Raw genomic sequence first — 144,179 nt, 5'->3', positions numbered from 1 at the left:
GCTATAAACGGCTATAAATTCAAATGAATACAACGGCTATAGACGGGTATAAGTTTCATTATATATACCAAAGCCTCTAATGTAAACAAGTTACAAAAAAAATCAGAAAATATTATTTGATCTATAATCACTCACATCTATTATCTGAAAAATTTTCTGAGAAGTGTTTTTCAATTTTTGTTTACATCGTCTCTCAGAAATTATATATTGAGCTTTATAGCATTAAGTTCATCTTTTCTGTATGAGATTTACAGAAAAAGCAAAGCTTCATTTTATATATATATCTTTGAGAGATAATTCTTGTAGCTTTCTGTGAAAGTAAAAACACATTCTTTTCAATCCTGTAAGAGTGTAGTACACTCGGTGTTCTTGACTTAGAAAGTCTATGTAAAATTCGTGAAGGATTGCTCCATTTGTAAAGAGGTTGCTAGCACCCCCGTGAAACTAGAGTATAGTAGAAAATCTCAAGTGAAGCTTGAGGAGTGGACGTAGGCCGAGTTGGAGCCGAACCACTATAAATTTGTTTGTCTCTCTCCCTTATCTCTTCATTTTATTCAAATTGCTGTAACTATATTTCACATTTTCACTATGCTAAAATCATTAACTGATATAGTTGTTTGAACACTTGTTTTAATTATTTTTATTTCATTAACTATATTTATCTATTGTGCTAATCATGATTTTTATTAGGATATTATTAATTTTTAATTATAAAAATCTAATTCATCCCTCCTTTTAGGTTGGCTTTTGGATAACAGGGTAATTGTCCAATGTGGTGGTTCACTGTGAGTCCATTTTGGGTCTGTTCTAATGATCTAAATTATTTATTTTATAAATCTCCCTGAAATGATCATGTATATAAAAAAATTATGTTAATTAGACATGGACAGTCATTCGATTAAATTATATTTGTCTTTTACTAGTTTATTTATTTATTTATTTATTTGATTTTTAACGATATAAAAAGACAATAGATAGGACTCTATCTAGAAAATGGGTAGTCTGGGCTTGCCTTTCTGGTTGCCAGCTTTAAAAACTGTCCAAAGCCCAAGTTTCTTGACTTTTTAAAGGAAGGCCAGCTCTCAAAATATCCTTTGTGGTTTGATATTTCAGAAATTATTTTTTAATTGATTTTTGTTAATTTTTTATATTTTATTAATATAAAAAATAAAAAAAAAAAATTGCTCGAAACATCTAAAAAAGAAATTGATTAAAATATAAAAAAAAATCATTAAAAATATATAAAAATCTGCCTACAAATAATTTTTAAAAAATCAAAGCAAACAAAAATTTCTTAACCTTTTCAAATAAAAAGATAAGATAAAATGAAAAAATCTTAACTTCTCATCATCTTCGTAATAAAACCAGCTATACCAACCGAACTTTGAATGCGACCCCACCTTTAATACTCGGTTGTCCTTTTATCAAGTGGCTGTACCTACTATTTATTTTCGGATAGAAGACAAGGAAACTCCTACTCGGACGATTTTTTTGGTTTGACCAATACGATCTTTTCTTTCTTTTTTTGGAACGATTTTTTTTTTTTAAACGAAAAAAAGATGTTCCGTCAAAAATCATAGCATTTGTGAGTCTGAGTTTAAGATAATTAGTTGACAGTTAAATTTAATCCAGTCTAAAGAAAGAGGCCTTAGGAATTTAGCTCAGACGATTGAAGATCTATTTTTTTTGACATTAAAAAGAAAAAGAAAAAAAAAACTTACCAAGACAAAAGCAATTAAATTTTTATTCAAACGATGAATGAGTGTTGGAAATTAAAATGGCATTGTGTGAGATCATGTATAGAAAAAAGTTAGATCATAAATTAAAAGTCTAAATTTATAATATTACTATTAAAAAAAAGTGAATCAATATCTCTTTAAGATAAAAGTTGACTGAGAATAGCTTATTACACAAATAGATGTCCTTTGAGACATTTATTTATTTAAGTTGAAGAATTCTCCACTATATTTTGGTTGTTTGTGGAGAAATTATTTTATGTATATCTAATATTGTGCTAGCTATGTCAACATGTCATATTTAAATTCATGTCTTTTAACTCACTAATTCAATTCGTTGACATAATTCAAATACAATATAATATTCACTCCTAAAGATTTACAAATAAAATTATACACATTAAACTACTCTTTCTCGCATTAGAAAGTGGAGTCCACGCCACGTGATTGTGTTGGCTCTCCACCCCGTATGAGTGAATGTATGATTTAATCGGTAAAATTCTTATATATTCTTGAATTTCATTTAATTAATGTACCCAAAATTATTCTTGAATTTCATTTAATTAATGTACCCAAAATCATGCCGGTAGCTGTCTCTAGAGCAATTCGGGATTTAATTAATGTACCCAAAATTATTCTTGAATTTCATTTAATTAATGTACCCAAAATCATGCCGGTAGCTGTCTCTAGAGCAATTCGGGTGTGGGGTTGGAGTCCTGGTTGCCACCTTTGATTTTATCTTAGAAGTCCAATTTCATTAGATTTTTCAACATCACTAAAATTCTCCCAAATGTTCCTTGACCTTTCAACATGCATAAAATAAAATATTTGGAAGTATCAGGCTAGGAATTTGAAAAAAATGTACTCAGAAAAATTTCAAGAAAAAGTATTGAATAGTTATTTTAAAAGTGAATAGTTATTTTGAATAGTTATTTCAAAATTAAATCTACATCATTTAATAACATTTTGAATATATTTCTGGATTATTTTTCTGGTTCCACAGCTTTTCAAATTTGGAAGAGTAAATGCTATTGTTGATCATATATTTTGCATTAGTCAATCATAACCTGACACATGGTTCATCAGGAATAATTTAGGAGATTGGTAGAGATCTCCAATCATCAGAAGGCACGTGGCAAAATTATATCAATGGCAATGGATATACGACGTACTAGAACAATCAAGATGAGCAAGGTGATGTGGCCAAACAATTGTTGGAGGTTTAAATTCAAATTCGGAGGAAGCCCAACTATAAGAGTGACTTAGTGGAAGCAAATTGCTTGAACCATGTCCCATGATCGTGGAGGTTATTTTGACGGTTATCATCCACTGCGACAGTTATCAGCCATTTCAACGGTTACCACCAGAACATATAAATAGAGGAGAAAGCTGACAGTGGAAGGCCCAAAATCAGATTCAGAAACTAGTCTATTTTATTTTACATTTTTCCAATTCTTTATTTTCCAGTTATTTACTTTTCAGTTCTTTACATTCTAATCATTTACTTTCTCACACTACATTTCAGTTTCTTAGGAGTAGTTCTAAGTTAGTCTGTTCATGCTGTAATCCCCTTCGAAACTATGAATGTGTGAAGGTACATCTGTAAATATTGATTTACTTAATGAATTTTATTTTCTAACATTGTTCTTTCCCTCCTTTTACTTTTGTGATTAATTCTTCTGAATTTTCTCCTAAAACAAGTCACTAGTAAAAGTCTCATCATTGAAGCTAAAAGAATTTCAAAACAATTATTTGATTAATTGATTGACATTTATTATTTATATAAGAATTTATTGATCTTTATTGACACGCTCTAATTATATTTTTAACTTTTAAAAGTGAAACGACCAACAGCTATCTATCTAGTATAAAATTTTCCTAAAAATGAGATGGTAAATTTGGTCAACAATTTATGTTTTTGGATAATTTTTTAGTATAAATCACCAACGCACAAAAAAAAAGGTTCTAATATAAAATGAAGAGTACTACCCTAATTTAAAAATTAAATCTACTTTTTAACTTAGTGATATTATAAATATTATATATAATTCAAATACAATTTAAAAATGGAGTGAGTAATCTTTTTTTTTTTTTTTTTTTTGAACCAGAAAAAAAGCCGGTTATCAAAACCAGTGAATTTGAGGCATATATTTAATTTCCGTACAAATTTTCAATTCGTATGACTTAAACTTGTTGCATCCAAAATCAAATCTATAAATACCCCTGCTACAATCTTATCTTTCCACATCTTTATCTGCTCAACCCAAAAGCCATCTCTCCAATGGCTTATCGTCACCCTCATCAATTCCCACTCATTCCCACCCTCCTCATCTCCCTCCTCTTCACCACCATCACCACCACTCTAGCTAAAGTCCCCCCAAACCAAACCTTCCATTTCGTAAACCAAGGCGAATTCGGAGACAGAATAATCGAATACGACGCCGGTTATCGCGTAATCCGCAACAATGTCTACACCTTCTACACCTTCCCCTTCCGCCTCTGCTTTTACAACACCACCCCCGACTCCTTCGTCTTCGCAATGCGCGCCGGCATTCCCAACGACGAGAGTTTGATGCGGTGGGTGTGGGACGCCAACCGCAATGACCCTGTCGGTGAGAATGCCACCCTCTCCTTTGGAGAGGATGGCAACTTCGTCCTCGCCGACTTTGACGGCCGACTCGTCTGGCAGACCAACACTGCCAACAAGGGTGTCACCGGAATTAAGCTACTCCCCAATGGTAACTTAGTCCTTTTCGATAAGAACGGTGCGTTCGTATGGCAAAGCTTTGATCACCCTAGTGATACTCTCATGGTGGGTATGTCTGTTCGGATCAACGGACGAAACAAGCTCGTCAGCCGGACCTCCGATGTGGATGGCTCTGATGGGAAATACAGTCTTGTTCTTGAAGATAATGGGTTCAACATGTATATCAACAACTCCGGCGACCTTCTAGTCTATGGCGGTTGGGGAGGTAGAAGCTTAGGATCCATTGTTACATTCGATGCAGTGCCCGAAAACGATAATGCCACCGCTTTCGAGCTAGTCCTGACCGTGAACCAAGACCCACCGCCACCAGCACCGCCAAGTCGACGCCGTCTCCTCCAACGTAAGGTACAGGGTGGTTCCCAAATTAATCTCAACAAGCTCAACTACAACGCTACCTACTCGTTCTTGCGGCTTGGATCGGACGGTAATCTCAGGGCATACACTTACTATGATCAAGTGAGCTACTTGAAATGGGAAGAGAGCTTTGCTTTCTTTTCGAGCTATTTCATAAGAGAATGTGCTTTGCCTTCCAAGTGTGGGAAGTATGGGTTGTGTGAGAGGGGGATGTGCGTGGCGTGCCCGAGCCCAAAAGGGCTTTTGGGGTGGAGCGACAGTTGTGCTCCACCCCAATTGCCGCCATGTAAAGGCGGAGCTAAGGCGGCGCAGTACTATAAGATTGTTGGGGTGGAGAACTTCTTGAACCCTTATTTGGATGATGGTGAGGGGCCAGTGAAGGTTGGGGAGTGCAGAGACAAATGTAGTAGGGACTGCAAGTGTTTAGGGTTTATTTACAAGGAAGACACTTTTAAGTGCTTGCTTATGCCCTTGCTTGGGACTCTTATTAAGGATGTGAACACTACTTCTGTGGGGTATGTTAAGTATTCCAAGTAGGAATTTCAATTTGTCTTGTTTTTTGAGGTTAATTTAGATCATGAGTCCATGTTGTTAGGTGTGAGGATAAATGGACTCTCATGTATCTTTTAATTGTTTTTTTTTTTAATTTTTTTTATCGGCAAAATTTCAGTATTTTTTATTTTGAATAATGAAAATTAAGATGAATCATAATAATGGGTTGCTGCAAATTATGTGTCATCTTCAAAGTTAAAATCGTGTGCTTAGTTGCTTAGATTTTGTTTGGCTATAGTTAAAAAAAGTTAGTTTATTAACTAAATAAAGTTATTCTGCTTGAAAACCTGAGCTTATTTTGCAAATTCAATTTTGGTCAAAAAATTCCTAGAGCTGCTCTAGAAACCCATTTGAAAAGTCAAAAATTAAAAATATGTGCTAAATGAACTAGTTTGTTTGTTTGTTTGTTTATTTTCAATTTTTTTTTTTTAAACCCAAAAAGAGCTTCGATGAAGATATTGGTGTTTTTTATTTTATTTTATGTATTATTAAGTTTCTTTCATAATTAGATATTCAATTTCATATAGTAAGTTATTTATAGATAAAAATTGAGTATTTTTTTTTAATATTTTATAATTGATAGGAAATATGAAGATAAATATATAAAACTCAACAACCAACTTAAGAAAGAGCCCTTATAATAGAAAAAAAAAAATAACAATAAAGTCAAAGAAAAAACTCCATAATAGAGGACAAATCATTAGGGGCTCATGGGGGCAGAGGTCTTGTTTCATTTTGTTCAACTATGTAAGTGGATCATTCATGAAAAATATTATATTAATTTGAAAAGAAATGAATAACAAAGATAATTTTAAAAATAAGTCATTCTTTTTTATTGAATCAAGAATTTCATTTTCAATTTGGTTTTAGTTGAACATATTTATCTACGTATCGAAAAAAATATATATTTTGCACATGTCACAATCCAAAGTTTTATTATTATGAAATTCATATTTCTAAACCGAATATTAATAAGTTAAAAATTTTATGAACTAAACAATATAATAACACAGATGTCATATATAACAGATACAATTTGATCAGAGACGAACAAGACTATTAAGCTTACGACAAGGTTGGTCTTAATCTTAACTATTGAGTCAGGATGGGCTTGATAAGCTTCTCAATGGTTTTGGACTTTTTTGTTTTTGTCGACATCACACTATTGGGCCTTCAAAGTTGGGCTTTTTCTAGATCCACTATGGTGGGCTGCGCAAAAACCAAACGGTTATGGAAAGCATAACATTCCTTTACTTTTGAGGCTTATCTTCTCTCTTTCTTTTTTTCCCTTTTCTTTTCTTTTTTTAATTTGTTAATTTATTTTTTAATGAACTTATCTTTTGTCAAAAGCACCCAGGTCTTTATAGTAATTTCCACAATAACATTACACTTAATTTTTATACCTCATTTAATTTATCATTTATTATGACACATTCACAATTATTAAATGAATAATAATTGAGACTCTTAAAATTTGTGACTCTCACAACGTCTAATTAATTTATGACCAATCATTAGTTATTTATTTATTTATTTGTTTTCCTCCCTCTCTCCTCCTTCTCTCTCACAAATGTGTAGGGGTGTGGGGTCTGGGAGTCCCTATATTACAGCTGTTATTAAATAGTAAAATTTATATGAAATTATTATATGCACGCATCCCGTATTTTGAAAAGATACCTTAGTGTAAATTCCAATTATCTTGTCATAAATTTGGATAAATTACTCCAGCCCCTAATTATTGGGATAAAGTGAATTTTGCCATAAAATTAAATTTGGAAGTAAGATAATAATTTACAAACACAATTTTATACCTAAAAATTCATATATAATGATATGACATTGATCTTTTTATAATTTTAAATCATAATAATTGATATTTTATTTTGAAATTCAAGAATTATAATAAAAAAAAATTAAAAATCACATCATTACTTTATGAAGTAAATGATGTACTGAGAGGGTGGTGATCCCAATTATTTGACCATATATCCAGGTAGGTTGCCATTGAAAACATCACCAAAGAACAATCTTTTAGCAATTAAGATTATTGGGGTAGCTTGCAATTTGGCAATGATATCAAATGTTTCATCTTTTTGCCACAAAGTTGTCTGATTGATCAAATATAAAGTGGTAACCAGATTTGATATATAGCCTTAGCATAGCATCTTACTATGCTTACTTTTCTGTAACATAACTATACTCCTATGAAGGACTAGGCCATACAATGTATTTGATCCTCTCCAAACACCCTATAGACACCATGAAGATACTGCACTTCTTTTGCTGGTTAAAATTTCAGACACAAATTTAGAAAGAAATTATTTTGCCGGAAGGAAATATTTTAGTTATTAAAAGTATCATTATTATATTTTTAGTACTGAATTACCATTTTTTGAACTAAAATTTTTGTCTAAAAAAGTAAATTTTTTACACGAAATTGTTGTCCCTAAAAAAACATTTATTAGAGACATTTCAAAAATATTTTGCAAAAATATATTTTTTACACGTTTTTGGACAGCTTTTTCGTGACACAACTAGAACTGGTCTTCTATTGATTTTTGTAATAAAATTTTTATTTTTAAAAATAATTTAAAAAAAAATCCTTAAAACCCTTTCCAACCTCTGTAAAAAGATGGGCAATCCAATCCCAACCTTTAACTTTATTTATATGCTGATCTATCAAAACTGTAACTACCCAAAATTAACTTCTTGTGTCTCCTTAGAACTCATACCTGATTTACTTGTGAGTCTAATAAAAAAGGTTAGAAAATGGACTGTACATCAGTTTGTCAAGATCACTTGGCTGCACTATTTCATTGAAGATATCTGACATTTCAAGAATTTTTTTAGAGACTGCAGAAGAGCAATGGTATAGAAATAATAAATTGCTTTGCTAATTTTAGCAAAATAAAAAGAACTTTAAGCAAAAACCAAACAGTTGAGGGGTGGTGGGGACTGACTGCTTTACTCAAAAGTGTGATATTAGTTGTCTAATCAAATCCATTTTTGTTGACTAAGGCATCTTAACCAATCTTTTACCTGATTCAACTACAGATCAAAATTAATTAGATGAATCTAATAAGCTGGTCCAAGAGTTACTCAATGCTAGAGGGGCCATCTTTATACCCATTCATGGTTCAAACATATTACACACATCTATTATTTTATTTTATTTTTTCTGATCAATCAAAAAGAGATCTTTATTGATGAGAAATCAATACAACATATAAGAACATTACATCAATAAAGGGGGAGAATGGTGCAAAAGACATCATAACTTAATTTTCAAATCCCAACTAAGTTGGCACCCAAAAACAAGAACAATCATACGACAACGCCAAACCGAAAGTTGGTGAGAAATCAAAAAAAAAAAAAAACAACAACAACAACAACAACATCAGCAATAGAACACCAGCACTAACACAAAATTATCAGGACATAACAGCTAACCACCCACAATCAACCATACCTCAAAGACATAGCCTTACCTGATTAAGATCATCCACAGTATCGTGAATAAAGGGATCTCGGGCAGCCCAGACCTAACCCACAGCCCAATCCTCACTTTCACAATTTCACCAAGCTCATCCATATTTGGCTGGCTCCTATTAAAGACACACTCATTTCTTAACCTCCATGCTAACCACATCATTGCAATTGGTACAAGCCTCCAAATCTTCAAAACTGGCTTCTTAAATTAATTTTTTTTATATATGCAAGATTACACTAATTTTTATAATGGATAGAAGGGAAAACACAATTAGAACACAAAAACTATTCAAAGAGTTTAACATGTAGTTTAGATTCATTTAAGATGTGGTTACATCATATAAAAGTTGAATATAAATTTTAAATCATACATTATTTTTTTAGATTGATTTTTGTACATAAATTTTGTGTATTTATTAGTAAAAGAGTCACTCTTAGACCAGGTCTATTACGGCTTGGAGTTTTAGTCAATGATAAGAGGTGAGTAGGGAAGATTGGAAAAAATTCTCAATTTGATTGAAATTTCTTCTTGGTAGGTAAATCATTCTTTTTTAGTTATATTTTTCTGCATATATGTTTTTACTGATGAAAGAGTGTCTCATTGGTTAGACCAGGTCTATTACTGCTTGGAGGTTTAACCAATAATTAGAGATGACTAGGGAAGATAATAAAAAATTCTCAATTTGATGTGTTTATATACTAACTCTTAACTGAAATTTCTTCTTGGTAGGTAAATCAAACTTTGAAGTTAGATGAAACACTAGAGACTGAAATATAAAGCCAAAAAAAAGAGAGCACTATCATCACAAATTATCGTGTTTCATCATTAATCACATTTTAAGATCACATTTATCTATAAAAAAATGATCGCAAGTATAATTTTAAAAATAGATCATTTATTTTTTTAAAACAAATGTTATCCAAACATGTAATTACTAATACCCGATAAATTTAATTTTTTATATGGATGATCTAGTCGATGTGAACCCATAATAGGCTAAATTGGGCCCATTTGATTTTTACTCTCATACAACAAACTGTATCTATGCATGTAGGCTCCATTATATTTTAAACATAAGAAATCACATAAAATGAGTAGAATTTTTGTAAAATATTATAGTGATACAGAACAGGATAAATTTAAAATTAAAAATAAATAAAAAAAATCTAGATTTCATTCATGGCTATGCCTTGATAGTAACTAGAATAATACCAGTGATGGGGGCCATAAGTTTTTGCATCATTGGCTGTCTTCCTCGATGTAAATAGAGAGTAAAATATGATACACAAAAAATTTTCATGACTGCACTCATATAAAATTGACATGTTAGCTTGGATTTAGGAAACAGGGTTGAAGGGTACACATGATATTTCATAGGTTTGTGTATATGTTTCAATACAAGTTACAAAAAGTGAGGGAAAGATGAAGGAAACAGTCAATCAACAACAAAAACATCACTAACAAGTAGTACTACTGTTGGATATTATTATTATCATTAAGCATTAGCACACTAAGTCCACTGTTGTTGATGGTTGTGACTGTGGTGCCAATTATATTAGGAAATTGTTAGTCTCACAACCCTAGTTTTTAACAAATAATGAAGCTCGAGGGGTAACCGAACGCGTGGCAACTTACTGATGGCCCTTGAAATTTATTTCATTTATGTGGGTTGTTGTGATTGGGCATTTAAATAATCTTTTATCTTTGCTGTTGTAATGTTATTATATGCTAATCCCACCTTATAATATTAAATAACAAAATCTTTGAGAGTCAACCATATCATCTTAAAATATGATATATATACCTGCCTACCCCTCAGGAGTGAGAACTTGAGTCCCTTCATTTTCTCTTCTCTTTCTTTTTTGTAGGTACAAGGCCATTTTTACCCATAGGACAAAATAGGAGGCACCTCTAGGGGTCATTTAGGACAATACCCAGTAATTATCTTTTTTTTTTTTTTTGATCGGCAAAAAATCTTTATTGATTAAATCAAACAAAAATGAAGGAGAACATCAATAAAGAGGAGCTCGAAGCTAGATGAAGCTCAAACCTCCGGTTGGTGAGGAACCAACAAGAGGAGAAAAGGAAAAAAAGTAAAAAGCAGCAGCAAAAACATCCAAAACAGATAATACCCAGTAATTATCTGATACGTATAAAATCGAGACTGTATATATATTTGGAGACTAATCGGGATAAAGTTTCAAATATTCTCATTTGTCAAAAAATCATAAATTAACCTACAAGTATTATAATTATCAGATAGGTGATAAGATTTCGACACAAGATCTATTACATTGTTAAATTGTTAATCATTAACTCATTTAAAACTAGCTCAAGCTATTAGACGAATTGACAACTTTATTATTTATATCTTTGAAAGTGAAGTTGAGCTCCGTAGTTGTTGCTCAGATGTGCCAACCTAGTAGAAATATCTTGTGCAACAATGATGCTTCTTTCCTTAATCTTTTGTATCATATTAATTTATATTCTCAAGCTTTAAAAAAAAAAAAAAAAGAATAAATTCATTTTACTCCCTCGTAGTTTGGAACTGCAGCATTGTACTCTCTATGATTCAAATATAGCCAAAAAGTTCTCATGTGGTTTTGAACTAAAGTGTCACCGTTAAGTTTTTTATCTAAACTAACAGAAGGTGTATCACATACATCATTTTTGAGAGTGCGTTCGATTTTTTGAAAAATAAAATGAAATTAATACAACAAAAAGATAATTTACCCTAATTTTCTCCAAACCTAAATTAGATTAATACATGTTAATTAAAATGAAATAAATTACAATATAATATAATTAAGGATTGATCTAAAATATAAAATATAATTAAAAATTTATTTAAAATTTAATTAAATAAAAATATAAATAAATAATAATTAAAATTTGATGTAAAATATGATTAAATTAACATGTTGCAAAAATAATAAATAATTAAGAATTTAGAATTAATTGTGATATAAAATTAAATTAAATTAAAAAGTAGGGAAATACAATAAATAATTAAATATTTAGGAGTAATTGTGATACAAAATATAATTAAATAAATGGGGAATTGACCGTAAATCCCATTTTATAGATTTGTAATCCACAAGGTCCTAAATATTTTTTTGGTGACTGAGTGGTTCCTTAAATTATTTGTTAACTATTTTGTCATTGTTAGTACAGTTGGGAGATAAGTGGCGTGGTTATGTATGGGGAAGGTGATAGGGTGTTTATGTGTCACGTTGTTTGGAAAACGCACTAGTAACTTTTTAAAGTTTGATTGTTTTTAACATGCGCAATGTAGGACATGAATTCTTTACTAATTATTTTTTGGTGCGTGATGTGAAGAAATGCAATAATTCAATCAAATTGGGTCCGTCACGTTGGAGTGTCACATGTCACGTTTAGGAGAAGTATATTAAGGAGTTTTTCTGTATAGTAAAGGTGGTGGGGTGTTTGTATGTTACGTTATTCGAAAATCACACTAGTAGCTTTTTAAAGTTTAGTTGTTTTTGACACGCACAGTGTGGGACATGAATTCCTTACTAATTGTTTTTGGCGCGTGACGTGAAAACACGTAATAATTAAATCAAATTGGGTCTATCATGTTGGAGTGTCACATGTCACGTTTAGGAAAAGTACACTAAGGAATTTTTAATTTTTTTAGAGTGTCACAACATGCCCGTTACATTGTCACATTTGAAAAAAGTATACTAATGAGTTTTTTTTTTTTTTTTTTGAGTATCACATCATGCCTACCACGTTGTCACATTTGGGAAAAAAAATACACTAAGGATGAGTAAAAATTTTGGAGTGTCACATCATACCTGTCACGTTGTCACATCGTTGGAGTGTCACATTAATACCTGCCGCATTGGAGTATCACATCATACTTGTCACATTTTCCACAAAAAAAAAAAAACAAACAAACTTTCCTAATTAACTAGTGAGAGTATGGAGAATGAGGATTCTGCGAGATGGAAGGTTGATCCAAAAGGTGGGTTCAAGGTTGATATGGATTCGGTTTCTCTACACAGTTCTGCTGGACTAATATGGAACAATTTATCTCTACTAAAGCCAAATTCATTACTTAGTTGGCCTGGAAGGATAGACTTAAAACAAAGACTTTTCTGCACATAATTGAAGTATTGATGGGGAACGTGAATTTACACTGTGTGTTCTGCAAATCTAAACTGGAATCCTCTAATCATATTTTATTGTTCTGCCCTTTTGTGTGGAATGTGTGGGTATACATAATTGAGTGGTGGGGGCTGGAGTGGGTAACACCAGATTCAGTAAAGTGTCTATTACAATGGTGGTTGAGTTGGAATTTCAATAAAAAGAAAGGATGTTTTGGAGAACTATTCCTCAACGGTGCTTTGGTCTGTCTGGAAATGTAGAAATAAGTGTATTTTCTCAGCTAAGCATCCAGATTTGGTGAAGTTATGTGAGATAATTAAGGTAAGGTTAGCACTTTGGTGGAAATCACATAATTCTAGGTGCTTTTATTCTGTAAATGATATTGTGAGTAATTTTCATTTGGTGAAAAAAAGCATGTAAAATCAAGTAGTGTGAAAAGGTGCTTGGGTAGTTATAGCAAATGTCCTAGGAGAGCAACAGCAGCATTGTGGGTGGAATTTGCAGTAGCATTATTCAGTAGGGTGGGAGAGCAGTAGCATTATTCTGTCATGGAATAGTAATGTAATCTACATTGATCTAGTAAGCAGCAACTGTAGCAGTATTTGGTTCGTGTGAAGAAATGCCACATTGGTGGGCTAGAAATAGGGTGAAGAAGAAGTTAAATCTGATTTTGAGATTCTGTAGGTGGGATTTGCAGCTACAAAGTTATCTTCTGCCTTGGTTTACATAAAGTGGCGTGAACTGGGAGCACTAGCAGACAAGTTGTCACACCAAAGGATAGGAGGAATAGGAGAGTGAAGTTGAAGTTCACGAAGTAACATGGTTAACCAAGTAAGCTCAGCTGTGGTGTGAGCGAGAGAGCAATATTCAGCTTCGGTTGAGGATCTTGAGACAGTTGGTTGCTTTTTAGCAGACCAAGAAATAAGGTTGGACCCAAGATACACATAGTAGCCGGAAGAACTGCGACGATCGAGAGCATCACCAGCCCAGTTTGAGTCGGAGAAGGCCTGAAGTTCAAAAGAACTAGGACTGAAAGTGAGCCCAAAAGCTAAAGTCCCTTTGACAAATCTTAACAGTTGCTTGATAGCAGCAAAATGAGCATTAGTGGGAGCATGCATGTGTTGACAAGCTTGGTTAACAGAGAAAGATAAGTCAGGCCAGGTGATCGTAAGGTACTGAAGTGCACCAACAACACTGCGATAAAGCTCTGGTTGATTAAATGGAAGAGCAGAATCTGGACCAAGAGAAGGTTTAACTGACATAGGAGAATTGCAGGGCTTGCAAGTGGTCATACCAGCTTTAATGAGGATATCAGAAGCATATTTGTGTTGAGATAAGAAATAGGAATCACCATAAGCTTGTATAGATATACCCAAGAAATAGGAAATATCCCCGAGCTCCTTTATGGCAAAGACAGTATGCATTTGAGCAAGAAGTGATTGAATATGAGAAGAGCTATTTCCAGTAACCAAAATGTCATCAACATATACAAGAAGAAGAGTAACAGTTGAAGAAGTCCTTTGAATGAATAAGGAATTGTCACACTGACTATTAAGAAAACCTTGCGATAGTAAAAAGCTGGAGAAGGTAGAATGCCAGGCGCGAAAAGCCTGCTTTAAACCATAAAGAGCCTTCTTTAAAAGACAAACATGAGTGGGATGAGATGGACTAGTGAAGCCTGGAGGCTGTGTCATGTAAACTTCCTCTTCCAATGTACCATGGAGAAAGGCATTACTAATGTCAAGTTGTTTAAGAGGCCAGTGATAATGCAGAGCCACACACAATAAAATGCGAATAGTAGGTTGTTTGGCAACGGGGCTAAAAGTTTCAGTATAATCAATCCCCTCTTGTTGGAGAAACCCTTTTGCAACCAAACGAGCTTTATAACGAGCAATAGAACCATCAGAATTGCGCTTAATACGGAATACCCATTTGCAGCCAATAGCAGACTTAGAAGCAAGAAAAGCAACCAAAGACCAAGTACCTTGAGCAAGAAGAACATTGTATTCATCTAACATGGCAGTGTGCCAAACAAGGGAGGTGAGAACTTGCTGATAGGTAGATGGCTCAATGTCAGAAAAGGAGGAAGAAGAAGCCATGAAGACTTGAGGATGCGCTTTAGAGCGAGTAATCATAGAATGAGAATTAGTAGAAGGAGGAGGTAGAGGTAAATCAATAAAAATAGAAGAAATAGGAGTAGAAATAGGAGTAAAAGAAGAAAAAGGACCTGATGGCAAAGAAGAAGAAACATACTGAGGAGGTAGTACAGACTGGACAGAGTGAGGGAATGTAGAGGACTGCAGAGGTGCAGACTGGGCAGATTGAGGAAATACAGTGGGTGTAGACTGGACAGATTGAGGGAATGCAAAGGACTGCAGAAGTGCAGACTGGACAGATGTAGGAAAGGCAGTGGACTGCAGAGGCACAGTGGACTGCACGAGCACTGGAGCTGCTGAAGAAGGTAAAGAGGAAGAAGAGAAAGGAGATATGGGAACTGGTGGCAGTGAACTAACAGAAACAGAGGGATGATCCATAGGTGGAGAAGGAGAAGGAGACCAGAAAAATGATTGAAGCATAGACAAGGTCTGAGAAGTAGAAGGAGAAATACTAGCAAAAGGAAAAATATTTTCATGGAAGATGACATGACGAGACAGATAAACCTTACCAGAAGAAGGATCAAGACACCTATATCCTTTGTAAGAAGGATGATAACCAAGAAAAACACACAAAGTATATTTAGGTTGAAGTTTATGAGAAGTGTGGGACTTAAGCCAAGGAAAACATTGACATCCAAACACACGAAGAAAAGAGTAATCAGGTGCTTTGTGAAACAATAATTCATAAGGAGAAAAATGAGGAGCCTTAGACTTAGGCATGCGATTAATCAGATAAGTGGCTGCAGAAATGGCATCAAACCAATATTTAATAGGAATAGAAGAATGGTGAAGCAGTGCAATGGCAGTCTCAGTGATGTGTCTATGTTTTCTCTCAGAGACTCCATTCTGAGGAGGTGTATAGGGACAAGAAATTTGATGAAGAATACCATGAGAATTGAAAAATTTAGTCATAGAGGAATTAACAAACTCAATACCCCCATCCGTACTAAAAATTTGCAAGTGAGTGGAAAATTGAGTACCAACATATGCGGTGAATTCGACAAATTTATCAAAGACTTCATTTTTGTAACACAACGGATAAAGCCAAGTAAATTTGTTATATTCATCAACAAAGAGTACATAGTATTTATAACCAGAAAGAGAAAGGGAAAAAGGTCCCCATACATCACTGTGAATGAGAGAAAATGGTTTTTGAACAGTAGAGTTAGACAATTTGAAAGGTAATCTATGACTCTTTGCTACACAACAATGAACACAAGTAAAATCATCATCCTTGGTTTTATTACAAGCGGAAGAAAGAAAGTGTTTGAACTTATTAAACTTGAGAAATGAGGGATGCCCCAATCTCTTGTGCCAAATAGTAGCAGACACTTTATTAGTAGTTAAACTGCAGAATGCATTATGAGACTGAAATGAAGAAGGTGGAATAGCAGCAGAAAAAGGCTTGGGCTTGGATGTATGAAAGTGATATAAACCATGTGAATTAAGGCCCTTGTGTAGAATGTCTTTGGTGTGCTTGTCCTGAACAATGAAGAAAGAATCATCAAAAGTGATTGTACAATTATTATCTTTAGTAAGTTTATGCACAGACACAAGATTGGAAACAATAGGAGTGTGCAAGATTTTGTTGAGTTTAAAAGTATGATGTGGAGTAGATAAAAGACCCTTACCAGTATTAAGAATAGGGATAGAATTACCATTACCAACAGTGATGTGATCAGTGCCTTGGTATGGTTGATGAAGACTCAACTGAGACAAATCATGAGTCATATGATCAGATGCAGCAGAATCAAGATACCAAGGAGAGGAATCATACTAAGGTGGAGAGGAAGCAGAGGCCACAAAAGCTCTGGTGTTTGAAAAACCAGAGGATGATTGTGCTGAAGATGGCCTTGACAGATTTAAAAAACCAGAGGATGATTGTGTTGAAGATGGCCTTGACAGATTTGGAAATTGCTGTGACTGATTTTGCTATGACTGATTTTGAATAGAATAATTTTCATTCAATCGATGCCAACACTCCAGAGCTAAGTGATTAGGTTTTCCACATATCTGACAAATTAAATTGTGATGTTGACTGCTGGATGAGTGTCGACCTCTGCCTCTAGATGAAAAATGTCCTCGGGAGCCATGTCGAGAACCACCTCGGTGACCTTTGAAATAAGATCGGCCTTAAGAAGAAAAATCATGAGAAGAACCACGAGAAGCAACATATGCAACTGAAGGTTCATGAGTATTAATGTTCTTGATCTTGGAATGCATGTGAATAGATTCTGAGCATAGAAGAGATGAAAGTTCTTCCATAGAGATGGCTTCGGATCTGGTTTGGATTGTGGTTTTAAAAGCATCAAATTTTTCAGGTAAACCATTCAGTGTAAGAAGAACAAGATCTTCTGCATCTACAAGAGAAGAAGCAAGAGCAAGTTGATCAGCTAACTCTTTAATCTGACTCAGATACTCTTTAATTGACTAAGAAGTTTTGGTCAGATTAGTCAATTGATTTTTCAGTTGATGAATGTGACTGCGAGACAATGTAGTAAATCGTTTTGACAGAACCTGCCAAACCTCTGCACTATGTTGAAGATGTAAAACAGAAAAGAAAATTACGGGTGTGAGTGTAGCTGTTAGACAACTCAATAGATGTGCATCAATTTGTTTCCACTGCAGAAATTCTGGATTAACTGCTGTGGTTCCATCTGCATTTGTAATTGTTGATGGTGGAGAAGAATGAGAACCATCAACAAACCCTAGCAAATCTGTAGCACGCAATATATTGAGAAATTGACTTCTCCAAATGATGAAATTTCAAGAATCCAGTTTTACAATTATGAAAGAACTGAGATTTGAAATGAGAAGACTAAGATTTGAAGGAAGAGCATTGGAGGTAGGAGTTGCCATTGAAGAAGATTGAAGAACTTTGAAGAATGATCGAGAAAATTTGAAGATTCTTGGAAGAACTGAGAAAATGAAATCAAGAACCCAAGAATGCTCGTGAGAGCTTTATTGCTCTGATACCATGTGGAAAATGCATTTTTTTTTATTATATATGTTGATAGTACATACAAGCTGTATTTATAGAAGATAAACTACTGCTGATCTAAGCAGATAACTAACTCCTAACAATTAGATAACCAATTCCTAGCTGACTATATGGAATTGCAGTTGAAGCTCTGTTCTTGAATGTTGAAGTAGCCATATCAAAAGCTGCTGCTGAAGCTGAAGCTACTGCTGAAGCTGAAGCTGTGGCTGTTGCTTCTGCACTAGAATCCTTATCAAGCACCAGTGTTGGGGAATAATGATGTTGGTTATTTTTGATATTTTTTGTGGGATGGGGATAGGGTGAAGAAGAAGTTAAATATGATTTTAAGATTCTGATGGGATTTACAGCTGCAGAGCTATTTTTTGGCCTTGGTTTACTTGACGTGGTGTGAACAGGGAGCACCAATGTTGGGGACTAGTGGTGTTGGTTATTTTTGATGTTTTTTGTGGTTTTGTTTTCGTTGGTCGCTCACCAACTTGATGCAATGTTGCAGATAATTGGGCTGGTTCTATAGTGCCAAGCTAATTGGGATCATATTACTTAGCTATGATGCTTGTGTATCCATACTTTTTTATTGATGTTTGGTGTAATTCATTATTCATCAATAAAATTTCTTTATTATTGATCAAAAAAAACTAATGAGGATAAATCTGTCTAACCAATACCCATCCACGTTTGAAAAAGAACTTATTGGTCACACACTGCACCTAATAAAGACTCCCTAATCAACCATTTAAAATGTGAGACCAAATGGTACAGAAATTCCCAAAATTGGATTTCACAATAAATTTTCCTAAATAAAAATTAGAATAAAAAGTTAAGAATAATAATAAATAGTTAAAAATCTATAAGTATTGTGATTTAATTGAATTAATATTAGACATTATAAATTATGTGTATGAGAGAAGAGAGAAATAAAATAACAAAAAAATATAAGATTTGAGGGTATTATTATTTTTTCACATTTATAATTAACGGTGTTGGTTGCTCTTTGATCTAAAATCACACGGAGGTTTTCTAATTATATTTGAGCGATATAGGGGTAAAGTACTTTTGACTCAAACTACAAAGATGTAAAATGAATTTTATCCTAAAAAAATATAATTGCTGATTAAAAAAAAAGGTCATTGTACACCCTAGCTAGCAAAGTTTGTTTACATTTTTTGGTGATAAAACCCTTAAAAAGTTGTCGTAAGCACTGAGTTCCATTAATCTATTTCCATAGTGGCATAGATTTTGAACATTTAAGACTCTAATGAACTGTTCTAATTTTATTACCAATAGCATTTGTGATCATCCTATGCACATGTGTACTGCCCCTACCCAAACCACAGATAGAAACAAACTACATTGACCACCTTGTAAACTAAAAAATGCCTTCCAAATCAAGAATTTGCGCATGGCATTAATGTTACTATTCTTACAGGTTAAATTTATTTTTTTCAATAATTGATTTTTTTTTTTTTTTTTAAATGTGATTTCAATATGGGCTGTCAATACAGTAACATCAGCTAGTAAGAACAACAGTTTCCTTAATATAGGAACTAAAAAAAAAAATCTATATTAACTATACCTGAAGTCATCCTTCTTTACTTTTCAATCCATTCAAAAAATTAGAGGAGACAAGTTTGTTCATTACCCTAAACCCTAGGAAGATGCTACATTTTTTATGTTCAATCTCCCCTTTTCACTATTTAACCGCTTTCCAAACGCGCCCTAACTCAGGTTACCTACTTTCACTGGTAACCTAGTCAGTAGATCCCAAATCATAGTGCTAAATTTGCTAATATGCTTGATAATGATTGCTTTGATGATGGTAACATAATTATAAATATATGGAAAAAATATATATTTAAAAAGTATAAATAATACTAATAGTACACCATTAAAGCAAGAAAATAATGTGATGGAGGAAGAAAAAGAGGAGCTAAAGCACTTTCATTGGTCCCATACCATGTCTCTTCTGTAGCCCCATGATTTGATCTCCATCTTTCTCCCACTGCAATTTTGTTCTCTTGCACCCCTCAATAATATCTTTCCTTCTCCATTGCCCAAAAAACAAAATTCACAAGAACCCAATTAGCAGCCTTAATCAATGTCAAGTGACAAAGGAAAAGAATTAGGAGAAGGATCATCGTCGCGATCTGCTCCTGCTGATCAACAGCAACCAGCTCAACTGAGCCGGTATGAGTCACAGAAGCGTCGCGATTGGAACACTTTTGGTCAGTACTTGAAGAATCAGAGGCCTCCTGTGCCCATGTCTCACTGCAACTATAACCATGTACTTGATTTCCTTCGTTACCTCGATCAGTTTGGGAAGACTAAAGTGCACTTACAAGGGTGTGTGTTCTTTGGGCAGCCCGAGCCACCGGGGCCTTGTACTTGCCCGCTTAGGCAAGCTTGGGGCAGCCTTGATGCGCTAATCGGGAGGCTTAGGGCTGCATATGAAGAGAACGGTGGGTTACCGGAGACTAATCCTTTCGCTAGTGGAGCTATACGCGTTTATTTACGCGAGGTTAGGGATTCACAAGCAAAGGCACGGGGCATACCATACAAGAAGAAGAAGAAGAAGAGGAGTCAAGTGAAGGCCAACGATGAAGCCTCAAGCTTCCCTATGCAGTCATCTTGATTGCTTTTGGATTCGCAACAGAAATGGTAATTGTCCAATCTTTGTTTCATGAAATTCAATTCTACTTTTCTTGAAGTGATGGAACAAATTGTGATATATATGTTTGGGTGATGTTGATAGACCATAAGGCTTGTGGTATAATCAACGTCTTTATTTATTTTTCTATTTACAAGTTTAGATTTGATGTTCTTGAATAAGGAAACCCCAAAAAGAGGGAAATAATTCAATAATTGAACTATGCATTAAGTTGAGGACTGATGCATCCCATTCCCTTGATAGTAAACCCTAGCCCAAGGGTTTCAAAACCCTAATTTTCTTAGTCACTTTTGCAAGTGAAGACAGAGAAGAACTTATGTAGAACTTTACCATAATGTCTTTTACACTTACCAACGTTAGGGGCAATGATAGAAAATAGGTTTCTCTCTCTCTCTCTCTCTCTCTCTCATGCAAAATAACAGATTTTTGGTGGGTAATATGCAAAGGTTAAAAAAAAAAAAAAATTTATTATTTGAATATCTACTCTTTTTTTTTTTTTTTTTCTGGTTTTGGGCCTCTTAGGATTCTGCACGATCTTGTGCCCGCCATGAATGGGCATTAGACATGATCTGATTTTTAACGTATAATTATAATTTTTAAATGAATAAATAGGAAAACAGTTATATTTAATGGAACCCAATTCTTATATTTAATGTGTTGTTTTTTTTGGTTTGTTGGTGTTAATATACATCAGCATATCTTCTGTTTGTCTTAGATTTCTTGTGGATCTTCAATGCAAGACAAAATCTCTTCATTCTACCTTGTATGCATCCTTTTATTTTTAAATAACGCAATAGAATATATCAGCCGATATATAGATGGATTTTAGTATTGAAAGTCTAAAAATCTAATCCTATTAATCCATATTTAAAACCCTGATTCTTATTCGTTTTCTTTCTTAATTTATATTTTTCCTTTTTAAATTCCTACTTACAACTATCCTAATTATGTGAAAAACATTGTATTTTTCTGATATAATATAAGTACTAAAAATTATATGATCCAAGATAGATATAATTTTACAGGATGCTAGGAAAAATTGTAAGAAACTTCCAAGTAACATATGACATTATTTAGGAAAATTGATCAATATTCTCAGAGTACCACGTGTTTGTACTCTCTAACCAATCACCATTCAATGTGCCATTTCATGTTTCACAATCACCCAACACTTACCCACCTTCTCTACCAATCATAATACTATTGAATACCATGTGTCCATACTCCAAAATTACTGAATAATTATCCATTATTTATGTGGTATTATTGACAATTGAGAAATTATAACACACTAAACAGATTATTTTTTGTCTCATAACTATCTAATAAAAATAAATCGGCATGTCTTAATTGAAAAATTTTTGCTACATGATTGGTTTCATGTGGTGTTCTTGAACTACCGAATAATTACCTATATGCTAGGGGTAGATTGTTTTTAAGTTGACATATTATAACGAAGTTTTGCCAAAAATTTATTAACTACAACTATTTTTTTTTTTTAATCAAACATCAGTTATATATAGTTGATTTTTTTGAATTAGACATCTAGTTTGTTGTTCCTGCTGATAATTCCTATGTCTTTAGAAAGTGTTCTAACTAGTACAAGCAATGCCTAAATAACACTTCCTTAATTTTCATCCTTAATTTGTCACCATATTAATTTTACTACATGTTTTTGTTTGTTGGCGTCTAGATAGATCTTGAATGCCATGCCTTTTACCATCTGTTTTTAATTTGATCAGATATCTTCTTGTTTGCTATCTTTTACTTGTACAGGGATAAGAGCTGAAGGCCAAAAAAAAAAAAAAAAATCATATTACCATTTGTTGCCATGCTGTTCATAGCGTTTGAGAATTATGCTAGGTTCTGTTTTCTTCATATTTGTTTTTTTTGTGTTTTTGCAAATGAAATAATGAGAAGTTCAAAAGCACCTACCATTTTTATATCGTTTTCATTTTTGTGTTAAAACAATTTTTTGACGTCTCCTAAAAAATGGTTGTTTTAAGAAAATTTTCCCCAAATTGTTTACCCAAGTTGACCAAGTATTTTTTGAAAAATGAAAACATAAACAAAAAAATACAACCAAACATGCCTAGCTTTTAGACATAATTCTTGTGTGTTGATCAAATGAAATATATATATATATATTCCCAAACTTTCCATAGTGGTAGCACCCTTTCATCATGCACCAATGTAGTTTTATAGTTCGTGTGCCATCCACAAAATTTACAAGTTGAGTTTTCAAAATCTGTTTTCTTTTTCTTTTTCAAAAAAAAAAAAAAAATTAGTTTGGTAAAAAAAAAAACTAGTTATTTTCAAATGGTTTTCTCTTTTTCGGAGAGATTTTTTTTGGTATTTAATTTTTCAAACTAGTTTCTATTTTTGGAGGAAAAAAAAGAGAAGAAAACAACTTATGAAAACTTTTCAAACAGGGTAAATTATATTCCACTGATTTTGGCACTACTTATTTTCTAACTTTAGCTGCTTCTGTTAGTTTATTTTGTCACACAATTTTTTATTGAAAAGAAAAAAAAAATTTACTCGTGAATGTTGGAACTTTACAGGTCGATATATATATATGATTTTCAGCTCTTCCCATGCTTCAGTGCATTCATGCTGGATGTTTCTATCAGTAATCGATGCCTGGATCAAATCCTTATCTTTTCTATTTTTTTCTCTAAATATATAGCTTAAATGCTATATATATATGCTAATTGTATAAATGACGATTAATGCTTGAAGTTGATGAAGCTGGAACCAAGAGTTGAAGTGAGTATGCTCTTTTCTTTTATTGTCTCTTTCAATACAATCATATTTATCACCATGAATTTCCTTCAACACTTATATATAGATTGATGCATCATAAACTTCGCACTCTTTTTTGTTTCGTTTTCATAATTTCTTTTTTGGAACATGTTTATTTTCATAAGGGTTTTATTTTTTTATTTTTGAGCAAAAATAAACACAAAAATATATTTTTTCTCAAAAAGGAGAAAATCCAAGTGAAAGTTATGACTTTTTTTTTTATTATTATATTTTTTTCAACAAACAAATTTCTAGTTCTTTTGAATTTATTTATTTATTTATTTTTATTTTTTTTTTTGAGTGTTGACGTCTCTTAAAACTATTTTAGTGTGTTGATCATTCTAGGAAGATACTTTCTTGCACATTTATTTGAGATTTTTTCAAAAAAAAATTTAATTGATGTGTAGAGTAGGGTACTTTATATTTTCCTTACTGAATTTAAAAGTTTTATATTAGTTTATTCTTAACTAATGACATTTTATTATATATATATATATATATATATTTTTTTTTTTTTTTTTTTTTTTTTTTTTTTTATATAACTAATGACATTTTATTATATATATATATATATATATATATATATATATATGTATGTGGCATGTCCCACTTATATATTTGATGTGATCTGTCCCACCCACGTGGATCTTCACATATACCTTGGTCCACATATAGTACCATTGGATTCCTCTTCATTCACTCGTTAATTTCATTAGCTTAATTATATAATTCAACTTGATTATAAATATATTTAGGTGTATGTTTTGAAAAATTATATATCTAAATTGGCTTCATATTTATAAATTTGCATCAAAATAGCTTAATTTCTAAGGACATATAAAAGATCAAGAAGAGTTTACTGCCGAAATTGTTTAGGACAAGAAATTAACATCCACAAAGCATTGCTAAAATTTGTTTTATGCGTCGATGACTTCATGAAGCATGCTTTTGTATATCTTATGATCTCCCTGACAATAATTTAATCCAATTATTATGATTACCTAAGAATTATATATATATATACAAAGTAAGCTATTTAGATTGAGGTTTTTTTTAAAGACTAGTCAATATTTATTTTTGACGAGTGTTTGCAATCTTCCCATCACTTGAGGGCAGATTAGGAATTTTAAACAACTCAAATTTGAATATGTAACTAATGTGGAATATTTTTTTAAAAAAAATGGTGAGGGAGAGGGAAACGTGTGAAGGGGGAGAGAGAACCTTGAGGGGCAATTTAGAAAATATATAAGAGGCCCATACATGATAACGATAGTCATATTCATATGTAATTTATTAATTCTTTTTCACAAATACATTTATTTGCAGATTAAGTGATTTAAAAGAAGAACAAATATATTGTATTTCATGTTTGCAATACAAATTATCACATTTCATGTCTAGAAGAGAGAAAAGTGTTAACCAAACACAACATAGAAATTTCTATTGGAGATGATCGATGAACAAAAATTGGCAATTCACAGATGTGCATTAGTTAGTTGAGTCTAAAATATAACATAGAATGGCATGGGATTTTTAGTAACTCAAAACTAATAATATGACAAATCATATGTAAAATGAGATCTTTAAAACGCGCGAGCAATGAAGTCGAACCCCACTCCCTAGAAAAAAACAACAATAGCAACAGCAATAACAACTAATGAAGAAACGAATCTTAAAAAGAAATAGCAAATCATTAACAACATAATTATTAAACCACTTGTAAAGAAGTTTACCGAAAAAATGGAAAAATGACAACAACAAAAAAAAAAAAAGACCTATTTAGTTGATTCTGAAAAATGACAACAAAACCGCACTAAACTAGTGTTATTGACATTCTGGATAATTATTAAACAATTTATTAAAAAAATTTATAGGAAACGAAGGAAAAACTAATATATATAGTGTTTACCTGATTATCAATAATGACAACATAACACACTAACCTGTATTATTGACTTTCTGGATAATTATAAATGAAGTTTATACGAAAAGGGAAAAAACTGACAAAAAAGAACTATTTAGTTGATTCTTAGAAATGACAGCATAATACACACTAAATTAATATTAGTGATTCTCAGAAATGACATGACAGCATAACACACTAAATTAAGTGACTCTCAGAAATGACATGACAGCATAACACGCACTAAACAGATTCAAAAATAATATGACAGCATAACACGCACTAAAAAAGTATTACTAACATCAATCGTATCAATATTGATCCATGAAGTTAGTAAGTTGATAATTCTCAACTTTACATAACAAAGCCTAGACTCAATTACTTAAAGTTTTAACCATCAACAATCACGTTTTTTTTCTACCATCTTACTATCTCAATGGAAGTTCTTATTTAACCTCCCTCATTTGGTGACAAATTAAATTGCACTTATTTATGTTACCACTATGTTCATGATCAATAATTTTATATATATATATATATATATATATATATATATATATATATATATATATATATATATATTTTTATTGAGTTGATTAGAGATTTTTGGTTGCTAAAACCAGAAAAGTAAGAATTCCAATTTTACTAGTATTCAAACAATCAAACACACAAGGCAAAAGTTAGCCTTAAAAAAACCCAAAATAGTGAAGAAAATAAATTTCAAACACCAAATTAAAATGTGAAAACGCATAATATATAATTCAGAAAGTTAGTTTTTTTTTTCTTTACTCCCCTTTGAAATAGAAATGGGGAAAAAAAAAAAGGAACAATAAAATTGTAGAAGATGTATTTGAATGAAAGGTTTTAGTGAATATTAAAAATTACGTTACAAAATCAACTTTTGCATAACAATAAATTTTAAAAAAAATAAGAAAAGAAGAGAAAAGGGAATAACAAAGGATCATTACAAAATGGCCCTTAATGTGCAAAGTTAAACCCATAGAGGGGTCTAGTAATAAGTTTTTGTCGCCTTTGAAATCTCCGATCTCTATGAGCCCACCACAACCACTGACCTAAATAAAAAGGTCTCAATTGACCAAGCAGCCTAGGTTAATGAAAAGAAAAAATAAGTGTGTCTAATTATAAATTGGTTGGTTAGTTCCTAGTACATACGGATGTGTTTGATTGGACGGACTGAATAAGGGGCATTAGAATCCATCGTACTTGAGTCCTGACACTGTTAATCCTCTGGGCTATTTGGTTGGATTGGATATATATCCTATGTTTGTTTTTTCATGCGATTAAATGTCTGGAACTGACTATTTTTGGTGAATCTAACGTTTGGTTGGACGGACTGGATAGAATAAATGAACAAAAGACTATTTTACCATTTTTCAATTATTTACTAAGTAATAGCAATATTAAACATATCTTTAATATTTTAATTAATTTTAACTAGATTAAATCAAAATTTATTTTATTTTATTTTTTACACAATTAAATAAAAAAAAATTAAAATTAAATAAATGAAATATCAATAAAAATATATGTTATTTTTTTAATTAAAATTTTAAATAAATTTGTTTTTAAAAATAATAATAATTAAACAATGAAATTAAATAAAACATCTATTAACATTTAAATAATGAAATTAAATAAAATATAAACAAAATTTTAAAATAAAATATCAATAAAATATCTATAAAAATTATTTTAAAAAATTAAATAAATAAAATATCAATAAAAAGTTAAATAAAATTATTTTATTTTTAAATTGAGACATTTAAATTTTATTGAATTTTACTAAATATAATACATAATTAAATAGTAGAGGGTCAAAATGGTCATTTTACCACCTAATCCCAACAGTAAATTGTCCCACACCCCCCGAGATAGTATAATCCCCCCATATGGGGGATAAGGAGTCCGGCCGAACTCCATGTCCGGCAGACTAAAAAAAAAATAAACGATGGACTACTCACTCCTTTGAATAAGTATTCCGAATAGTGAATAGTCCCCGCCTAATCCCCAATCAAACGCATCTACAATGTTTAGATCTTATGGTTGGTTGGTTCCTAGTACACACAATGTTTAGATCTTAGCTAGTCCCCTAAATGGAATAAAATATAAGAAAAATAGGCCCTATGATCCTATCCTCCTAGTTTTTTTTTTGTTTTTTTTTAAAGAGTTAGGGAATTTTTGTTTTCAGATTTCTCTATATTCTATTTTAATATACTTTCAATTATTAGATTATATAAAAAAAATTAAGGCGCATGAATTTTGAGACGTAATTGAATAATTTACCAGGTGGTCAATTGTGTGGGCAAGGCATAGGACAAGAAGAAGGGCAGAGATCCGATCCCTTGTAGCGACCTTATTTTTAGGATTATGGTGCCGAGGGATCAATTTTCTTCTCTTCATTGTTTCTTTACTAAAGAAAATTCATTTTCTTGATTAACAACTTGAAGAAATGTTATATTAAACTTTTCTACTAATTGCGATTGGATTATGAATTTGAGAAGAGATTTGCATAGGACAAGACAAAAAAGAATTAGCTTATAATTTATTTATTTTTTCCTTCACTTTATTTTTTTCCTACACAAATCATTATGTATAATATTTTTATGAATTTATTATTTTCTATACTTAATGAGAGCATCTTCAATCGAGATGTAGAAATTGTGTTAATATGTAGTGTACAAGTAATGTAAACCGAGACTCAATTTTCTGTGCCAAAGAATTTATTAACTTAGTTAGTGTAAGAATTTATTTGAGAGTGTATAATTGTTTATGTAGAGAGGATAAAATGATTAATAATACAAAAAGTGTAATCACCCCACCCACCCACTAAGACACCCATCACGGTTAATAACTGGATTAAAGAACACAAAATTTTGATAGACTAAAGTCGAATGTTTTTATTTAATCGATAAATTTGATACTGACTTGAGTGATATGCTCTCTATTGGAGAATCTTTTGAGTCGTTTGGAATGAATTTTTTTAGCCTGATTTTTTTATTATTTTGACTTAATTAAAAAGATTCCTTTGAAATAAACTAGATTTTTTTATAATTTCTTTTGATTTTTTTTATAATTTTGTAAGAAAAAAAATAAAATAATTATGATTTTAATATAATATTTTGTCTTATTAACTTTTTAATAGATTTTATCTTTTAGTGAATTAAATTAACCCCAACCATCTTGTGGCTAATTGTGATTCCGACATTTCAAAAAATAAAAAACAATAATAATAAATCACTGCAATCGTTTTCATATAATTTATGTAGTATGAGATTCATGTAATTTTTAAGTAATTTTTAAATTAATAAGAATGAATTTGTAGTATTACTCTTTCTCAAACAACCAAGCATAGATATATATCATCATTCATATTTAAAGACCTGACAAAAGGTAGCGTTGTCATATCAGAAAAATCCCAAACAAGATCCACAGATCGGCACAAAGCAAAGGCAAGGTGCCCTATGACCTGTCCTCTGATAATAAACCTTCAAATCCATGAACAAAAAAGATACAGAACAGATCATAATAACCAAAGCAATTTTTTGCACTTTTTGATACTGAATATTTTTTCTTGCCTTTGGAAGACAGCATTTTTGGTGGGTCGGCCACCAAGAAGGCAGTCAAAAGAGATTATACAGGAGACAAAAAGTACATTCATGGTGGTAGTTTCAAGAACACACTCTCTCTCTCTCTCACACACACACACTATATATAGTCTCACCAGTTTTGGCTAAGTATATAGTATATACCACCTGAATGAAAATGGAAAAATCATCTCTCTGGGCTCTATTAGCATTCATAGTAAGATTAAAGTGGTTCTTGTTGTATAAGCAAAAGCAATAATAGTTGACGAGAGACCAACATTTGTTTCACTTATGAAAGCCATCACATAGAAGAACAAAATCAACAACTCAAACTCTAGCAAACAGTTGACAGAGTCGTGAGAAATGGAGGACAAAAATGATGAATCTGACTAGCAAATTTCTAGAATAAATGGGGATTAACAAGTACCTTTTAAATCTCAGAAGGACTACTTCAATCTTCAAGAAAGTAGAGGATCACTTAAACAAGACCTTGATCGAATCAACATACAATATGTCGACCTTTTTTTTATGCCGGTGTATGAACACAGGATATGTTCACTAAGCTTAATTTCTCAATAAAATTTGAACAAGAAAATGATAAACAACAAGAACAAAAACAAAAGCGAGAACGAAAACAGAATGAAGTAATTGTGTTTTTCAAATAACAAAAAATTCCATACCTAATTTACAGTTGCCACATCCAACCAATATGTAAGTAAACCCTCTTGCTTGTATCAACAAAACCAATCAATATTTTCAGGGTTATCCTATGACACTCAAATTCCTTGTGAAAATAAACTCCCCCCAAAGTTCAACCACCACCTATTTCTGTATTTAATTAGCTAATATTCAGTGGTTAAAGTCACTCATGATTCATGCCAATTAAAGATTAGAAGGCTAGTCTGTAGCTGGACATAGCCCATTGTGCTGGTCATGTGCCAACAATCATCTGATAACAACATTTCTTAAAAGCAGTAAATTACCATTGATGTTCATCAGAGGAAATAAATTTCAAGAAGGAACATAGTCAATTAACAAGAGGCGTAACTTTATCATTCATTTCATATATCTTTAATTACAGATACAACAGGGAAAAAGAAGAAGAAGAACAAGAACAAGAACAAGAAGTTAGCTCACCAACAAGCATGTGCAAAACCTTGTAGCTTTAACTAAACCCTCAACAATTTGCAAGCTAAAGCAAGAGTAGTCATGCTGCTGGTATCAGGTAAAAGTGAAAAAAAGGAAGGAAAAAAAAACAGCTAATTTCTACAACAAAACAATTGACTAGTACTCAAAAGAAAAAAATTCAGCCTTCAAACAACCAATTTAGGTTCCTCCATCAAATGATCTTCAGAAAGTGTGTCAAACTTCAAGCTTCTTGCAACATCAAAGAAATGAGCAACTGCTTCCTCAGGTGTCCCAACAAGAACACCGTGGCCCAGATTGAGAATGTGACCCCTTGGGCCAGCACACTTCACAACCCTGTCAAATGGACTCAATCAGTTGGATCAACAGGAAACTGGATTCACAATTTGGGATCTCATGTTTTATGTTTGCTCTGTGCAACCAAACTGCCAGATTTATAAGCAACTAGGACCCCAAATTTTCCATTTCTTCCATGTCAGACAATCCTATTTTATCTGTGTTTGACCCTCAAGTTTTTGGGAGGTTACTTACTTGAGACAACTTGAATCTGTGACCTACATTGACCCATATATTTGTCCTTGTTACAGAACATAAGAATATTAGGACATCGACACTACTCAAACTAGTCCTGTTTTATAAAAGAAACAAGTATATATATATTGAAGAAAAATATTATAACCTTTCAACCCAATATGTAGTTATGTGCCTTTTTTCTGGCCATCTACGGGGTATAGGCAGTAATTGAAAGGAAAAGTTCAGTCCTAAGTTTTAGTTCTCATCACAAACCTTTTAATTTCATCAGTCAAAGCAGGAAGAGGAGAAAATAAAGAAGCAGGGTCCACATTTCCTTGTATGCTAATTCCACTTCCCAAACGTTTCCTTCCATCTGCCATATCCACTGTCCAATCCAGCCCAATCACATCAACCCCAGTTCCTTTCATCCGCTCAAGAAAGCCACCATTCCCATTAATGTAGAGAACAAGTGGAGTTCCAGGACACTGTGTCCTTACTAGACTCACAATCTGCAATTCCAACAATCCCATAAGGTGATTGAGAAGGAAAGAGAAGTAACAGTGACAACACAAATGTACATTATGCAATACAAAAAGAAAAGAAAAGGATAAAAACAATAAGTACAGTGCAGCATTTTATTGAAACAGAAAATGATGAGTTTGTGTTCGTAGATTACAGAATCTAGGCAACAATTTTAAATCACTGAGAAAAAACAAAATCCACTTAATGTCCATGGACTTCCCACCTTCTAAATCTCTCCTTTAGATTACAGAATCTAGGCAACAATTTTAAATCACTGAGAAAAAACAAAATCCATTTAATGTCCATGGACTTCCCACCTTCTAAATCTCTCCTTTTAATTTCCTGACCCTCACAAATTAGCATTTTCTAATGCATTTCTTAATAACATTAAGCACAACACAACAAAGACTTAAAATGTTTATGACCATTCACATCATAGAACTCAACTAGAATTGTTTAGAATGAACCTGAAGCCAATCAACAAATAAGTGAGAAGGAAAAAGCAATCCAACATTCATACACATCCTACCCTTTCGTTCTGCTTCTCAATTATCTCAAGCCTAAGAATTGGAAGTTTCTAATGATATTTTCAGTAAAACTGACAATTATATTACACACTGACAATTACATTACACAACCATAACTTCAAAACAGTGCACATCACAGGAACTGAAGTGGAATTTATTTGGTGCAAATTAGATTTTCTAAAGTCAAATCACAGACAAAGGAAAATGTTTTCAGCACAAACAAAAAGCTGAAAAATGAGCTCAAGAATCGCAAATGTTAGCAGATGGGGAAAATTAGCTTTGTCCAGATTATCAGAAGAAACTCAAATCACCTCTTCAATATAAGGCTTTGACCACTGCTCCCACATATTTGGTGGCAGTTGCCCTCCCCATGAATCAAATATTTGAATACAATCAGCACCAGACTTTACTTGGAAAACAATGTAGTCTGATATTGCCCTTGTTAAATGAGAAAGAAGAGCCCTCAATACATGAGGTGCTGTATGGCACATGCTTTTTATGGTGGTATATGTGCGAGTTGTACCCCCTTCTACAACATATGTAGCGATTGTCCAGGGTGCTCCCACAAAACCGAGAATTGCAGCTTGCCCCCGAACCTAAATAAGAAGAATAACATAAACTAATAGAACTATTGATACAATTCCAAACCATGAAAAATCAAACTAACAATAAACTAGCACTGCCAACCACCTTTTAATGCATGTGATAAAAGAGTGAGAAATACCTCCTGGCGCAAAATCCTGAGAGATTCTCCCACGAAATGAAGTTTCTCCAAGTCGATTGGATGCAATGCTTTCAAGCCCTCCTCAGAACGAAGTGGGGTCTGAATAACTGGACCCCTCACCTCTTCTATGTCAAATGGGACACCAAATGCAGGTAGAGGGGTAAGTATGTCAGAGAAAATAATAACCCCATCAGGATGGAAAGCTTCCCAGGGCTGCAAAGAAATTTCCACAATGAGATCAGTTGTCTCTGACCTCTCTCTGAAGGATGGATATTTCTCTGCAAGCTTTCTGTAAACGGCCATATACCTTCCTGCTTGACGCATCATCCATGCTGGAGGGCGGCTTACAGGATCTCCTCTTGCAGCTTTGACCAAAAGCAGATCTGAAACCATATGATACATGAATAAAAATTCTTACTCTTCATCGCGAGAAATAAAGATTTGGGTACACGAGAAATAAAAGGTTACACCGATGATTGGAGCCCCAATTTGGATGACAAGGCCTAATCGCACAACACTAGGACATTAAAGTTCGCACACAAGTGAATTTTCTCTTACTCGGTAGCACTACAAGAAAAAACACTTTTGGCGACCACCTTTTTTGAGTAGGTCGCGAATAGTCTACTTTCTGGGACTAACATTTTTTTGCTCATTGATGGGTAATGTTTTCGCGACCAACAATTTTTTGGTAGCTAATAGGTATTTTTTTGCGACCAAAAAATAAAATATGATTGCGGAAAGTAATGGCGGGAGAGAAGAAGAAAAAAAAAAAGAGGGATATCAAAACTTTTGGTGACCAACTTATTGTGGTCACAGAAAAGAAAAGACCATATTTTGTATCAAAACTACGTAGTTTTGAATGTTTGCTAAACAAAAAATGAATTCCTAAATCGATTTTGCTCTCTTCATTCGACTCCCCATGGTTAGATTGGTTGCTCTTCATCATTGTTTCTCCTCACTCTCTACACTCCCAATCAGTAACAAAACCCTAGCCACCATCTTCATTCACTTCATCTTCGGCTCTCTTCATCGTTGTACCAGGTTAGTCTCTCTCTCTCTCTCTCTATGTGTTTGTGTATATATATATATATTGTATTTGTTGGGATGGCCAACAAACAAAGCAACAAATAGTTGGAATTCTCAAGATCAGAAGCCGAGTCCAACGCAAATCGCAATAGTCGAGACGGCATTGAAAAGACCCAAACTCAATTTCAGTTGTCAACTATACAACACATATACATATATATATATATATATATATATATATATATATTGTCTTGGTTTCTCATTTTCTCAGTTTACTTTTAATTCTCTCTCTCTCTCTGACTTCAATTTGAAATCTACAAACAGGGATTTTTTTAAAACCCCTTTTTTCAGGGTTGATAAAATTGAAAACATTTGTAGGTTCCCATTTTTTCTAGGTTTCTCAAAATTTTTGGACAGTTGGAACATTTTTGATGTTGCATTTGACTTTTTTGTGTAACTTGAGTTATTCCTTGTCTCTTTTTTCCTTTTCTTTTCTTCTTTAGAAACAGAGTTAGGTTTTTAAAGGGGGAAGGCTGTTTTGTTCTTAGATTTCCTGAAGTGAATGATTGATTGACTTGTCCATCTTTCTATATTTTTCGGCTGGGTTTCCCTTTTATAATTTACAATTTGTGTAGATGTAGACTTAGATGGTCAAATAAAAACTGGGGAAATTGAAAATACTGAGAATTAGGCATGCGTTTGGCTGCCGAGAAAATATTGAGGAAATTGAAAAACAAGAAAGGTTCCATGATTTATTTATTTATTTATTTTTATGAAATGGAGATTACTTATCCAAATAACCTTCTTCGGTAAAACTTTAGTTGAGTTTTGTTTCTAGAGGGCAAATCAAGGGACATTTACGATGCAAATCGTTCATATGGTTTTTCCCCCATTGTATATTTTTAAGCAACCTAGCGGATTGTAATATTAATTATGTTTGGAATTGTGAATTTCTAAGGAAAATTATCAATTTTAATTTTCTTGATTTTGTTCTATTAGAATTCATTACTATATGGGTGTGTTAGTTTTGCCTAGTCTCTCATTTTGTGAGAGATTAATCTTATTAGGTTAAATTAATCTTTTATGCTATTGTAGTATAGTGTGTCTTGGTACCCTTCAAACCTACAGTTGAAGTGCACCGACATATCAGAACGACTTAGGTATGCCACAGCCTGATGCCCCTTGGGACCAGCAGTGTTATGCAATCCCATTCCCTCAACGATGAACCTGTTTCCACTAGCTGCTATAGACATGGCAAATTAGTACATACATGAACATTAGTTGTTTTATTGCTCAATTAAACCAAGAATAAAATTTCAACAACAATTAATGCCTACGTTCTTATTTCATTAGGCCATGGCCTTATATAGTTTGTTTGTTCTATGATTCACATCAGAATTGAGTATTCTATTTTAGTGCTTTCGCTTAATAGATATGAATTGCTGTAATAATAATTTAAAAATTGCTCCATCAGCTCATCAGCCTCGATAAGAGATTATTCTATGTACAATTCAGAGTTTGAAGAAAGGGAAAGGTAGGGACAAGGTGCCTTTGGTTTTTAGGGGTGTGGGGGTGTGGGGGTGTGCATTTGAGTGAGTGAAATTTTCTTAAGGATAATTTTGGTATTAGCAGCACTCAGCTTCTATTTCCACACATGGTTTCCTCTTAGTGCACTCATTTTTTTTTTGTTCGGAAATCAACTTACGTGGAAAACTATATGATTCAGCTCTATCTTTGGTTCAGACTTTTGAACTAAAAATTCAGAAATTAAGTGTGTGAACTGATATAATGTGGTGTGTGGAAATAGAAGCTCCCTAAGACATATCATTCTGTATGAATTTTTTGTATAAAAAGTCGGTTTGTATAGCATTACCCATTTAGATATAAGACCATAAAATATGTTATGCATTAACTTTTTACGTACTTTTTTTCCTTTCTTTCCACCATTTATATGATTGCATTTGTTTTGCTTTCTTTTTTGATGCATTGTGGTGATCTTCTGTGTTGGCTGTAGACTAATGTTGTAAACTAATAACTAAAAGAAAACCAACTCATATTGCTGGCATGAATCAGTGATTGGATTGTTGATGCTATAAAGCTGAAAAATTGGAATGCTGCTTTTCTTTTTCCTTTTTTTTAATTGAAGGCATTCAATGATGATAATTTCTTTCAGGTTTGGGTGGCTAGTGATTACTAACCTTGGAACAGAGGAGATAGCTATGAATTTATATTTCAACATTGACTGACCATAATGCCAGGCATACCTTTAGTGGCTCGTGAAACCACGTATATTCTCTTTTAGTTCATGTTATTTATGTTTTTAGCACTGTCTAAATAATTAAGTAACCTGCCCTAAATAAATGACTAAGGATTCACACTTGGAGTGGTTCTTCATCTTTTTCCCCTATATAAATTGACAATTTTTTATTTTTATTTTATATATACACCAGCAAAAAAGCAAAACAAAATTGAATACATGCACTCTTATTCTCGTTTGCATTTATGTCCAGAAGAGGAAATTGCAGCTGAGGAGAGCCTTTCAATATACTGCAAGCCTGTAGAACTTTACAATATTCTTCAACGTCGTACTGTTAGAAATGTAATGAAAATTTTCCTCTTTTTGTTGTTTGATTTGATATAATTGGAGTTTGGTATATTTTTTACAAGATATGGTCATCATGATTGATGCTAGGCAGTTTGCCAATGTACATCATTGCTCTAGTCCCATGGTCTGGTGTAGTGATGGTGACAATGTCTTCAATGTTTAGCTAGTGCATTGTTTTTTTGGCCACACAAATTTCATCAACATTCCTCTTAGATATTTGGCTGCAGTGTCTTTTTAATTATGCCATTCATGATGATGGGCTTAACTTTTCGATTCTTTATCTATTTCTATTGTTATTTTGTATACTTTTTGATTTTATGTTTCTAACTGAAGGCTTATTTTTATGCAGCCATCATTTCTTCAAAGATGCTTGCCGTACAAAATGCAAGCGAAACACAAAAAGAGGTTAAAGTTCTTAGACATAACATGACTCTGATTTTTTTGACAATTTTCATTTATTTTTATTTGCTAGTCAGAGAACATTATCTCAAAGTATGTGATATTGGAGTTAAATGAGAAAAGTAAGAAACAATTCCATTTCGATGGCAGGTAAGAATTGGAGTCTTTGCAGACTATTATTTTATACTAGTCAAGGACAAATTTATCCTGTCATATATATGCTGCTCATATTTGTAATATGACGTCAACATCGATTGTTAATTACAGCTAGAAAGTGTTGCTAAGAAATTTTGGTTAATACTAGATGCGCTTACCTAGTACTGATGCATTATTTGATTCTTTGAAAGGATTGTCATCTAATCTTTATCCTTTTGTCGTGTTGAAGCACGTCTACATTCCATTAATGTTTTCAGTGGAGTAAACTATATTGATGCTCCTACACCATATATGATGGGTCTCCATTCAGGTGTTAATACTACTGGTCTGACAATGGATGGTGTAATTTTTTTATTTTTTTTTTCTTCTTCTAATTTGAGTATCTTTTTTGTTCTTTTACTTTTTCTCACAAGTTTTATTGTCTTGAGTGTCCAGTATGTCTCTGTTTATTACCTTTCTCATTATAATTTATCATTGTTAATTTGTAGTTTTGTCTTGAGTATGTCATATTTCTAGGTCTTTCAGAATAATTGGCTGGGCAGTTCTGGCAATTCTTTTATCTCCACTTTTATCAATTTCTTAAAAACTCTGTACTTCCTGAGACAGCACATTTTATTAGAGCTTTAGAAGGATTTGGTGAAATGGATCTGGACTCTTCTGCTACAATGTGCATTAGAATGGTTCTAAGTTATTTCTTCCTAGAAACAGTTGGCCAAATAGTCATTAAGCTGAATCATATATTCTGTATAATTGTTATTATTTTGACAAGAAATGACAAAAATCCATCACAAAGGAGGGAATGAACTGAACTGTACAGATAGAGGGAACATGGGATTCTTTCCTCTAATTGTCATTCCAAAACTTTATCTTGCCATTTCTTTGGTCAAATGAACAATAGAATTTTTGTTTCTGAAGGTCTCTTTTTCTTGCAAATTTCTCAGCCTGTAGTTTCAGATAAAAAGAAGAAAAAAAGAAATTTTTTTTTTTTTTTTTTTTTATAATTAACATTGTAACATAAGGAACTACACACACTCCAATCAATGTGCTTAACGTGGTGCATTTGGAGGGTGTAAAATTGTGTCATTTTGAAGACCTACAAATGGATATACATAGATTGAAAGTGATGCACTTTGCACCTTTCGTTTTGGCTCTTCTGGAAGTTCTGTGATTCCTCTCTTAATTTTATTGATTTTAGAAGAGTTTAGTTATTACTTTAAGTTTTGCTTCGTAGACATCTTAAGTACAAAGGTTATGCCCCTTTAAGTGCTCTTGTTAAAGACACTTTGTAGTACTTATCAAAACAAAGAAAAGAAAGTGTATGGGTCTAATTCTTTTATTTTCTTTTCATTTTTCATTCTCTTGTCTTGTTGACATTGCTTTTTCTATGTAACAATTTTAGCTCATTGGAGTTGATAAAACTATGCCATAGTTCAATTCTAATTCTATCTGCGATACTAGATCAAAGATCAAGGATCAAGTGATAAGAGGAGTTCATTAATGTGGGAAAACCCTATTACTTGTTTTCATTTACCATATCCTGACTAGTTGATATGACTTATGATTGCCAAGTCTCTGTGTGTGTGCAAGGATTAAGATGGAGAACAGAGGAAATTGATGGAAAATTATAAGATGGATTATACAGGCCCATGTTTTTTTTTTCCTTTTTTTTTGGGGGGGGGGGGGGGGGGGGGGGGGGGGGGGGGGGTTTTGGAGATCTAATATAGGAAGAGAATTCAAGACATTTATTTCGTAATAATAGTAATCGAGCAAGGTACAGAAGGATATGTATTTTGTGCTCACAGGACATCTGAACATCAAATCCCCCTCATTTTATGGCCAGAATCCTCTCAAGCCACTAATCTAAATAGTAGATGACATCCTACTTGGTGTAGTTAGAGGGTTTTTAATTTTATGATTGTCTCCTTTGCCCTGTCTCTTGTGGGCATTTGTTTTTCTGATTTATTTTGGGTCTTGGGGTGTGCTCCCTCCAAGGTTTAGAGGTTCAGGAATCGAAACCTCTTAGGTGCTAACAATTCCATGGGGCCATCGGACTGGGAGAAAACCCTTAAATTAACCATTGTACACTTGCGAGAAGCTCCTTGCTGAGGGCCTTGTGCATCCCTGGGCATTAGTCGGACCTTGATCCGGACACCCCAATCAAAAAAAAAACCTTGTGAGGCAGTAAACTAAGTTACAATTTGTTTATTTGTTTAGTTTTCTATTCAATTATTTTGTTTCATCGTATTCATTGTTCTTAAAAACTGTGTCACCATCGAAGCATTCTCTAGTTAGATTAATTCTCTATTTTCTTTTGGGGTTTTTTTTTTTTTTTTCCCTGAACTTTCTAGTAAGGCTCTATGTGATTGCTAGTTTGGGAGTGAAATTAGATTTTACAAAATTAAATAGAAATGTAAGCAAAATTATTATTATTAACAATGTTTTCTTCATTTTTTTTTATTGCAGGTAGCTAGAGGTGTAGTCATGCATGTTTATGGACATGAGTTTGCTAGTGCATTAATTCTAAGTTGCACTTATACGTGAAGTTTTTGATATATTTTGCATTAGACAAATATAACACACAGTTGGATATGAATGGTATTTGAAACTTTGATGGTTTTGTTAAATATGTTTTGATGTGGTGAATTCATTGTAAACTAAATGGATGGATGGATGGATGGTTATTTTATAAACTATGGATGGATGGATGATTATTTTGTCAAATATTAATGTGTTCATGTTGACAGGTGGTAGTAATTAGATAGAGTAACTACTATTTTGACTTTCTTTCAATGGTTTTTTGTTTTTAGATTGGATTGTTGATGGATTGGTATGTTGAAATTAATTGGATGGACATGAATTATGCATTAATTGCAAATGTATTATAGGTATTAAAAAAAAGTAGCATTACATTTAAAAAAATAATTTTTAAAATTGAAAACTATTTTGCTACCAATAAAATTTTGGTAGCAATAGGTCTTTGAGAAGCTTCTGAGAATTGACTACTGTGATCAACTTTCTGCGACTAAAACATGTGGTCGCAAAACGATAACTTTTAGAGACCAACTTAGCATGTGGTCACCAAAAATCGCCTCAAATGGCGACCAGATTTTTTGGTCGTGATAGGCAACCTACTTTCGGCGACCAAAGTAGTTCGTCGCAAATGTTAACTTTCAGCGACTAAGTTTTTGGTCGCAAAATGAACAACTTTCGAGTAATTAAAATACTTTCTGCAACCAAAGTATTTGGTCGCAAATGTTAACTTTTTGCGACTAAAATCAGTTTTGGTCGCCAAAAACCTTTTGTGACGGGCTTTTGGAGACTAAATGGTGACCAACTTTTTTTGGTCGCTAAAAATCATTAGCGACCAGATATGAGCTTTTTGCGACTAAAAAGTTGGTCGCTAAAAGTGTTATTTCTTGTAGTGGCTTATGTAAAACAGCAACAGATATCTCATCTTCCAATACATAATGGATGATAAATCATCGGGCAAAATTCAAGTATAAAACAGGTGTTGTTGCCCACTAAATTAAAGCAAGAAACATACTACAAGGCAGATCACGTCCAATCGGTTTAGTTAATATGAGAATGGTCATTAAGTGTATTAGCACTCATTGCATGTTTAAGGTGGGAATAATTGGAGAGAATGATGAAACTAAGAGAATGAGACAATTCACTCATCAGCAATAAAAACCCGATCATGAGAGGACATTGAACATAATATTTCAGGTGCTACAAAACATTAGTAACATCAAAATGAGCATGGATTCAGGCAGGCTAAAGCACACTATGTCTGCCCTCGCTAAAGTAAAAATAAATAAATAATTGTGCTTGGGAGCCTATCCAAATTGTTGAAAGTTATATCTTGATGATGGATAACTAATTGAATTACAATTGTCCATAATCAAACAACTTTGAGTGAGTAGAGATGAAAACTGACTTTATTAGCAATTATTGAGCAATGTAAAGATGAAATGCAGAGATACATATATATATATATATATATATATAGAGAGAGAGAGAGAGGAGGCACATACCAGAAGGGGGTGAAGAAGAAGAAGCCCGAGGTAAGTTGTGAGAAGGGAATTTTCGGGGAGGAGAAGCCGAAACTCCATTTCGGCGACCAGAAAGAAACCCTAATTGCAGGAACAAGCTCGAAGATTTCCAGCTGAGAGTGCAACTGACACTGCGAACCACCGAATTGCAGAGTCAGAATGTAGACTAAGAAAGAAGAACCATATTCAGAGAGAGAGAGAGGGAGAGGGAGAAAGAAAGTGACCTACCTGCTCGAAGAAGAGAAACTCATATGGCGAATCAGGATTTTGAAATGGAGAGGAGAGAGAGAGAGAGAGAGAGAGAGAGAGGCGTTCAGGCGTCGAAGGAAGGAGAGACAGAGGGGTTTACCGTTTGATTCCTTGCAGTTTTCTCTCTCCTTATCTCTCTCTCTCTCTCAATTGGATCCAAATAATAGGCCTTTTGGGCCCAAAATAGTAAAACCACCCTGATTTTTTTTTAATAAAATAATAAAAAAATAAAAAACACTTTTTTTTTTCTCATCATATTTATTTTTCTATGAAAATATATTTTTTATTTTTTAAAAATTGGATTAATTTTTATAAAAAAAAAATTAAAAAAGAAAGTTTTTGAATTAGTTTGCCAAATAATTTTTTAAAATTTTCAAATCTATGTATATAAGGAAAAAAATCTTTTTAAGAATATTGTGGAAGTTCCAAACTCCCAAACTAATTTTGTTAATTTGTTAATTTTTAAAGAAATAAAAAAAATCTATTGATTAGTTCCTTAAGTTAAAAATCCAAAAATAAAAAAAGTTCTAATTATCTACAATTTTGAATTTTAAAATTCAAAACAATATGATAAGTCACCCTCACTCTTTTCAAAAATAATATTGATCAAAACAATTCAAATAAAAAAATCAAAATACTAATTATCTATGATTTTGAATTTCAAAATTCAAAATAATATGGTAAGCCACCTTCATCCCACTCTCACCTTCTTAGAAAATAATATAAATTTTAAATTTTAAAAACCCAATCAAATTAAAAATTCAATACACTTCTCTCTTAAAAAACTCAATATTTGATCTTTTTTTCAGCCCGATCAACTCCTCCATAAATATAATGATGCAATGGTTATTCTCTCTCTTTCCCAATAATCTAAACTTATTTCAAGTTTGTTTGTTTGTATTTTTTTTTTTTTTTTTTTGTAAATTTATATTTTCATGTGAGTATTTTTTTTTTCTATCTAACTTTTTTTTCTAATGTATTTTTTTCCAACAAAATTGATAATAAATATATAGTTATTAATTATCTTTGTTTTGGGAGTTGATTTGAAGTTTTTTTTTTTTGTGGGTATTTGTGTATTTTTTATATTGTTGTTATTATTTCTTTTGATATATGTGAATGGATAATATAGTTATGAGCTTTTTTTTTTTTTTTTTAGAATAAGGCGTCTTATATTGTTCTTTATGGTTTGGCCATTTTTTAAATTTCTTAAACAAAATTTCAATTTTCTTGTTTGTAAAAAATTAAAAACATTTAATTGAATTGCCCATCAATAAATAAAATTTTAAATAATGAACACTACTCAATAATTTATAAATTTAAAAAAAAAAAATCTAACACCCATACATGAAATAAGTAAACTTGAAATTACGTATTTTTTATTTTTTATTTTTAACTCTTTAAAACTCTAACGGTACTTTTTTATTTTCACAACATTGTCTTTTTATATTTACAAAGATAAAAAACTAAACGGAAGTTGCATAATAGTTTGTGGAGGTGGTGAGCATGGCAACAATAAGGGTGATGATGAGCTCAGAGTATTGTTTTGGTTGATTTTGAAAAGGTGAATATTAAAATAATAGTAAATAGTTTGAGTGATGAATTGATTTAGAAAACTAATATGTGGTTGAGATTAAGTGTGAATTTTACCATATAAAAATTGAATGTGGATCATATACTGTTTTTTATATATAATTTTGGGTACTTTTGTATAACTATCAAAAATGATCACATGTTACTTCCCCTTGGGGCCACTGGAGGTTTGCCCGGTCGTTAACTTCAGGGCCCTCAGGATTAGTCCTGGCTTCCCTTAAAATCAGCGGGTTGGAGATACCTGAGTTATCAAAAAAAAAAAAAATGATCACATGTTACTTATCTTTTGATATATTATTGTTGTATTATCATAATAAATTTTATTATTAATGTCTATTATCAATACAGTGGTGAGACGTCACATGATAAATAAAAATATGTTTTGTTATTATTATTATTGATAATATATTTCTTTATTTACCTTTTTATAATATTCAAAAAATTAATTTATGTTTGTTGTTAGTTTTTGAAGATGAGAAGTCAAAAATAAATTTTAACCAAATTCAAGTCATAACTAATTTGAGGTTGAAAAGGAAATTTTTAAAAGAAATTATAATTACACATAATTTTAAAATATTTTTAAAAAAATACAAGGAAAAATTGAAATTATAAATTAAAATTATCAAACAACCTAATTCTATGAAAAAAAATTAAATGAAAAATTGATCAAATTTGAATTTATAATTATTAAATATTTTTAATAAGCCATTAATTTTTTATTCAGGTTCTAGCCTGATCTGATCTTAAATAGTTTTTCAGATATAAATATATCTTAATATTGATACAATCAATATTAGACATATTTTCAGAAGGGTAAATTATATTGATAGTCCCCGCATTTTGTCTCTTGTGTCAATTTGGTCTATGTAATTTCAATTAGTTTGATTTTTATCCCTAATTTTAGATTTTGTATTAATTTTTTCCAATTGATAATGCCAGTTAAGATTTTTGAAAGAAAATAGTTATTGAATTGGTTGAGATTAACTTGTTGAGTTGAACAAGTTTATAATTTTGTCTATAAAAGTATAACAGATGCTACTCATGTGTGTATTTTCAAAAAAAATAAAATACTAGCAATTATAACAATTAGACCAAATTGAGACAAAATTATAAATTTATGATTAAAATTGACCAAATTAAAATTGTAAGGACAAAAATAACACAAAAGTTAAAATATAGGGATTATCAATGTAATTTATCCTTTTAAGAATAAGTACAAAATTTCTTAATTAATTTTGAAATTGTTAATAAATATACCAAACAAATATGTATACATTTCCTATTTTTGTTATAAATTTTTTAAAAATATATATTTACTAATTAAAAATTAAATAAATAGGTAGGTCTACTAACTCATGGATTGGACATGAACTAGACGATTATCTAAGGATTAAGCTTAAATCAATAATTATTGACCAAAAAAATTGACTTGAACTAAATTTTCTTACTACTTTTTAGTGTTTAATCCTGTGTGAGTCGATTCCTGACCACACTGCCAAACTAGTACTTAGCTAGAGAGCACCGGCAGAATAGATTAAACTCGAACGACCTGTCACAAAAAGAAGAGATTCCGACGGTGGTTCGTCCACGCGGGGGCATTCCGACGATCAAGTCAGTTATCTCTCAAAGATAGCAAAAGAGCTTAACTCACTATTCAAAATATAAAAAGCGTACCTTAGACCCATGAGGGTGCCTCCCTTTTATAGCCAACACAAACCTAGTCCCAATAGAAGCCTAACTCCAATGGATTCTGGATTACTGCTAATCTTGGACTCCCAACAGGATTGTGATAAACTATCTAAGAGTCTTATCTTTATCCAAACTGAAGTCCTCTCCCAATCTAGGACTCTTGTTCCTTATCCGCTTATCCTAGATTCCGATATTCTCGCAGATAACCTCGACCTATCCGAGATTATCTCGGCATCCTGAAGTGATGGAACCTATATCATTTCTTCCATTTAGCACATCGGCTAAGCTTGCCTTACCCTTCATTCCCGAGGTCATTACCCGTTGCTCTTATGTGACCAAGACCTGTTATTTGCTTTCATCAATGCCTTAGGACAAATAACCAAGTCTGTTCAAATTATTTAGCCGAGATCATCCTCACAGCCGAGGTCTTTGTTTCATTAAACCAAGCACTTCAAGAGATTCGTCATGCGAGTGAGCTGTCACGCACAGTAACCCAACCGTTTTAGCCACGCGGCTTCCCCTCACTGGATCATACTTGATACGTGCCTTTAATTCGTCTTGCGTCTGCGTGCGCCGTCTGACAAGCACGTCGCCCTAGGCGCATTGATGGTATATTGCCGCCATTCTCCACGTTTGATCAAAACCACTTCTCTCTTTCCGTCTTTTCGCTTTTGCATCCTCGTTCCCAAGCTCCCAGCTTTTTCTCTCTCTAACTTTTCTTTCCCAAATCTACCATTGTTGCTCTCGTGAAGCTTTCTGCAACCACCTTCACTCTCCCCTTCCGACGAGGCTTTTACTGCACTTCTTTGCTCCTTGCCGCCGTCCGACACCGGCGTATTTTACACCAGCCTCATTTTCTTTGGTAAGTCACTGTTCCTTCATTCGTTTTAATTTCTTGTTTCACATTCTATTGCCTCTATTTATTAATCACGTTTAAATATATTCATATGTTCTCATTCCTGTCTGTGCTTCAAATTTCACCCCTTGTATGCTTAAAACATACTTTGTTTCGCCTGTTTCTGGGTATACACATGTATCCACACACTTTGCTTACTTCGCCATTGTTCTTGGCCTTGCACCCTTGCACACACTTTGTCACAGTGTTCTTGATAGAGCATCATTATTCTTGATTCTGAATCTTTGTTTCTGTTTCTTCTTTTTCTATTTTCTCTAGATTCGTGCCTTCAATCCTTTGTTTACATAGACTTAGGTTTGGGATTTGTCGTAGAACTCACAAACTTTAAGAAAAACTGAAAAAAGCCTCACTTTAGATCCTAAAAAATCTTTACCCCAACATTCGTTTAGGTTTTGTCGAGGTCTTCTAAACCTTCACAGAACACTTTTTTTCCAAATCATACACCTTCCCCCTAAGCCGACGTCATGGGTATGTGGAGGTATATGGTAGACACCCCAACTAAGCTAGAATATTTTAGGCAGGAGTTTTCTATCCGACCGACGTCCACCTGAGGTTGGCTGGGGAGGATGACTCCATCATGCCCACAGTTAACTCCATGCCTTTCCCAGTCGTTGCTTTCATAGAGTGTGGACTCAGGCTCCCACTTGACATCATTTTCCGAGAAATCCTCCATTACTACAAATTGAACCCAATGCTGCTCGCCATCAACTCCTACCGAGTTATCAACGATATAATAGCCTTAGCCAAAAAAGAGAATGCTAGGGTAACTTTAGCCGACATCCAATATTGCTACACCATGTGTGGCCTTAAGTTAGAAAAAGGCTACATTTACTACCTCAAACCGAGGTCCACAGAGTACAAAATTGTTGCCGACCTCCCAGACTCCAACAAGGGAGCCGAGGACGATTACTTCATTGTCTCAGGAAATTGGGAGTTCACTCCAGATGAGGACCTCCACCTCTACTCTTTTAGCCAAACAGTTTTCATAGAGGGTAATGGTAAGAGCCAAGTGTTTATACTTACTTGTTTTCAAAGTCTTCAATACTTTGTTCTTTCTATACGTTCTAATGTCTGTTTTTTTTTTTTTTTTTGCAGCTCTTCCACAACTGGCAAAAGACTTCTATAAGTCCTTATTCCCGAGCAAGGGCTTGAAGAAGCTATTGGATCTGCCAGTTCACAAGTGGAGAGCTCCCCAACTGCTCAACTACATCCCGACATATAAGTCGGTCCTTCCTGATATCCAAAAGAAGAAGAGCAAGTCTCTTCCCTCCGCTACAACTCCTCCAGCAACTTCAACATCTCGGCCAGATCAGGGATCAACTTCTGATCTGGCTGAGCAACCATCAACCTCGGCTCCATATCTGATCCCTCCATCTTAACATCGACGCAGACACTGAACTACAATCGCTATCGAGATAGGCCGCAAGAAAACAGTTGCAGATGATCTTTTGGCCGATATCCTCGATACTGTCAACGCTCAACCACCACAACCAAGGCCAAAACCCAAAAGACTGAAGAAAGCCCAACCTAAGGCAACGGTGACTCAGATTGACACTGAGGACACCTTGCCAATTTCAAAGATGGCCGAGAGCGAGAAGACCACTTCTACTGCCGAGAAGAGACTCGCCGAGGCTGAACCATCCCAACCAACTCTGTCGAAGAGGCCGAGGTCCGAATCCGCAATAACCACGGGATCCCTGAAGTCAGATGCCCCCTGGGCTCCTGCAATCACAATTAAGGACAAGCCGGTCAGAGCTAGTGACAGCGCCGACGACATTGAAGTCGGCGTTGCCCTCTCTACCACCTTGCTCCTTCCCAATGCTTTCAATCATAACGCCGTGATGAGCGAATATGAAAATTTTGCTCTAATGTTGCAACATTCCGTACAAGTAAGCCCCTAAAGCTTGGTACTTTTTACTTTCTCTATTTTCCTTAGAAAATTTTGCTAACTTTTATTCTTGTCTATTTTTGCTAAGCAATCCAGCACGGCCACTCCTTCGCAATGCAAGCCTTCAACCTCAAGAAGGAGTTGGCGAATAAGACCAAGGAGGCTGCTGGTTTGCGGAAGGCCCTTAACAAGGCTGAGGGAAAACTGCAGGCTTTGTCGGACCAGGCCGAGGTATCCAAAAAGGCTCAAGATGAGGCCGAGGAAAAGGCTGACGCCGCGGAGGCCATTGTCAAGATCCTTGCTGCCGAAAAGAAAGAGGCCGAGGCAAAGATGGTTAAGGTCCAAAAAGAACTTCAAGATGCCCTGGCCACAAAAGAGGCCGAAATCAAGGCCGCTGATGAGAAGGTGTACGCCGAGGGGGCGGCCGACGTCAAAGAGGACTACAAAAGACAAGTGAAGCAGGCATGCATTAAGGGTTTCACCCTTGGTTGGATGGCTGCCCTCAAAAAGCTAGATATTCCCGAGGACTCCCCCCTCAAGAATGTCGGCGACCTCTCCCTGCCATTCCCCCATACTCTAAGCCAATCCAAAGACGATTCTGAGTCCAAGGAGGAGGCTTTGGTCAGAAAGAAGAAGGAAGCTGCCGGGGCCAAGTCTCCTACTCTGAATGAGCAAGTCGTGGACTTGTCTCAGGATGAGGAGGGTGAGGTCTCCAAAGATTCCACTCCTAAGAAGACAACATCAGGCGCGCCTATCGCTGAGAAAAGCATCGACCAGACTCATCAAGAGATTGATGCTGAGCTCGCGGCTGAGAAGGCCGCCAAGATGTCTTCCTAACTGTCTTCTGAACCTCAGTCCCATCCAGCCAATGACGCCGAATAGTCTAGTTTTGATGTTTTTTCTCTTTATTTTCTTGTACCCTGTACTTTCTTTCACTCTAGACACAAATGTAAGCTTTAATTTGGCCGAGGTGCCACTTTTGTATTTCGCACAAGTAATCCTTTTGTAGGCCGATGTGCCCTTTCTTTTGAATGTGAATACAACTTCTTCTTTCGAATGCTTACATGTTTGTCTTATTCTTGTATGACTCTTATACTTTGAACAATTTGTATGTCTTCAACGTATACCTTGACTGTGTAATCTCCTAGGTGCGGAATACTTCGGCTGTACCCACTAACGGTTTACCTCGGCTTTGACCTAACACTTGAAAATATTTATCATAATATTTTCACAAGTGTTACTCACAACTTGCCACTTTACTCAAGCCCTCTGTCTTTTATTGTTGCAACATAATCTTGGGTCAACTTCAACTTGTAAATTTTTCTCAAAATTTCAACAAGTATTAAACCATCTTCTTTTAACATAACCTCGGCTTAACTTCAACTTGTAAATTTTTCTAAAAATTTCAACAAGTGTTAAACCATCTTCTTTTAACATAACATCAGCTTAACTTTAACTTGTAAATTTTTCTCAAAATTTCAACAAGTGTTAAACCATCTTCTTTTAACATTACATTAGCTTAACTTCAACTTGTAAATTTTTCTCAAAATTTCAATAAGTGTTAAACCATCTTCTTTTGCTTGTAAATTCCAACTCCCAAGTATCATTCTTCAGCCCTCTGCCTCCTAATGTGAACCTAAGTTCCACATGGGTTCTCATTAAGCATGGGGCTTTCGACCTTGTCACCGAGGTCAGATTTAAACAAAGGTTGGCCGAGGTTATCAACCTCGGCTTCTTTGTTAATCTTTAACTGACATGCATATAGCTTCAATCTGTGTCTGATTCTGCCGACATGCCAAGTTCAAGTTGATTCAACTTAGTTCAACTTTATTATATGCAAGTAGGAACTCTGCCATATAATAAGTCTAAGTTATTCGTCATGTTTCAGTCAGAAACATTGCAAACTTAGTTCAACTCTATTATATGCAAGTAGGAACTCTGTTATATAATAAGTCTAAGTTATTCGTCATGTTTCAATTAGAAACATCACAAACTTAGTTCAACTCTATTATATACAAGTAGGAACTCTACCATATAATAGGTCTAAGTTATTCGTCATGTTTCAATCAAAAACATCGCAAACTTAGTTCAACTCTATTATATGCAAGTAGGAACTCTACCATATAATAGGTATAAGTTATTCGTCATGTTTCAATCAGAAACATTGCAAACTTAGTTCAACTCTATTATATGCAAGTAGGAACCCTACCATATAATAAGTCTAAGTTATTCGTCATGTTTCAATCAGAAACATTGTAAACTTAGTTCAACTCTATTATATGTAAGTAGAAACTCTGCCATATAATAAGTCTAAGTTATTCGCCATGTTTTAATCAGAAACATCGCAAACTTAATTCAACTCTATTATATGCAAGTAGGAACTCTGCTATATAACAAGTCTAAGTTATTTGTCATGTTTCACATTAGAAACATCGTCAAGTACCTGATTAGTCACAATACACAAGTTTAAAAATCAAGCTAAAACTTTATTAATACTTCGGCTAATAACAAAAGAAAAGAAAACTTTTAAAAGACAAGAAAATCTAGTGATAGAAAAACTTCATATTGCAAGTATTCCAGGGTCTTGGCAGCTCTTTGCTTTCACAATCCTCGAGCCGATATGCCCCGTTGCCCAAGACCGAGATGATTCTATAGGGTCCTTCCCAATTCGGGCCAAACTTGCCCTCTCTGGGATCCTTCTTGTTGCCGACGACCTTTCTCAAGACGAGGTCACCAACTTGGAACTCTCGTGGGTTGACCTTCTTATTATAAGTCCTGACAAGCTGCTGCTGGTATACCCCTAGCTAAATTGCTACTTTCTCCTTTCATTCCTCGAGCAGATCTAAATCTCGGGCTAAGAATGCCTCATTGGTCCTATTTTCTGATCTCTAGGTTCTGATCCCTGGGATATCGACTCCAGTAGAATTACTGCATCTGCGCCAAAAGCCATGGCAAATAGGGATTTCCCAGTTGATCTTCTCGGCGTAGTCCGATATGCCCAGAGTACACTGGGTAACTCATCCACTCACTTTCCCTTTGTTGTCTGCAACCTCTTTTTAATCTCATCCAAGATAAAATTTGTTGGATGCTCCTGCTTGTCCATTGCTTTGAGGAAAACTTGGAGTGGAATAGTAATTCTTGATCTTGTATTTTGCATAGAAGTTCTTGATTAGCTTACTGTCAAACTGTGTACCATTGTCTGCTATTATTGCTTTTGGTATCCCAAACCTGGTGATGATGTTCTTCCATATGAAGTTTTTCACATCAACGTCCCGAATTTTTGCAAGGGGTTCAACTTCTACCCACTTGGTGAAGTAATCTGTTGCCACCAGTAGGTACTTCCTTTGTCCACTTGCTTGAGGCAATTGCCCAACAAGATCCATGCCCCACTGGGCAAATGGCCAAGGGCTGGACACCGGGTTTAAGCCTGCTGCTGGTTGGTGTATCAAAGGTGCAAACCTCTAGCACTTCTCACACTTCTTGACATAAGTTTTAGCATCTTTCTGCAGGTAGGGCCACCAGTACTTTTGAGTAATGGCCCTATAAGCAAGTGACCTGCCCCCAGCGTGGCTTCCACATACTCCTTCATGTATCTCATACAGAAATTCTTCAACTTGTGCAGGATGCACATACCTCAGAAGGGGTCCAATAAAAGACCTTCTGTAAAGATGTCCTTCTGCTGTTAAACAAAATCTTACCGACTTCAGTCTGATCTTGTGCGCCTCTTTTCGATCATCTGGCAGTTTTTCTTCTTTAAGGAATACTTTTATTGCATCCATCCAGCTTGGTTCCATCTCCACACACATTGTTTCATGCTCTGTGTTCAGTGGTTCTATACTTGGTCTTGGCAAGTAATCAACCATTATTGTTCTTGCCTCTCCTGGTTTCATTGCACTGGCCAGGTTGGCCAAGACATCGGCATGGCTGTTGTTATCTCGGCCGACTTACTGTAGTCGGCAATTTTAGAACAATGTCATCAGTCTGCCCACTTCCTTTACATAGGCCGACATCCTTTGATCTAGGGCTGCGTATTCGCCTGTTGCCTGGTTGATGATAAGCCGGGAGTCACAAAAAACTATTACCTCGTCAGCTTCTATTGCTGCTGCCAACTTTAATCCTGTGATTAGTGCTTCATACTCTGCTTCATTGTTTGAGGCCTTAAACCTCAAACAAATGGACTGTTCCAATATCTGTCCATCTAGAGATACTAGTACTACTCCTGCCCCCGCTTCTTGTCGGTTTGAACTCCCATCGACAAACAACTAGAAGGAGTCACCGATGTAAATGCTGCAGGGTCTAAGTTTCTCCTCCCTCATTTGCTCTACTATCCCCAGTTAGGTTTTTCCTTGTTCATTTGGACATTGTGTACCTCGGCTCAACGGGGCCCAATGTATGACGGCATCTGGTGTGAACTCGGCCACGAAGTCGGCTAAGACTTGGCCTTTGATTGCTTTTCTGGGTCTGAATTCCAGGTCATATTGGCCCAAGGCCACTGCCCATGTAGCTATTCTGTCTGTTAGATCCCCTTGCTGCAATAGGGACTTTAAAGGGTGTTCAGTTAACACCACAATCTTGTGGGATTGAAAGTACTGATTTAACTTCTTAGAAGCCATTACTAAAGCCAATGTTAACTTCTGCAAGGGTAGGTATCTGGTCTCTGCATCTGCCAGGGTTTTACTCACGTAGTAAACTGTCATTTGCTCTCCCTTTTCTTCTCTGACTATTACTGCACTTACCGCATGTTTTGAAATTGCCAAGTATAAGAACAGCTCCTCTCCAAGTATTGGATTTGGGAGAACTGGAGCTGTGGTCAGATACTTCTTTAAGTCGGCCAAGGCGACTTCGCACTCTTCTGTCCATAAGAAGTCTACGACTTTATTTACTAAGTTAAAGAAAGGTTTACACTTGTTAGAGCTTCTGCTTATAAATCTGTTCAGGGCTGCAGCCCTTCCAGTTAACATCTGTACTTGCTTTGCTGATGTTGGGCTCTTCAATTCTGGGATGGCCTTAATCTGATCCGGGCTAGCCTCAATGCCCCTTTTGGTAACCAAATATCCTAAGAACTTACCAGACCCAACTCCAAATGCACACTTCGATGCATTGAGTCAGAGCCGATATGTTTTAAGGATGTCAAAGACTGCCTTTAAGTCTTCCAGATGACCCTCAGGTTCCTTGGTCTTCACGAGCATGTCATCTATGTGCACTTCTACAATTTTGACAATTAGATGTCTGAACATCTTTGTCACCAATCTTTGGTAAGTCGCGCCTGCATTTTTCAATCCAAAAAGCATCACTCTGTAGCAGTACAACCCTTTTGGGGTGATAAATGCAGTCTTTTCCTCATCTAGGGGGTACATGGCTATCTGATGGTACCCCTATAGGCATCCAAGAAGCTCATTCTTCCATGTCCTGAAGTAGCATCTACCAGTTGGTCAATTTTGGGTAATAGGAAGCTATCTTTGGGACAAGCCTTGTTCAGGTTGGTGAACTCCACACAAACCCTCCACTTCCCATTCTTTTTCTTCACCACTACTGTGTTTGATAACTATGTCGGGTAATTTACCTCTCGAATAGCTCTGGCCTCCAGAAGTCTATCTACTTCCTCTTCTACTGCCTCAATATGCATTAATGTCGGCCTCCTCACTTGCTGGATTATAGGTTTGGCCGACCTGTCCACATTCAGTCTATGACAATTGACCTCGGGGTCAATGTCAAGCATCTCGTATGGTGTCCATGTAAACACCTCTAGATTTGCTCTCAGGAATGCCTCTAGCTCTTTTTCCTCTTCCTCGGCCAAGCCCGAGCCAAGAAGGAAAAAACGTTCTTCATCCCCTTGCTGGACAAGGATTTTCTTCAAGGCTTCCTCACTCTTCTCGACTAGCTCTTTGCCGACGTCATCCAGGACTTTTACGTCCTCGTCTTCGATCTTTACTGTTTCTGCTTCCCGTATGTTGTAGGTAGATTTCATTGCTGCCATGGAGCAATTCTTTGCCTACAGTTGATCTCCCGTGACCTCCTCAATTCCATGCTCTGTTAGGAACCGCAACAGCTGGTGCAATGTTGAGGGAACAGCCCTCATTGTATGCAGCCATGGCCTTCCCAGGATAGCATTGTAAGGTGAGGGAGTATCGATTACAGTGAACTTAGTTTTAATCTTCTTGGTGCCAGCCTGCACCTCCAAACTTACTGCTCCCAAGGGCCACGTCGGTGTTCCATTGAACCCGACCATAGGACCATTGGATTGTTCCAGATCGTTTTGATGAAGGCCAAGCTCCTTGTAACATCTGACATACATGATGTCACAAGAGCTACCCTGGTCGATTAAGATGTGCTTCACTTGGAACTCTCCAATCTGGAGGGATACTACCAAGGCATCGTTGTGTGGATGTTGTACCATCCTAGATCATCTTCTGTAAAGGATACCACCGGTTCCTAGCACTCGTCTGCCCTTGGTCTTTTCTGGCGGACCTGGTACACATGCTGCAAGTGTTTTACCCTCTGGGTCTCTCTATGGATTTCGTTCTCATTGACCTTCGAGTGAATCACATTGATCACTCGAGATCCGCCTCCCTGCGGTTGCGATGCTGGGGGTGGTGCTGCTGCTGGTGCATGAGGCAGTCTTGCTTGATCTTCTCTTGTCCTGGTCTCGTCTACTAGGTCCCTTAGATGACCTTGTCTTACCAGGTCTTCTAGATGTGTCTTTAGGGCTCTGCACCCCTGAGTCAGATACCCATTCTCATTATGGTAGGCGAAGTGCTTTCCCAGGTTTCGTCCCATAAACTTGCCGGGAACCTTCTCTGGTGCCCTATAATACGGTTGGTTTCTGATCCTCTCTAAAACTTTGTAGATCGGAATCCGGAATAAGGTAGTGACTGCTTGTGTGCCCTCAGTCCTATCTCTTGCTTGTTGTATCCTCCATTACCTCGGTCTCGCTTCGGCAAGCTGTTTTTCTTCTCTTGTTTTGACGCCTTTGTCCCCGACGTGTCCTCCTCGGCCTTGGCATATTTTTCTTTCCTGGCCATAAGTTCCTCCATACTTTTTGGCAATGTCTTTGCCAATGACTTTCAAAACAAGCAGTCATCCTTTAGGCCGTTCTTAAAAGATACAACCGCCACCTCCTGGTTGCATCCTGGTATTCGGTTAAATATCTCGTAATATCTTTTGGCATAGGCTCTCAAGCTTTCGTCCTCGCCAATTCTCAGAGCCATCAAGGCGTCCACCCTTAATGGCTGTAGTTTGTTTGTCACGAACCTGGCCACAAACATCTCGGCCAGGCCTTCGCAGGTTTTCACAGTTCCTTTCAGCAATTTGTGAAACCAATCTGATGTAATTTCCCCGAAGGATGAGGGGAACACCTTGCAGAGCAACGGTTCGTTCCCAGTGTACAATGCCATCAAGTTCAGGTACAAGCCGACGTGAAAGTTAGGGTCTGACTTACCGTCATATATCTGTAATCTCGGCATATTGAACCTTTTTGGGGCCTCAAATTTTTCTAACTCCACCGAGAACGGTGTTCTCGGCTTGACCGGAGAGGTTACCTCGACATGTTGTTATTTCCTCTGGAAGTAACCCCTCAGATCCTCCTTGGTCCGTCTAGGAGCTCGGCTACCAACAGATTTTAGCCTTTTTGGTGTGCTATTCCCAGTATCATTGTGAGTCCTTTTGGACCTCTCTTTATTAGTTGCGTCGAAACACAACTCCTTCCCCTAAACATGCCGATGTTCTTTGGGATCGGCTTCCTTGGTCTGATGCGTCCTCCGTGAATCTCCTCTTCTTGATTCTCCTCGCCCGACCTCCTTGAAGGCCGGTGAGAATCTTTCTTGGTTCTATCGTGCTGAGGAGTCACAGGAATTGTCCTCTGCCCCCCTGTCTAGGCATCTTTTTTGGCCGTTGGAATTGGCGTATCTTGTAACGGAAACAGTGGTTACATAACGTTGTTCTGCATCATGAAATTGACAATCGATTGTAGGTCCGCCAATTTGTTGGCCAGTTCCTTCATTTCGTCGTCCCTTTGTAGGCATATATCTTTCCATACCTAGAGGTCGTCTTCGTTATAATACCCGCCTCGGTCTGATTTCTTTGGTACGTCGCCATCCTAGCCGACATCCTTCTCTCCGTGATTCTTATCACAAGTCTCTTTGTTGTAGTTGTCTTCTTCGACGTCAAGGTCAATAGGTTTCCCACTCCTGGTAGGAGTGTCGTCCCCAATCTTCTCTTTCTGTCCATTATTGGCCATCGATTCTCCTTTCTTTCCCACAGACGGCGCCAAATTGTGTGAGTAGATTTCAGACGACACTGCCAAACTAGTACTTAGCTGGAGAGCACCGGCAGAATAGATCAAGCCCGAACGACCTGTCACAAAAAGAAAAGATTCCGGCGGTGGTTCGTCCACCCGGAGGCACTCCGATGATCAAGTCAGTTATCTCTCAAAGATAGCAAAAGAGCTTAACTCACTATTCATAATATAAAAAGCGTACCTTAGACCCATGAGGGTGCCTCTCTTTTATAGCCAACACAAATCTAGTCCCAATAGAAGCCTAGCTCCAATGGATTCTAGATTGCTGCTAATCTTGGACTCCCAGCAGAATTGGGATAAACTCTCTAAGAGTCTTATCTTTAACCAAACTGAAGTCTTCTCCCAATCTAGGACTCTTGTTCCTTATCCGCTTATCCTGGATTCCGGTATTCTCGCAGATAACCTCGGCCTATCCGAGATTACCTCGGCGTCGTGACCAGGACACGTGGCACTTCAGCTGACACTTCGGTGCCACCTCGGCCGCGTGCTGTCATTCAAAAATTATGTCCCCACAAATCCATTATTAGAACCCCCAAATTAGCTCATATCAGTCACAAACTAATGAACTGTGATATAATTTAAATATAAAATTCAAATTTATTTGAACTAGAATATGACTTACAATTTAGGGTGGCTTTATCTTAAATAATTTTTTTATACATAAATATATATAACTATTCATTTAATTGTTTTAAACAGAAATATATAGTTTTTTTTTTTTAAACTATAGTTCAAACTTTTTAATGAGTATGCAGAAAATAAGTCCATATTTCTTATTTTTATTATAAAAAAATATTTATAAATATTTATTTACTAATTTAATAAATAGATAGATCAAATGATTCATATAAGTCGGGAACAGAACAAGACAATTTTTAAAGATTAGGTGAAGGATAAATTGGCGTAAATCTAATGTTCAATCCAAATTTAATATCACAAGTGCATCTTAATTTATTTTTACGTAAAACTTATAACATAAGACAAATTATAATTTTTAGACTTCACAAAATATGAAAAAATTACTATATTGACAAATGTAATTTACTACTACCATATGATAAATTAAATTTACGAAACTCATAAGACAAAATGTATTTATATTTTATCATAAATATAATTTTTTTTGATTTATTTTTTAATTTTTACCACTTAAATTATGACATATATTTGTTATTAAGAATTTAGAGCACACAATTAATGGCATAAGAATAAAAATAAAATTCTCTTATATGTAACTGTGATAAAAATAAATAAAATTTAATTGATTCTAAACCATTTTTGCTAAATATTGTAGATAAAATTTTAAAATTATTGTTTAATTTTAAAATTTAATTTTTGATTATTTATTTATACCCGTGCATAATGTGGGTAATTATGCTAGTAATAATAATAATAATAATAATAATAATAATAAATAAATAAATAAATGAAAGAAAGAAAGAAAGAAAGAAAGAAAGAAAGAAAAGAAAAGAAAAGAAAAGAACAGAAAAGTGGGGTGGTGAAGAATTTGTTAAAAATATCCAATGATATGTATATCTATTATTAGGAAAATTCTAAGGGCACAAAGTCTGATAACAATTGAATACAAGCCTATAACTTGGGTCATCAAATATGAGATAATTGTCTCTAATTTTGTGATAAAATTCTATAAAATTAGAAAAGCTTATATCTACCCTTTTTATGGTTAGGCACTGGGAGTAACTTTGATGGGCTCTTATATGTTGAAATTTCATTTCACTGCTCAATTAGTGGCAATTTTTAAATCTTTTACAGTCATTCCTTCCCTTCAATATATTCCTCAAACCCAGCCATGAATTGCAGTAATTCAACCAAATCAACCATAGCCAAAAATAATAATATAAAAATAATATAAAATTTAAAAAAAGAGAGAGAGAGAGAGAGAAAAGTGGTGAAGAATTGCAGAAAATCCAGGTGCATTGAACCGCCTTGAATCCAACAAAACTTGGGTTTTCTGATCATTTGCATTTATTACATTCAACCCCCCTCCTGCAGCCACTTCTGCATCCATTTGCAACAATACTCGCTAAGAACACCAAGTTATGGCAATTCCAGAAGGAAATGAATTACTCTTGCACCGCATCCTTGCACAATGCTCAAAGCTCTAGCTTGAATAGCAGGAACAACTTTTATTTTACTATGAGCCCAAACAATGGATTCAAGTTCTTACATATATTAACAAATCTGCTGAATAAAAACAATTACGAATTGAGCACCTAGGAAAACCTCAGAAGATCACACATCCAAGCTTTTTAGAGATCGGAACTCCATTATACATAGCAGATTTTTAATATCATATCATTTTGGATCACAGAATAAAATGTATGACTTTAGAATATATGAAAACTACGTCTGATTGCAAAAACCTCAAGAGATGCAGAACTTTTAGCTGCTTCACCATGCTTAGTAGTCAAAACAGCAACAACAACAACAACAAAAACAAAAAAAAAGGGGAGGATGAGAATAATGGAACAAATGGCACTGGTATCAATACCCTATTTTCCAAAAGTCAGTTTCAGCCAGAAAGTAGTACATGATTTACAATTTAATGTGAAGATGAACGTGGAGACGAAGAAAGGAAAAGAATTCACTGCCCACTTGAAGGATAACAAAGGGCATCTATATGCAAATAACTAGAAATTTACAACAACATGAAAAAACATGATTCACATTCACGATAGTTGAAGATCACTCTACCAACTCTTCAAAATTCTCCAGAACACTAATACGAGATGTCCTTTGTGAAGCAATTGAAGAATCAACCAACTGAATGATCCAACGCCATTTTCTTATATGACATTACTCACTGAAAGGCCCTCTGAGCAGGAAAAGGCCACCATTTGGCAAGCCCAAAACCCTCACGAGGCTGATATTTTTTGCTGCAAGTATTGCCCACTTTATCATAAAGAATAGTGTAATTCTTGCTGGTCACATTTCTAAAATAGCAGAATTTACTACCATCATATTGGTATGCTTGCTGTGTACTCCCTATACCACTGACCACAGAGCTCCCTATTACAAGCATGACACCCTGCGCATTCTGCAAATTTTTTAGAGAACTAACCAAGAATCCAAAACCATCAGCCTTAACCCTCTTCTCATTAAAACCCAATGTCAGATTCGTCACATCACTATAAGTTCCATCTCCTTGATCCACATAATCAGAGTACACATAAAGGGGAAACCGTTTAAATGATTCCATTGACTGACTAGAAGAAGATCGCATGTTTGTATTGACACTGTCATTGAAATCGATTATCTGATTCACAATCTGCAAATCCCCATCGTTTCCCATCACCATAAAGTTACTATAAGTGAATGATTGAGTTGAATTCGTCGTGATCTTCCCATGGGATGATTTCACCCAACCAGTCGACGATATGGACCTACTAGCACTAGTCAAAAAATTTCCATTTAGATCTGTAAAATTTAATACTGAAGAAATAACAGCAGGCAAGCTTTTGTGTCTCAAAAGCTGTCCTTGAGTTTTTACATTCTTCTTGTCCAACCAAACGTGCAAATTCGCATCTATGTACCACACATCCAAAGCATTCGTTACGCTAAATCCAAACTCATGGACCTTTCCATCTAAAATTGTTCCTAAAAACGGAGTAATTTCAATATCATAAGAAGGGAGATCAAAAGAACCAATCCCTGTAATGGGTCTCCATAGGAGGGGATTGATCCCTCCCGTATAAATCACAGTAAAAGGCCAAACAGCACCAACTACAATACCATCCAAACTAACCACAACCTCCCTAAAAGGCCCATTCCCAGGCGTATCAGTAAGGTCATTCGCAATAATGTACTCATTCGGTAAATTCGCATACCAAAACTCATCATCCCCATGAAATGAGACATAAACCTCTAACACAGCCCTATACACATTTTGGGGAATCTTGAACTTCTTTGATTCTACATCAGTTGAATTCTCAATTTCAAACCACAACCCGTCATTCAAAGGCAAATTTCGCGAAATAGGTAAGATCAAATCAGCCCCAGAACGAAACCTATTATCCGAATTGAAATCGACTTCAGCAGGATAAAAATGAATTGTGATATTCACATGGTAGATACCAGTGTAAGCACTAGTAACAATGTTACCAAGATAAACAGCAAGGGTTTGGTTGGTCATGAGCAATGAGTAATACCTTGTGACGTCCTTCTTGACAGTCCAATCAATTCCGGCGGTTGTTGGCTCCGCCGTGCAGCTCCGGAGAAGCTCAACGCCGCCAAGCCAAACCCCAAAAATACGATCATATTGGGTGCCTTTACATGTTGCTTTCCATTCGAGGACGATTGTGGCGAAATTTTGAGATGGGCAATTGGAAGGGGGGGTGTACTTGGAGAGAACTGGTGGTTTGCCGTATGTGTAGCCAAAATCGTGGTGGAGGAGGAGGTATGAGCAGGGTTTGGTTCTGGGTAGTTTGATGGGTTTGGTGACTTCAAAGTATGTGGTTGATGGGGCGTTGGTGGAGGGAATGGGATGAGAGGTGAGGTCTGGTATGAAGTGGGTGGTTTTGTGGATGTTTGCGGTGGTGGAGGGAGGTAGGAGGAGACAGAAGGCGAGGAGAGAGAGGAGAGAGAATGCCATGAATGGCGGCTGTGCTGTTGTTGCTTGTGTGTTTTTGAGTGACATTATATAGAACAATGCTCAAGAGAGTGAAACTTGAGAGAGAGAGAGAGAGAGAGTGAGAGAGTGAGATTGGTGAAAAGTGAAACCAATACCTCACGTCAAGCTAAAGGATAATCTAGGGTTTTATATTAGAACAAGTAGGACTTCACCAACCATCTCATAGATTCTAGCTAACGTTTATGTTTGGAATATGGTTTTTTTTAAGTAGTTTTAATTTTTTGATTAAAAATATAGTGAAAAAAATTAAAATATTTAAGATTAATATTTTGACTTTTTACAGAAAAACCTGCAAAAAAAAATCAAAAAGTTCAAAAGAATGGAAATAAAATTTTGACTTTTTAACTAATTTAACCAATTGCAAACAACCCATAAAAAATTAATCTTTGTATATATATATTGTTAAATAAGTATTAATTAAATAACTAATCAATATTTGAATTATTTAATGAAAAACATTTTACTTTCATAAAAAAAAAGTAACATTTTTCTAGAAGTCTGGTCAATAGGTTAAGAAATTTTTAGCAAATTATACATCAGCCTATTTTGTCAACTGGATTAAAAGTTAATTTTTTAACTTTTTGACTTTGAATTATATCACCTCTCTATTTTTTTAAACGTTCTTTAAGTTTTTTTTAAAAAAATTGATTTTTAACCTACTTGCCAAAACTATTTTTGTGTAGAATGTGTAATCTTTTAATTTTCTTAATCTATATCCTCAAAACACATTAACAAAATCTTTCCTTTTTTTAAAAAAACATTTTTATGCACAATGATGCAGAAGAATATCTTTGATTGATACATTCTTTTCCAACCAGAAATAGTTGCAATTTGAGGGTTGGGTACATCTGTACAAGTTTGTAGCAACAAGTCAAACAAACAGTGAGCCACTAGGGCGTTTGTTCATGTCCCATCTACCATTCTGTTCATGCCATGCACATATTAGGATATGAAAATTTTCCTATAAGGCTATCAGTCAATGCATCACATGCCCTCCAAGTGTGTAAAAAAAGCAGAGTAAAATTGCAAGATAGCATAGTTTTATTAAAAAATGACTGGTAAGTTAAAAAAAATGTTGTTAAACACAAAAATAAATTCAATTAATGGGAGAGAAAAAATAACATAAATTCAATTAAGAGATCGATTTAAAACTGAGAATTGACCAGAGTCACCATTCAACAAAAAAACCTCCAAAGGAACATAAGATGAAGCTGACATGGATGACGACCCAAATCTGTAGGTGGGTTGCAGTATTTTGCTCCCTCTTGTACATGGAATGACGAGAAGTCGGGGTCCTGTCCTCATCTGCCAAACCTGCATGGAGAAAAATTGAATTGCTGAGAGAAGCACACTCCTTTAATAGAAATATTGAAAATTGAATTCAATTGCCAAGACATTGTGAATGACTGCCAAATCTTCCAAACATTAATAGCTGAATTGTATAGTAGTAGCTCCAGTGGAACATGCAATAAGAGAGTTCCCTACCAGTTTTGACACTGGAAATTAGAGATCATAACTCAAAATTAATTTGCTAATGCAAGAAAATAGTACCTCAATAATCCCTTTTCGAGGTGCATGAATGGCTAAGCACAGGCAATAATCACTCTTCACATGTTCATAATAATTGGAACTTGATGTTGCTGTATCTTTATTGACTAGCATTTCCATAAACAGGCAATTAGCTTCACGATATCCCTGTGAAAAAAGTGAAGCTGAACTCCTGGGATAGCAGAGGAAAAGAAAACTAATACTACCAAAAGATGTCAGAAAAAGGCGTTCAATTCAGTGCTTGTTGAGAGAAAAGAGAAAACCTTCCATAGCCGCACTACAACGAGTGCCCGGGTGTCTAAAAGTAGTATACGGCCAAGTGAATCCGTTATTGCTGCCAATGTACCACTAGGTGATAAGGTGAGCTTCTCGCCCTTCCTTGGGTAATCCTTCAAACACATAAGAGGAGAAGCTGCCAAAAATCATAATAACATAACATAAAGCTTTGACAGCAGAAAGTAACTAATATGTGGGATATAAATAAACTGTCATGTCACATGCTCACATTTAAAATACAACTATGAGTTAGCTCATAATAAATTACAAAAATTAGTATCACCTATACTTAATTTCATCTTTCAAGGTGAATATTTGAATGCACGAACGTATGCTTGCGTGTAGTACACAAAATGTTCAAAATTGATATATGATAGAAAACCAGTACTCAATCCGTACTACTCAGGTGATTTATTTCCATCTTATATATTCACAAAATCTTGTATAAAGTTTTTATTAAAGTAATAAAAATCTATATAACAAAACAAGGGTGTTGATGAGACATTTGTCTTAGGCGGCATACAAATTAATGGCTGAGATTACACTTCTTGCCATACATTTCAAGGGCTGAGATCACACTTCTCTTTTATTTTTCTCTCTCTCTCAGGCTTTGTTTGTTCAGGTTTCAAAATTCAAACATTTCAAAAGTTTGATACCATTCTCTCTCTACCAAGCGTTCTCTTCCCCATTCCACCCTCTCTCTCTCTCTCTCTCTCTCTCTCTCTCTCAGTCAAACACACTCTTTGGTTCTCTATCTCTTCTACCCGATCTATCCCCATCGGAGCCCATCCTATGCGGATATCCAACCTCAACCCCCTATTCATTCTCGATTTTGCCCATTGCAACCCCGACCAAAGGGTTCGATTTTGCCCATTACAATATGAAATTGCCCGTTTCAATCTGAAATTGAAGGGTTCGATTTTGCCCATTGCAATATGAAATTGCCCATTTCAATCATTCAAAGTTGAGTGAATCGTCTTCAATCAAATGGTGGGCTTTGCAAGTCGTCTTCGACCAAGTCAACTGATTTCAATTTCAGATTTTCTTCAATTTCATATTTCAGTAGGTCAGATTTTCTTCTAACAAAACACTCTTTAAAACTTTTGAACTCAACCTACTGTATGAATCTCTTCATCTTCTATGTTTTGCACATCACACGAGAGAACCCATTATGTTATGGAGGTAACTACTTTGTTAGAATATGATTTATTGAGTTCCATTTAATTGAAATTTTGTGTTGTGGTTATGAGTTGTGTTTCCACATAATGCGTTTAACCCGTGTGTTTCTAATTTTTATTTTTTTAACATTTATTATCAGCATTGTGTATGTATATTGTTTTAGATCTATTGTTAAACTAACTTGCAGGTTGGAATTTTGGAGATTGTTGTAAAGCTATTGGTGTTTCTAATTTTTTTTTTTTTTTTTTTTTTAAACATTTATTATCAACATTGTGTATGTATATTGTTTTAGATCTATTGTTAAACTAACTTACAAGTTGGGATTTTGGAGATTGTTGTAGAGCTATTGGTGTTTCTAATTTTTATTTTTTTTTTTAACATTTATTATCAGCATTGTGTATGTATATTGTTTTAGATCTATTGTTAACTAACTTGCAGGTTGGGATTTTGCTATTGATATATCCTTGAGTTTATAATAATTATTTTTTCCAGTCAAGATGTAGTGTTGATAATTGACTTGGATATTGTGTTTTATGTTGTATTTATTTTAATTATGGAATCAGGAGTGTCACAGACCTTCAATTATGTTTCCATCGTCTTCTTTCCTTTTTTCAGATGCACATGTTTCTCTTCCTAATCCTATGTATTAATTTTTGCATTGGAGATTTTGTTTTCTTTTTTCAGTTGTCATTTTGTGACTTTGAAGATATTCCAACCGCAAAGTATGGACATCCATGTTGATGATGATGACCTATGAAGGCCATATAAGCCTCGATAGGGCTTTGTAAGGTTTATCAGTTAATTCAAACTTAAAATATTTGGTTTTTGTGTCACTTTTGCCACTATTTTGTGTATTTGTGTCATTTTCTTTGATCATAATATAAATATTTAGGAAAAGAGATTATTCCTTATTTCATTTTGTTTGTTCTTTTTCTCTCCTTCAATAATGTCATTGCCTAATAAAAAGAGTATCCATTGTAAGGAAAGCAACCATCTCAATTGTTTTCTCTCTCCATGCCTCTATATCTCCTCTATATGTGTCAAGGTATGTCTCTATATCTACTTTCTTGACTAGCTTTTATTTTTTGTTGTATTGTGTGTATTATTTGTTACTTTTAGATGCATCACTGTGCATAGTAGTAGCTTGGTCAGTTTCTTTCAATCTGTTTTACATTCATTGTTGCTAGGGAGTTGATGGGACATTTGCCTATACGGCATACAAATCAAGGGTTGAGATCACACATCAAGGGCATACAAATCAAAGGCTGAGATCACATTTCTCTCACCCTCTATTTTTCAGATTTCAAATTTCAAACATAATTCTTGAAGACTACCTCTCTCTCTCTCTCTCTCTCTCTCTCTCTCACACACACACACACACACACACGCACACACACCCTTCACTCTCTTCGTCACAAACCTCAACCCCTCCTTGCGCAACTATCACAGCCTCATTCTAGCAGGCGATTGATGGATGACGAATGTTTATTTCACTGATTGAAGTTGTTAAAGGGAGCATGGTGGACTGAGAACAGATCAGAATCTCGAGTCCCGGCAACAGATGCGGTAGGTATTCCATATCACAAACCCCTAATCTCTCTTTACATTTGTGTAAATAATTTTCAATTATTATTCTAAATTATTGAACTGAAATAAGTGAATCGCAATGGTAAATCATTCATCTGTATTTAAGAAGATTGGGCAATTTTTTATGTTCTTTTTTTTAGAAAAAAAGTTGTGCTAGTTTTTTCAATTGTTTTTGGTACTGATTTAGTTATTTATTTATTTATTTATTTTATAGCTTTAATTGTGATTGATTCTTACAATTCGTATCTGAAGCATTGCTTTCAATTTGCTTAAAAAAGTGAAACTTCTTAAGAATCTTTTGCATCCAAACATTGTGGTTCGAATTTGATTACATTTATGTGTTCTCATTGCCTAAAAATTTGGTAGGCTCACATTAATTTATTTTTATTTTTATTTTCAATTTAATTCTACATTGATTCATTTAACACTTTGTTTTTTTATTGACAAATAGTAACATTTTATCAACAATCTCATGATTCTTTAATTTTGAATTGTGTTTGTGTTTTTTTTTTTTTTGTTTTTTTTTTGGTTGACTTAAATATACTATGTAATTTCTTTCTTTTTGTATATTATTTGGGAGAGAATTTATACAACCATGACCATATCCATTTGTAAATGGGTCAAAGAGAGGTGGAGATTGGTTTTTTGGGTCCAACATTATCATCCAAAATAATATGTATAATTTTTTAGTAGAGGGATAATTCTTCTACTTTCTCCACCTTTTTTTTTTTTTCCCGTCTCATATGCAAAATCAGCAACCATCTCAAACTAAAATCCTATTGTTGAAGCGTATCATACAATCCAATCCTATTGGTGAGTTGGCTTTAAAATGAAGTGCTAACCATCCTCTTTCCAACTTTGCCAATCTACTCTAGCCTTGCTCGATCTCCCCCTCTAAAGCTCCAACTCCCTCTTCCCAATCCCTAACTCACTCCCCCTTCTCTCTCAAGCACAATTTTTGTTCTTTGTAGTATCGTTGTTTGTATAATTTTGAATATTTTTTACACGGTTCATGAAATCTGTTTGTATTTTTGTTAACCATTCCCATTACTGATTTAATTTTCTATCTATTTTTTTATTTAATTTGTATTACAGGAGAATTTGAAATGTCCCTTGGTTCTTCGGTCGTAGAATGGTGAAGTTATGTCAAAGGTATGAAAATTTGGTATGGATTTTTTCTGAATCAATTTTTGAAATTTGCTTTCTTCTTGCTTAAAGATTAACATTTTTTGGTGTTTCTAATATAATCACTATTTGTAAGAATATTTTTTTATGTGATTCATGATTTTTTGGAATTTTTCTAAATCTATTTCTGAAATCTGATTTCTTCTTGCTAAAGGTCAACAACTTTTGAGGTTTCTAATATAATCACTATTTGTAAGAATATTTTTTATGTGATTCATTTTTTTTTTCCTATGTATTTTTTTTTTTATCATTTGAATACTCATGAAATCTGTTTGTATATTTGAGGTTCATGTAATTTTAAAAGCATTATAACAAGAAGAGGACTCATATGGCCAAAGTGATTCACAATCATTTTAGTAACTCCTATACTGTTGTTTATCTCCTAACTACACTTTTTGTTATTTCGGTCAATAATTCCCAAGCCTACTTCACAATATTTTCTGCACATTTTCACATTCAAAAGCTGTTGTACATGGTTTTCTAGAATGGAATCCCCTCTAGATGATCTTTTGTGTTATTCTGCAGGAAATAAATGAAGTAATTCTAATTATGCTTTTACGAGATCATCCAAATAATTGAAGGTATTCATTGACATCTACTTTTCATATTATGCTTAATCAATCATTATTTCTGTTGGTTGTTGATTTTGATGTTTTCGATTTTTTATTAGTTGATGCGCTTTTAGATTTCTTTAACACATTTGCTGGTTTACTTTTGTTTTATTGAATTTCTATCTTTATGGATTTGGTAAGATGTTGGTGAGGCAGAGAGGGTGTGCGGTAGGGGAGGGAAAGACAAAGAAGGTGGTAGCAATGCGATAGGGGAATAAATTTGAAAAAACACCAAATATTTAGTTTTAGAGAAAATTCTATATAACAAGGAAGGGTAGTATTTGATCCAATGGCTAGGATTGCTTCTCTCTTTCATCCACGGTCCATTTCCAACATTGATTTTGAAAATGTATTTGTCCTATGTGGCAATTTGGATGGTCTAGATTAATTTAATCCAATGATCTATTTTTTAACACTTCACCTATCTCAGATTCTAGATATCTCTCGATCACTCCTCAGCTTTGCCCCTTTCTCCTAGTCACTGCCTCATCAAAGTCTAATTTTTGTTGTCTAGGTTTTCTAATTTTTGCTTTCACTATTTTTGTGCCTCTTTCATTACATAATGAGCTTTTCCTTTTTTGGTTTTTTCCTTTTCCTATTATGCCAACTAATAGATCTCTAAAAACATTTCTATCTTCAACTCAAACTGTGATGAGATCCTTAGGTGCCTTTGTTTTCTAATTTGATTTTGATTTGGTGTTTGTTTACAATTCTATTTTGGATTTATTTTTAAACATCTGTATTCCTAGCATTGTTGTTTAGATCATATGAGAGCTCCTTTATTCAGATTTGTATTTGTCTACTTGCTTTTCTTTTCTTTTTTTAATTTATTTATTTTATTCTTTGTTTTGGACTTTGTTGTTAACCATTTAGAGTGGACTTTTTTGGGTGAATATTTAGAGTGAATTTTGTTGCATTAATATCCTTAATTTGATTCTCTTGGGAAAATTGAATCTTTGAGGACTGTTTGAGGATTAACAATGTAGAGTGAGGCTAACAGTGAGTTTAAGGAATATCAGATGTTGATAATTTACGCTTCATTTTGGTTGGGGAGTGCCTTTAGGCACTGGTCATTCGCTAGATTATTTTGATATATTCTTCTTTTTGGTAATGTCTTTTCCTCACAGAAATGCTTATTTTTCTTTCTTTTTTATTTTTTATTTTTTGGTGAGATGCTGAATTTTTTATTTTATCACAAAAGTTTTTTTTTTTTAATTTTAAAAGAGGTTCAACAACCTTTAAAGTGTTGACATCGCAGTTTTTTTTAGTCCCAGGATGGTTCTTGAATAAAATTCTTATCAACTGGTATGGTTAACATTTAAAATATTAGTATGATTCAAGACTATAAAACACTTAATACTTCATAATATTAGTATTGTTAAACTTTTATTTGGTGTTACCTGTAGGTTGTGTTTTGTCAAGTTTATATGTGGATCATAAGCTGATTTTTTGGCTTATTATGAAAAAATGTATAGAAAATGGAGAGGTGATATGACCCAAATAAGCCAATAAGTCAATGTTTTGGTTGATCTAAATGTTTTGGCTTTTGCAGATTTTGTAAATGATTTGATTTCTTAGCTTTGTTATCCCTTTGGGGGCTGAATTTTTGTATTATTTGCATCATCTTGATACTTTTTAATAATGTCTGCTTATTTATGAAGGAAAACAAAATTGATGCTAAAAGCTCCTCATGTTCAAATAATTGAATGCAACATTGTGGTCTTTTCTTAATTCCGACACTGATACATACTTAGCAATATAGTAATAGGTGTAATATCAGTTTTGCCATGGACTACTAGATTTGTCATGTTCATCAAAAACAAAGAATATAAAGTGTTGACATCACAGTTTTTTTAGTCCCAAGATGGTTGTTGAATAAAATTCTTATCAACTGGGTATGGTTCTTGAAGCATTTTTATTTATTTAACAATTAAAATATTAGTATGTTTCAAGACTACAAAGCATTTGATACTTCATAATATTAGTATTGTTGTTACACTTTTATTTGATGTTACCAGTAGGTTGTGTTGTGTCAAGTTTCTATTGTTGTGCTTCTAATTATGTTGAAAGCTCCTCATGTTTGAATAATTGAATGCAACATTGTGGTCTTTTCTTAATTCCGACATTGATGCATACTTAGGAATGTAGTAATAGGTGTAATATCAGTTTTGCCATGGACTACTAGATTTGTTATGTTCATCAAAAACAAAGAATTTAAATTTGTTCCTGCATGCATGATTTTTTTTTGGTTTGCATATTCCGGTTTTTTCTTCCAATGAAAAGCTGGATAAATGAATATTGACCTAAGGACACAACAAGATGGTGACTTTGATGGCCATGGGTTTCATGGATATTTTTTTATTAGTTTAAATGCGTTCGTAATTTCTAAACTTATTTCTTTTAATGGGATTGTTAGAATTTCCCATCTTTACCTTCACCTACTCCACTACACACTCCACTTCACCTACCTCCACTTCACCACACACTCCACTTCACCTAACCCACTATCACCTCCACTACACCTAACCTACTACCACATTTTCTTCTATATATAGATTGTATAGGAATTGTAATCAATCAATCTTGTAATACATCAAAATATATATCAATCAATAATACAGTATTGTTAACATGGTATCAGAGCAGGTTTAGAACCTAGTATTTTTGCTTCACCGGCGGGCGGCAACTTCGCCTTGGCCGCCCGCCGGACCTCAACCTAGTCCGCTAGAATTCTCTTTATAGATATAGATTGTATGATGCAGGCGCTCCCTTGACATTGAGCGTCCCACCTACACCAATCTCAACAGGCTCGTCTCTCAGGTGATTTCATCGCTGACTGCTTCTCTTCGTTTCGATGGAGCTCTGAATATGGATGTGAACGAGTTCCAGACCAATTTGGTCCCATACCCAAGAATTCATTTCATGCTTTCTTCATATGCCCCTGTTATCTCTGCAGAAAAGGCCTACCACGAGCAACTCTCGGTTGCAGAGATCACCAACAGTGCATTCGAACCGTCTTCTATGATGGTGAATGCGACCCGCGCCATGGCAAGTACATGGCGCTGCCGGCGGTTGCTGCCGAACATGTAGATCGCGGCGGTGTCCGGCCATCTCCCCAGATCTCCACCTCTGTTGTTGAACTGTACTCCTCGACCATGAGGCCATCTATGACATTTGCCGCAGATCTCTCGATATTGAGAGACACACCATACCTCACTCAAGACAACATACACAGGGGAGGGGAGGGGTACTGATCTCTCTCTCCCTTCGGTTTACCTCTATCCTTGCGACTCCATTGGCTTAGATCGATGTTGAATTCATATAAGGTGACATGAGCTGCAGTGCTGAGAATTTCTTCGACAAAGGGATCGATTCGCTGAAGAACAGTCAGATTAAGGACTTTGGTGCTTTGCTGGTCCAGATTCGGCATTAATTTGCCATTCTGAGACATTTTTTCTCTCTCTCTCTTCGCCGTTGTGAAGGAAAGCTATTGGTGAATAGACACCAGGTGCCCATATCAGTCATGCAAGAGTTGCTGTGCAAAAGCTACAAATCCATTTCAGACACCCAATCTCAATTCACCACTCATTCTCAGATGGGAGAGCCTATTTTTGAAAAGAGATTTCGTTTGGACATTGCCCACTAGTGGAACAAAGCTGTGGAACAAAGCTGCGGACCAGACATTGGGACCAGTAATCGAGTCCCTTAGCTCACGATGGTGGTGCCTTTTTTTAAAAACATAATCATCTCTCCTCACTTTGCATCCACCGTCCACACTTTTTTGATCCCTTTTATGACACTTTTTTTATTTTATTATTTTATTTTAAAAAAAAAAAAAAAAAAAAAAAAAAAAATTCATTCCAGTTTAATTTTTCTGCTCCATCTTGTCCCTTCACGCCATTCGGATTTGCACAATACACTCATTTTATTCATATCGGGATCAACCCCGATCCACATTTTCCACAAAAAAAAAAAAAAAAAAAAAAAAAAACAAAACAAAAAAACAAAAAAAAAAAAAACAACAACAACAACAAAAATACACAACACATCACACCAACCACAGCTTTGTTTTCTTTTCTGCAGACGGCCACCCACCGACCTACTCTGCCGCCGGTCTCTTCTTTTTGCCTCCGTCCTGGACGGCCCTTGCCGGTGTTGCCTCCGTGTTTTTTACTCCACTGGGCATGATCACTACTCCCTGCTCCTCCACTGCAGCATATGGCAGCCCTCCAAATCGGAACATCACGGTGGCCTTCCGCTTCAGCTCCTTGTTTTCTGCCCTTAGCACGCTTATCTCTGCTCGCGCATCCTTATACATGCGTTGGAGCAGAGCCAGCTGGGAGTTTAAATGCTGCACCTCATTTGTTCTACTCTGCAGCCGGTTCGACAAGTTTGTGACCGCCGTCATGCTTTCCACACATGCCTTCAGAGTATACTGATTGGCCTCCACATCCGACTGCACTGCCATTCTTTGCTCCACCGACCGCATCGGAAAGTTCAACGGAGCAAACTCCGGGGCGCTTGGTTGAGTTTCCAGTGCAACCGCACCAGTTGTCTCTCTTGTTGACTCATTGAGGTCGGGAAAGAGAGTGAGCAGACTCCGGGAAGATGAAGCCATTTTCTGGGCCACAGAGTATTACAGAGTATCTCTCTCAGAAATCTCTCTCAGACAACAGAGTGTTACGGACTATCTCTCTCAGCACAACGAAGAAGAGTTTTTGTTTTTTCAGAGGTTTTTCGCAGCTTTTCTCTGCCTCAGCCTCAGCCTCTGTCTTATAGCCGAGGCAGCCACGCGCATCGCGCGCCTCTTGCCACCAGCCGACAAACGGGCACGCAAGCCAAGGCGCCCACGTGCCTCGCCATCATGTCCGGCACACCTTTTGATGAATTGGGCACGCCTTTTGATGGCACGCCTTTTTATGGATTGGGCACGCCTTTTGATGGCACGCCTTTTGAAAAATTGGGCACACCTTTTGAGGGTGCAACTTCTACAACGGTCCGACAAGACCCCATAAACTGTCCCGACATTTGATTCAGGTTAGCTTTTACAAGGGTCCGACAAGACTCTGTAAACTGTCCCGACATTGATTCCGGTTAGCTCCTTTATGGGTCCGACAAGACTCAGTAAACTGTCCCGACATTAATTTCGGTTAGTTCCTTTATGGGTCCGACAAGACTCTGTAAACTGTCCCGACATTTGATTCCGGTTAGCTTTTACAGGGGTCCGACAAGACTCTGTAAACTGTCCCGACATTGATTCCGGTTAGCTCCTTTATGGGTCCGACAAGACTCTGTAAACTGTCCCGACATAGATTCCGGTTAGTTTCTACAAGGGTCCGACAAGACTCTGTAAACTGTCCCGACATTGATTCCGGTTAGTTTCTACAAGGGTCCAGCAAGACTCCGTAAACTGTCACAACATTGTCTTCTACAACGGTCCGACATGACCCCATAAACTGTCTTCTACCACGGTCCGACATGACCCCATAAACTGTCTTCTACATCGGTCTGACACCACCATACAGTGTCCTCTACCACGTTATGACACCCCCATACAGTGTCCTCTACAACGTTATGACACCACCATACAGTGTCCTCTACAACGTTATGACACCACCAGTCAGTATCTGCACCAATGGTCTGACACGACCATACAGTGTCTCCTATCCTTTTTTATTTTTATGTATTTTCTTGTTTTGTTCCTCTCTTCAAACTCAAGTTGGTTAGTTTCTATCCTCCTTGAGTTTGCGGGGGGCTGTTAGAATTTCCCATCTTTACCTTCACCTACTCCACTACACACTCCACTTCACCTACCTCCACTTCACCACACACTCCACTTCACCTAACCCACTATCACCTCCACTACACCTAACCTACTACCACATTTTCTTCTATATATAGATTGTATAGGAATTGTAATCAATCAATCTTGTAATACATCAAAATATATATCAATCAATAATACAGTATTGTTAACAGGGATTAAGTGAGAAACAGGGTATAATGTACTATTAATGATTGTGTAAGATCTTAGATTTTAAATATTCAAGCAGTCTCATCACTGTCTAATGAAATAATGCATGATGTAGTCAATAAGCTTTTACTTCAATGCCTATTTATTTATTTAACATGCTTACTTCAATTAACTTTTCTTATCTGGCTTTATATGAACAAACTGTAAAGGTTCTTCAAATCAGGGAAGGTGAAGGAATTGAACTAATCTTTTATAATACTAACTCACAGATTGTAGTGATGGTTGCATTTGGTAAATCTCGAAGGCATTTGGAAGCATTATCCTTTTTTTTAACACTACGTAAAAGGAAGTGCAGGACTTCATATTACTTTTCCTATTTAGTTCTATGATAGTCCATTTCAACTCAAGGCAAATTTTTTTGAAGGGAATAAACCGGTTATCTACATTACATTTTCATACTTATGAAGGTGAGGAATCTTGACTAGGTGTCCTATCTTTTTAGTTTTAATACAATAGTTTGTTTTGCCTCTTTGCTTTTGTCGGCAATAGTCAGTTTGGATTGTTTGGATTTTCTCAAGTATTACTTTTTTTAAATGGTTTTTTTTTTTTTTTAGCCTTCTATGAGGAATCATGCATTTTGATCATAAAAAAATTGTTCAAGTGTGAATGTGATAATTGATAGTATTTAGTTTGATAATTGTAGGTAAATTGGGAAAGACACTGGTGCTTTTATCAAGAAGATATGTTATAAATTTTTTTATGTTCAATTTCTCTTAATTCATAATTATTGGTTTTCCAGTTTCTCATAAATATTTTGAATGAGTTTTCCTGTTATGATTTCTTTTAGCTGATTTTTTTAAGTCGAATTGTTGTGGTTGTGTTGCTTTTTTCTATGTGTGTTAATGACTGGTCTTTCATTCTTGACTAGATGATTAGTTTTTTTGTTTTTTAATAAGCTATAATGATTTTTCTTTTGTACCAAAATGTTCATTCACCATTCCTCTTGTGCTTGAAGTATGTCATTTTGAATTGATTTGTTATAATTGAGTTCTATGGCGCAATGAAATTGTTATTGATTTATTTTAATTGAGCTCTATAGTTTAATGAAATTGTTGTCATTCTAAATTGATTTATTTTAATTAAGTTTTGTAGAGTGTGAGGTACCAAAAATATTGTTGAGAGTGCCTTTAGGCACGAGTTACAAATTTTTATTTTTTTTTACTTTACATTTTACTATTTTGATTTGCAATATTACTGAACATTATAAATTTATTATATTTATTCCTTAATTTGTATTAAGGCTAGGGGAGTTGTTAATTGAGTTCTATAGGGCATGTGAAAATTCTTTAAGAATCATCAAAAAATGATATAGACTTCATAAATTTTAACATGATACGTATAAATTACAACTATATTTTGATCATAATATTATTTACACCGTGCCTTCAGGCACGGGCATACACTAGTAAAAAAATAAAAGTACAAGTTCAAACATAAAGGAAATCATTATCACCTCGAGCAAATGGTTGGGGCTTTGCTTCTCGCTTTTTTGTTGATTTTTGTTCACTCCGCCATATCATTTTTGAAAAAGAGGCTATTGTTGAAAATGTTGCTGGCACGACTTTTGACAGAATAGCTCCTACCAAAGACCTACCGTGGTCCTCTGATAGTCTTTTGTAGAACCAAACAAAAATTGAAACAAAGAGGAAAATATCAAAATGATTATACAAATGCATTAACAAGGTAATCAAAACCATTTGAAAGAAAACAATGAGTGGGTTTTTATAGTGTGAAATCCCACTATGCTAACCTGAATGCTGAAATTGCAGCATCATCTCCAATGGTAACTGCACAATAATAACGTTGACTTGACTGCCCAACAATAAAACCAGCTGAATTCAAATACCAGAATAACTTCAGAAAGCTTCCATAAGGGATTGAACAATTCAACAGTGTCTTTATTGGAATTAAAGCATGTCACTAATGTTTTAAATATATCTGTTAAGATTGAGCAGCATATGTTATCACCTGCTGTTCCAACAGTGGGGGAGGCATTATGCCAGTTATTGCTGCATCAGCACATGACCCGTACTTGTTAACGTTCCATAGCTGGTAAGGCAGTCTTCCATGGGAACTCCCACAATCATCTGCATCTCTCTTTTGATCCCAGAACTGAGAGCTTGTTTCTTGAAACCATCGCTGAAGCATGCTCTACATTTCAAGAAAGAAAGAACATGTTAGTCCATAATGAATTTAGGATCCAAAATGTTAAACCCTCAAAAAGTGAAACAAATGCAAAGAGCCTGACCACACAAATTTTCTGATGTTAAGAAAAAAATTAACTTATCCCAAAAATGGTAACCTGATTCACTAAGACCTTAGAACATCACAATTCAGACACAAAACTTTCAGCACTTTGCAGCCGAGAATATCAAATACCTGGATCTCAGATCCATCAAAACGAGCAATCAGACCGGGCATTGCAACACAAATCTCCTCAGATGATGTATCTAGCGTGATAACTTTCTTGGTGCCATGGACTCTTAGACGAAGAATTCGAGCAGGACATACAATCTGTCACAAAAAATTAACTAATAAGTTCCGCAATCTTTGTATCATTGGCACAAAAAGAAAATAAGACTCATGAAACTGCATCCATAAACAGAAATCCCATTCATACTTCTCTTTGCAGCTGAGAATAAGAAGAAGAAAATGTATCTAGTATAAACAAATAAGATGAGCAAGTACTCAATCAACTTATAACATATTGGTCCCAACTTATAAAGTCACATAAGTACACACATGCAAGTCATTAATCAGTTGCTTACAAACCTCAAAACAACATTTTGTTTTTTTGGATTAGTAAAGATATTATAAAAAGAAGCACCAAGGGAGTGCCACCCATATAACACTAAAGAAGAAATAAACAAAAGGCTAACAATCTCTGTACATCGAAACTTTACTCAAAAAAGCTACAAAGCCCAAAAATTGATGTACAACTCTTCCAAAGGACTAACTATATAAAATAAAATAAAAATATCTAATTTTCAACTTAAAAATAGGTTCTTCTAACCCATCAAAAGTCTTTTGATTTCCTCTGCCCGAATGATCCACGTCAATTCAAAAGCATACCCAAAAAAAAATCAAGTCTTTTTCCTTCTCGTCCTCGTTCTAAACCCCCTTCAAATAATGGAAAGAAATCTATCAAATTTCTACGAAATACCCACCCTAAGACAAACATACAATAAATCAAGGACCACATATCTCTCTCCTTTTTTTTCTTTTTCTTTTTCTCTTTTTTGATAAATAAGGACCACATATCTCTTGCCACCCTACAATGAAGAATAAGAAGAAGATGATTGACTGATTTCTCCATCGTGCTTACACATACAACACTAATTGATATGAATTCGCCTCATTATCAAATTGTCAGTGGACATAGATTAACTAATTTGCTTGGCGTACGATATCTTAAAGTGTTTCAAAACTTCAAAAGTAAAGCCAGCAATTGCGAACATCCAATTTGATTCTATGAAAGTTTTGGTCCCAATGTCCAAAACATCATATCACTCTCAAACCAAAAATGATCCACAAAACCATACCAAACTTCAACGCAAGTTTGTAATTCCTTTAATCTACTAAAAAAATTTCCACAAAACAAAACAGAAAATCACACTATCTGAGAACGAATCTGATATTTCAAAATTTCAAATTTCTTTCTTTTTTCCGCACAAATTTTCACACCCAACTAGCATCCTAAACTATGAGGGTGTTTGGGAAGTGAGTTTTTATGTAGATTTTATTAGATATAGGTTTTTATGAGATAAAAAATTTTTAGTGTTTGGGAAGATAGTTGGGTTTTTATGTGGTTGGATGTGATGTTTGTGAGAGAAAAAGTGAAATGATTATGGGGTTGGATGTGATATTTTGTTTGGATGTGTTTTTTTTGGTTTTGTAAAACTTTTGTCTTTTAGTGAAAAAAATGAGAAAAAAATTTGGGAACTTGCTTCCCAAACACCACCTATATATCTCTAAGTTCCAATTTCTTTCCTTTTCTCCATCATCTTTCAAACCCAATTCCCAGAAAACCATCAAACCCAATAACAACTCTTAAAATTACACAATTAACAACTCCAATCATTCTTGTCCCACAATCAATTTCACTACTTTTCTACATTGTATAATCAAAAGTGATGATTTTATCAACCTGCTTATGAATTAGATCGCCTTGAAGAGAGTAAATCAACAAATACCCACATGAGGTCCCGAGAGCAATCACTCGAAAATCATCAAACACCAACCACTCAATCGCAGACACGTACTCGGCCTCGATCGGGGACAATGTGGGCCGGATCTTGACCCGGAGACTAGCCGGGTCGGTGCCGTGGGACAAGTCGAGGATGAGGACGAGAGAGCGGTTGGCGAGGGCGAGAGAGTGGGTGTCGAAGGCGGTGAGGATGTGAGGGTTGTCGGAGAGCCAGCCTTCCTTGACTGAACCCAGTTCGGTGAGGTTGTCGCAGGCTATGGAGCCAAACTCGGTGGTGTGGCTACGTGTAGCCATTTTAGGATTTAGGGCATGACTGAGATTGTTGGAGAGAGATTGGGATTGATTGGAGTGTAGGGATCTGGGAGAAAACAGGGGAATGAAGGTGGAGATAAGGAAATGAAAAGATGCAACCGATGAATTGCAATGGGGGTAATTTTTTTATTTTTTTTATTTAAAATTTTGAAAAAATTTAAAAATTTAATATTTAAACTCTTTTTAATTTATTATATCTTTTAATAGATAAAAAAATATGAAAAATAATATGAGTCAAAATGGATAAAAACCTTCTTGGCAAAGCACTTTTATTTGATTGTGCGTTCTAACCCCCAAAAAAAAAATTAAACTTTTATCAAAGTATCGGGCAGAATCATTGAGTAGATGTCCGGTTAGTAGACTGATTTGGTGTAGAAGGATCATAATTTGTAAGATAATTTTACAAGGAGTAGATTATTCGAAAGGACATTTGTACGAATGTTCGGCTTAACGTCACTTGTAAATTTGATAAAATATTTCGGGTATTTTTAATTTGATAAAAAATTTAAAACATTTTAAATTTGATATTAGTTTAATATTATGACTAAAACACTAAAATTAAATTTTTTAATCAAATTTAAATTTAATAAAAGAAAGAAGTACGTGTTGAATAAACTCTAAAGCATGGTTTTCAGACCTGGGCCGGCCCGGCCCGGCCGGTCGAACCGGGAGCCGGTCCTCTCTCCGGTAAACCCTCAAGACTTGGGGTTGGCCAAAAACCGATGTTATTAGTGAAAACTGAAATAACCGGTGGTCCAACCGGGAAAACCGGTGCCAGTTCGGTGGACCAACCCTGTTGGTTTTTTTTTTTGTTTCTTTCTTTCTTATATATTTACATATATATATATATATATATATTATATCAAAATTTTGACTAAAAATTCTTACTTCAAGAGTCTCCTCTCATGAGGAGGAGTCTCATTGGAAGCTTGAAGAAATAATGAAAGTCTATTCCTATTTATAGGAAAACAATTGTTCAAAGAGAACCTAAAAATTGAATGTGGGATTCAATCAAATTGTTTGAATCATATTTGATTGGAAGGAGAGTTGAAAATTTTATTTTCATCCAAAATTAAATCTAGCATTCAATCAATTTGTTTGGAGGGAATGTTAAAATTTTTAAATTTCTTTAAAACTAGTGACTTTTTCTATCAATTATGACTTTATTAAATATTATTAGTAAATATTATGCAACACCTTTTTTTTATTATTTCAGTAATTATATATATTTTTATTTATTTATAATTTATAATTATATTTTTAATTATATAATATTAATTATGATGTCACGGTTCGACCGCTTTGACCCGACGGTTGAACCAGTGACCCATCCACCCGATCCCTTTTCCGGTTCGCTCACCGGTCCGGTTTTCAAAACAATGCTCTAAAGTATGTTTGGAGTTAAGGTAGATTCTTAAATTTTTATTATTAATTTAAATTTAAATTTATTTATTTATTTTCGATCTAAATTGACACAAAAATAATATTTTAGTCATTAACTTTAATATTAATATATATAAAATATTATTTTGTATTAAGTTTAATAACTAAAATATATCTTTTTCTATTGATTCACAAAAATAGATAGATGATTTATATTGAAACTAAATAAAAATATATATAATTTAAATTAACAAAATTAAAAATTCATAATTTATTTTATTATCAGAGTCAAATTTTGATTTTTTTTTATTATTACTATGATTTCTCGTAAATAAATTTATTTAAAAATAATGTTATAAAAAGTAATTTGTTTAGTATAGTTTCAATTTTTTTTTTTTAAGTGATTAAAGTGAAATTTGTACTAGTAAAAAATAAAATTATCAAATAAATTATGATTTTTTTAACCAAAAAAGGGTTAATAAGTTAGCTTTAAAATTAAAACCTTAGCTAAACAAAATCTATATATATGTTGAGAGAGAGAGAGAGAGAGAGAGAGAGAATACATAAAATAAAAAATAAAAAATAAATCATAAAAAAATGTCTAAAATAGTTAAACAAAAATCCATAAGCACATTCGAATAGTTTGAAAATATACTATTTTAGTAATTTTTAACTTTTTAATTAAAATATGAGGTAAAAAAATTAATATATTTGAGATAATTTTTTAATAATTTTACAAAAAAATGTGTAAAAAGTAAAATATATATATATATATATATTTAATTTTTTTATGTAGATTGTTGATTTTTTAATTTTTTTTGATGACTTTTTAACTTTTTAGTCACAACTTACATTATAAAGAATAGTCAAAATGTTAAATATTTCTTTTTAACTTTTAACTTTTTAACATTTCTAAATAAAAAAAATAAATCATAAAAAAATGTCTAAAATAGTCCAACAAAAATCCATAAACACATTCCAACAGTTTGGAAAATCTGTTATTTTAATAATTTTTTAACTTTTTAATTAAAATATAAGGTAAAAAAATTAATATATTTAAATAACTTTTTAACGTTTTTACGAAAAAAAATGTACAAAAAATAAAAAGAAAAAGATATATTTAACTTTTTTATGTAAATTGTTGATTTTTTAATTTTTTTTAATGACTTTTTAACTGTTTAGTCACAACTTACATTATAAAGAAAGTTACATGATAGTATATATATTTTTTTAAAACATTATAAATTAATAATAAATTTTACAAATATTCAAATATAAAATGATACATTCTAGTATTAATCAATAATTAATTTTTAAAAGATTTACCGACCTTAATTTTTCTTAAGTTATCTATAAAAATATAACAAAAATATTTTAAAACTTTAACTTATAAACTTTAATAATTCTAATAGGAGAGTCCTATAATGAGATATTTTAACTTTAATTTTTTTTTTTAACTGCCACCTCAGTAAAACTTTATTTAGAGCTACCAATCACACAACTGAAAATATTTAGGAAAATGTTTGAGGGCCCGAAATGCCTGACTCGAATGCCCGTTTTTTTTTTTTTTCTTTTTTTTTTTCCCGTCATTTTCGACCTCTGCAATGCAGAGGAAGAGGGAGAGGGAGAGAAAGAGAGAGAGAGGTCGCGTCGCCTGCGCCTCCCGCCGCCGATCGCGTCGCCTCCGCCGATCGCGTCTGCCTCGCCTCAGCCCCTCCTCCTCCATTTTTTAGGCCCCCTCCAATCCTTCCTCCCCCTCCCCCTCCCCCTCCTTCCCTTCTTCTTCTTCCTCTTTCTTCTCAAATTCGAACCAAATTTGACTCGAAACCCTTTCAGGCTCTGTAGCATAGCACAAATATTTATTATAGTAAGATAGTGATTTTGTGCCAACAAGACTTATCCTTTTCTTTCTCCCACTACAGTGTTCTCTCTCTGTCTCTGTAGCTCGAAAAATGCTGACTCAAAACCTCTCTCTCTCTAAAACCCTAAACCCTTCTCTGTCTACCTTCCAATTCCCAAACCCTCTCCACAAAACTCTACCCCCAATCCACCTCTGCCCTCAAAACCCAAAACCCCTCCACATCCACTGCCTCTACCAAAACCCTAACCCTCCATTTTCCCGCCAAAATGCCACTCACCGGCGAGACGTTCGCTCCTTCGCCGGCCGGAGCAAGAAGAAGACCGGCGGTCCCTCCCCCGGCCGCATCGAAGGCAACGCCGAGCTCCGCCGTGAGGCCAAGCGCAACGCCCGCAAGCGAAGCCAGAAACTCGCCGAGAGCCTCTTCTACAGGCTCAAAAACCCTCACAAGAATTACCCCGACAATTTCTCCGAAGAAGAGCTTCAGATGATCGGTCTCGGCTACGATCGAATGGTTCGATTCATGGAAAAGGACGATCCGAATCTCAAGCACCCCTATGATTGGTACAAATACGGTGAATTCGGACCCTACTCGTGGCGAGGAGTGGTTTTGGGGGAACCGATTCGCGGTCGATTTTCGGATGAGTGCGTGAGCATGATCGGCGAAGTTCGAGACCACGAAGAGTGGGAAAAGATTGAGCAGTTCGAAATGTCTCAAGATTTTGGTAACAGGTTGAGCAAATTGGATAAGAATGTGGGGTTTCGATACTTTTGGGTTTTTGTTCGTCATCCAAAATGGAGAGTTTCAGATTTGCCTTGGCAACAATGGACTCTGGTTTGTGAGGTTGTGATTGAAGCTGGGAAAAAACAGAGGTTGGATAAGTGGAATTTGATGGGTAGGCTTGGGAACAAGACTAGGGAATTGATTACCAAGTGCGCGGCGTGGATGAGACCGGATATAATATACGTGAAGAGGCCGGTTTATCAGTGTAGGTTTGAGCCTCAAGATGAGTTTTTCCAGGCATTGACACCGTTGCTTGATCTGGAGACGGAGCAAGATTTCTTGTTTGAGTTGGAAAATGATGATGGGAGGGTTGAGCTGTGTACTTATTTTGGTGGGTTGTGTAAGATTGTGAAAGTGAATCCGAAGGCGTTTGTGGATGATGTTGTTAAGGGTTATGAGAAGTTGAGTGATGAGAAGAAATCTAAGTGTTTGGAGTTTTTGCTGGGGAATCATCCGGTTTTGCTTTTGCATCCGTATACGAAGGAGTGGAAGGCTAAGTTGGAGGAGGAGGAGTTAGGTTGTGATGCCCCGGATGATGATGAAGATCGCGGTGGCAATGTGGGTGAGAAGGAGATTGTGGATTGGATAGAGGATGACGGGGAAGATGTTGGTGATGGTGATGAGGATGAGGATGATGACGATCAAGATGATGTTGTTATGGACGTGGACGGAGATGAAGACGATGTATTGGGTATTAAAGACGAGGAGGAGGAGGAAGAAGACTCGAGTACAGAAAAGAATGTAGAGTATTGGGATGGGGAGTTTAAGAAGGCACTGAGTAGCAATGAAGCAATGGAAAGTATTGCCAAACGAAGCTTGGAGATGTCTACCAAGTTATACGAGAAGCAATTGAGGACTATGGAGGAGAGCAGGAAAAAAGTAACCCCTGAAGATGGAGATGAACTGGCAATGAGGGGTACCAGAGCAAAGGTTAGTCCAAAAGAATGGAAACGAGTTGGGTATGGTCCATACAGGAGGAGGGTTAAGAAGAGTAGAATCCCTCCTGAGCTGTTCTTGCGCGCAGCTGTGAGGCCATTTACTTACAAGAATCTTGTTAAGGAGATTGTTTTGACGAGACATGCATTATTAGATGGTGAGATTGGTAGGAAAAAATGAAGCGATGTGATACCAGCCATGATCAGATTCTTTCTGCAAATGATCTACAAATATGATTTTGCTGCCTCCATTTTCCTTTGGACAACATGGAGAAAGTTAGGTATGCGCAGGAAAATGATGTTCGTGTCACTGAATGTTATTGTGCTCTAATTGTTTTTCATGATGTTTTTTAAATTTCTAAATTTCTTCAAGAGGTCTCGATGAATTTTGTGTTTTTGAAGCTCATGCAATTTGTGTTTTTGCAACCATCAAATTCGTTATGCAGCCATAAATGCTATCAAAAAAACATTTTAGGGTATGTTTGATTTGGATTTCTAGAGTGATTTTGAAAAAAAAAATATAAAAAAATTTATTTGATTTGTAAATTTTTCAAAATTACTTTCCCTCTCTTATCTATCAATCAATCACTTTTTTTTCTCTCCTCTCCTTCTCAATTCTTTTTTCTCTCACACACATCTACTCAATTATAACAAAATATCAAATTATTCGAAACTCTCAAACTCCAAAACTACTTTCAAAATATACAACCAAATAAACCAAAAAAAATTCTAAACTCCCTCCTCAAAACAATTTTTAAAAAATACTCTCCCAAAACCAAACCAAGCATACCCTTAGTTTCTGATTGACATGACGACTGTTTTTCAAAAAATAATATCAAAAAAAAAAAATGAAAAAACGACCAAGAGGCCCTACACACGACTTTCAGTTACAGTTTGCAGAACTGTAAGCCTGTTTTGTTGTAGAAGTAATAAACTTGAGAAAACTACAAATAGTGGACGATGAAAATGTAAGCACTAATCCAAATGATATAGAGCATAAGCTCTGTTCACATTGAGTTCAAGATGGCTGATGCAACTGGCAGCCGGTATTTCCAGCATATTGTTTGCAGGGTGTATTAAGATTACTCTGTAATTGTTGTAATGCTGATGCAGATGGGTTTAATGTCCAAAAACGAGTTGGTGCACGCTTTAGGTTAAACAAAAGGATTCTTAATGATTAGAACGATGGCATATCAAAAGCAACGCGTGCAAAACTTCCTAGTGGGCTAGTTACAGTTCATCCATGAGAACTCATGCACACCTGTGTGTGAGAGTGAGAGTGAGCTTAAAACAATTCACAAATTTTCAGAGAAAGTAGTATTTACAATGACTTCCCAAAATCACCACCGTATGCTGAAACATGTCCTTACAATCAGCATAGTATGATTGCCAAAAAGATTTGACTGGAATTTCATGAATCAGAATCCAAGAACCAGATGCTCACTTCACATCGAAGTATTCCTCAGGAACATAAAACTTCAACCCAACAGCCTGCAACCCAGAAAAAATATGTTTAGTAATGTTGCTAGTTGACCTAATAAGCATACAAGTGAGAACATTCAATAGAATATATTCTAAAAATAAAAAAAACAACGCCCAATAAGTACACATTAATGTGTGTTTGGAAGGGGAAAGATTCAGTACACACCTAACCTTTAACATAAAGCGTAAAGTGGTGGTCCAAAGACTTGAACCCATAACCTCAAGGTTATTAGGCCAAGTCTTAACCATTAAACCAATGGTCACCCCAATAATATGCACACTAGGGCAAAAACTCAGTTAGGTACTCTGAAAAATATTCCAACCACTTGAATTTCCAGATTAATTGAACAAATCAAGGAAAATGGTCTGTCCATTAAACGTATGAAGGTGTTTCATAAATGTGTTGGGTATATTTTTATCATAGTTCATGATAATGACAAATAAATTTACATGATTGTAATAAGATGCCTATGAGATACTACCATTAAACCAAGTTAGACCACTATAACGAGAGAATGCATGTTCATTTAAGCGAAAGTGCGGAAAATGATATATTCAATGACATCTTTAATGTGAAATTATGAAAACAATCTTGTAACATGAACAAGTTGTCATTCTCCAAACCATATTTCTACCTCCAAAAAATGTGCTTATTGAGGATACATATTGGTAATATCATCCAAAGAAGGTAAAGAGATTGTGTTAACTTTGGAGTGTAACATTGTATCAGCACACTGAAAGGCAAACTACCATTAGACAAAAGACAAGATGCATTTTGAAACACAGAATCAAAACTCAAAATGCAACAAGAAATGACAGTTTGGGCATAAAGATGATATGCATAAATCATAACATGACTGTAACAATACCTGTGCAAATTTGATGTCAGCATCACTATGGTCATCTTTTCTCCCAGCCGCATCACCAACATAAAATGATCTACAAGTGCAGAGACGAGTTTGTCAGAAGATTAATCCCATCTTCCATGGTAGGGTCACAGCCTAAACAGAAATTATATACAAGAAAGAACGGAAAATAACTGATCCATATCAATTGAAATGCCAGAGTTGAAGTGCTGCTCCATAAGATGCCACATCCCAGGCTTTGGTTTGCGGAAGGGGTCCTCTGCTTTGCCATCAGATTTACCTATTCCACAAGCTATGAAAACCTGACATGGGTGATTTCCAGTGAGCACTTCGCAAAATTTCTATAATATTTCCACCTATATAAGCAAAGAAAATGCCGGGAAAAAGAAAAAAAGGGGAGATAAGAAAAGATAAAATGACAAAACTGCTATCAAGCATAAATACAACACAAAAGAAAATACATATATTACCCTCAAGCATTAATAAAACAAAAAAGAAGATACATATAAACATACATATATTCTTAACAGTTACAACCACAGACGTATTCAACCATATTAAGAAAATAATGTTTCCACATCATAAGCACAAATTGGTTCAAAGTGCGTTTTCTACCAAGGCATACAGTGGCAAAATAAAGAGTCACCACGCAGACACTATTCAGTCTTGCTCTTTCTGAAGAAAATCATGTAGAAAATAGAAATTTTGAAGCCTTACGAAAACCCAAGCCACATAACACAGGCTGACTGATTGGGGCTATTTTTGGAGAAGAAACATAAAGGCACCACAATTAACAAAACTCGTACCACAAGAGGCGTGCAGCAAGGCAAGCCCAACCACGGAAGGTTTTTTAACCCAGGAGAAACTCAACACCAAATTGGGTGGGGATAGAGATGAGAGAAATCTATAGAGTCCGAAGAAGAAAACATTTAAGAAGCAATCGAATCTAATTCTTCAAAAAACTAAAAAATTTACAACAATATTCATGTTTTAAACAATTTGATAATTTTTGCCACTAATTGTTTGTCAAGTTTTGCAAGAGGGAAAAATTATGAATAACATCGATTGTATTGACTAAAATATGTTGCATCCATGTGATAAAAATAGATGCATGCTATTAAATTGTTTGGAGAAGTAACAAATACCATTTTTAAAGTAGGATGCTCTTACACAAATGATCCTATATCAACCAAGGATTGAAGTATAATTTCCAAGAAAGATAGCTGTGAAATACTCAGTTATATTATTTCCTTAAAATGGTCAAAACTAGTTAAATTATTAATAGATCAAAAGGAATAATATAATGACCACATTGAACCACCTGAATTGGTACAGTCACATGCTTGATAAAATTGTTGAGGCGTCCAATTTTTGAGTCCACAGCTACCTGTCTCTTATTCTTCCAGCGATCAATGTTAGATTCATTAGTGAAGATCACCTATTAAGGACAACAATGATCATGGTTATGATAAAGAAATAAGAAGAAAAAGATGGATACAAGCTAAACAAACTTGCACAACTCGATTAACCAAATGATCACAATATCTAATAACATGTCAGAATCATCTTTTCTTAGGGCCAAAATAAAATTTTCAAAGAGCTTTCAGGTATAAAAGAAGTGAACCAGCTTGTAGCCTTCAGTATACAGGCCCTGCAGCTTCTCTGGTATTGAAGGATACATAAGAGACCAAGCATCTGGACCAACTCTGAAATTAAAGTAAAATAAATTGTCAATAAATTTCTTCAGTGATGCTCAGCCCTAGGATTAACCAAATTCATGGATGCTAATGTGACTGAAAATCTTTCTTGCACTAGAATTACAGGACACCCTCCACAAAGAGTTTTTTTTTTTTTTTTTTTTTCAAACAGATAATCATTTGCCATGGTAGTACACTTGGGGAGCAGTTTGGTAATATATTTCACCTTGTGAAATAATATGTAGTGTCATTGGTTTATCATATATTGGATATTCTACATCTATAAATAAGTTTGAAAACTAATATTGCAATGAAGAAAATCATCTTCCACTGTTGTGGGGGCCGAATAATTATATACTAAGGAAAGCCAAGTTTATTTGAAGGAAAATTAGGACAAAGACGAGACGACTCTGTCCAAAGGGGTCTTGAAGCCAAATATTTAAACCGGCCATACAAAGAGCCGAGTAGGAATTGGCATACGACAGAAAGGCCAAATAAGCAATCATGCGCTGGATTAAGAGTGTGCCTGACCCCTGGGACCAGATACTAGTGTAAATAAGAGAAACATCAACCAAAGAAAGGTAAGTGTGAATAGATTAAATAACTTGAGATACAAGCAAACTTGAGATACAAGCAAACTTGAGAGCATATACTAACTTGTCCGTTGGAGTGCTAATTTCGGCACCCCGACCAGAGTGTTAATCCTTTTTCAGGTGGCAATCAGCGGATCAAGAACGTCTTACTTACAGGATCTTGGAGTATTTTCAAACCACTTCTCCACAATTGACGCCGTCTGTAGGAATACTCAAGCACATCCATGGCGAGCGTAACAGATAATCCTCCAGTTCGCTAACAACATTACGCCAAGAGATGACATCACTCCAAAAAACATGCTTGAACTGGAGAATATCACTGCACGACGGGCCTTGAACTTCGACTCAATAGCCCAGACCTCACCCTCGACATCAGTGCATGAGACAATGCAAACGATTATGGATCAAGCAAAGCAAAATGAACAGCGACTGGAAAACATGATGGCTGAGAACGAGCGCCTGCGCTAGGACTTAGCCCTAGAGATGGCAAAATCCCAACAGGCCGCATGCCAAGACCAGGGTTGACCTTCGGGAAAGAAAGATGGTCAACGACGTTGACTTCGAAAACACGATAATAACACTGATTCTGACTCACCATTCCCAGAACCCAGAAAGAAGGGACGAGTCTATTTATCCAACTCATCCGAAGGAAGTCCGTATGTACGGCACAAGCGAGGGAGAAAAAGTGATGATTCGGACGAAAAAGATAAGCATGACCCTTTTGTGCGACGAATTGCAAGGGCAGTGCTACCCAAGAAGTTCAAAGTACCATCGTTCACCCTGTATGACGGAAAATCGGACCCCACTGATCATATTCGTCATTATAAACAGGCAATGACACTGCATGCTGACGATGAAGTCCTCATGTATCGAATGTTTCCGAGCAGTCTGGGACCACTGGCCGTTAGATGGTACTATAAACTGAAGCCGGCATCAATTAAAAGCTTCCATCAACTCCAAAAGTCCTTCAGGGCAAGATTCATCACCAATGAAATCCAGCCAAAGCAAGCCGATTCTCTCTGGGCAATGCAAATTAAACCAAAAGAAACCCTTCGTGAATATTCGGCACGCTATTGGAAATGCTTTAATCTGGTAGACGATTCCTGCAATGACTCCATGGACATCACCGCCTTTAAGATGGGATTACATCCTGATAGTCCCCTCCGCAATTCGTTGAGCAGACGGCCCCCCAAAACAGTCTGGGCGTTAATGAAGAAAGTCGAAGAATATTGAAAAGTGGAAGACGATGCCCTGCGGGTCAAAGCTGAACAGAAAGCCGTTAAGACGGCTCCGCCTAAAATCGTTCAGCCGATAAGCGTCGTGCCATCAAGGAGCCCCGAACCGCGAAATCGAGCTAAACGAGACAAAAGGCGTGACTCGCGCCGATCAAATGATCAATGTTCACATCAATCGAATGAACAATATCAAGTGGATAGCAGGCACACAAGACGCTAGAACAAAAAGTACACTGAGTTGGCAGAGCCGGTCAGCAAGATTTTGTCGCAAGTTCAACACTTTCCGTTCTTTAAATGGCCGTCCAAAATGATTAGACCTCCTGATACTAGGAGAAAGGACAAGCGGTGTGAATACCACAAGGACCATAGTCATGACACCGACAGTTGTTATACACTAAAGGACCACCTGGAGAAACTGGTACAAGACGGCCAGCTAACGTAACACGTCCGAAAGAATAATCCATCGAACACGGTAGCCCTAAGGCCAGATTCACCTCCACTTGGTGTAATTCACATGATATACAGCCTGCCGTCGTCAGCCGAGATACATACAATTCAGTTACAACCTAGCCTCCAAAGGCCGATCACACCAGCAAAACGGCCCCATGAAACTAGGAGGATCAGTTTCGACGACACCGACTTAGTTGGAGTAACTCTCCCACATGTCGATCCCCTCGTCATTGAGCTACGCGTCAACAGATTCACTATTGAACGTGTTCTCATCGATCAGGGAAGCACTTCGAAAATAATGTATTACAAAACATACGTCAAACTCAGCTTCACGGACTCGGATTTGTTTCCGACCGATTACCCATTATTCGCTTCAACGCTAATCTTGAGTATCCATTGGGCAAGATCACGTTACCAGTTCAGGCGGGCACCAGATCAGTAGATGTAGAATTTCTGATCGTCAAACTTCTGTCACCATACAATCTCATCATGGGCAGAACTTGGTTGCATACAATGCAACTTATTCCAAGCACCTACCATCAATTACATCGTTTTTCGACCGAGTATGGCATTGAACAAATTCGGGGTACTCATAAATCAGCATAGGCATGCTACCCTGTTGCTGCTACAAAGAGACCAAAGGAAATGGAAGTGAATTCAATTAAAGTACCAGATCGGGAGAGCCTCGAGGACATTGGGAAGATCCCCAATGAAAAGGCAACTGAAGATTTGGATCAGATCAAAATTAATGGGACTCCTGACAAGTTCTTCATGATCAGCACTTCCATGAACGAAGTTGACAGGCACGAGCTTATATCTTTCTTACTCGGCAACCTCAACATGTTTATATGGACGCCATACGAGATGTCGGGGACGGATCCGTCTGTGGCCCAGCACTGTTTAAACGTTGATCCAAAATGTAAACCAATCATTCAAAAAAGTCGCCGGTCAGCCGCGGAGCATGCTTCTGCCTTTGTTGAGGAAGTTAACCGATTGCTTGATGCCAAGGCAATTCGAGAAGTTACCTACCCTACATGATTGTCCAATACTGTGGTTGTAAAGAAGAAGAATGGATCTTGGCGTGTTTGTGTAGATTTCATGGATTTAAACAAAGCCTGTCCCAAGGATTGTTTCCCCCTCCCTAGAATAGACCAACTCGTAGATGCAACGGCGCATCATCAACGTATGAGCTTCTTGGACGCCTACAGAGGCTATCACCAAATTGCCATGCGCCCGAAGGACCAAGAAAAGACTACATTCCTCACCCCAAGTGGAATCTATTGCTACAAAGTCATGCCTTTCGGGGCTGAAGAATGCAGAGACAACTTACCAGAGACTAGTTACTGCCATGTTCAAGGAACAGCTCAGCCACACCATGGAAGTATACATTGATGACATGGTCATCAAATCTAAGGAAAAGCACGCCCATCTAGCCGACTTGGCAGAGACATTTGACATTCTTCGAAAGTACAAAATGAAACTGAACGCCTCAAAGTGTGCATTCGGCGTAAGTTCCGGCAAATTTCTTGGCTACATTGTTAACCGCCGCAGAATAGAGGCCAACTCGAGGCTAATCACGGCAATTCTAGACCTCGACTCTCCTCGGTCGGTCAAAGAGGTTCAGAAGTTAATGGGAGCTCAACAAGTTTATCAGCCGTTCCACAGATCGTTGTCGACAATTCTTTCATACACTTCGGCAAGGTAAAGCCTTTAAATGGACTCCCGAGTGCCAGGCTGCTTTGGACAGTTTGAAAACTTACCTCCGATCAATACCACTCTGGGCAATCCCCGCGGCAGGTGATCCGCTCATTCTGTACCTAGCAGTATCTAATCGGGCGGTTAGCGTCGTACTTTTAAGGGAAGAACTCGGGAGCAGCGATCAGTTTAGCATGTAAGCAAAGCAATGGCTAACGCTGAAACACGCTATCTACCAATGGAAAAGCTCATCCTTGCTCTCGTTATGGCTGCAAGAAAATTAGGGATTGCTTGGGGTGTCCTAAATAAGTGCACTTTTTGTCTTTTTGGACTAAAAATTGAGGGAAAAAATATGAATGTTTGGGTTAACTTTTTTATTTTTTATGAAAAAATGTGTATTAAAAAATTATATAAAGAAGTGTGTAGGAGAGATAGTGTAGTACGCCATACGGATTGATAGTGCATCGACTTGGTGAATACATGGGAAAAGATTGCCTCCTTTTCGAGCTTTGATTGGACGGTGTTGTTTAGCCCGTGAGGGCCCACCACGGGTCCCCTTTTTTTAATTGGAATCGTCAATGTATAGAATTCGTCGAGTACTATATACTTGTAAAAAATCACGTTGATTGGATATTGATAGCTACCTGATCGTGTTAGTTTTTTTTGTCAACTGTTAACTATAACACCATCTAATTTTTATACAAAACTGATTTGATCATATAGTTAACGATATCCGATAGACGTGATTTTTACAGGCATATAGTACTAGACGAGTTCTACATCTTGAACAGTTCAGATTATCAAAACGGGACCCATAGTGGGCCCTCACGTGCCCAACTTTACCATCCAACTTAGTGAATGTACACATGCAATTTTTTTTCCTCCTTTCACTGAAGCTGGCCTGCGTACATTGATGGGCCAAAAAGTTGATTTGTATTTAATATTTGTATATTAATTTTTTATATTTTTTTTGGGTGAATAGTGATAACTTTTTAATTTTTTTATAACTTTTTAACTTTTTGACTTTTTTTACACTTGTCAAACCAGCCCTTAATGCATTACTTTCAGGGGCATACCATAGCGATACTAATGGACTTTCCCCACCGATCAACGCTCCGTAGCGCGGAAGCATCAGGACGCATTTCGAAATGGGCTTTGGAACTCAGCCAATATGATATCCAATTTCTGCCTAAACCTTCCATCAAGGGGCAAGTTCTCGCCGATTTTGTAGCCGAATTCACAGGATACCTCGCCGGCTTCAAATCCGATCAAATGCAACCTAAACCCAACTGGAGGATATATGTTGGAGACATTTGGCAGATGTACTGTGACTAGGGGTGGGCGTGGGTCGGTTGCGGCCACAGAACCTCCAATCCGCTATCCGTCCGCTAATCCGGCAGATGTAGATTGAGCGGATTGGTGGTTTGGCGGATGGATGCGAATCGATTTGGCGGTTTAAAATTTTATAAATTTTCAACATAATTTAACTTGTGCACTTTCTCAAAAAAAGAATAAGAAAGTATTACAGTTAATGACTTAAAAAAATATTACAATCACTGCATGTCACATCAAAAGCAAGAAAGTTTGAAACTTTTGAATATCATAATTACTGCATGCCTCATCCACATAAAGTATTACAATCTGTGGTTCTTAAAATATAAAAACAATTCAAACCACCAAAACCATGAACAGAGCACTAGTAGAGATTGTATGTCTCTGTATTGTTACATCTATATCTGTTTTTGAAAACAAAAACCAACCAGCGTATATCATATTTTCTATTTATTATTTTTAGAGATAGATTTAAAAATCAAAAAATATAGATAAATAATACGTTGATTTTTTTCAATTCAAAAAAGATATTCAAGTTGAAAATTTTTTTTTAACAGAATATTTAAACTCTTTTTTAATTGAAAATACAAACAAAATATTTAAACAAACTGAAAACACAAAGTCTTATAAATAACTAGGGGTGTTCGCGGTTTGACGGTTCGGTTGCGGCCAAAGGAATCTCAAATCCGTCATCCGTCCGCCAGATTGACGGATTGGAGAAAATCAATCCGCAACCGTCCGCTCGTCATCACGCATCCGTCCATAATGCGGCAGATTGATTCGGGTCTGTTGGTTTTGGCGGATCGGTATATCCGCTGCTCACCCCTAACTGTGACAGGTCATCCAACCAACGTGGCAGTGGAGCAGGCATAGTAATCATAACCCCAGAAGGAGCAATAATCGAGTAGGCGGTCAAACTGAGCTTCAATGCATCAAACAATGAGACCAAATACGAAGTATTGTTAACCGACTTATGGAATGCACTTCACCTTAGTGCACGGCGGCTGCTTGTTTTTTGTGACTCAAAATTAGTCATCAACCAGGTAAAAATGACCGCATGGCAGCCTACATGAAAACGGCGAATTCCTTACTCGCAAAATTCGACCACCATGAATTGAATCAAATAACCTGGGATTAGAACACGCATGCGGATGCCCTAGCTTGCCTAGCCTCTGCCATCGATTCAGAAATCAAACGGACAATTGAAGTGGGATTTGATCTTGAGCCGAGCATTGCCTCTTCTGAACCAGGTCAGATTAACATCATTGAATCAGGTCCAAGTTGGATGGATCCCATTACTGTATTCCTTTCCTCAAAGCAACTCCCAATAGATAAGAAAGAAGCCCCCAAACTGTGAAATAAAGCCCTGCGATACTATTTGGATCCGCATGGAAAGCTCTACAAAAAATCCCTTTCCGGACCGTATTTAGAATGCGTTCATCCAGACAAAATTGAGGAACTCTTGACTGAAATACACGAAGGTGGCTGCAGCGCCCATTTTGGAGGACGCTCATTGGCCCATCGAGTTGTAACACAAGGGTATTATTGGCCAACCATGCAAACAGATGCTGAGAGCCATGTCAAGAAATACGAACAATGCCAGAAGTTTTCCCCTTTAACTCATCTTCCTGCCGAGGAGTTAAGCTCTATCACTAGTTCTTGGTCGTTTGCTCAATGGGGACTTGATATCATCAAACAATTACGACAGGCTCTAGGGAACAAGCGATTCCTGATTGTTGCAACAGATTATTTTACAAAATGGATCAAAGCAGAGGCGTTAACACGTACTCAAGATGTCGATGTAAAGCGTTTCGTATGGAAAAACATCATAACACGATTCGGCATACCAAGAGCACTTGTCTCGGACAACGGTACCCAATTTGATTGTGGCATCTACCGAGAATTATGCAACGCGTATGGTATCAGACCATACTTTTCCTCACCGGCCTATCCACAAAGCAATGGTTAAGCTGAGTCCTCCACTAAAATCATCTTGGATGGCATCAAGAAAAAATTGGAAAAAGCTAAAGGTAGATGGGTCGAAGAGTTGCCTAGTGTATTGTGGGCTCATCGCACTACTCCAAGGCAATCCATTGGGAAAACGCCGTTCGCTTTGTGCTTTGGAACCCAGGCAATTCTCTCCCTGGAAATCGGCCTACCCACACTGAAATCCAAGGTTTTTGACTTGGGCCATAATGACATGATGTTGGCCTTAGACTTGACTCTGATTGAAGAACGTCGAGATCGTGCCTTAACATGCACAACGCAGCATCAGCAACTCCTCGCTAAATCATACAATCAGTGCGTACAGTTGCGTCGCTATACACCTGGAGAACTGGTCCTCAAGAAAGTATTACCTGCTATCAAGAAACCAGCAGACGAAAAATTAGGCCCCAACCGGGACGACCCTTATCAGGTTGATTCAATCACCGGAACATGGGCGTATTGGCCCAAAGACATGGCTGGGAGAAGTTTGTCACGCCCCTGGAATTCCACACAGTTGTGTAAATTTTATCATTAAGCCAACCTGTACGGCATGCTAACTTGCTTCGAATTTTCGGTGATGTATGAACTTTCGCTAATATGTATGTATTTCTTTTAAATTCCTCAATGCAATTCCCTTTCTTATCCCAGTCTTGTTAATAATGGTTTGACAACGAATACAAGACGACTCCGAATCCGGAGCCTCATCTGTGGTTGCCACGTTTGGGCCGAATAAGCCTCCGAATTCGAAACGCCCTTCATGGATGTCACGATTGGCCAACAGTAAAAGACTCTGAATTTGGAGCCCCATCCGTGGTTGCCACATTTGGGCTGAATAAGCCTCCGAATTCAGAGCGCCCTTCGTGGATGTCACGATTGGCCAACACTAAGAGACTCCAAATTCGGAGCCTTATCCGTGGATGCCACATTTGGGCCAAATAATCCTCCGAATTTGGAACGCCCTTCGTGGATGTCACAATTGGCCAACTCAGTCCCTTCCGTGGATGTCACATTCGGGTAGAATAATCTTCCGAATTTGGAGCACCTTTCATTAATAACCACAAATGGTCGAATAATCCTCCAAATTCGGAAGGACCAAATTTGGCAATATAATGGTATGGATCAGTGTACGATTACCACAAACAAAAACAAACATTAATCGAAACAATATAGAAAAATGTTTATTTCATTAAATAAAGCCTAAATACATGACTTTCGACAAACTTAAAGGGTACAATGCATATCGACATATAAATTTATTCAGCACCCTTTTCATCATCGATCTTCTCGACATTATAAGCTTCGAAGGGAAACTTGTAATTCCAATAGAGGTAACGATGAGTTGATACCCGCAGCCTGCAGTGCCTTAGTCTACCCATGCTTAAATTCACGATTTTCGCACCAACAGACGTCCTCAGCTAACTTTTCTTTCGTCTTATCGATACCAATTTCTCGGCCATCAAAAAAGCCTTCATTGTAGGCCTTCGTTCTTATTGCTTCTCTTGCGAACATGCTCGCCATATCTCGGTCGGCAATGGCATGATCTAAAAGCCACTAGTTTACCCTTTCTGCCACAATCGGGTTAACTTGACTTGCCGACTACGTTTCAAAAGTTTTTGCCTTTTTTAATTCATTCTCGACTTTTTCTGCACGTTCCAAGCTTCAAATGCGGTTGTCTTTCTGCTATATCTCCCTTCATGCGGTACGAAGACGCATACCGATGTCATAAAAGGTGTATAGACCCCTCACCGCTCCATGGACGCCCTCCCGAAAAACTTTGTAGTCAGGCCGACCGATCATCGATTACTGGACCTCCGGCGAAAAAATCTGTCTAGCAAACTCGACTGTTACATTTGGATCGCGGACGATCGAATCCGCTTCAGTCATCAGTTTATTCCCAACGAAAACCAAAACGCTCAACGGGCGTAAAGCTCTGCTCGGCTCACTTCGCACAACACTCTGACCACCGGTTTCACCCTCGTTGCTGCACCCCATCCCTAAGAGACTTCACTGCGTCACTTCTTCTGGGGGATCTACTTCGACGTCTAGGCGATCGACGTCTCTCCCTCCCCTCTGCTGCTACATCCCTCGTTCTTTGAGCTTCGCTTCCAGTAACGCGATGCATTTCAGCGTCTAGTTCAGCCAAACTTCTTGCTTCTCTTTTACTATTGAAGAACAACCTCTGCGACATCTATGGTCCAACTCACGTTTCTGTTCTTCCTCCAATTATTGATTATTGTCATCTATGCCAGATTCATTCCACAACACCCGCAGCTTCTTAAATACTAAATACCTCGTTCATTAATTACGAATGCAGCATTTCCGATGAGCCCAGCAGTTAACCTCGCGTCTGTAGCAAGGTTTGAAATATGTCCAAATTGACACATGTTATTCGGCATTGGAACGGTATGCCCAAATAGGGCAAGGGCGTCACTATAATCGGCATCTGATGATATAGCCGAATGATAATACATTACCTCATCTGGCCAGACATTCAGGCATCTGATGATATGTTAACCCCGCGTCTGTAGCAAGGTTTGAAATATGTCCAAATTGACACATGTTATTCGGCGTTGTAACGGTATGCCCAAATGAGGCAAGGGTGTCACTATAATCGGCATCTGATAGTATAGCCGAATGATAATACATTACCTCATTTGGCCAGACGTTTAGCTTTGAGCCGAATATTTTATTCACCAGTTACAACCTGCAAGGGACACAAGTTATTCGGCATTAACTTGTCCAACCTGGCAAATTATTGAGCTCGACATACAATTTTATAGCCGAATTGAGCTGTGTTTTATTTTGACTAACTCAAATTAGTTATCACCTACTGGCATTGCACTCTCAAATTAGCACACAGAAAATAGACAAAAAGACAATTTTCATTAATAAATTGAGTACAATCAGTCATCATTTTACGCATGAAAATTGCCTTACAAAATCTACAAAAAATTACATACAAGAAAATACTAATCAAAAAGCAAAATTACACAACTACTTATTCCTCCGGGTCAGACTCCAGCGGCTCAACCTCTAGCTGCTTATATGGAATTGGCTGCTCCAATACCAAATTAGCGGCCACCAGAGCTCTGAGTCAGCCATGTTTGAATCCCCGATTCTCAAATTTGGGTACTTCCTCCACACATTTTTCCAAGGCAGCATCCTCACCGCCATTTAACGCTTTGGAAACCTCAGAGTCGACAATTTCTTTCGCCTTCTTCTATTTTTCCAAATCGGCCTCCAACTTCACAATCGCTTCCTTCGCTAACTTTAACGCTTCTTCACTAACGTTCGCTCTATCCTCGGCGGCTATCTTGAGAAGATTTGAGCGTTTAGCCTTCTCTTCCTCGGCATTGGCCCCTTGCTCGCTCTTCCACTGCCTTCTTGGCTTCAGAGTCAGCCCTAAGAGATGTCACCGCCAGTTTGGCCAATGTCTATTTAGCCTTGCCCTTTTCGGTTTCAATTTTGGCTTGAAGTAAGCCGATTTGCTCACCGGCATCATAATGACGCTAACTGATCTCTGCGATCCTGCCCGCCGTCTAAAGAAAAGCACACGTTAGTTAATCGGCATTATTTAACAAAAAATAAAATAAAATAATATACGTGAAGTACATACCAATACCGCCGACTGAGCAACTAGCGCTATCAACACCACGTCCGGCTCTACACAGAACGCAACCCTGTCTACCAACAAGGATATCGACAAGGCCACACTTAGGGCCACAATAGGGTCCTTTAAAGCCGATGCGTCAGCCGAAACCAGCGTGTTCTTTATTTTAGGTTAGATAATAAACGACGCCGTTATATCCTGCGGTTCATCCATACGTGGCCGTTTATCGACTAAGTCTTTTAAGGAATCGGCTCTAACCTCGGCAGGGCGTTTTTCCCCCCCTCTGTTCGACCAATCGATTGTTCGATTGCTCAATGGCCGACTTATCCACAATGGTGGTGTTTGGGAAGCAAGTTCCCAAATTTTTTTCTCATTTTTTCCACTAAAAGACAAAAGTTAACCAAAAAAAACACATCCAAACAAAATATCACATCCAACCCCATAATCATTTCACTTTTTCTCTCACAAACATCACATCCAATCACATAAAAACCCAACTATCTTCCCAAACACCAAAAATTTTTTATCTCATAAAAACCTACATCTAATAAAATCTACATAAAAACTCACTTCCCAAACACCATCAATAACTTGCTCCGTTTCTTCAACAAGAGCTGGAGAAGTTTTAACCTCAACTGGAGCCAGAGAAAGAGAACCAGTCTGAATAGGCGGTGGGGGCTCAGGCCTAGCAACCTCAACCCTTCTTCGAGCCGCCAATCTTCTCGACGTTCTTTCTTCTGGCCATCTGTGAAAGCGACTCCCTGGCCATGTTTTCAGGATCCGTGCCGGGAAGATCTAAATTGGTGAAAATATCGTCTTCCAACAATATGTCAACCCGGCCTGAAGTGGACAGGGAGTTAATGCCGACTTCCTCAAAAGCCAAGTTGAGAGTCGCGTCGACTTCCTACAAATCGGCCTCGTTTGGTTCGACGATCGGATCACGGACTTCACCTTGCTCCAAATCCGAATCTCCAACACCAATTCCCCCAAGGTTCTTATAGTTCAGGAAAATGAGTGCCGTGAGCTGTTGTTCGCCCTTCGAAATCGGAATGTGATCCGCAGCCGAAAAAGTGGCATATGTAGGTTCGTATCGCAACAGCATATGGGTGGTTCGCCCTTGTTTTTGAAGGTTGGGACGGCCAAAAAATTCTAGGCGGTTTTGGCTTGTTGAAGCACAACGTCGTCGGCCGAAGCAAAGTACTTTCTTCAAATTGTTACCTGCACAAACTGAAACGATTAGTACATGGGATTTTCGGCATTTTAACGGTATGCCCAAATGAGGCAAGGGCATCACTATAATCCGCATCTGATGATATATTTGAATGATAATACATTACCTCATTTGGCCAGACGTTTAGCTTTGAATCGAATATTTTATTCACAAGTTGCAACCTATAAGGGACACATGTTATTCGACGTGTAATGGTATGCCCAAATGAGACAAGGGCATCACTATAATCGCCATCTGATTATATAGCCGAATGATAATACATTACCTCAATGGCCAAACATTTAGCTTTGAGCCGAATGAACGTATAAGAAATGCGTGGAAAAAATGGGACTACACGGCCACCTGGTTCGCGTTTTTATCTAGGCACAAGATCTAGATGATCTTTACCCCCACCGAATTCCCAGTTGCCTCGAACAACGACCATGACATCATCAACATGCTTGCCAGAGCTGGCAAGCATAGTCACTAAATAATGGCCAGTGTCCTTAGCCCTAAGAAAGTAGTGTCCCTGCCGACCAGAGGATTTGGCCAAAGCATAACAATGTCGAATAGCATGAATTCCAAGATTAAGCCTAAGTCGGCGGGTTTAATTCTACTATTCCCATTATAATTCGATAAAAGTTTACGTTAGGTTGAGAAAGGAATAGATCCCAATAGCGAAGGACGGCCCTCAAAAACAAGTGAAGGGGAAAACGGCCTCCGCCCTCAGTGATTGACAGAAGAGGAAAGATGATCGTACTTGCATCAGTCCTCTCCATGTTAACTACGCTCTCTGTCACGAGTGACAAATGGACGTCGTCAGGAATAAAAAAATGGCATCGAAAAGCGGAAACACGATCCGCAGAAAGAAGGGCTTTCAAATGTTTCACCATCCGAGCCAAAATAGAAAGTACTCTAAACTAAAAACAAACAAGGAAATAGGAGTTGGAATGAAGAAGAGAAGAACTTATAAGGAGCAGAGAGGACAATGGGGAACGGATAAAAGTTGCAGAGGTCGTGAAATGAAAGAGAGATGTTAAGAGGCAACCACGAAGCCTTGCGTATTCAAAAAAAATACATTCGAAGGGACAACACAATTTCAAATCGCATTAATGAACGACGCGTACGAAGGGACGGGAAATTATAATGATTTCTAAAGCGTGGACATTCTGACGCTTCAATATTAGAAGGAGTGCAAGTGCCATATTTTTGACTTTCCAGGTTTAAAACCAAACATGCCGACTAATTATTGTTAGTTGGATGTTTGGGGGGCAATTGTGGGGGCCGAACAATTATATACTAAGGAAAGCCAAATTCATTTGAAGGAAAATCAGGACAAAGACAAGTCGGCTCTGTCCAAAGGGGTCCTGAAGCCAAATATTTAAATCGGCAATACAAGGAGCCAAGTAGGAATTGGCATACTACAGAAAGGCCGAATAAGCAATCATGCACTGGATTAAGAGTGGGCCCGACCTCTGGGACCAGATACTAGTATAAATAAGAGGAACATCAACCTAAGAAAGGTATGTGAGAATAGATTAAATAACTTGAGATAGAAGCAAACTTGAGAGCATATACTAACTTGTCCATCGGAGTGCTAATTCCAGCACTCCCAACCAGAGTGTTAATCCTTTTTCAGGTGGCAATCAGAGGATCAAGAACGTCTTACAGGACCTTAGAGTATTTCCAAACCACTTCTCCACAACTGTCAATATAAGTCTTTAAATTAATTCATTCAAACAAATTATTGATAATCCAATTCAAATAAGAATCAGTCCAAAATACCAATTGTTTATTTTCTCAACGGATACTTTAATTAATCTTTCTGCTTTACTTGGTTCAATTAGGTATCACCTGAAATACTTCCTAGAATAAGCAATACATGGCATGTCAGAGTATCATCTAATACTAAAGCCTACTTTTTAAAGTATGCGTTGCCACAATTTAAATTTATAAAATTTCAGAGTAACTCATTTATCATTATAAATAATCATACCTTTTCACAGACGTATTCACAAGACACCCATCAAAATCAAATGCAGCAATTTTTTCTGAATCACGAAGGCCATCGTCCTATGAAAAGTAAACAAATCAACAACATGCAACCAACTTCAGATCCGTTGTCAATGCAGAACATTACCAATGTGAATGTCATCAACGTGTCAATTGAGTAGTCACCAAAATCAATCAGGACGCAAAACTTGAAATAGAGGTTCAAAAAGAAGGCCAACACTAAAGAAAATGTATTCTCATCAAAGTTCTTTCCCATAAGCATAAAGGTATGACATTGTTTGTGACCTTTGGTACAATACATAACACGTGACAGAAAGAATCACACAGAGGATTTCTTGACTACCTTTTTTGCCCAAATGATTATGCGATCAAACCAAAACTAGAGTTCTTTGCAAACAAATAGCACTTCTAAACCTTATTCTTGACTTATCCAGTAACAACCTGCAGCTTAAAAAACCATTCGTTAATAATCCATCCATCTCACCCGTTCAAGGAATATGACTGTCTGAAATGCCTTCCACTTTGGTAATAATGTCGCATCCTGAATCAGAAAATAATTGAATAAAAAGAAGAAAAAATCTTGGTAAGATGTAAATATACATGACCAAGTCAAGATTTCTATGAAAAAATAATTGCCCCAATGTAGTACTGCCGCTTTAGAATTTTACTGTGATAGAAAAAAGAAAAGAAAAAACTGCCAATACATGGGATCCTATATAGAGATTACAAATACAAAAATGTTCCAGGATAGATCATACCTTATACTTATCCTTGGTATCAGAAATTGAAAAGGATATGTTTGGCTCAGCTACTTCAGTAGGTGTAGACAACTAGGTGCAATTTAATGCAAAATAAATTAATTAAATGATTATACTTCACAGTAAAAAGGTACACTAAGAACATTGAGAATATAACTGTAAATACGACAAGGCTATGTTATAGGAACAATAACATTTCACTAAAAGCTAAACTATTATTAGGTCAGCTGCTTTTTTATAGACGGTCCTGTTAACTAACAGTGCAACATGTTAACCAATTATACCAGGATTCAGGAGTTCAAGTCCTAAGGCATGACATAACATAACCTCCCAGATCATCAAAGTTGTTTGTCCCACCATCTTGGGTGGATCTACTTTGAAAAGCCTTAGACATGAGAAAGAGGCCTCTACAAGAAGACTGACTTTGACCAAACCATGTGTCACCTCGCAAGGCATATCACAGATAACCCATTGCAGCTCCTTAGTATGACTCCCAAGAGTAATGGTCCAACTGAGCCATCCTCTTTCTCTCTCTCTCTCCACCATTATTCCTAGAGGGCCCAGAATTTTTCCACATCACCAATGACAACCCACTGTTACCACCACGTTCAAGATCAAGAAGAAGATGTTCACAACATGACACATAAGGATATGATAACTATTAAGAGTAATTTTTGTCAATATTATGAGGTTCTTGTTAATGCGATCAACAGTTTCCTCATATTCAATAAAAATGGTTGTATTGGAACTCATTACTAGTTCGTTTTGACTTCTGTGTGAACAAGAAGCTTGGGAGCTTTGGCGCTTTGTTCTTTTGCAGCTTGTTTTCCATTTGGGTGTTTCCAAAGGATCACACTTCAATGTCCACATTATCCCCTTTCAATATTTATTTGTAAAATTACCAAATGAATGGGTAAAGATCCAAAACATTTGAAAAAAACAAAAACAAAGAAAAGGGGTCCAAAGCCAAACCACCCAACAGCTAAGGTGGCTTTCTCCACAGAGCAAATAAATATATAAACTTCCATGAATTTTAGGTAGGATTATCCTAGACTTAGACATTGCATATCACAAAAAACAAACCTATCAACTAGAAGACTTAAAGAGTTGTCATCAGAATACTAAGCCACCACACAAATGCATCCGCATACCTTTGTTTTCTTTGAACTCTTATCTTCCAGGTCATCATTTTCACCTTCATCTGTTTTATGAACCTGTTAATGGAGAAATGTAAGTCATGATCATAGACAAATAACTTTATAGTGAAGAGCTTGGTATTGACCGATTTCTTCACCCTCGGTTGCTTAGAAATTCTCTCTTTGCTTCCTTCAATAGCATCTTCATCTCCCATGGCAACCTAAAATGTAGCAATATTTTGTTATATATTCTAATAAAATACACAATGAATACATAATACAGTTGTATATTTATAATAATAAAAAAAAATTAAAAAAAAACACAATTAGTACACATTAATGTATGTTTACGAGGGGAAAGATTGGATACACACATAACTAGGGTTGGACATAAGGTTATCTGACCCGCGAGAAACGCCCAATCTGAACCGCCCACACCTATTTGGGCGGGTTTCGCATAATCGTTAGGGTTGGATGCAGGTTAAGATTTTCCTATTTTGCGGGTTGCGGATTTTACCCGCATTTGCATACATTGTTTAGCTTATATTTTTTTGCAAAGTGAATGTCAGTCAATTGACTAATCCTAGCCTGTGTTTATGATTTGTTTCCTTCTGCACGTAAATTGGATAAATAGGTTGTAATTTATTTGGGATAAATCATTTGAAAAATAATGATTTCATGATAAGAAATATGTGATTTTATAGTCCAAAATAATATTTAAAAAATTGGGGGAAAGACCCAAAAAGAATATTTAAAAAATGGAAAAAAAAAAAACAAGCCCAACAATAAAATTTGAAAGGAAAAGCCTAATCCACAACCCGTCCACAATTACCCGCATATCCGCAAACCCTATCCGCACAACTGCAATCCGCACTGCGAGCGGTTGCAAGTTTAATTTTCTCCAAACCGTAGACATGCGGGCAAGTCCAAACCGCAAACCAAACAGTCAAAACCGATCCACGAGCACCCCTACACCTAACCTTTAGCATAATGCAATATAATATAAATTATACTTAAGACATCAGTCGCATAGCATCTCTGGGAATGTTTATACAAGTAACAACCATATAAGCATTAATCCCACACTTCCTATACATTGATCTTTTGGGTTGGATCCCTCCTAAAGACCAATCACACATTTATTTCATGCCACCAAAAAAATAAAAACAAAAACCCTTAAAACAATGTTGTTTAGTATACAACTAGTTCAACAAAATCTTTAAAACTCCTTAACGCTCTCCTTTAACTCTGCTCAACATCACAATCTTAAAAAAGTCTGCAATCACTTTTTTTTCTTTCTTATTTTCTTCTTTTGCAACTGTCATCAAATTTTGTATGGGCAACATAAAACATTTCTCATTCTAGGCCATAAATTCAAAATTGTAGCCAGTAGTTTAGAAGTAGTTGCCTTAAAAGATAGGCAGCAAAGCTATTAGATTTAGAATCCAAATGGTGTGATTTTTAGATAAATAGGTCTTCAAGCCCCCTAGTAGCATATGGTAGAACATAATCAGCGCTAATTAGTAATTACACAACTAAAGGACTTCACCGACAACATGGTTGAAAGCTTTCCAAGTTACTGTTTTCAATACTTACCAAAAACAATATACACGAGGACAGCAAAAGAACAACAAGATTTATGCACACTCTTGAAATTTAGATCAGCAAGTGAACAATGAAGAAATTACAATCGTTAACACTTAAATTGGCAAGTTACAAGCATAGATATTAGCCGAATTTAGGTTCAAATTCTCAATTTCCTATTTTTCTTTTTCAAGGATAAAGTTGATAAACAAGTTGGGAGTAAAATTCAAGAAAATTCATTTTTCTTTTAATCAAGAGACATATTTCTCTATCCCCGCCATAGAATCTCATATTACATTAACTGGTATAACCTAGAAGATGGTTAAAAAAGTAAAACATCTGTCACCTGGACACCAACTAGGTTTATAGTAAATCCTAACTACCCAGTTATGGCATGGTATCTATCTAGCAGCAATGTATCAACCATAGGCACCTGCATTACTTTTTGTTCCTCAACCAAGTTAGAGTTTCAGTTATCCAACCAACTAGGGCTAGAATTTCATCACCTACCTTTTCTGTAGAGAGAGCACTTTCATCAAGCAATTTCTTCAAATTTTCCTGATCACCACTCTGTAAAATCACATCAAAAAAAAAAAAAAAATTAAAAGCGGAAATAAACTCTAAAATGAAACAGTGAATTAGCATAACCAATCGAACCAACCTTCAGCGAAGAGAACCCTTTGATCGCCTCTGGTGAGGCAATCGACTCCGATTTCATGGGAAAGCAGTTCAAGTGGTGCCATTTGGTCATGTCGAACCCTCGCTCGTCTCTGCTCACTGAACCCAACCTCAAAGCATTCGCGTCGATCTTCTTCGAGCATTTCTTGCATGAAGAACGACCCGACTTCGCATACTCCGCTACGACCTTCGATGATGCCATTGAAGAAAACTCCAATCGGATTATGAACCTAGGGTTTTTCGGGACGACGAATAGGGTTGAAAGGACGGAGCTACGGTGGAATGCACGGAGATTGGAGACTATAAGCATGAGCGATTCATCAGATGTTGATGGGAAATTCTAGGGTGTTTCATAGGGTTCCGAGTACAAAAGAACTGAGGGTCAACATTTTCCCGCCATTTTTGGTGAGCCGAGATGCAGTCAGCGAAGTGGGGTTACAGTTGGTTCTAATCCCAACAAAGTTGAATCTCATGTGGCAATGAAGAAAAAGAAAAAAAGAAAAAAAAGGCAAATTACAAAGATTTAGTTAAATTACAGTTATTTTTGAGGTTTTGAAAATTATAAGTATTATATTTTTATAACAAATTGTTTCATAATTTGTTATGTAAATATAATCTTTAGGAATATCTGTAATTTTACAAAATCTCGAAAGATATATCTAATTTGCCACAAAAAAAAAAAATTAACCAAATATTCCTGGATTGATCTGATTTTTTCGTACGTGAAGTCAGGCAATTTTCTATAGAGTTATGCTCAGATCTCAAATGATTTACTACATATTTTACTAAATTTATTGTATGGATGTAAAATTCATACAAATTATATGTGTGTTATCCTATATTTTTTGATAAAATATTTAATAATTCATTTAGAATTTATAACATTTTTCATGCTCGGATCTTAAATAATTTACTAAATTTATTGTATGGATGTAAAATACATACAAATTAAGGCTCTGTTTGGTTGTGATTTGTAATCAATTTTCTACACGTGTGTTTGAGTATGATGTTTGGTTATGGTTTTGAAATCAATTTTCCACACTCTCTGGAGAGAACTCTGATGCACAGGCCGCGTTTTTTGTCAAAATTTTGCCTGAGGAAGTCCACCCGGAAGACCACTCGGATGTCCTTGGGGACGTCCACCCGAATGTCCTCTGAATTCTTTTTTTTTTTTTTTTGGCAATTGATTTACATACTCGGGAAAAATATTTTCTAAATTTTTTTAAATTTTTTATGTGTTTTAAAATAATTTTGAGTTGTATGTTTAGTTATGAGTTGTAAATTTTTGTATCACATATCATATGTCACATCAATAATTCCCCACTCAAATCAAACCTCTTTTCCCAAACTATTTTCAAAACTCTTTACCAAACAAATTTTTTACACTCAAATCATAATTTTACAACACACAAACTCAAAATAAAACTTATACTCTCAAATCACAATTACAAAACATAACCAAGCGCCGGCTAAATGTATGACATCCAATATCCTTTGATAAAATATTTAATAATTTATTTAAAATTTATAACATTTTTCGTTTCTATAACTGATATCTAACCCAATATCCCATCTTGATTATCGCACCCCATCTAGCTCTAGCAGGCATCTAAGCCTACCTAGATCTATTGAATCACCACCGGACACAATCGTAGAGTAGTTATATAAGAGTTAATTACACTTTTTATTTTTAAGGGTCCATTTGAAAAGATGATTTGTGGTTAAAATAATCAAAAAAAAATAAATAAATAAATAAATTATTTTAATCACAATAAATAAAATATTATATTTAATTCATAATCATTACATTCATTTCACACAAAAAAATTAAAAAACTAAAAAGTCCTTCTTAAACCAAGCTTTTTAGCCCAGGTTAAAATAGCCAAAAAAATTAAAAAGTCAAAAAGTCAACCCACTTTCCAAACCAATCCTGGTTTGTGAATATTTTAATAATTTTTAAACTTTTTATAAAAAAAATACAAAAAAATAAAAAAAAAATGATATAATAATTTATAATAATTTTTTAATTAAAATATGTAATTATCAAACGAGATCTTAAACTATTGGTGCTGTTTGGGAACTTGAGTTTGGGATTTTTTTTTATTTTTTTTTTCCCCACTACAAGACAAAAGTTTTACAAAACTAAAAAAAAAAATACAAACAAAATATCACACCCAATCCAATAATTATTTTATTTTTTCTCTTACAAATATCACATCCAACCACAAAAAAAACCCAATTATCTTTCAAAACACAAAAAAAAATTTCTCCAATAATATCGTACAATTAAAAAAACCTACATAAAAACCCACTTTCTAAATACTCACATTGTCAAATTATCTACTTAGATTTTGAACTATTGATTTAATTCACTCAGGCTTATTTTGAAAAATGAGTAAAAAGTCACTTCTCAATTTTTAATCCATTTTCTTTTCTCACAAAAAGTCAAAAAAATCAAAAAACAGCTTTTAATCATCTTTCCAAAACACCCTTCAGTCCCTAAAGTAAATAAATTAAAGTCTCTTTAATTTCTAAACTATTGTTCAAATTTATTAAATTCTTAAAGTATTTAGGGGTGTGTTGAAAAAATAGTTAGAAGTTAACTTTCTTACTTTTTCGACTTTTTTAGTTTTTTTTTTTTTTTTAATGTGATAGATGATGTGATTTAAAATTAATTAAAAACTTGACATTTTTTGTATGTTCCCAAATGGCCCCTTAATTTAAACCTATGTAATCCCTAAAATAATTATAAAACTAAAATATATGCCTATAAGTATTATAAATTAATAAAATACCCTACCTAATTAATAATAAAATAATATATTAATTAAATTATAAAAAAAAACTTAACGAAAAACTTCAAAACAATTAATTAAAAATTATAAAAAGACCTTATGCTCGCTTTTCAAAAACAATCGCTCTACGTAACTCGAATTGGAAGCCCCCCGAATCACCCGAAATCCCAAAACAACGTCGTTTTGGGATTTTATTTTATTTTTTTCCTTTTTTCCTTCCCGTTTGTCTGAAGAAGAAGAAGACGTAGAAGAAGAAGAAAATGAGGAAGAAGAAGAAGAACATTGTCATCATCAACAACATCTTCTTCATCACATCATCATCATCCAACATTTTTTTTTCTCCCTTCCGATCTAGATTCAGATCTTGATCTACTAGAAAATAAAATAAATCAACAACAACAACATCACCATCATCAACACATCATCTTCATCTTCATCTTCATCGTCAACACATCAAACCCAGAAATCGCAAGGGTGAGCATCCACCGTCGCAAGGGTGAGCATCCACCGTCGCACCCTCCATCACCGTCGCTCACACCGCTATCACCGTCTCTCACACTGCCATCGCCATCGCCATCGCCGTCTCTCTCTCTCTGTTTCCCTTATCTCCTCTCATTCTCTCTCTTTCTCCCTCTCTCCTCTCCTCCTCTCTATTTCTCCCCCTCTCTCTCTGTTTCAGACAAAATGAGAAATAAATAAATAAACTGCCCAAAACGACGTCGTTTTGGGCAGTCGGGAGATTCAGAAGGAAAACTTTCGAGCTACAAAACATTTCTGTTTCAAAAATATAATAAAAATAAAAATTTAAATTTAAATAAAACTTTAATTAAATAGCGTCTTTTACTAATTTATAATATTTATGGATTTATATTTTATGTTTTAATCCTTTGAGATACTAAATAGATTTAAATTAAATATTTAGAAACTAAGAGGCTACTTGGGAACAAACTAAAAAAATCAAAAGTCAGCTTTTAACTTATTTTTAGTCACATCAGCTCTCACATAAAAAACCCCAAAAAACAAAAAAAAAATAACTTTTAACCAACTTACCCAATCACCCCTAAATAGACTTTAATTTATATAATTTAGAGACATAAGACATAAGACATAGTAAACTCAATTGCTGGTTCATGAACTAAATAAATAATTTGACGATAGTTTAGAACACAAAGTGGAATAAACCCTTTATTTAATAATGTAATTTTTTATTTAAATTAATCTATTATATTTATCAATTATATCTATTTATTTGATGTCTAATTACATGAAACTTCTCTAAAGTGTTGACAATTGTAAAACATTTAGTATAATTTTTTAGAGAAATTCTAATATATATCCCTTGAAAAAATGGTGTATCATATGTACTTTTAGTTATGACATTTTTTTCTTTAATTATGACTAATTTTATTTTTTAATTATGATATTGTTTTAATTATAACTCTTGAATTATTTAGTTATAGCTTCTATTGTGTTTAGTTATGATATTATTTTTTTTTTAGTTATGACTCAGAAAATTAAAAGTATGTATTTTTTCTTTTTAGTTATAAAGTGCATATGGTATACACCTTCTGAAGAGTATATACCTGTAATAACCCAACCTGTAATATACTTAATTATGCATGCAATTATGTGCTCAATATGAATTTGTATGTTTAATCATGTTAAAAGGTTTGAGAAATTATGATTATTATGAATTAAATCTATTTGCGAGGTATTCAATTTGAATATGAAATTTATCGACAAGGATTTTGGGATTTGATTTGAAATTGAGGGCCTTGGTGATTTACGAAACAAAAATTGATGATGATAATAAGCTTAATTTAATATTTGGAACCTCCTTGTTTTATTTTGGGGCATTGATCGAAGTGGTAACATAATGGTAAAGTAGGAGTAAACCAAGAATTTAATTTGGATAATTTTTCCTACGAACAGCCGTCACTCTTTTGCGCTTTCCTTTTTCCACAATTTGAATTTGGGTGTGAGGCTAGAACCATTGGAAAGCTTATTTTCGGGTCTTCAATTTGGACACAAGAACGACCTAAAACGGAGTCCGGATGAGAGAGTTATACCTATTCAAAGTTTTCATATATGTGTTGGAAGCGGGTACGCTCCAACGTGGAAAGAGACGCTCGAGCGGATCTCGCGAATTCAGCATGTTTAAAGGTGCTTTTCTAGATCATTTATCACACTTTCCTCTCCTCTCTTCATCCCTCTTGCCCTAGGTCCGAAAACCCTAGGATTTTGATCCCAAATACTCACAATTGCCCTAAGTTTTGATCAAGACCTTCCACCAAAAAGTGAAAAAGGCTTTAAGTTCAACATTTCCAACCGATTAGAATTCGGATTCGCGAAGGATTCTTCTCAAAGCTTGCTCTTTTGCTTGATTCTTGAGGTAGGGGTCCTAGTTCTTCTTCAATACTTGCATTAATGGATAGATTTGTGGTATTTTGATTATAAAAAAGGAAAAATCTACATTTTTGAGCATATAGTGTTATATCATGGGAATTGTAGTGTTAGGATTCAATTGTTGGGTTAAGATTATGGATTATGAACCTTGGGTGTTTAATCAATGGGAAAATTGGAATAAAAAGAAGTAGTGTAAGAAGTTTTAATTTTTCTTGAAAGTCTTGATTTTCCTTGAAAACCCTAAGTTGAGTCAGGATGATAATTAATGATTTTGCCCAAATTGAAAGTAAAATCATGAAATTGAGAGGTTGAATTATATACATACAAGTTTAATTGTAATTTGGAAATGTTTGAAAATTATGTTAAAAATTAGCGATTGAACCTTTATTATGAATAATGTAAATCATGCTATAACATGAAATGAAATTTTGGGGAAAAGATGTGTCAATGATATGGACGACATAAATCTGGTTATGGAATGTTGAAATAGGATTCAAAAACTTATCTTGAATTATGTTAAAATGCAAATAGTGTTGACTTATGTTGAATTAAGTTGTGTTTGAATCGTGTTGAGTTATGTCAGGTTGTATTAAGTTTAGGTTCAATTTGGAGAAATTAAAGGATTAATTCGTGAACACGGTTAAGGTTAATCAATATGGAAATAATTATAATTCTTCAATTGAGCTTAGGTTTGGAAACCTTTATATATATATATGAGATGAAAATTTACATGCATCATGGATTTCTAATAATTGATTTCATATTTTGATGAAATAAGAATTAAGCTTTGAAAATTTATGAGTTTATGAGCAATAAGCCTAATTTATAATTAAAGGAGTTTTGATGTAAATGATTTAAAATGGATCATATTTTCTTGATTATTCAAGAGTTTGTATGTTTTAGACAAGCCATGTATGAACCCAAGTTTTGAAATTATTTTGAAAGCTCAATTCAAGTTTTAGAATTTGTGAATTTGGAATTGGGCTTGAAATGAAGAACATGAATTGAGTTGAATTTGATAAATTTGAGATTTGTGTGTACATGCATATAAAGGATTGTCGTGAGTTTGCAAATTTGAATACAAACATGCATTTCATTATGAATTGAGGGCTATTTGGCACATGCAAGCATGGTAATGTTGAATTTCATGAAGTTGATCATCAATTGTACTATTTAAGTTGAGAATGAAGCCTATATTTCACATGCATGTATATTTCAAAATGATATGGGAATTAATTTGCATGAGCTTTGAAGCTATATGGTGGAAATATGAGTGTTATGATATTGATTGCATTGGTTGGAACCAAGTGTTGAAGCTCAAACATAATCTAGAAAAGCCCAGAATTCGACATATTCACTCAAGCGTGGAGAGTCCCGCTCGAGCGTGCCTTGTTTTGCCAAACTCCTCGCTCGAGCTTCAGAAGTCTCACTCGAGCGTAATTTGCAAGTAACCAGTACTTCTGCAGAACAAAGGGGTCCGCTCGAGCGGAGGGCCCTATTTTAGAAATTTTGAAAAGATATTTTATGCTTCGTTTTCCGTTCTCTTTCATTTCAAAACTCTCTTAGGCATGCATTAAACATTGTAAATGAATTAAAGAACATGAAATGAACCTAAGAATGTCAAACAAACTAAAGAATATGATGAATTGTATTATTGTAATATGACCCAATGTGTTATGAATTATGTAGGGTTAAGCGCAGGGACGAATCAAGCACCAGAACACTGTAAGTAATAACTTTGTAAAGTTATGTTCAATATTAAATATTTTCTGAACATTATGATATGAAATGATTAGTTTCTGAAATGCTACGCTATGTTTGAAATTATGAAATGATTGGTTTCTGAAATGCTACGCTATGTTTGAAATGAATGAATGATTATCCAAGATTCTGAAATGCATTCGTGGCATCCTTAGCATCATATGATATGCGTCCCTTTATGGGTCATCAGAATGCCTTTATAGCCGTCCCTTTATGGGTCATCAAGTCCCTTTTACGAGTCATCAAGTTCCTTCATGGGTCATCAGGTCCCTTTATGGGTCATCAGAATGCCTTTATGGCCGTCCCTTTATGGGTCATCAGGTCCCTTTACAGGTCATCAGGTCCCTTTATGGGTCATCAGAATGCCTTTATGGTCGTCCCTTTATGGGTCATCAAAATGCCTTTAAGGCTGTCCCTTTATGGGTCATCAGATTTGTTAGTACTAATGGATGAATCACGAATGATCATATGCAAAATCTGAATATAAAAATGAATATGAACATGTATATGAATCTGTTTCTGATTTGGAATCTGAATATGCATAAGACTCTGTTTCCGATAAGAACCTATTTCTGGTATATACTCTAATTTTTGACTCTGTGATGGACATCATTCATTAAGACTCTTTACCCTGCTATTATCCACTGGATTTCAACTCATTGTATTATTTATGTATGTAGGTGATTAGCTGCGTGACCAGGCCTAGAGCTTCTGTCTGAACTCTGCTTTGTCAGCCAACCTATGCGTCTCCCGTGGAGGTTTCGGATATGTCAAGTGGTTATGGCTAAGTACATAAAGTTCAAGTTTTGTTTTCTTGTTGGTTAAACAAGTCTTTGTTTATTTTGGATATAAGGTTAAGTCCCTTTTTGTCTAATCTGTATTTATATGATGACGTAAAAATGATGTGTAATTATGTATGTAAAAAGTTTCAATTTTTTCTGTCTCATATGAGTCTGCACAGCTCAATGGACGTTATATATTTGTTATTTGCTTCCGCTAGCCCCTAATATTATGTTAAAATGTCTCAGAGGCCTTCGGTAATCCCAGAATTACTGGCCCGTTACGATACTAAACCTGTAGGGGCGGGTTTGGGTCGTGACAGAGTGGTATCAGAGCACGAGTTAATATCTCACACACGTGTCCATTGAGCATTGAAATGTCTAGAACAAATTTAAGTTTCATGCATATAGAAAATAAGTAGTAAGTTGTATATTCAGGAATATGTATTTACTTTTAGTTATGGTGTATCATATGTACTTTTAGTTATGTCATTTTTTCTTTAATTATGACTAATTTTATTTTTTAATTATGATATTGTTTTAATTATGACTCTTGAATTATTTAGTTATAGCTTTTATTGTGTTTAGTTATGATATTATTTTTTTTTTTAGTTATGACTCAAAAAGTAAAAGTATATATATATATTTTTTTTAGTTATAAAGTACATATGTTATGCACCTTCTGAAGAGTATCTACCACAATGTCTTCCAATTTTTAAACTTAAACTTTACATCTCTCAATTAGTTGACAATTGGAATATTTGGTGCAATTTACTTACACAATTTAGAATTTTTTTTATTTTAAAAATTTGTGTCAGACTATTTAATATAAATTCTGATTATAGACTTATTTGACAAAAATAATTTAAATAAATAAATAAAATTAATTTCTAAAAAATTGACTAGGAATACTTTATTCTTTTGAATTATTAATTATTATTTTTAATGAATTACATCAAACAATATTTATATATATAAGTTGTCGTAAAAATGATTAAGAGAATTTGATAATGTACAATGATTTGTATATTTAATTCCAAAAAATACCTTGACAAATATTTTATTTTATAACATAATTTTGCAACCAAACAATATGAATATTATTTTGTAAAGTTGTGTTAAGTATTTATTATTTTGTTGGGTTAAGTATTTATTGTTATTAATTTAGACAAAATCCCAGAAATTTTATTCATTAGATAAGATTTCTCTAACTAAACTATATGAATTAAAATAATAAAAATTTTAAAAATAATATATAAAAGGGGGAGTTAGATATCAGTGATAAGCAAATATTTACAAAAAAAAAAAAAAAATACAATAAATATTAATATTTAAAATCATAATTTTTTATTTTTTTTTTAATTTATTTTTGCTATCACTGATGTATGATTCACCTTATATAAAATGGTAAATTACCTGAATTCTCTTCAAATATGAGAAAAATATTTTTAGTTCCATACTTTTAATATAATTATACTAATATCTCTTAAAGATTTAAATCAGATAATACTTAGTTAATTTTTTATCAACAATTCATTAATTGTATGAATTTTATTATTATTAAAATATATATTTATTTTTAGAGAAAATCCCTATTCCATTTTTAGTAATGGAAGAGACTCACAACATTATTTTGTGATATCTAAAATCCCTCAATCTTGACACCCATTTATGACAAAGAATTTTAATTCTCTTAAATCAAACCAGTCTCTCCCTCTCTTCCTCTCTGCTTTTCTCTCTCCAACGAACTTCACCTCCATCGCCATCGTCGACTAGGGATGGCAACGGACGGGGGTGGGGCCCGGGATCACACTCCTCGTTCCCTATCCCCGATGATGAAAATTATCCCCTCCCCGGCCCCAGCCCCAGCCCAACCCTAGCCCCGATCCCTAACGGGGAACCTATCACCGTTCTCATCCCCGCCTCCTAACAGGGATCAGGTTTCCCCGATCCCAAAATTCCCAGGACCCAAAAAAAAAAAAAAATTTAACAGCAACAACATCATCATCAAACATCAATAACAACATCATCAATATCACACATAGAGAGAGATCTGAGTAGAGAGAGAGATCTGAGCAACAACATAATCATCAAACAACATCATCAACATCACACACAAAGAGAGATCTGAGTAGAGAGATCTGAGCGCGCGCGCGCACACACACACACACAGATCTACCGTGGTGGAGATGAGAGGATGAGGAGGTGACAGTCACTGCGGAGAGCAGAGACAGTCCTTGTGGTGGCGCAGAAAGAAGCGACGGTCGCTTGGAGAGAAGAGAGAGTGATTTAGGGGTTCGGTACTCTCTCTCTCTCTATACTCTTTGCTCGCCTTTGCTCTCTCTCTCCCTCTCTTTGCTCTCTTAGCTCTTCCGATCGTCTCCTCATCACCTTAGCTCTCTCTCTATATTTCCTCTCTTTCTCTCTCGTTGATTCAGTAGTGTTTCTCTCTTTTTGCTCTTTTTGCTCACTAATTCAGAGGGTTATGTATATATATATAAATAGATATATGGGGTATATATGTAATTTCAATTGGGAAAAAACGAGGCCGGGGACGAAGCGGGGGCTGAAAAATATATCACCGTCCCCGTCCCAAAAATTATTGAGGATTCATTTTCGAATACCATCCCCGGCCCGTCGGGGGTACTTTTCAAGGAAAAACCATTATAATCATGGACGATGGGTCGGATGCCGGGTTCAAATTATTGTCCCTACTGTCGACAACTATTCCATATGGGGAAGTGTTACTCGACTGTGAGCAAGGAATACCATAAGGCTATTGATAAAGCTAAGAGGAAGCTCAGAGGCCTCATTGCTGAGAAGAATTATGCTCCGATTATGCTCCATCTCACGTATACTCTTGATCTTCTATCAAATAATAATGACCCAACTATATATATATGAGAATGAAAGTATATATGTGATTTTGATGTAGATGTAGATGACACTCTGCTGGTACTTACAATGTGTTAATGAAGACCGAAGGTACGTTCAGAACAATGAGGCACAAGCTTGAGCAAGGTTACGCGGCCAACAATAGCCTTAAGATCGTTGTTAGGTTTCTACAGCCTATCAAGGAACAGTTCCCGATCATCGATTATGCTGACTTCTATCAAGTCTCTAACATTGACATATATATATTTGTCTTGGTTTGTTTGTGACATAGACATACATATATTCGTCTTGCAATAAATATCTTTACAAAGCCCTTTCTAAAATGAAATGAGAATAGCATAAATGATTCGAGGTCACTAACATACAATGTTGTTTTCCATGAATTGGCCAAGAAGCTCTCATGGTGTGAAATCCACAACATTGGAACAATTTAATTCTTATTAGTTTTTAATATATGTTTGAACTACATTTGGCACATACATTAATTAGGACCATAAAAAAACATAACTAATTAAGATATTTTTTGAAATTCTCTCATAAAAAATGAATTTATTTCTCAAATTAGTACCTCCATGTGAATTATCACATCTCAAAGTTTTGGCCTCAAGAGTCTAAGCATCGTCATGCATAGCCTCAAGCTTTCATGTAAAACCACTAACATTGACATATAGGGATGACAACGGCTGGGGCGGGGCCGGGGATCACATTCCTCGTCCCCGATCCCCGATGATGAAAATTTCCTCGTCCCCGGCCTCGATCCCCGACGGGAAACCCATCACTGTCCCGATTCCTACCTCTTAACGGGGATCGGGTTTTCCTGACCCTGCCCCCTAACGGGGATCGGGTTTTTCTGACCCCAAAAATTCCCCAAACCAACAAAAAAAAACAAAAAAATAACAGCAACAACATCATTATCAAACATCAACAATAACGTCATCAACATCACACATAGAGAGAGATCTAAGTAGAAAGAGAGATATGAGCAACAACATCATCATCAAACAACATCATAAACATCACACACAAAGAGAGATCTAAGAAGAGTGATCTGAGCACAGAGGGAGAGAGAGAGAGATCTGCCGTGGTGGAGAGGAGAAGAGGAGGAGGCGACGATCGCTGCGGTAGTGCGGAGAAGAAACGACGGTTGCTGGGAGATAAGAGAGAGTGATTCGGTGGTTCGGTACTCTCTTTCTGTGTGCTCTTTGCTCGCCTTTGTTCTCTCTCTCTCTCTCTCTTTGCTCTTTCTGCTACTCTGATCTTCTCCTCCTCACTTTTGTTATCTCTCTCTCTCTATCTCTCCCTCTCTCACTGATTCGATGGTATTTATCTCTCTTTGCTCTTTTTGCTCACTGATTCGGAGGGTTAGGTGTATATATACGAATAGATATAAGGGGGTATATATTGTCACGACCTATTTCCTGTACCCAAGGATTAAGCATCGTGACGGCCAGTAACTAATGTTACCTCCGGTAAATTCTTAAACAAATTAATAAACGCGAGCGAAAATAATATTCAAGTGATGGTACCAAAATAATCATTGGAGCTTTTATTTTTATTACAAATTTATTGACCAAAAAGGCCGATATTTACATATAAAAATATCATAAAAATATTGTGTGTATCTATTCCGCAGCCTCGTATCTAAGACTTTCCAAAAACTATTTATGAATTGCATTGTTTCTTGGAAATTTGTAAACAACTATAAGCACATGACAGAGTAAGAAATATTATGCCAAGAGTATAAGGGATACAAAATAACCATTGATAGTTATGTACTAAAATATTTAAGATAACTTAGTCCGAACAAATAATCATTTAAGTAACAAAACTGAGATTATGTAAATAAATAACCATAACCACGGTACCGAACTGAACAGAACAGAGGTCACAGGAGTGACAGTTAGAACAGGGGTACGGATTCAAGAGGTGGCTTGTACGAACTCTAGAGATGACTCCCACAACAATGTAGCACTTAGCTCCGTATAGAACTTTGCTCCACACCAGAAATCAGAGGGTTAATAGATTTATAACAATACAGAGGTACGGATTCAAGAGGTGGCTCGTACGGATTATAGAGGTGGCTCCCACAATAGTGTAGCACTTATCTCTGCACAGAACAAACGTCAATAGATTCATGACAAACAGAGGGCCACAAGGTGACCAAACAGAAGCCAATGGTTATTTAAGTCCCCCAAGGTGTGGGACTCCCGTGGTAATACTTACAAAACATAAATATTTATAAGGTTATAGTCAAATATTCTTTAAAATATAAACAAACATATTCATGGGTTTCATTTTAACAAATAGAGTTCAGAAATTAATCCACGTAACTGAAATTTTTATAAAACATTACTTATATTAATATAACTTGTATAAAATAAATTATGGTAAGTCAAAACATATGTAAAATATATTATGGTAACTCAAGGTATAATATAACTCACATTAACTTTAATACCTCACTATTTCTTTATACTATCAAAGATCTTCTTAACTTCCATTGTTTTTTCTTCAGTTTTCTTCCTTTCTTTCCATTGTCCTTCCTCTATTTTTTCTTTCTTTCTTTTTTTCACCCCAGCAAATTCTCTATTTTATAGAGAGAGAGCTGTGGCCACCAAGGCACCAGGTTGCCACGTGTCGCATTCCCATTAATACGTCATTGATTCAAGTTTATCCCTAACCTAATAAGCTTAACTTAGTTATTTATTTATACTTTGACCCCTAAATTTTTAATAATTATATTATTTTACAAAATTACATATAATAATACAAAATAAATCGTATATTTTCCTAACCGTAATTAAATAATATTAGTACAAATTTTATAGAATAAATAAAAATTTGGGTTGTTTGATATATGTAATTTCAGCTCGGGGAAAACGGCGCTGGGGCAGGGCTAAAAAACATATCACCGTCCCCGGTCCAAAAATTATTGGGGATTCATTTTCGAATACCATTCTAATCGGGGTCGGGTCGTCGTCGAGCTGGGTTCAAGTTGCGATCCATATTGACATGAAACAGTTGAGTTCTTGAATTTTGGATTTGAAGTTTTAGTGTTTGAGAAGTTGTATATATATTATGTATATGGACAAATGCAAATCACAATGAAGCCAGATGCTCTGTTCCTTGAACTCTTCATTACTATTTCTTCAAATCCAAAGAAAATCCAGATCTGAAAATTCAGAAAAAATCTCTAAATTAGAATCCAGAGAATTTCTTTGGCCTCCCCATGAACAAATGCAAAACACAGTGAAGCCAGATGCTTTGTTTCTTGAACTCTTCATTACTGTTCCTTGAAATCTAGAAAAAATTCATAGAAAATCCAGAGAAAATTCTCTAAACTGAAATTCAGAGAATTTCTCTGACCATTTTAGAATTTCTCTTGTGACAACCCTCACTAATGATTAGTGCTAATCTATAATTAAGCATGTTAAGTGACTGATTGACTGAAATTCTGAACTGATTGATTGAATGTATTAGTTTAAATGCAAATCTATCTATTTGACTGCTAAATGATCTGTTCATGTTTTATGTTTAAACTGCAAATTGAAGGCCTTATCGGCGGCCGAATCCGAATTTGATTAATGTTTTATGCTAATTGAAATTTATGTGGTTTTATGGTATATTTAATTGAAATGTGATTTGGTATGATTAAATTGGATTAAATAGTATTAATCACATAAGTTAGACTTATTTACCCTTTTGCCACTTAGTGGCCTATCTCTACAACACTTTGAGACTTGATTTTATATATTTTCCTTATCCATTCCTTGACCCAAAACCGACTAGAGAGAGTGAGAGAGAGGAAGAGCTTGATTTCATCTTGTTTTGCTTGGAAATTTAGAGAAATTGAAGGAGTCTTGCATATTTGAGCTTCTACACTTGTAATTCAAGGTCTAAGGTAGGAGAACCATCTTCTTGAGCTTACATTTGAGTTATATCTTGCATGATTCATAGAAGTTTAGTGAGTTGAGTCTAGAATTGGCTTAAATTGTTGAATTGAGGCTTAAATCATGCATGCATGTGCATATCTTGAAGTTTAGAGTTGTTTTCATGGAAATTATTGCATGCATGTTCATATTTTTGGTCTTGATCCATGAACTCACCATGTTTTGAAGTTAAACATTGCATTTGATCTTGTTTTGTAGCATTGGTGTTCCTAGGAATCCATGCATGTGTTGAATTTGCATTGTTCTTCATGTTCATGAAAACTTCTTTGAATTTGTGTTCAATTGAACTACCTTTGGGCTTTGATTTCTCAAATTGATCTTTGAAACATGTCATATTATGAGTTTACAAATGTTTTCCAGAAAATTAGCCAAAAATTATCGATTTTGATGCTTTAAAGTTGAGTTTTGAGCTTGAGGTTCAAATATGGAAATTCCAGATTTTGGACTCACGCTTGAGCAGGGAACTCCACGCTCAAGCGTACACACTGAATTCATGCAGTTCGCTCGAGCGGGTAAAGGGACGCTCGAGCGGGAAATGCGTGTATCCAGTACTTTGCCCATGTTTACAGTCCGTTCGAACGAGAGAGTTCACGCTCGAGCGAAGACTTGTGTCTCACGCTCGAGCGTGGATCGAGCGCCCGTCGAGCATGATTTTTGTGCGTCCAGTATTTTTACTGTAGCTTATAGTCCACTCGAGCGACGGAAGTCACGCTCGAGCGGAGCTCCTTTGTCTGCATGTCCGCTCGAGCATAGAAAGTCACGCTCAAGCGAGACCCTTGTTTTATGAAAATTCTGAAAAGTGTTTTAAAGTGCATCTTTGCATCTTCATACCATCCTAGGTACTCCTAGACCTAGTTTAAGGCATCTTAGTGAGGATATTAATGTAGAACCACACCGAGGCAAATTAGGGATTAAGTTATTATTTTCCCAACTGTGTAGCTTAGTGTGTGTTCGTCCTGTAACTGTGTAGGGTTGGCATCCGAAGACGCTCTAGCTGCTTATAGCTCAGTGCTCTGTGAGTAATAATGTTGTAAAGATATGTTCAATCATGAATATTTTCTGAATGATCAGCTGTACTGCTTTCTGAAATGATATTTCTTACTGAATGAATGCTTGTCCTATTGCGAACTGTATTCATGGCATCTATAATAATTTACTGTTACTGTACTATACTGCTACTGTCACAGAGATCTCTGTCGGTTCCCATGTTTGGAACCACTACTGTTTACTGATATGATGACCATTAACTGACTGTTCGGTCTGTTAAGACCTACTGTACTGTTTTGATATCGGATGTACCACATATGACTATTATAGTTTCTGAATGACTGTTATGGCATGAAATATGAGCCACAAACTGAATGATTGATATATTGATAAATGACTGTTTTCAATACTGAAAGGACATTCATTCTTAACCTCTTTATGCATATGTTATTCACTGGGCTTTAACTTACTGTTTATATATATATGTAGGTGTCCAAGCACCGGATCGGAGCTAGGGGCGTGGAGTTTAAACTCCCTTTTTGTCAAGCCAACCAACGTGCCTCACTGCGAGGTTCCAAGTAGTGCCAAGCTAAGGCTGATTCGGGGTGTTTTAGATTCTCCATTTTCTGTCTCTGTTTTGTATCGACTGTATAGACTGTAATGGTAGGGACTTTGTCCCTAACCTGAATGATTGTATATGATGTATGTATATACTGTTATGGTTTGAATGTGTATATGTTTAAAAAGTCTTTTTGCATATAGACTCTCACAGCTCATTGGACATCTTTTATTACTATTTTGGTTTCCGACAGCCCTTGTACTCTGTATTACTGTTTTACTGTTAAGCAGGCCTTCGGTAATCTCGGATTACTGGTCGGTTACGGTGCTAAACCCATAGGGGCGGGTTTGGGTCGTGACATCTCTGGAGATAAATTCTCTAGGAAATCCAGAGAAATTCTCTGGATATATGTATATTGGTTGTTGTTATTACTTATTTGGGTGATCGATTTGTGTATCGTATGTTGTAATTCGGAAACTATAAAAATTTTATGGTGTTTCTTGAACTCTTAATTACTGTTTCTTGAAATCCAGAGAAAATCTTTGAAAATCCAGAGAAAATCTATAGATTAGAATCTAGAGAATTTTTCTGGCCTTCTTACGGATAAGTGCAAATCACAGTGAAGCCAGATACTCCATTATTTGAACTCTTTATTACTATTTCTTGAAATCTAGAGAAAATCTCTAGACTGGAATCCAGAGAATTTCTCTGACCTTTTTAGAATTTCTTTTCCTATAATTTATCTAGAAATAAATTCTTTGAGAAGTCCAGATAAATTTTATTGATATATATATATTGGTTGTTGTTATTGCTTATTTGGGTGATCGATTTGTGTATTGCACATCGTGATTTTGAATGGAAAATTTTCTTTGGTTTGGAACTTTCTATAATGCTGTTGATGCTGCACTTTTTTATGTTAAGATGCACGAGTCTTTTATGGTTTTGATGCTATATTGAATTTTCCTACCTACAAAACTGACTTGATCACCAAAAGTATAACAATGTTGGGTAATTTGTTAGCGGTCTAGTGCCAGGGGTTTATATGAAGTTTGTTCAAAGTGAGTCATTGATTTTAGCAACAATTTTGATTTTTAACGAATCACTATAACTAACAAGAGTTATAGTATTGGTGCAACACAATTTTTTTATGTGTTGAAATCGCTTTGTGTTGGCTTTTTGATCAATTTTCTCTGATTGAGTCAAAACACGATTTTCTTTGATCAAAACACAGAGAAAATTACAAATAAACCAAAGTATTTGGAAAAGATGAGGAATGAAGTTGGAAGAGAAGAGATAACTACCACTTAATACTCTCATGTGTGTAATTTTTTCTGGCATGTTTAATTTTCTCTACCTTGTTTAATTTTCTCTGTGATGTTCAATTTTCTATGGATTTCCCTAATTTGAACTTAAACAAATTTCAATTTTCTTTGATTTGAACCTAAATAAAATTTTTGGGAGGTCCAAAATTTATTTGGAGAGAATTTATCTGGGAAGAATTTATCTAGAGAGAATTTCTCTGAGAAGTCCAGAGAAATTCTCTGAATTGAAATTTCTCTGAATCGATCTTGAGGGACCTTAGACATTATAAAAATATTGAATATTCTTTATGTTATAAAATCTTAATACCAGAGACCTTAAAAAAAAATCTTATTATTTTTATTTATTTCAATGTCTATCCACATTACTATTAGTTTTGATTTCTTTAACCATATTAAAGAGATATTAGTGTAATTATATAAAAATATATGAAATTAATTGTAATTTCGAGGGGGGTGAATGTAATTTATCATAAAGTTAATAGCAACATCAAGGGTCGAATAATAATTTTGCGACAAACGCACTATTCTTATTTCATGTATCAGTGGAAGAAGCAGGGGTTCGCAGTTTCAAAACCCTAGTTTCAGTTGAGTTGAGTTGTAAATGGATCCATATTACGAACAGAGATTAAGAGACGAGGTCCTCTACCTTCACTCTCTCTGGCACCTAGGTCCCCCCACAAACCCTAACCCTAACCCTAACCCTAATCTCACCCACCACCAAAACCCATCAACCCACCTCCATCTCTCCAACCCCACACAATTCAAGAAAGAGAAAAAGAAGAAGAAGAACAAGAAGCACAAGAGAGGCAAAAAGGGCAAATCCGATCCACCCTGGATCTCCGACATCGAATGGCCCTGCAAAACGCCCTCCGAGATCTCCTCTTCGTCGGGTTGGCCCGTCCTCAACCTCCAATTGGGTCGGATCATCCGTATGCCATCGGCCAATGAACAAGCCCGATTCGCAGCGACTCAAGCTCAGCAAAAGGCCTTGAAGGCATCGCAAGAGTTCTTCGCCGCCGCGAAGGACAGTGATGGAGAAGAAGACGATGATAGTGATGATGATGATTTGATGGACGAAGATGGGAACGAGGAGTACAGTTTTTTCATGAAGATGTTCACAGAGGACGGTGAATTGAGGGGGTTTTATGAGAAGAATTGTGAGGGTGGTGATTTTAGTTGCTTGGTGTGTGAAGGAATTGGGAAGAAGATTGGGAAGAGGTTTAAGGGTTGTGTTGCCCTAGTTCAACATTCGGTTTCGATCGCAAAGACGAAGAAGAAACAAGCACACAGAGCTTTAGCTCAGGTTATATGTAAAGTTCTTGGTTGGAATATTGACAGGCTTCCAACTATTGTTTTGTCATTGGGCGATCCGCTCAGTCGATCTTTGGCTAAATCTGGGGAGTCTCAGGTAAATAGCAATTCGTGTGTATTAATTTTGCTCATAATCATATTTGAATTTCGTTTATCAGCTTAAATTGTAATATTACAGGGCAATGCTGAGGATTTGCATATGCTTAACCAGAATTCAGGTTCGGTAAATGTTAATAATGGTGAACTGATTGTGAAGGAGGTCTCTAATGTTGGTCAGGAGGGAGAGTTACACAATTCTAGTGTTCCTGGAATTTCGAATGTTGATGGTGATAATGTGATGCTTTGCGAGGTTGGTTAGCTATTTTCATGACTTTTAGTAGGAGTGGACATTGTGTCATGTTGATCATGTTCACGTCGCATCATATCAGGTTGTGTCAGAATTTTTTCAACACTAATCTTAACTTGTTAATTTTTTCATGTTATTGTATTGTATCATGTTGTGATCGTGTCGGGTTAACATGTCATGTTAGAAAAAAAATGACCCTTGGTTAAAGATGTGAGGTGTATGTATTAAGCATTAAAATTTGTTTTCTCCACAAGTTATTCATGGGCTAATCTCTAGTAGATCAAATTATTCATAAAATAATTAATTTCAACTTAATTCTATTTCTCTAATTTCTAAAAACTAAATCCTATTATTTATTTATATATTATTTACTAGATTGACTCCAAATTATTAATATTACAGGGCAATGCTGAGATTGGAATGGAGGATTTGCATATGCTTAACCAAAATTCGAGTGTGGAGAATGTTAATAATGGTGAACTGGTTGTGAAGGAGGTCTCTAATGTCGGTCATGAGGGAGTTTTGCACAATTCTAGTGTTCCTGGAATGTCAAGTGTTAATGGTGATAATGTGATGCTTTATGTGGTTAGTTAACTATTTTCATGACTTTTAGCAGTAGATATGTAGTTTTGGGTTTGTGATATTTTAATTTTAAACAGTGAATTGGATTAATTGTATCTCTTCTTATTGTGCATTGCAGAGTTCTTTGAAGGTTGGTGATGCCAATGAATGTACGGAAAATCTTGAGAATGGGGATTCTAGTGTAGTGGATGGGAAGACAGAGGGAGTGGTTAATGGTCTGGTGAGATGTCTGTCCTCAATGTATTTTATTTTATTTTTCCTTCGTTGGTTGTTTTCAATTGTTTAGAATAGGAGTACTTATCAAGAAAAAATAAGAAAGAAATTAGGATACTAGTCTTATAACACCTTTTATAACTGCTAATATTTCATTCCATAACAATAAACAATTGCTTGATTAACCAAACAGGTTCCAAAGTGGTAATTGATGGCTGTACCTATTATCTAATTTATCTTATATGTTTCTGATGAAAGATTTGCTTATGCTAGTCAGTGCAATCATGTATAAATGTAATTACATGAAGAAGATTGCCTAACTTGGTTATGTTATGTCTTTGGAAAATGATAACTCTTGACCACTGTTGTTAGAATCACGAGATTCACAATTTGATACAAGCTTCAACAAACTCAATTTGAATTGTGTTGTCGCATCGGAAATTGCTGTAAAACATGCAGTTTCATTTTGTGATTTACTTTGTTTGCATAATATACATGAAATGGTGGCATTTTCGCCTATATCTCAAGGAAAAAGAAGGAAAGAAAGAGAAATTGATTTGTTATATTAATTTATGTGGCTTTATATGTATATATAATTTAGTTATTTTGATCTTTATTTCATTTAAAACACTATATGCGTATTTTTTTTTTATACATATATATGTTTGTAAAATAATATATTATATTAAATAAAGTGAAACTTATGATTCACAATTCATGATTTGACAACAATGCTCCTGACATATGTTTATGACTCTCTTCTTTTTGGGAAGAGAAGATAAAAAGTGAAATTGTGTACTGGGGGACATTTTTATACTGATGAAAGTTGGGAGAAATTTTAATGTATGTTGTATATGATTAATAAGTTTTCTCACAGGTGGTTACTGGCTATTAGGTGGTTGACATTTTGTTTTTTACCATAACTAACAACATATGCAGTGCAGGAACCTTTCAAGGACAATGGTACTGGAAACAACATGAAAAACAATCAGACACAGATTGTAGCTAATGATCTGAAGGATAACAACGGGGATGAGAATTGACGAGGAAGTTGTAGAGGTAGTGGCAATAAATATTTAGGGAAAACAATGGATTGCTTGGTGAGATTATTCTTGTTATTCACAGATCATTGATTGACCATTGTTTTAGATCTTCACTCATTCAATGTGCACCATTTGGTGCTTGTGGTTTCTTATGTCATGTAATTTGTAGGTGCATTTGAAGCTAGATGATCTTTCTTTGAACATCTTTGCAAGTACTGTTCACAGCAGGCAGCGTGGAATTAGATACGTACAGTAAGATAACTACTAATGTTTGGTAGGTACAATAAGTGTTAGATATACTAGTATTAAGATTATTATGTTGAGGCCATTGTCTGATGCATTGCTCACAAACCTCCGATGAGGGGATGATTTATATTATAAAACCGCATCAACCTTGCAAATTTTCCTCAGGAAAAAGATTGCATATATTAGTTGTTTATTTATGCAAGTTAAATACTTGTTCCAATTTTTTTTTGTTGTACATTCCAAATCCAACTGGTTGATTCATGGTATGAAGTTTGATTAGAAGATAGCTTGGTTGGTTGGGCAGAGTTTTTGCAATTGAGTTGTTGCGATTACTGGTAAAAAAATTCATCCTGGACCAAGCAAGGAGCCTCATAGGCCAACTACTGTTTTCTCAGTATGTGTTATCGGCATCTCCAAAGATATTTTGCTCACAATTGGAAGTGTTGCCTACATTCGAGTCTATCACACATGTTATAGTGCTCATGAATTTTCACTTGTGTCACAACTGTGTCACTACTCTATATGTTGTGTAACAATGCACTAACATCGGCCCCCAAGCTCAGATTGGGTCTTTATTGTGCAGTGAAGATCACTTGTGTGCCTGCAACACTCCAAATTCAACTAATTTTTTTTTTTTTTTTATTAAAGAACTTGTAGTTCTTTCCTTTTTCTATGTAATCCTCAATTACATGGACAACTTCTGAACTTTCTTTTAGTATCATTTCTCATTTCTCCATTATTCAACATAGGAGACGGAAATAGTTTTCAAAATAAATGGACAACTTCTGAACTAGCAAACTTGAGGTCAAGTCCCTTTTTATATGTGGTTCTTATCAAATTTGTTTATAAAAAGAAGAAAAGAAAAAAGAAAAAAAAAGCAGCAGCCAAATTTGGTCTATATTCAAAAGAAAGTGGAATTTTAAAAAATAGGAAAAGCAAAATGCCCTTTGTCTAATAATTTTAAAAAGTGAACTTAGGCCATGTTTGTTTGGGTGGACATGAGTTTGGGATTGGACTAATAGTTCAATAAAATTATTAATCCGATATTTGGTTAAACAATTGAAGTACGGACTAATTATTTTAAACTTGATTATTAGTTGAGATAGGATACATAATCCAATGGATTCGTAGTCCTAGGACTATTAGTCATAGGAATGATAATTCAGTTCGCCCAAACAAACATGGCCTCAGTGTAAGTGGGGCTGGTGGCTATTGGAATGTATGTTTTTAAGAAAAAGTGTTAGACCCCCACCTCCCTCACTGTTTTTTTATTGGTGCAAAATTTTTTTTTTTAATTTTTTTAATATATGTTTGCTCTCACAGCCCTCATGTGGAGGTGATGGTGCTGGGGTCACCCTCCACTGGGGATAGTGCTCATGTTTTTAATATAAAAATATGCATATATATAAGCCTTTCTTTTTTGGGCAAATTACATATACACCCCTCCAGGTTTGGTTAAATTACAGATACCCCCTGAGGTTTCGGAAATTACATCCCGCCCCCTAAGGTTTGTATTTTCATAACAATTTACCCCCTGAGGTTTATATTTCATAACAAATTACCCCCTAATTTCTTATGCAAATATAGCATTCAGGGGGGAATTCGTAATTTCTCAAACCTCAGGGGGGTATCTGTAATTTTGTCAAACCTGGAGGGGTGTATATGTAATTTGCCCTTCTTTTTTTGTTTATTTATTTGGTTAGGCTAATAATACTATAATGTCAAAATAATCAAAATCTCAATACATTTTTAATATATTTTTTATACATTTTTTCTATTTGGTAAAAGCTAAAAATGTTAATTTATTCATTTAATTTTTAGTGATTTTTTTTTAAAAAAAAATTTGTGTCAAAAGTTTATATTTTCATATTCTTTTAGTTTAGAAGGATCTAAAAAAAGAAAAATACAAAAACTGCACCCAAAAAAAAAAAAAACAACTGAAAAACCAAAAACAAAACAAATTAATTTTCATTTTTTATCTGTATTTTTTTTGTCTTCTAATCAAGTAGGACATGAAATTTGAAAGAAATTGCTAAAATGTGGAACCAACCCATACCATAGACACAGACAGTATAAGTTAACCTTGTACCACACGGTAACTCGGGTGTACCCACCCAGCTACCCTATATTTTGCCGCTGGCTTTGGGATAGCACAAACTCTGCGTCCAAACACTACCCAAACCCCTCTCTATATATTGAACCTATCCATTGATGAATCGCGCAAGGGTTTTTAGATATCTAAGAGAGAGAAGCGATTAGATTTTCGATATATACGAATCTAGAGAGAGAGAAGCATTCAAGAATGTCAGGAGTTGGTCCGATCGCACAAGACTGGGAGCCGGTGGTGATCCGCAAAAAGGCTCCGACCGCGGCCGCACGGAAGGATGAGAAAGCCGTCAACGCCGCTCGCCGCGCCGGCGCTGACATCGAAACTATCAAGAAATGTTCGTCTCTCTTTCTCTCTCTACTTTTTCTGTCAATTAGGGTTTCTGATTCATTTGCTTCCTCCTTAAATCGATTTGTCTTTGATATATTTTCTCTCTATATGCATAGATTAGTTGTGTGTATCGAGTTGTTTCGATTGTTTATGCTACGCTGTGAATTGATGCATATCGTGAAGAGGAATTGATAGATTGAATTTTCTATGTCCTACGGCTGCTCTGTTTTTGGTTTCTTAGCTTTTTGTATGAGAAATGATCAGATATTTGCTTTAAAGCCTGGATTTCCTTGGAATATGTTAGTTCGTGATTAACATGTGAAGCTCTAGCAATTTTAATGCTTATTTAAGATACAATTTTTTACTTTTTAGTTTTGCACTATTGGACTGTCTAAAAATCAATTGCAACTGATACTATTTTGATGTTCATCTTATTCTTCTGAATTAAGTGCCAAGAGTCAACAGCATATTATATTAATTAATTAACTCATTACTTGTTATTGCCTGTTTTGTATTTACAGTATGATGAGGGTTGTGTATTTGTTAGTTATTTGAACTGAACTACCGGTGCTTATTCATACTTTCTCTTACAGCAAACGCGGGCTCAAACAAAGCTGCCTCGAGCAGCACTACTTTGAACACTAGGAAGCTCGACGAAGAGACAGAGAATCTTTCTCGTGAGTATATTTTAAATTCGAGTGTGCGCGTGCGTATACATATGACTCATTTACTTCCCTTAAATTCCATGTACATTTTCTGAATGAATTTTACAATTCATTTAAACTTTTTCCACATGGAGATGATATATGTGTTGCTAACTTTCTTTGGTGATGCGAGTCATGTGGCCTTGTTTATTTAGAATTTTTTTTAGCACTGCATATACATTTTGTATAGAATAATTTACACAACTCTAAATTGCTTAGGTGTCACACTACTAGCACCACCTTGATGCAAATGAATTATGCATTTCTGTGCCTCGTCTTTGGTGAGGTGAATTTGTTCATCTAGATAATTTTTTTTAAACGACTTTGCACGAGTCAAAAGAACAAGATTGAAAAGATCCGAATTTGACATACTTCGGGGGAAAGGCCACTCGCTGGTAATATTTTGTAATGTGAAGTTGTTTCTTGTGGCTACATGTTCAGGAATTATATTTTTATACACCTTGAAGTGGAGTATCATCTTCCATGTCATGCTGCATCCATATTTTTTATTGGGAGTGAGATAAGGTGGGATCCATAAGATTCGGCTGCCAAACTCTTGTTGCAGTGGCATTGTTCATGTGCACGGAAAGGGTAGAAAGAGCACTGCAGTTTTGCTCCCTCCCACTGCATTTTTTATTCCTCTCCACTTTAACTATAGCAGAACGGAACTTGGTTTCAATGTTCAATGTCAATACTACCAGCTCACCCCTTTGCCTTCTCAGTTGTAGGATGCTCAAATTCCACCAACTTAGCCTCGTTTGGAAACCCTCATTTTTAGTCAAAAAGTTACTAAATTAGCCAAAAAGTCAACAACCCATATCAAAAAATCAAAGATTTTCTTTTCTCTCTACTTTTTGCACATCTTTTCGTAAAAAGCCAAAAAGTCATCCCAAACATATTAGTTTTTTTTAGCTCATATTTTAGCTAAAAAGTCAAAAAATTACTAAATTAGCCTATTTCCAAACGAGGCTAGTGTTGTTTTGTGTGAGTGCTGTCCTAAGTGGATACTGAGAAGGGGAAAGAACAAGAAGTGTTGATTGAAGATTTTCGTAATTCAGTTGTTGGGTGGAATAAATTTCTCTGATCATTCAATATTTAGCATGGGAGATGAAAGTTGTATGGACATATACCATCCTCTTTCGCTCTTTTCTTTCAGTTTTATGAATTGAAAGTACTCAGCTCAACGAAAAAAAGATCGCTTCTCCAACTTTTAGGACACAAACATCTTGGGATGCTTCTCCTGTACCGCTATCTTCCTGTAGTACTAGCTGGATTCTTTTGCACATTCTTTCTGTTGAGGTGAATTGATGAATTCCCAATATCACAAAAGAAAAGTAAAGCACAACGTTACTTTTTTGTTTCTTCAAATCTCTTGCATTTGCTGTATCTTATTAAAAAACCTGAATATGTTTTGCCATGGCATTCTATTTATCCTAGCATTGTGCCCTAACACTTGCCTGTACTCTGAACTTGTGCAGATGATAAGGTGCCAACTGAACTGAAGAAAGCCATCATGCAAGCTAGGATGGATAAGAAACTCACTCAGTCTCAACTTGCTCAAGTCTGTCTGTCTCTCTCTCTCTCTCTCTCTCTCTCTCTCTCTCTCTGTGTGTGTTTGTGTGTGTGTGTGTGTCATGCATAAACACAGATCCTGACTGGCTATTTTTGTTCTCTGCAGCTGATTAATGAGAAACCACAAGTGATACAGGAGTATGAATCTGGAAAAGCCATTCCAAATCAACAGATAATCTCAAAATTGGAGAGGGCTCTCGGTGCAAAGCTGCGAGGAAAGAAGTAAAAGAAGCTGCATGGAAGTTAACTTTGGGCTCTTTCAGCCTCTCTTTTTAGTCTTAGTACTTGGTGTTAGTAAATGTAACCTTTTTCTTTTAAAACCGATTGCCATGGCTCATCTGTAAGAAACTCTGGCTGATGAATGGTAAAACCTTTATTCTGTTTTCTAAGAATGGTAAAACTTGACTTAAATGTGATGCAATGTAGATCTTAGAACAATACATACATTTTACAGGCATTCACTCTGATATGCATTTAAATAACAAACGTCCAATACACTTTCAAGCAAGATTGTTTGCAAATGAACTCGGATAAAGTCAAGTAAATATCATACTAAAGCAATATACATGTACATCACCTGCTTCCTCCAACCAGACTACAGCTGTCCAAAGAAAAGAGGTGGCAATTGAAAACACAGGGTGTAACTATTCGCAGGCGAGTTTTGTACCAAAGCTGGTGAGGCAAATGGCAAATGCCTGAAATGCGGATAAGGGCTGCCTATAATCCATCGTGAAAGTATCGTCTCCTACTTTACCGAATTGGAGGAGAACTGTTTCCTCATCGCCTTTTCCTCCTGGCTGGCTCTGATCTATTGTTGCAACCAGTTGAAAGTTCTTCACAGATGCAACTGTCACCCGGCCATGGAAATTCAAGCACCAGCACTGCAAGTGTTCGTGCCATCTCGGAGCTTTGTTTCTCAGAACAGTGAAGCTGGGGGTAGCAGACTCTGGCTTTTTTGTATCAGAATTGTCCTGAGGTTTGTTTGCTTCGGTTTCTCCCGAGCACGGGCATTTAAGCGAACATAGCATCCTCCTTGGACCTCTTGATTTCAAGAGGTTGAACTTGTAGGAGACCTGTCCAACCTCAAAGTTGCCTGCAGGAACCTGGGGACTTATTTGCTTGCTTGCAAAACGGCGGCAACTTCTGCTGCTAGAGGGCTTTGCACCACTGTGTGGGGGTTGGCTATCATAGATTGTAAAGTTGGTACCGAGAAAATCGGAACTGTAAAGCACAGGATTGTGTATTAGAAATACTAGCAGAAGCACAAGGGTGGAAAGAAACATTCACTGCGCAAATAGAAATGGAAAAAGTATCGATCACGATGGAAAGAGTACTGAGTATTCATATTCTTGTTTCATATCTAACAGATGGGTGCCTATATCATTTAGAGTACTGAGTATTCATATTCTTGTTTCATATCTAACAGATGGGTGCCTATATCATTTAGATGATGAAAACCATCAAACCAAATGTGCTTCGGCTGAGGACATGACTCGACCCTATTTTTAGCCAAATTAAGACATACCTTACCATTACTTCATTTGCTATTTTTAGCACTTAAAAAGTTTAAGAGCTGACTTGGGGGTTGTTTAGGATGTTCTAAATAAGTGCATTTTTTGACTTTTTATGAAATATAGATTGAGTTTAAAGTGATGTGGTAGAGAGGTGATGTGACTTAAATAAGATGATATGATTTAAATAGGATAGTGACTTTTTGACTTTTTGAATTTTTTATGAGATGCCAAACTTAGCCTTAATTGTATTAATAAACTCCTCAGATGACATAATTGCCATCTGACACTGCCATTAAGTGAAGAAACAAATTTGACGCCAAAAATATCCCCAACAAAAATAAACATAATGCTTAAGGATTTAACAATTTGGCATCCACTACAGTTTAGCTTCATGTATCTCAAACATGTGATCACCAATAGAGAAAAACGATCCTGATGGTTGTACCATCCACTAATGTAATTATTATTGTCAACTAACATTGTATTTTCACAATGTTAAATAGTAGGAACTACGTAAATAAAACATTGGAACAATTAAGATTATTGTGATGTATTCTTCATGTTCAATATTGTCTCTCATAAAAGACAGCAAAACATTGGAACAATGAAGATTCTTGAGATATATTCCTTATGTTCAATATTGTTTCTCATAAAAGACGGCAAAGGGCAACGAAACCAAACGAATCAGTAAAGCGTCAGCATATGCAAATGCTGAAAAAAAAAAAATTTGCATTCTAATATGGGGAAAAAAAAAAAAAAAAATTCACATCCTGAGCACCCACTAGGTTATTTCGGTTTAGCCTAAAATTTTATGTATGTATACAATTAATTAAAATCTAAAATTTAATCACACAGAATAAGAGACATGCTTTTCAAAATTTCACACAAGAAATTTATAGAGAGGTTTTAGACTCAAAGAAAATACAAGATTAGCTGTATTCAAACAAAAGAAAGTAGACAATGGCTCACCATCAACAAATTTTCTTCCACTTTTATTTATTTAGTTTTTCCATGGGGATGCCTTACCTTAGCTTTCCAACATAGGCATTGCTTCCTTGGGACATGTCATCTGCATCAAGTGATATAACGTACTCAGTATGAGCACCATGTCTATATCTTCGTGCTGCTAGGAGAAACTTTCCCATGTCTGTAAAGGCTGCAAAAATGAAAAGACAAAATTTAGGAATTCAAATCACAGAAGATATTTAGAACAAAACACAAAGGAAAACCACAAGAAGACGTATGTCAAATAAAAAAAATAAAAAATAAATAAATAAAAAAATAATAATAATTTAGTGGGGAGTTTCAGATGGTCAAAGAACCTAATATTCTAAACCTTATTTGGTTATTCCTTTTGATGCGGGCGCGCACACACACACAACTATTAGGCAAACAATCTTTTTGCTTGTCAAAAAGATATATTTATCAGCATTAATAAATGCACCTCGGTGTATATACCTTAATGGAAGGCAAACTGTCAGCATGTCAGAGGCAGCTAATGCCATTTGGAATCTTCAAACTAGTTGGCATCCACCCAAAAGATCATATTAATAAAATTACTACAGAAGGAAGATAAGAATAATCTGCAGGCAACTGGTGGTCCAAATCTATTGGTATGCACATACACAATAGCAGCAAATTGTTTTACTCATATGGAGTCTGCTTTTGTGGCAGTTAAGCAATATCCTACATTACGAGAGCACATTGATGAGCACTAATAAACTGTACAAAAGGGACAAGATGTAAAAATTCCCTTGGCCAGAAATTTGTGCTTGGCCCAAAATAATGGAGCATAATTTGCTGATTTGATTTCACATTTTTCTTCAAGAATGAGGAAAGTCAAGCTTATTTTTCCTTCAAGACTCGATTGCCTCTTTTGGGAACCTAACTTCAACATCATTTTGCAAATGGATTTGCCTGATCTAGATGAATTTTTAAAGTGTTCAATTTTTCTTTGTCAGTATCCTATGGAGAAATATAGGTATCTCAGTAATTTCATGAGTCTGATACTGGTACTTATTACTTGGAGCTTATACAAGTAATTAATGTTTAAAGTAAGAATGCACCATATTTTATACCATGTACATGGCCTATAACACACATCAAATACAGCACTAGACTGATAGAACCAAACCAATTTTAAAAGAAGCGTTCATTGATAACCAAACAAAAATGCACTCCAAGTGTGTGAAATCTTGTAAAAAATTTGAAATGTTACACAGGATTCAACAAATCCTAATTTTAGAAACTTGAATATGCAATATCATCTACCATATGCCATTCACAGAAAACCAAACCAAACCAAACCAAACGAAGCCATTCACAGACAACTCTTAAATATCTGCCTTGCATATAAAATGCAGACAATAGATGCAATTACTGTGTAACATTGCTAAATTCACTTCTAGGATGCTAATAATGCTTAAAGAAAGTATACATGAATATGAAAGCAGCCAAAACAAGCATATATCCTAGTCAACATTCTCATGTAAAACGACATTTGATAGGTAATGATCTTATGTAAGACTTGTAAATTATTTTTTTGCATATGAAGTCTGTCCATAGCCGACCCCGTTTGATAGGACTAAAAGCTTTTTTTGGTTTAGTATGAAGTCTGTCCGTAGATGGTCAAATTTCAGAAACTTGGCTAAGCAACCACCTATGGTTATTTCCTAAACAAAATTAAGATAGTGACATAGGAAGATTGAAAAAGTGGTGATGTCCCTCTTAACTACAGTCTTTATTCACTATACATCATGAACCAGGTCAATAACTTCAGCTACAGAACAACCAAATTTGAAACTCCGAAAGCGCTTTAATGTAGAACAGTGTCACATCCCAAAAAACATTTAAATTGATCTACTTACATGGGTTAAGACCAAGATACAGGTAAAATGTTGAGTTCTTCTTGTTCCGTCTTATAAGACACTGAAGAGGAGAGTCCCGGGGACCCGGCTGCACAAAAAAAAAAATTAGTTAGACCATCAAGCCCAAACACTAAAACCTTCTCCAACCACCAACAATAATGATAATTGTCAAAATATCTGTGGAGGTTTTACGATGTCAAACAAACAGCCAAGAAACACCCATTCAATGAAATTTCCATCTTCCCCTTGGATGGTACAATGTCAACCGCAAAACAACCTCACGATTGCAATACAATGGTGGAGGGGGGAATGAAGGAACTTCTTGGACTTAATTATTTGCTACCAGAGAATTCAAATTTCGTAACTTTCCCCTAGTTATCACAATAAACCAACATACTCCAGTTTAATATAATGATCATAGTCAGTGTATGTGACCGTCTCTACCAAAGTTCTGAAAAGCAGTTGCGGTCGCCGTAACGGTGGCGGTAGTGCGGTTGCGGTTGCAAGGTGTAAAGGCCGTAGCGTAACGGTTGTGGCAACCGGAACCGTGAATTTTTTTATTTTCTCATGATTTGAAAAAAACTTACCGATACGCATATTTTTTTTTCAATAATCATATTTATTGGGTTTTAAAATAAATATTGATTAATTTTTCTAAATTTTTAAGTATGATCCAATATACTTCATATTTTTAAATCACTAAAAACTGAGTTTTTTTACATTTTATTTTAATAATTAATGACTTTATATGTCATAAATTCATACGCTTATGGCAAAAAAAAAAAAATTTATTGGACTTAGATGTATAAAATTATTTTTTAATTATTATACATGTGGAAGCATATGTAAATTTTAACTTGAATAGTTTTAAAAAAATAAATTATACATGCTAATATAATCATATAAAAATTAAAAAATAAATTATAAAGAATTTTTTTTTTTTTTTTGAATTTGGATCACTTGAATATTCATTCTTTTTTTGGATAACCTGTATTGTAAATAAAAATAAAATAAACTAATAAAAAAAAATTGACATGTATAAAATATGTATTAATATATAATTATAGGTGTTATGTCTTCTAGATATTTTACAAAAAAATCAATCACTAATTATTATATATAAGATAAATAATGACAAATCTAAGAGAATAAATAAGAGACTAAATATATATATATATATATTTATTTAATTATGCCAAATAGATAATGACCACATTTATTATTATTTTCAAACAATATATAGATAGATAGACACATACAAACAAAATGGTTAAGTGAGAGCAGCTAACTAGAATAGCATAGGTCTTATAATTTCAATAAATTAATAACATGTTTTTCATCTTCCCTCTTCTTTCTCTATCTCTTACCCCTCCATCTTCCCTCTTCTCTCTCTATCCCTCTTCTACCATTTTCAACTTTTTTTTTTTGTGTTTTTTTGAAAAAAATAGTTCAGAACCGTTATGTAACGGTACGTAACAGACCGTTACGGCCGTTATGATAGTCGCTACGCCCGATACATCTGTAAATCTCAATTACATTGCAAAAGCAGCCGTAATGGGTGGCAGTAACCATCACAACCGTTACGTAATGGCGTTACGTAACAGTTACGGCCGCTTTTTAAAACCTTAGTTAAAACCTTGGTCTCTACCCATGTAGCAGCCATATCACATCCACAACATCATCTCCATGTACTTGGAAATTGGATCTCATATGTCAATTTCATGAGGTGACACTTGGACCAAAGAGATATCACTCGATTCACCACATATCTTAGGTTTTACCTCCCACGTTGAACCTTTTTGGTCATAGCTAATATACATGCCAACTTAGCCTCAAGCCTATGCCCTCGTGGATAATCCCCAAAAGGCTCTCTCAACTCAATCAAGTGGTCCACCATTACAGAGAATTCCTCTACCTTACAGTTCTTTATCTTCAATGGAACCCCAACGTTCTTGCGTTAATCTAGGTTGGGAGCAACGCCTAGGAATCCCTTGAGGTTGATACTGTGGTCAAGGGGCACTGACCTAGTGACCTTTGTGCTAGATCTTTGAGGTCATGTGTCTTGATTGCTAAAAAATTCAAATTAAATAATTTTTTTAAAATTTTTATTTTTTATTTTTATAGCAACAAAGGGTGAGGAGCGAATATTTCGATCCGCCCAGATTGACCAAACCGATCCGATCCGTCGTATTTTGGACGGATGACAGATTTGAAATTCATTTGGCCGCAACCGAACCGCCAAACTACAAGCAACCTAATAATTTGTAAGACCTTATGTTTTCAATTTTTTTAGATATTATGTTTATATTCTCAATTGAAAAATAATTTAAATATTCTGTTGCGTTTTCAATTTGAAAATACTTTTATCAAATGGAAAGGGTTAATATTTGGTATTTTTGTATGGAAAATAAAATGTTTAATTTTGTCATTTAAAAAAAAATCAAATTAAATAATTTTTTAATAAAAAAATAAAAAAATAATTTTGATAATACATGATACTTTTTTTTTTTTATATGTATTTATTATTGATATTTGACAATTTACTTGATAATCTTTTAATTATGTTGATTTGAATTATTATGTTTAAAGCTTATAAAAGTTTGAACCGCCAAACGGTTCTAACAATTCACCAATCTACTTAATCCGTATCCATCAATTCGGCGGACGGATACAAATTAATTTATTTCAATCCGCCCATCTGGCATACGGACGGCAGATTAGAGATTCCCTGCCGGCATCCAAACCGCTAACACCCCTAATAGCAACATTAGAAAATTTGAAGTTCCAATTACTGCTAAAAATTCAAATGTGTTGTTGAGCAATTAAAAAAATAAAAATAAAAATCAGATCAATAAGATCAATCAAAACCTTGATTAGACAAAATTCCCTAAAACTTCAAATTAGAAAAATCACAAAAAATTATCAATAAAAGATCAGACCTGTTTGAGGCAAGAAGGGAAGGTGATCTGGCCACTGCGAAACGGAGACCTAACGATCTCTCTGGTGACTCCTCTCCACCTCTTGCACACACAAGCGCAAGCGACGACGTTTTGTCGGATCGGCCACCGATCTTCGCTCGCTTCGACTCTCCGTATGATCTCTCCGAGTAGCTCCGGCAGCATATTCGACCAAGAGCCCTCCAATTCGGCCTCAACATCGTCGTCTCTACCATTACTCCTCAAATTCGCTTCAGCCTGTGCAGTGTCTAGGGTTTTGAATTCTTTGAACGATTTGGATAGCGCAAAGGAGCGACTGTTGATCCTTCGCGAGAGAAATGATCTTCTGAGTGACATGTTATCTGTAGCGTCTCATCTAGAGAGAGAGAGAGAGGAGCAAGTGAGAGGAAACCAGAGAAAATTGATAGTGTCACTGGCTTGTCTGAGATTTTTTGCTCATCTTGACTTGTCGAGGTTTTCGTAACAAGTTGACGGGTAGATTACATTTTGATCCTTTTATGGCTAGGGTCGTGGGAAAGGAACTTATAACTTATACTTAAATAATTTATAATTTATAATTATGAACATAAATTAATTTTTAATTTATAAATTAAGTATTTTTTATTTCACTCAAAAAATAAATTGATTTTTAATTTCTCAAAAGTTATAAATTATATGTTATATGCTAAACTAAACATATCAAAATAGTTTAAATTAAGCTGAAAGTTGAAATAAGCAGTTTTTAAGCTGCACCAAACAGGGCCTATGTTAGGTTATTTGCTCAGTTTAGTTCTTAATTTTTTTTTTTCATTTTACTTTTTTATGTTTTAAGGTTTTTTTTTTTTTTCAATTTACTTCAAAAGTTAATTTATATTCAAAATTAGATAAAAATGATACATTAATAGTTAAGTGACGTAAAATATTTTATTATGAGAGTGTTTGGAAAGTGACTATTTTTAAAAAAAAAAATTGGACTATTTTAACCTTCGTTTGTCAAAAGTTAAAATGAGTTTTTTTGGCTAAAATAATCACAAAAAGATAAAATAGAATTTTTAGTTTAATAAGATAAAATGTCAGATCTAAACTATAATTATTTTATTTTTTCTCTCACAAAAGTCAAAAAACTAAAAAGTTTATCCCAAATAAGATTTTTTAATCTCAAGTTAAAATAATCAAAAAATCAAAAAACCAACCCACATCTCAAATGAACCCTTAATAGGCTATTTTAATTTTTGGAGTGTTTTGGGAACTTGGCTAAAAATCAATTTGATTTTTAACTTATTTTGGATTATATCAACTCTCTATTTTTTACATGTTATTTAAAAAAAAAAATCAAAAAAATCAACTTTCCAAAATAAACCTTTGGGTGTGTTTGGTGTGTGTTTTGAAACATATTTTTTGAAGAAAATTTTCAAAAACATGTTTGGTTACAAATTTTCTAAAAAAAAATTCAAAATTACTTCTCTCTATCACACATCAATCAATCACTTTTCTCTATCCTATCTCATTCTCAATCACTTTTTCTCTCACACACATATACTCAATTACAGTTAGGGGTGTGCGCGGTGCGATTTTGGACTGTTGGAGAGTAAAATTACAAACCGAATGACAGGTTAGCAGATTAACGAATTGACAAATTATAGTTTCAGGGATTTTTGGCGGATTGGTGGATTGAATAATATTCTAACTAATTATCATACATTTACATGATATATAACACTAATTTGTCTAATATTTTTTAGATATATAATACAAAGTAATTTTACATAATGTATTTCATATATATAATTACTAATTGTAATAAATTTTATATCTTAAATCTCTCTCACACTTATTTTTACATAGATATTTCATTAGAAGTTAAAAAATATATATGTATTAACTATAGTAGAGCGGAGTGGTTCGGTTGACGGATTATAAATTTTAAAGTTTAAACTACGGTTAACGGTCAGAGCGGTGCAGATCGATAGGGATTGGTGCGATTTTAACGGATTGAGCGGTATTTTACACAACCCTAATTATAGCAAAATATCAAATCATTCCAAACTCTCAAACTCTAAAATTATTTTTAAAATATACAATCAAATAAACTAAAAAAATTTCTTTTCAAAATTCTTTTTTAAAAATTTATCTCAAAATATAAACCAAACACACTCACAGTGTTCTTTGTGTTTTCGATGATAGATTGGCTTTTTGTTGAGTTTTTTGTATTAAGTAATCTATTTGAAATGATGTTGAGATGCCAAGTAATAAAATATCTCGACAAAATATCTCGACAAAAATAGTTGGAATTTCTAAACAAGGCCTACAAAAATAGGTCTGCAATGTCACTTTAACCCTCAAATTGACTGGATTAGCCTTTTTTTCTTTTTTTCGATTTAGGAGTTACCTTCACTCTTATACCCACTTCCCAAAAATTCATATTGGATTCAGCTTGTTTGAAGTTGAGATCAAAATTGAATCCGTTTAGTTTAATTTATAGGGCTCATTTTTAGGTCCGTTTTAATAATCCGAACCGTTAATGTGTAGAACTCGTCGAGTACTATATGTTTGTAAAAAATCACGTTGATCGGATATCAATAGCTATGTGATCAAATCAGTTTTGTATAAAAAAAAATAGACGGTGAAAAAATTAACGATTGATAAAAAACTGTTCTGTTCACATAGCTATCGATATTCGATCAATGTGATTTTTTACAGGGATATAGTACTCGATGAGTTCTACACATTAAACGGTTTAGATTATCAAAATGAGATCCGTGATGGGTCCCCACGGGCCCAACAACACGGTTCAGTCTGATCTTGGACTGGACCAAAGCCACTGCCATTCATATTATTACTAATACAAATTCAAATTTTAATATAATAAAATATTTTTAATATTATGACAGTGTTTGGAAAAGATTTTTTTTATTTTTTTTTTATTTTTTCACTAAAAAGACAAATTGATTATAAAACTAAAAAAATAAATCTAAACAAAATATCACATCAAATCCCATAATCATTTTACTTTTTCTCTCATAAACATCACATCCAATCACAATAAACCCAACTATCTTTCCAAACATAAAATTTTTTTTCTCCAATAATATTCTAAAATTAAAAATATCTATAAAAAAATTCACTTCCCAAAACCCACTACCCACTATGTAATAGCTAACGTAATATTTTTTTTACGTAATTTAGAATATAAATTAATTTTAAAAGTAAATTAAACAAAAAACATGAAACATAAAGGTTAAAATGACCCAAAATAAAATAAAATTTAAAGCCAAAAAAAAAAAAATGATGCTTTAATTTAATCTTTTGGACGCGTGTCATTCGCAAGGGGCACGGTAGCTTTGTTTCGCTGACAGACATGTGACGTTATGGTTTGTTTGTTAGTTTACTTTTTAGCGTGAGGACGAAGGAGTTTGTTCTACTTTGACTGACTGGGTCTGGGTGTAATGACAATTGTTCTATGGGCCATCATTGATCGTCGGCCTTATTTTGAATCTATAGTAATGCGAATGTAATCAATCGTAAAATAATTTAATTGGTTCTAAAATTATAATTATATAATATTATTTTTTATTTTTAAAAAATAAACAATAAGTATAATTTTAAAATAGGTTGAGTATTTTATCAAAAATAAATATAATAATATATTATATGATTACAAATATCAGACGATCTTAATTTTTTTATATTATATATAAATAGGTTATCAATAGAGACTTTAAAAATTAACTGTTGATATTAGGGGTGGGCGCGGGTCGGTTGCGGCCACGAAACCTCCAATCCGCCATCCGTCCGCCAGATTGGCGGATTGAAGATAATCAATCCGCATCCGTCCGCCAATCCGGCGGATGTGGATTGAGCGGATTGGCGGTTTGGCGGATGGATGCGAATCGGTTTGGCGGTTTAAAATTTTATAAATTTTCAACATAATTCAACTTGTGCACTTCCTTAAAAAAAAAAAGAAAAAAAAAAATATTACAGTCAATGACTTAAAAAAGTATTACAATCACTGTATGCCTTATCCAAAGAAAGAAAGTTTGAAACTTTAGAATATCACGATCACTGTATGCTTCATCCACATATTACAATTACAGCATGATTCATCCCTATAAAGTATTACAATCTGTGATTCTTAAAATATAATAACAATTCAAACCACCAAAACCATAAACAGAGCAGTAGTAGAGATTGAATGTCTCTATATTGTTACATCTACATATGTTTTTGAAAACAAAAACCAACCAGTATATATCATATTTTTTATTTATTATTTTTAGAGTTAGATTTAAAAACTAAAAAATATAGATGAATAATATGTTTATTTTTTTCAATTCAAAAATATATTCAAGTTGAAAACTTTTTTTCAACAAAATATTTAAACTCTTTTTCAATTGAAAACACAAACATAATATTTAAACAAATTGAAAATACAAAGTCTTATAAATTACTACAGGTGCTCGCGATTTGGCGGTTTGGCGGTTCGGTTGCGGCCAAAAAATCTCAAATCCGCCATCCGTCCGCCAAATAGGCGGATTGGAGAAAATCAATCCGCAACCGTCCGCTCATCATCACGCATCCGTCCAAAATGTGGCGGATCGGTTCGGTTCGGTCGGTTTTGGCGGATCGGTATATCCGCTGCTCACCCCTAGTTGATATCATCAAAATGTGATGCATGGATTGAAGTGAATAGTGGAATGTTTCTTTATAGAAAGAGAAACCTCCCTTACTATAAACAATAAAATGTGACTGAGTTGTAAATTGGTAAGAGTGAGGCCTCGTTTGGGAAGGATCAGTTTAGCTAAAAAGTCAAAAAGTCATTAAATTAGTCAAAAAGTTACAGTAGTGACTGTTGTGCCTCATTTTGTGGTACATTATGAATTTATTTTTATAATCTGAACTGTTCATGTTGTAAGGTTTGTTGAGTACTTTATGCCTACCAAAAATCATATTAATTGGATACCAATAACTATATGATTGCTAAACCAAAAAAAATAAATAAGAAGTTTTTCTTTTGAAAAATAGTATAAAAATATGCAATTCGATCATATAGTTATTGATATCCGATTAATATGATTTTTGGTAAATTTGAAGTACTCAACAAATCCTACAAAATGAGCGGTTCAGATCATAAAAATAAGCCCATAATGCATTTCAAAATGAGGCACAACAGTCACTGCTGTACCAAAGGCACAGCAGTGACCCCCAAGTCCGGGTCCACAATGGGCACGCCAAACCTATAAAATTGATTAACAAGCTCGCCTAGGGTCTAAGGTCTCGTTTGGTAAGTGATTTTTTTAGTTAAAAAGTCAAAAAGTCAACAACTTATACAAAAAAGTCAAATTTTTTTTTTCTTTACTTTTTGTATATCTTTTCGTAAAAAATTAAAAAATCATTCCAAACATACTAGTTTTTTTATATCATATTTTAGCCAAAAAAATTAAAAAATTACTAAAAATATATATTTCCAAACGAGGTCTAAGCTTGATGAGCTTATTTGTTGGTTGGCTAGGTTGGCTGACCGAGGGTTAAAAACCTTAGGTCTAATTTTTACCCAGTACACTTGATCTAGAAGGAATAATAGACTAGGTTGAGATTAAGGTTTCGTTTGAAAACACATTATTTTATTAGTTTTTTGATTTTTTACAAAAAAAAAATATAAAAGAGTAGAGAGAGTAATGTAGCAATTTATAATGACTTTTGACTTTTTAGCTAGAATTCAAGGTTGTCAAACGAGATCTTGATAACATGTAGGAGTGGAGACCTTTCAATAGAGCGGTCTCGTTTGAAAACACATTGGGTTCGTTTGGTTTGTATTTCTGAAAAATTTTGAGAAATTTTTTCTACAAATAAGTTTTTAAAAGTAATCAAACCAAACAAATTTTTTCAAAAAAATTTCTCAAAACTTGTAAACCAAACAAGTTTTCCAAACAAATCTCCCTCTCACACACATCAAATCAATCACTTTTTCAAAAACTCTCTCTCAAAATAATTTTCCAAAACATCTTTTGAAAAAAACCAAACCTAACAACTTTTCGTACTTTTTATCTCTAAAACACATCTCTCAAACACAAACCAAACATACCCATTATTTTCATAATTTTTTGACTTTTTACGAAAAAAATATATAAAAGAATAGAGAGAGTGATATAACAATTTATAATGACTTTTGACTTTTTAACTAGAATTTAAGGTTGTCAAACGAGATCTTGATAACATGTAAGAATGGAGACCTTTAAATAGAGCGGAGGCAAACTAATCAACGCACCTACTAGGAAGAATGGGCTAAACCTCTGGAGGCAACTTGGAGAGGGGAAAGGTAGAAAGTCTATTTTTAAAAGAGATAAGGAAGCACATATACGCTTGGTAACTAGAGATCAGAGAAAATGCCAGACATACTATGGAAGATGCCGCTGAAATTTGTTTTTCTTGGTGTAAGAGGGGCTAATTTGAGCCCACTAAATTATTTAGGCCCAATAGCCCAAGATTAGTGGGCCCGAATTTATCGCAAGTCCAAGAATCGGTGGGCCCAGATTTATCGCCATCAAACGGATTGAATCGCTCTAAGCCTCGAAAGGGTTCGGATCTACGAACCTAGAGACTTACTTGGGCCTGGACT

The 144,179-nt window shown here is 35.1% G+C and overlaps 10 protein-coding genes and 1 long non-coding RNA gene across 19 annotated transcripts; 6 read left to right on the top strand and 5 right to left on the bottom strand.

Moving 5' to 3' along the window:
- Nucleotides 1–3,972: 3,972 nt before the first annotated feature.
- LOC114262820 (EP1-like glycoprotein 2) lies at nt 3,973–5,585 on the top strand. Its single transcript, XM_028203237.2, has one exon. The coding sequence runs from the start codon at nt 4,018–4,020 to the stop codon at nt 5,392–5,394; it is 1,377 nt and encodes a 458-aa protein (XP_028059038.1). The 5' UTR covers nt 3,973–4,017; the 3' UTR covers nt 5,395–5,585.
- Nucleotides 5,586–20,085: 14,500 nt separating this feature from the next.
- On the top strand, nt 20,086–23,581 carry LOC114262819 (protein LIGHT-DEPENDENT SHORT HYPOCOTYLS 10). Of its 2 annotated transcripts, none has more exons than XM_028203236.2 (2): nt 20,086–20,842; nt 23,417–23,581. In XM_028203236.2, the coding sequence occupies exon 1, from the start codon at nt 20,283–20,285 to the stop codon at nt 20,814–20,816; it is 534 nt and encodes a 177-aa protein (XP_028059037.1). In that variant the 5' UTR covers nt 20,086–20,282; the 3' UTR covers nt 20,817–20,842; nt 23,417–23,581. The 2 variants fall into 2 exon arrangements, with proteins under 2 accessions (XP_028059037.1, XP_082740307.1); XM_082884181.1 differs by lacking the exon at nt 23,417–23,581 and adding an exon at nt 22,629–22,795.
- A 6,593-nt stretch (nt 23,582–30,174) lies between these two features.
- On the bottom strand, nt 30,175–41,232 carry HEME1 (Uroporphyrinogen decarboxylase). Its single transcript, XM_028203235.2, has 6 exons — nt 41,064–41,232; nt 40,818–40,966; nt 32,598–32,980; nt 32,185–32,469; nt 31,098–31,333; nt 30,175–30,647 (listed from the first exon to the last, which is right to left on the bottom strand). The coding sequence occupies exons 1-6, from the start codon at nt 41,084–41,086 to the stop codon at nt 30,479–30,481; spliced, it is 1,245 nt and encodes a 414-aa protein (XP_028059036.1). The 5' UTR covers nt 41,087–41,232; the 3' UTR covers nt 30,175–30,478.
- A 16,713-nt stretch (nt 41,233–57,945) lies between these two features.
- On the bottom strand, nt 57,946–60,913 carry LOC114289697 (Peptide-N4-(N-acetyl-beta-glucosaminyl)asparagine amidase A protein). The gene has a single exon (XM_082884180.1). It carries the CDS (start codon nt 60,118–60,120, stop codon nt 58,285–58,287), a length of 1,836 nt encoding a protein of 611 aa, XP_082740306.1. The 5' UTR covers nt 60,121–60,913; the 3' UTR covers nt 57,946–58,284.
- Nucleotides 60,914–61,132: 219 nt separating this feature from the next.
- On the bottom strand, nt 61,133–77,156 carry LOC114289698 (Rab3 GTPase-activating protein non-catalytic subunit). Its single transcript, XM_028233473.2, has 8 exons — nt 76,682–77,156; nt 74,914–75,048; nt 74,503–74,685; nt 74,285–74,346; nt 73,988–74,145; nt 61,926–62,074; nt 61,666–61,809; nt 61,133–61,428 (listed from the first exon to the last, which is right to left on the bottom strand). Exons 1-8 carry the CDS (start codon nt 77,033–77,035, stop codon nt 61,243–61,245), a joined length of 1,371 nt encoding a protein of 456 aa, XP_028089274.2. The 5' UTR covers nt 77,036–77,156; the 3' UTR covers nt 61,133–61,242.
- Nucleotides 77,157–80,305: 3,149 nt separating this feature from the next.
- On the top strand, nt 80,306–82,419 carry LOC114289700 (uncharacterized). The gene has a single exon (XM_028233474.2). The coding sequence runs from the start codon at nt 80,389–80,391 to the stop codon at nt 82,192–82,194; it is 1,806 nt and encodes a 601-aa protein (XP_028089275.2). The 5' UTR covers nt 80,306–80,388; the 3' UTR covers nt 82,195–82,419.
- A 748-nt stretch (nt 82,420–83,167) lies between these two features.
- LOC114289682 (phosphoesterase) lies at nt 83,168–104,843 on the bottom strand. 5 transcript variants are annotated; one of them, XR_014338745.1, is made up of 12 exons: nt 104,322–104,834; nt 104,171–104,230; nt 102,223–102,297; nt 102,092–102,154; nt 100,941–101,012; nt 100,667–100,723; nt 100,166–100,242; nt 85,986–86,067; nt 85,683–85,799; nt 84,536–84,717; nt 84,365–84,434; nt 83,168–83,504 (listed from the first exon to the last, which is right to left on the bottom strand). XR_014338745.1 is itself a non-coding variant. In XM_082884175.1 (12 exons), exons 1-12 carry the CDS (start codon nt 104,646–104,648, stop codon nt 83,454–83,456), a joined length of 1,179 nt encoding a protein of 392 aa, XP_082740301.1. In that variant the 5' UTR covers nt 104,649–104,843; the 3' UTR covers nt 83,168–83,453. The 5 variants fall into 5 exon arrangements, 4 of the variants coding, with proteins under 4 accessions (XP_082740301.1, XP_082740302.1, XP_082740303.1 ...); XM_082884175.1 differs by having other exon boundaries at nt 84,536–84,663; nt 104,322–104,843; XM_082884176.1 differs by having other exon boundaries at nt 84,536–84,663; nt 102,235–102,297; nt 104,322–104,826.
- Nucleotides 104,844–122,283: 17,440 nt separating this feature from the next.
- On the top strand, nt 122,284–125,753 carry LOC114289701 (uncharacterized). 4 transcript variants are annotated; one of them, XR_003638693.2, is made up of 6 exons: nt 122,284–123,200; nt 123,282–123,452; nt 123,852–124,034; nt 124,150–124,251; nt 125,184–125,303; nt 125,457–125,753. XR_003638693.2 is itself a non-coding variant. In XM_028233476.2 (6 exons), the coding sequence occupies exons 1-5, from the start codon at nt 122,394–122,396 to the stop codon at nt 125,285–125,287; spliced, it is 1,362 nt and encodes a 453-aa protein (XP_028089277.2). In that variant the 5' UTR covers nt 122,284–122,393; the 3' UTR covers nt 125,288–125,303; nt 125,457–125,753. The 4 variants fall into 4 exon arrangements, 3 of the variants coding, with proteins under 3 accessions (XP_028089277.2, XP_028089276.2, XP_028089278.2); XM_028233476.2 differs by having other exon boundaries at nt 125,189–125,303; XM_028233475.2 differs by having other exon boundaries at nt 125,189–125,753.
- A 1,454-nt stretch (nt 125,754–127,207) lies between these two features.
- On the top strand, nt 127,208–130,646 carry LOC114289703 (multiprotein-bridging factor 1b). The gene is made up of 4 exons (XM_028233479.2): nt 127,208–127,977; nt 128,564–128,647; nt 130,153–130,235; nt 130,353–130,646. The coding sequence occupies exons 1-4, from the start codon at nt 127,836–127,838 to the stop codon at nt 130,470–130,472; spliced, it is 429 nt and encodes a 142-aa protein (XP_028089280.1). The 5' UTR covers nt 127,208–127,835; the 3' UTR covers nt 130,473–130,646.
- On the top strand, nt 128,820–129,478 carry LOC114289704 (uncharacterized). The gene is made up of 2 exons (XR_003638695.2): nt 128,820–128,960; nt 129,276–129,478. It is a non-coding gene; the product is annotated as an uncharacterized LOC114289704 (long non-coding RNA).
- Nucleotides 130,647–130,692: 46 nt separating the features above from the next.
- On the bottom strand, nt 130,693–138,099 carry LOC114289702 (tubby-like F-box protein 7). The gene is made up of 4 exons (XM_028233478.2): nt 137,567–138,099; nt 134,628–134,715; nt 132,787–132,916; nt 130,693–131,467 (listed from the first exon to the last, which is right to left on the bottom strand). Exons 1-4 carry the CDS (start codon nt 137,918–137,920, stop codon nt 130,891–130,893), a joined length of 1,149 nt encoding a protein of 382 aa, XP_028089279.1. The 5' UTR covers nt 137,921–138,099; the 3' UTR covers nt 130,693–130,890.
- Nucleotides 138,100–144,179: the final 6,080 nt, after the last annotated feature.

The sequence above is a fragment of the Camellia sinensis genome, chromosome 8 (assembly GCF_055761805.1).
Source record: "Camellia sinensis isolate YWXY chromosome 8, ASM5576180v1, whole genome shotgun sequence".
NCBI classification, from domain to species: domain Eukaryota; kingdom Viridiplantae; phylum Streptophyta; class Magnoliopsida; order Ericales; family Theaceae; genus Camellia; species Camellia sinensis.
Note: the sequence above shows the minus strand (reverse complement) of the source record. Positions and strands in the feature narration are given on the sequence as shown.

Bases quoted from the DNA above. Each gene is read 5' to 3' on its own strand.
- LOC114262820 (XM_028203237.2), top strand. From the start codon at position 4,018: ATGGCTTATCGTCACCCTCATCAATTCCCACTCATTCCCACCCTCCTC.
- LOC114262819 (XM_028203236.2), top strand. From the start codon at position 20,283: ATGTCAAGTGACAAAGGAAAAGAATTAGGAGAAGGATCATCGTCGCGA.
- HEME1 (XM_028203235.2), bottom strand. From the start codon at position 41,086: ATGAGTTTCTCTTCTTCGAGCAG. The intron at 32,981-40,817 runs GTATGTGCCTCC...ATATGGTTTCAG, and splicing joins TTCTTCTTCACCCCCTTCTG to ATCTGCTTTTGGTCAAAGCT. The intron at 32,470-32,597 runs GTATTTCTCACT...CTTCTTATTTAG, and splicing joins TCAGGATTTTGCGCCAGGAG to GTTCGGGGGCAAGCTGCAAT.
- LOC114289697 (XM_082884180.1), bottom strand. From the start codon at position 60,120: ATGTCACTCAAAAACACACAAGCAACAACAGCACAGCCGCCATTCATG.
- LOC114289698 (XM_028233473.2), bottom strand. From the start codon at position 77,035: ATGGCTACACGTAGCCACACCACCGAGTTTGGCTCCATAGCCTGCGAC. The intron at 74,686-74,913 runs GTATTTGATATT...CTTGAAATGTAG, and splicing joins TTGATGGATCTGAGATCCAG to AGCATGCTTCAGCGATGGTT. The intron at 74,347-74,502 runs GTGATAACATAT...ATTGTTGGGCAG, and splicing joins CCCCACTGTTGGAACAGCAG to TCAAGTCAACGTTATTATTG.
- LOC114289700 (XM_028233474.2), top strand. From the start codon at position 80,389: ATGCTGACTCAAAACCTCTCTCTCTCTAAAACCCTAAACCCTTCTCTG.
- LOC114289682 (XM_082884175.1), bottom strand. From the start codon at position 104,648: ATGCTTATAGTCTCCAATCTCCGTGCATTCCACCGTAGCTCCGTCCTT. The intron at 101,013-102,091 runs GTATGCGGATGC...AATTGCACCTAG, and splicing joins AGAGTTCAAAGAAAACAAAG to TTGTCTACACCTACTGAAGT. The intron at 84,435-84,535 runs GTTATTTTCCGT...CTGCACTTGTAG, and splicing joins ATTTCAATTGATATGGATCA to ATCATTTTATGTTGGTGATG.
- LOC114289701 (XM_028233476.2), top strand. From the start codon at position 122,394: ATGGATCCATATTACGAACAGAGATTAAGAGACGAGGTCCTCTACCTT. The intron at 123,201-123,281 runs GTAAATAGCAAT...GTAATATTACAG, and splicing joins CTAAATCTGGGGAGTCTCAG to GGCAATGCTGAGGATTTGCA. The intron at 124,252-125,188 runs GTGAGATGTCTG...TATGCAGTGCAG, and splicing joins AGGGAGTGGTTAATGGTCTG to GAACCTTTCAAGGACAATGG.
- LOC114289703 (XM_028233479.2), top strand. From the start codon at position 127,836: ATGTCAGGAGTTGGTCCGATCGCACAAGACTGGGAGCCGGTGGTGATC. The intron at 127,978-128,563 runs GTTCGTCTCTCT...TTTCTCTTACAG, and splicing joins CATCGAAACTATCAAGAAAT to CAAACGCGGGCTCAAACAAA. The intron at 130,236-130,352 runs GTCTGTCTGTCT...TGTTCTCTGCAG, and splicing joins CTCAGTCTCAACTTGCTCAA to CTGATTAATGAGAAACCACA.
- LOC114289702 (XM_028233478.2), bottom strand. From the start codon at position 137,920: ATGTCACTCAGAAGATCATTTCTCTCGCGAAGGATCAACAGTCGCTCC. The intron at 134,716-137,566 runs GTCTGATCTTTT...TTTTTTGTGCAG, and splicing joins TCCCTTCTTGCCTCAAACAG to CCGGGTCCCCGGGACTCTCC. The intron at 132,917-134,627 runs GTAAGTAGATCA...TCATTTTTGCAG, and splicing joins GTATCTTGGTCTTAACCCAT to CCTTTACAGACATGGGAAAG.